Source organism: Ranitomeya variabilis, chromosome 1, assembly GCF_051348905.1.
Source record: "Ranitomeya variabilis isolate aRanVar5 chromosome 1, aRanVar5.hap1, whole genome shotgun sequence".
NCBI lineage: Eukaryota > Metazoa > Chordata > Amphibia > Anura > Dendrobatidae > Ranitomeya > Ranitomeya variabilis.
In genome coordinates, this window is record NC_135232.1 from 745,254,434 (window position 1) to 745,398,612 (window position 144,179).

The window sequence follows — 144,179 nt, forward strand, 5'->3', positions numbered from 1 at the left end:
CTGCTCCTTTTACACCATGTTTTTTTGCTCACACGAGCTCACACTTTTCATCTTAAAGTGGTGGAGCTTATTGAGAACTTACGAATATAAACATAGTTGCATTCTGATCGTCCACTATGCTCCTCTCGTAACACTTCCTAGCAGCATGTAGCGAGTAACATGACTTAGATTGGACATACACATTAAATCACTGTCGGCCAAATGCTATCTCTCCGCCACATAAATGCAAAGCTGGTCATACACATTAGCCCAGCTTCTGTTATTGGGGGGACCGCTAGTGTGAATAGGAGCATCTGAAGTCTCACCCAATGGCAGATGTATGGGGAGACAAGGATCCATCTTCTGCCATGTATTAAGATAGGGGATGAGCTGCTATCAGGCAGCTCTGGCAGCTGAGACCACTATCCAGGGAACGGTTAGCTGTGTTTTTTATAAGGATGCCCTTCCCTTTAGTAGTCCCAACACCTTTTGTGAGTCTATATTTTTAAAACTGCAGACTTTATCTACAGAAAGATAAGGACTTTTATTATTTCCATAGCTGGCGTCTTCTAACACGAAACTGAAATCATAATGGTTTATTCTCAAACCAAATCGGCTATTAGTATTTTTGAGGTGGGGGGGTAAACCACTCAAACAAGAACGTACAACCTGGTTGGGTTTAAGACCCGGACACCAGTGGGCAATAGCGCAAACCCTTCAGCCATGAGTATGGAATTGGAAACCATCTTTGCCAGCAATACAACATCTGGCAGACCCTAAAAATGATTGATTAGTATTAAAAAAAAAATTGACAGAAGCTAAAATATAGAATGGGTTCAGCTATGAAAATTGTGAAAATAAACCAGCAAAAGATGAATTCATCAAACATTTTAGTGTATGGTGCACATGTATAGCTGTGGATTTTGTGGCAGAAGTGCTACAATTCTGTTGCACATTTCGGTCTTTGCATTGCAAAGAGTAAAATCCACAGTGAAATCCATAACACAAATTGACCCACTCCGAACAGAAAAATAATCTGTGATGCTGCTACTGCAATGTCATACCCACCCGTAATCCGCCGCGTATATAGTCCTTTTACACACATCACAGTTACAGTGTGGAACATACAAATTCATAGAAGAGAAACGTTCCTTATTGGAAATTGTATCATTTTCATGTGTAATTATGTGGCCCATATAGCTATATGGGGGCACCACGGATTGTGGGATCACACTCAGACCTGAAATAAACCAATACTGCACAAAAAAGAAGAAAGACCAGGTCTATAAGCACAGGGATCACCACATTAAATGTTGCAAAGAACACAGCTTTATTCAAAAAACAACAATACAAGTAGCAAACCACATATACTTTTAAAAACATTTAAAAAGGCATAAACTTGCCATATGTGAAAGCCCACAATAGGGCAAGTAGCCCGCACAGAACTCTCAAGATATGAACATGTAAAGTAGCTATATCAATGTGACCAGCCCCTATATAGACAGCATATCCTTATAATGTGGACAACACAATTGCAAAGACCATATAGGAATAGAATGGACAGCCAGATAATACAGACCATATGTAATAGTAACGCCGTGCACCACAATACGCATGCCCATTAAGTCTATGCAAAAGGTGGATAAAGTATTACATGCATGAACCCCATACACTGTGTAGGTAGATAAATAAATTGGGTCTGACCATAGAGCTGCATAATAAAACCAACAAATGAAAAATAAATGGAAAGACCGCCCAAAGATACCTTACATCAGATTATAGTGTATGGGTCCTGGGAACAGCATAAGCCCAGTATTCCATAGAGAGCATGGCCACTTGTAGATCAATATCCTTATAGTTACCAATCAAAAGGTGACCTAAAATTTTTTTCCAATATGTTAGGCCGCTAGGCAGAGTCTAAGTGCGGGCTACACAACAGCCCAACGCGTGTCGCCACTGGAGCGGTGGCTTCGTCAGGGGTATTGTGTGAACGCCAGATGTGCTACTTAAATAACGAAAAATATCAGTATACCTGAATCAGCTGTGTTGCTGGTACGTCGCACCGCATGGAGCCACTGGCGGCGGCCATTACAGCTAGCCCCTTTGATCAAGAGCGCATGCTCCGGCGTCTCACAGGCGTCACTGTAGTGACGCGCCGTTACTGAGGCAACCACATGTTATGTGGTAAGCGCGTGCGGGATGAGCGCCGAGGGGTTCCTAGGGCGCATGCTCAAAGGTCTCCTACACTGCGGAGACTTCGCCCATGGATACCAAAATTACAGAGTCCTATTTCATGATAGCATACATACTGCACAGCTCAAATGATGATGGTAAATTAATAATCTATCTAAGCAAGGTAGAGCACGCATGGTGGTCCTGTGTTACAGATAATCAAATATCACAGGCTATGGCACAATAGAATGACTTTACCAAAAACGCCAGATATTTTGTAAAAAAGCTTGTGCGCTATATTGACGGCCGGTATTCTTTCCAAACAGTGTAATAAAGAGGACACATGCGCAATGCATACTCAATTACCCAATACTAGCATTATATATCTGCATATAGGTCTACACTGATAGTACCATGTGGTAGCGCTTAATAGCCCACCAAAACTATGGCGTTTATAAACCAAAAAATATGGAAGCCGTCGCATACGCGATCTAAAGGGCAAAAACCACTGTCCATGTTTCGTGGCTCTTTCTCAGGAGTTCACAAGACTGCAAAATGCATAGGCCAACTCTGAAATGTACAGTGTGATATTCAATATACACTAAGGCTGAAACCTAATTGGTGTAAACACACCACGTGGCCTAGTGAGGAAGGCCACATAATGAAGTTACCAGAATAACGCACGATATCCAAATACAATAGAAAAAACTACAGCTTTATCAACATTCAGTAGAAAACAAAGAGACAAAATACACCAGAATTTTCCTATATACTAATGCGAATAATATAGTTTATAGAGCCCCGAATTGTCCAGGGCAAGCAATTCTATAGCGTGGCCTAAGCCAGGAGGATTTGAAAAATACACCAATCTGAAAGATTGGATCACCGGTACTCAGTACTCTTATGTTTAGTGGCGTATACCAGAGTGCACTAACTTGTGCCAGTATATGTAAACATCATAATTGCATACAGATAAAGACTAGGCTGAAGAGGTTAACCCATAACAATTTATCTGATATTGCAGTAAGGCAATCACCAAATTGACGGTTTTTGGACATAATGAAATTTCAAATAAGGCCGAAATCCAATCTAAGGGTAAAGAAGGGGGATATGCTGTCCAGTGTCCATACAGGAGAAGGTGACACTAGTACCTAAGGCACTTCTAAAAAAAAAAAAAAAAACCCAGAGTGGAATATTTACAACAATGTTTATAAGGCATACAATAAAACCCAACTAGGCAATACAGAAAATCATTATTTATAGAACCCAGTAAATAACAGATCTTCGTTTAGACCACAAGGGGTTAAACAGTTCAGTTCGAAGATCCATCTGGACTCCCGTCTCAGAAGCTCCAAGGTGATATCACCACCTCTAATGTTGGGTTGAACTCCCTCCAGTCCCATAATCTTAGTGTCTTTCCACTGGGAGTTATGCACCGCCAGATAATGTGAAGCCACAGATGAGATGGTCTTGCCTTTTGCTTTATCTTTTACAGCCGTAGTGATGTTCGAAAAATGTTGTTGGATACGTTTTCTTAGTTCTTGCGTGGTTTGACCGACGTAGATTTTGTGGCAGGGACAAATCAAAGCATATATTAGATTGCGAGATTTGCAATTAAAGTAGGCCTTGGTGGAAATCTGTAGGGAATGGGATAAAGAAGACAAAACAGATACATCACCCAGGGTGAATGGGCAGATATTACATTTCCCGCAAGGGAAAGTCCCATTCAGTGTGACTCCCCTATTTAGTCTCCTGGTGGGGCGCTGAAAGTGACTATGACTCAGGCGATCTTTTAAGTTCTTCGCCCTTCTCGCTATCAAACTTGGTTGGATGGCAATATGGGGATGAAGTCTTGATTCACTTCGTAAAATACCCCAATATTTGGACAAAATCTGTCTCACATCATGCCACTGGTTGTTATAAGTTGTAATAATGCCAAGTGGTTTTTCAGGGGCTCTAGTCCTGGGCTGTAAAAGGCCCTCCCTACTACTATCTCTGGCCGCCCCAAAGGCACATGATATTACCCTATGAGGGTAGCCCCTTTCTCGGAACCGCGAAGTGAGTTCCCGAGAATGTTCCAGAAAATCCTCCTGCTGGCTGCAATTTCTCCTCACCCTATAGAATTGGCCTTTTGGGATTCCTTTCTTCAGGTGGTAGGGGTGGAAACTAGTGAAGTGTAGTAGGCTATTTGAAGCCGTGGGTTTCCTATACAGTGATGTCACAATCCTATTCCCACTTATACGAAGTTTCAAGTCCAAAAACTCAATCTCCGTCTGCGAATATTGCGAAGTCAATCGGATGTTCCATGGGTTATCATTAAGAATCCTGATAAAGCCTTGGCAGTCCTCCAGGGTGCCTGTCCAGAGAAATACAACATCATCAATATAACGTTGCCATTTGATCACATGTTTCAAGTACCCCTCTAGACAGTACACCCTGGTGACCTCCCACCACCCCAAGAAAAGGTTGGCGTATGCGGGGGCACATCTGGTCCCCATAGCAGTGCCCCTCACTTGCCTGTAAAAAACACGGTCAAAGATGAAGAAATTTTTGTCCAGTATAAACAATAATAGATCCAACAGGAATGAGTCGTGCCCTCTATCACCAGTGGTATTTTGATCCAGAAAGAATGATACAGCTCGTATGCCCAATTCATGGCTAATGCAGGTGTAAAGTGACTCTACATCGAGAGTCACAAGCCAAGTTTCGAAGGGAACTTCAAAGTCTTGGAGCTGGGAAATGAGAAAGGTAGAATCTCTCACATAAGATTGTAGAGTTAGCACAAGTGGCTGGAGAAAAAAGTCAACATATATGCACGGTCGCTCCAGCAACCCCCCTATCCCCGACACAATGGGCCTACCTGGAGGAACCTGCAATGACTTGTGCACCTTTGGGAGCATGTAGAATGTCGGAGTCTTCGGATGACAATTTTTCAAAAATTCTCTCTCACGTTTAGTTATAATGTTGTATGAGAATGCAGTATCCAGGAGTTGATTCAATTTCGCTTGGAAAACACCTGTGGGGTCAGACGGGAGAATCTGGTAACAATCTGTATTATGTAGTTGGCGAATAGCTTCCTGTGTGTACAAGTCAACCGGCCAAATGACCAGGTTTCCCCCCTTATCCGCCTCACGGATAAAAGCTCCCTATTGGACCCAAGTCTGGTTATGATGGAGTGTTCCTCCTTACTAAGGTTTCTTCCCCTATTGGGGTCCAGTTTAAGCTGATGAATCTCTACATATGGCATAAAAAAAACACTGTACTGCTGGACAAAGCGAGAATGGGGGAGTGGCTTGGGAAGGTAATCTCCCCGTAAATTTCCGTCTTAATTGACCGTCCTCACCTTCTTCAAGTAGGTCCAATAGATCTCTAAGTGTTGCTCTGTCATAGGGGGGAAGGTCATCAATGGCAGATGGTCGATGGTATAGTATTTTAAACGTCAGCTGCCTGCAAAAAAGGTAAACGTCTTTGATAAATGTGAATTTATCCAATCCGCTAGTAGGGCAGAAGGATAAACCCTTTTCCAAAACCGAAATCTCACGGTCAGAGAGAACGTAATTGGACAAATTCAATATTTGTAACTTACCGGTAGTTGGAGAGTGCAAGGGCATCATCCCTGATGTTACCGTCTCCTGTTCTGCCGTGTTTCCCGTTTGTAGCGTGGGGACCACGCTTTGTAGTTCCTTGTTCGCTTCTTTTGGATGCCGTCTCCTCCTCCGACCCCTCCTGTGGCGCCTTCGGAGTTGCTCGGTTCCGTGGATAAAAAATCATCACTTGATGATGCTTCAAAGGTCGCTGGATTATTAGCACCCTCCGGGCCTATAGGGATACCAGGTCTTTTGTTTCCTCTGTGGGTCCACTTGAAGGCTTGCTTGTTTCTAAAGTCAAGTTGGTCCCTCTTGAATTTCTGTCTTTTCTTTGATATAACTTCCTTTTCAAAGTTATCAATGGTAATTTTAAGTTGGGCCTGGAATGGCTCCACCATAGCCTTTATATCAAAGTTAGCCAGTTTTCCTTCACATAGTTTGATCCTCTCCTTGAGGGTGCCTAGGACAACTTGGTCATGCTCTATTAACATATCTATAATAATCTGGGAGCATCTCAATAGACCGGCCTCCCAGGTTTTCCGGAATATGTCCTCAACCTCCCAAGCAGGAAAAATTTGCACCCTGAGACCCCTGGGAACCAATCCCGCCTTTTTATATTCATCAAGTGTTTTAAGATTCCACCATGTTTTGGTTAATGCCTTATGCAAATTAGTTAATTCCCTAGTAACTACTTGAAAATCTCCATCCTCAATGCCACCTGCTCGTGCAGTGGAGACATCATCACTGAAAAAGCCAGCCGCCTGATTACTCCATGCAGCCTAGTCTTTATCTGTATGCAATTATGATGTTTACATATACTGGCATAAGTTAGTGCACTCTGGTATGCGCCACTAAACATAAGAGTACTGAGTACCGGCGGTGATCCAATCTTTCAGATTGGTGTATTTTTCAAATCCTCCTGGCTTAGGCCACGCTATAGAATTGCTTGCCCTGGACAATTCGGGGCTCTATAAACTATATTATTCGCATTAGTATATAGGAAAATTCTGGTGTATTTTGTCTCTTTGTTTTCTACTGAATGTTGATAAAGCTGTAGTTTTTTCTATTGTATTTGGATATCGTGCGTTATTCTGGTAACTTCATTATGTGGCCTTCCTCACTAGGCCACGTGGTGTGTTTACACCAATTAGGTTTCAGCCTTAGTGTATATTGAATATCACACTGTACATTTCAGAGTTGGCCTATGCATTTTGCAGTCTTGTGAACTCCTGAGAAAGAGCCACGAAACATGGACAGTGGTTTTTGCCCTTTAGATCGCGTATGCGACGGCTTCCATATTTTTTGGTTTATAAACGCCATAGTTTTGGTGGGCTATTAAGCGCTACCACATGGTACTATCAGTGTAGACCTATATGCAGATATATAATGCTAGTATTGGGTAATTGAGTATGCATTGCGCATGTGTCCTCTTTATTACACTGTTTGGAAAGAATACCGGCCGTCAATATAGCGCACAAGCTTTTTTACAAAATATCTGGCGTTTTTGGTAAAGTCATTCTATTGTGCCATAGCCTGTGATATTTGATTATCTGTAACACAGGACCACCATGCGTGCTCTACCTTGCTTAGATAGATTATTAATTTACCATCATCATTTGAGCTGTGCAGTATGTATGCTATCATGAAATAGGACTCTGTAATTTTGGTATCCATGGGCGAAGTCTCCGCAGTGTAGGAGACCTTTGAGCATGCGCCCTAGGAACCCCTCGGCGCTCATCGCGCACGCGCTTACCACATAACATGTGGTTGCCTCAGTAACGGCGCGTCACTACAATGACGCCTGTGAGACGCCGGAGCATGCGCTCTTGATCAAAAGGGCTAGCTGTAGTGGCCGCCGCCAGTGGCTCCATGCGGTGTGACGTACGAGCAACACAGCTGATTCAGGTATACTGATATTTTTCGTTATTTAAGTAGCACATCTGGCGTTCACACAATACCCCTGACGAAGCCACCGCTCCAGTGGCGACACGCGTTGGGCTGTTGTGTAGCCCGCACTTAGACTCTGCCTAGCGGCCTAACATATTGGAAAAAAATTTTAGGTCACCTTTTGATTGGTAACTATAAGGATATTGATCTACAAGTGGCCATGCTCTCTATGGAATACTGGGCTTATGCTGTTCCCAGGACCCATACACTATAATCTGATGTAAGGTATCTTTGGGCGGTCTTTCCATTTATTTTTCATTTGTTGGTTTTATTATGCAGCTCTATGGTCAGACCCAATTTATTTATCTACCTACACAGTGTATGGGGTTCATGCATGTAATACTTTATCCACCTTTTGCATAGACTTAATGGGCATGCGTATTGTGGTGCACGGCGTTACTATTACATATGGTCTGTATTATCTGGCTGTCCATTCTATTCCTATATGGTCTTTGCAATTGTGTTGTCCACATTATAAGGATATGCTGTCTATATAGGGGCTGGTCACATTGATATAGCTACTTTACATGTTCATATCTTGAGAGTTCTGTGCGGGCTACTTGCCCTATTGTGGGCTTTCACATATGGCAAGTTTATGCCTTTTTAAATGTTTTTAAAAGTATATGTGGTTTGCTACTTGTATTGTTGTTTTTTGAATAAAGCTGTGTTCTTTGCAACATTTAATGTGGTGATCCCTGTGCTTATAGACCTGGTCTTTCTTCTTTTTTGTGTAATTATGTGGCCCATGTTATTGACATCCTGTCACAATGGATTGATATACTTTACTCCATCTTTTAGGTAGAGAAATAGTCAAAGCACATTTCAGCTAATAATTAGCTCTAGAAAAAAAAAGCCCAAGCCCCATAGGTGTCAACAAAATGAGCCTGTCATATTTGATTAAAAAACGTTTTTGGTCTGGGTTGATCGATGGGAATAGAGACTACAGTTCTGAGTTGTTCCTCAGGCTGTTCGCTCGTACCTCTTTGTACAGAATGTTTCATTATATTGTCATGGTGGATACAGTTCAGATTTTTCGTTTTGAACTTAAATTGAAAATCAGAAGGTTAAACCAAACTGTTAACTGTGTCTCTTCAGAACTGACACTTAATACAGGATATAAATCACTGTGGGGGCCTGTTATTCTTTCAGGAATGCAATTACATAGGTTCAAATAAAACATGAAAGAAGGCTACAAGTTTTAAAATGTACTACGTTCTCGAAAGCAGGCAAGAAGGAATGTGAAGCAGTTAAAGTATGCTAACATCCACATGTGGTGCATGAGAGGATTAGAAGAGCAGGTTTCTGTTGTCTAATGATCAGGTCCTCAGCAGTCCAGGTACACCCTTTATCCACCAGTTTTGTCATTGGTGGAGCCAGGTGTGTGGGATCCATCCCTGATATTCATCACCCAGCTTAAAGTAACCATCAATGGTTTAGAAATGTTTTACAAAGTACTGTATCTGATATCCATTATTGGAATGAGGTGCAGTGGTTAACTGGAAAAGCCTTGGGTCCCCAGGTCAGGACTGACAATACTATTTGATATGAAAAGTTCAGTTCATCTAAACTGATTGAACAGCACCTCAATGGCACAGTCCAATTGCCCAAATGCTTAGCAAGTCCCCAGTTCACTTGTTGCACCTTAGATAGCTGCCAGCTGAAACATTCTCAGGCGACAATTATATTTCCTAAATATAATACACCTGAATAGAGATGAGTGAACTTGTTTGGAAAACATTTGGCAATCTCAAATTCGGCACAAACGTAGCACATGTGGATTCGTGTTCGGTTTCCCGAGCATTTTTCCTCAAAGTCGGCAAAAGTCGGTCACAGTTTGGTAAATCACCGCATTTCCAGTAATGCTTTTGTTTTGACTTTGTCTAGGATAGTGGTGCGGTATGATGAGTGGGAGGATGGGAGGGCGTGTTTTATGATGGGAGGGGGTGTGTCTATGTCAGAGGAGCTGCGGAAAGTAATTTTTTTTAAAATTTTCTTTAATAACTTAATGTGTATACATTCTGGCAGCCAATCAGGGCGCACAAACCAATCACAACGTCATGACACAAGGTCTTCTGTAATTGGCTGCCTAGGTCACATGTCCCTGTTCATATAAAAAGCAGACACATTGTCTTGCTGGCGCCATTTTCTCAGTGTCACAGGGCAGAGAGGTCGCTCCTGTGCTAGTGCTGGTGCTGAAAGTGAACTTGTCAGTTAGCTAGATCTCCTGTGTGAAATTGATCTTCCAGTATCGAACTAGATTGGGCTAAAAAAGTGTTGCAGTCTCAGGAGGCCAAATTTTGCTAATCAAAATCGTTTGGGCAAAAGCTGTGTTGCAGTGAGGAATCAGGAGGCCCGATTTGCTCATCAAAATCGTTAGGTGTAAGAGTTTTGTTCAGGCACACTATCTAAGAAAATAAATAGTGATTGTTCATTTAGTGACAGGTGACTGACAGGTGTGGACCTAAGTTTGTGAACCAGCAGGTTACAAGAGGGGAAGGGTACATACAACTTGAGTGGGAAAAAGCAAGGTCGTGGTGGAAGGGGGAATAGGCTTGGTGTTAGACATGTACGTGGGTTAGGTTTTAATTTGAATGAAAGCTCAACTGAACAAACGACGTCTCGTCCTATCCAAAGACAACTGACAACATCTGTTACTGGACGGGCAACTTAATTCCCTTTCGTTGGCAGTCACACAGTGGTACACTTTGTAGATGAGGCTCAGAAAGAGCATGTGCTCCAGTGGATGGCAAGAGCTGCATCAAGTGGCCTCTGCTCCTCTTCTTCCACCTTAACATCACACACAGTACAATCCTCAGAGGGGGCACCTCAATCACCCTTGTTTCCTCCTGCGTCACAAATTTCCAAATGCCCAACTGACTGTGGGGAACCACATTCTGCAGAGCTGTTCACACATTCTATTCCATGGGCATCAGAGGCCTGCTCCAAAGATTCACAGAATCCAGAGGAGGAAAGCATCTGCACCGATATCCAAAATGTTTTCATGTTGGATCCGCGGTCGGACAAAGTAAAGTCCGAGCAGAATCTAGACTCTCCTCACCAGACGTTTACCAGGGGGTTGAGATGATCCTGATGAGACTCAGATACCAGAGGCACATGTAGACTGCACTGTGCTATCAAGGCAGGAAGAGGAGGAGGGTGATTCTCAGGGCAAGGAGTAGGAGAACAGAGAGAATGACGATGAGGTTGAAGATACCACCTGGTATGAACCCGGAGGCAAGAAGCTGAATAGCACAGCAGAGGAGGTGAAGGAGAAGGAAGACGAGATTACATTGCGGCTACCCGCACAGACACGGAGTGATGCGATCACGACAAGCACTGCATCCTCAGCCACAACTCTGGCTGTGGCCAGCATTGGTTGCAAGATTTCAGTTCACAGGGGTGGCAAAGGTTGCCTAGCCTGGGCCTTTTTTGAGACCAAAAACACGTTATCTGCCAAATTTGCAAAAAAAAACTCAGTAGAGGCAAAAACTGCAATAATTTGGTCAACATGCCTTAGTGTGGGATTCTCACTACACTAAAATGTAGACTATCAGGCCACTCCAACCACTAGCCATCCCATCAACCATATTTGCTGCTTCTTCCTCCACCATCACTGTTCCAAGTCTTCTCACACAGATCTCTGGCTGCAGAAACTCCACTTGCTTACCTCCTACAGTCGGGGCAAGTGAGAGCTTGTCAGCTATTATGGAAGTGGAGATCCTGCTGTTTTTGTGTTACCTAGCACAACACATCTTTTTTAATCCACCATAACATCTCCACCTGCACCTCAAGCACAGTCAAGATGTCAAATTTGTCCTGTTCACCCTACCCACCCTCTCTCAGCACAGCAGCCAGCTCTGGGTCCCACAGTTGTGGTCACGTAAAAGAATGTCTCCTCCTACACATGCCAAAGCTAGGAGCTTGAACTCCACCATCTCCAATCTGTTGGCCACAGAAATGCTGCCAACATACAGATGGTTTCCTAAAGTTGATCATCATTGCAGTCTCCCAGTACTAGTTGCCCAGTCACCATTACTTCTCTAAAAGCTGTGGTTGCACTACACCAGCAGATCGCAGACAACATCACCCATTCCCTGAAAAAATCTATGTCTGCCAGGGTGCATTTCACCACTGACACCTGGATGAGCAAACATGGGTATGGGCATTACATCTCGCTGACTGGGCACTTGGCGACTCTGGTAGCTGATGGGGCAGGAGGTCAAGGGGCTGCTCCACAAGTCTTGGAATCCCCAAGGCTTGCGGTACAAACCTCTATATAACAGTTCCTCCACTGCTTCTGCCTCTTCCACCTCCTCTAGTGCCTCCACCTGTGCCTTCAACCTCTCCCTTAATCAGACACCCATTCCAACAGTGCAGATAGAATTTCCCCCACCTTCGTACTTCGCAGCCATGGCTCACCGCAATCAGGCAGTGTTCAAATTAATATGCCTGGGAGATCGCAGTCGCAGTCACACAGCTCAAGAGTTGTGGACAGCTATCTAGGCCGTGTTAGAGCAATGGCTTTTTCCACTGAACCTGCAGCCTGGGAAGGCCGTGTATGATAATGGTGCAAACATGGTGGCGGTCCTACGCCGGGGCAACCTCACACACATGCCTTGCATGGCTCACGTCCTCAACCTGGTGGTACAGCAATTTCTCCACCATTCTGGATGCACTGCTGTAGGAAGCACGGTCGCTCTGTGCTCCCGTCTGATTATTGCACCCCGCAGGTCATCGACTTGCATTGCTACAGAGATCTTTCAGCCTACCGGTTAACTGTTTGATTTGTGATGCTCCAACACAGTGGAATTCCACTCTTCACATGTTGCAGCACATGTTGCAGCAACTGTGGCAGCAGCAATGAGCACTGGTGCAGTATGTCCTTTTGCACAGCTTGGGCCAACGCAATACGGACGTGGTTCAAATCTCGCTTGCGGAGTGGGCACAAATTAAGGACCTCTGCACCCTCTGCACAGTTTTAAAACGGCTACTAAAATGGTTAGCGCTGACGATGCAGTCATCAGCATCACTATTCCAGTCATCTACATGCTAGGGCATGCTATGAATAGTCTGCGTTAGGAGGTGGTGGTCCCAGAGGAAGAGGTGGAAGCAGAGGAGTATGCAAAAAGAATAACCCATTGATAGGACCCGTTGAAGCGTGTAAGACGCGAAACGGCTGTAGTCCTCTTTTGTTTTTTCTGCATGTTCTGCTAATGTATCTCCCCTATAACCTTGTCCACATTGTGCAAATTAAATAAAGGACAAAGGATTTTTATTTCACGGAAGATTCGAGTTGTGCCGCTGTTTTCTTCTTATTTCTGGAAAAAGGATAACAATATCTCTAAGTTCCGGACTGTTGTCACACAGGCGAGTGCTATGGGAGGGTGGATTACAGCGATCGAGAGAGGCCCATGGTACCAGACAAACTGTTAATGAAGTTGCCGAGGAACAAATTGAGGAGGAGGTGATGGACGGGCAACAGTCAGGAGATGAAGAGAATAATGATCTCCTCTCTGTTGTCCGTGGTTGGAGGGAGGATGCAACCTTCAGTGTTACCACAGCCTACCAATTCATGGAGGGGGTGATCGTTCAGTATATGATTGCACAAAATACCTCACATATTTATATGTATTTTTTGCACTTCATTTTACAGAGTGCTGCCAGGCCTGTGCAGTAGCAGCTCTCTGAGATTGCCTCTATACACACCGATAGCTGCTACTGCGCAGGTGCGGGTCGCGCCAACTTAGAGGAGGCGCCATTTTCAAATTGATTTTTTTTTATTTGCTCAATAGCATCAAGAATATTTATTAACTGAACACTAAACATACAATTATGCTGCAGTGCAGGTGACACGGCTGGCACCTGCCTGCTGAAAGGTTTTTTATTTTTCTTCAGTATGTACAGATATTTATAATGTAAACTAGAGGACGGGTCAGTGAGGGATCAGTGACCTGTCAGCAGTCTGCATTATGAATACCTAATCAGAGCACTACATGCAGACCCCCTCAGGCCGCCCCAGAGCACGAGCATATCATTAACTCAAAACTGAAAATAAAGATTAAACAACAACCACAAGACAGATTTCATCACCAGGTATCAGTGTAATCAGTATAACGGCGCCAACCTGACACTGTCTGTAGTTACTGTGCACAATCCTGCTAATAGGGGCACTTTAAGCATACTGTTCCATTTTTTACCAACAACAGACTGTTTTGACATACGCTAAATAAAGAGCGCTCTAGCGATACATTTTGGTTTATGCACAAAGTGTTTCCTCTTGACATTTTTCCTCAGTTCACAAATGTCATGCCAGCATAGATTCACCCAAATATTAACCCCTTAATGACCAGAGCTTTGTTCAGTTTTGTGTTTTCGTTTTTCGCTTCCCTCCTTCCCAGAGGCATAACTTTTTTACTTTTCTGTCAATATAGCCATGTGAGGGCTTATTTTTTGCGGGACGAGTTGTACTTTTGAAACACACCATTGGTCTTACCATGTCATGTACTAGAAAATGGGAAAAAAATTCCAAGTTCGGTGAAATTGCAAAAAAAGTGCAATCCCACACTTGTTTTTTGTTTTGGCTTTTTTGCTAAGTTCACTAAATGCTAAAACTGACCTGCCATTATGATTCTCCAGGTCATTACGAGTCATAGACACCAAACATGTCTAGGTTATTTTTTTATCTAAGTGGTAAAAAAAAAGTCAAAACTTTGCTAAAAAAAAATAAATAAAAAAATTGCGCAATTTTCCGAGACCCGTAGCATCTCCATTTTTTGTGATCTCGGGTCGGGTGAGAGCTTATTTTTTTGCGTGCCAAGCTGACATTTTTAATTATACCATTTTGGTGCACATATGATTTTTTGATCGCCCGTTATTGCATTTTACTTCAACGTCGCGGCAACCAAAAAAAGTAATTCTGGCATTTTGAATGTTTTTCTCGCTATGCCATTTAGCGATCAGATTAATCCTTTTTTTATTGATAGATCGGGCGATTCTGAAAGCGGTGATACCAAATATGTGTATGTTTGATTTTTTTTATTGTTGTATTATACACTCACCGGCCACTTTATTAGGTACACCTGTCCAACTTCTTGTTAACACTTAATTTCTAATCAGCCAATCACATGGCGGCAACTCAGTGCATTTAGGCATGTAGACATGGTCAAGACAATCTCCTGCAGTTCAAACCGAGCATTAGTATGGGGAAGAAAGGTGATTTGAGTGCCTTTGAACGTGGCATGGTTGCCAGAAGGGCTGGTCTGAGTATTTCAGAAACTGCTGATCTACTGGGATTTTCACACACAACCATCTCTAGGGTTTACAGAGAATGGTCCGAAAAAGAAAAAAAATCCAGTGAGCGGCAGTTCTGTGGGCGGAAATGCCTTGTTGATGCCAGAGGTCAGAGGAGAATGGGCAGACTGGTTCGAGCTGATAGAAAGGCAACAGTGACTCAAATCGCCACCCGTTACAACCAAGGTAGGCCTAAGAGCATCTCTGAACGCACAGTGCGTCGAACTTTGAGACAGAAGGGCTACAGCAGCAGAAGACCACACCGGGTACCACTCCTTTCAGCTAAGAACAGGAAACTGAGGCTACAATTTGTACAAGCTCATCGAAATTGGACAGTAGAAGATTGGAAAGACGTTGCTTGGTCTGATGAGTCTCGATTTCTGCTGCGACATTCGGATGGTAGGGTCAGAATTTGGCGTAAACAACATGAAAGCATGGATCCATCCTGCCTTGTATGGAGCATCTTTGGGATGTGCAGCCGACAAATCTGCGGCAACTGTGTGATGCCATCATGTCAATATGGACCAAAATCTCTGAGGAATGCTTCCAGCACCTTGTTGAATCTATGCCACGAAGAATTGAGGCAGTTCTGAAGGCAAAAGGGGGTCCAACCCGTTACTAGCATGGTGTACCTAATAAAGTGGCCGGTGAGTGTATATATTTTCTTCATATTTTCTTTTTAAACATTTTTTTTTACTTTTGCCGTGCTTCAATAGTCTCCATGGGAGGCAAGAAGCTGGCACAACTCGATCGGCTCTGCTGCATAGGAGCGAAGCTCAGACCTCTTCTATGTAGCTGAATTACATTATTGCTATGAAAAATATTTAAGATTGAGAGTCCTCAGTGGTTGATACCTTTTAATGGCTAACTGAAAAGATGGTAACAAATTGCAAGCTTTCGAGACTACTCAGGCCTCTTCATCAGGCATAGACTTCGAATAGCTTGCAATTTGTTACCATCTTTTCAGTTAGCCATTAAAAGGTATCAACCACTGAGGACTCTCAATTCTAAATATTTTTCTATCTACTGGCTAACACGGTACCAAGATATACATCTTTCCTGTATCATTATTGCTATGAGCACCGACCACTGGGTGGCGCTCACAGCAATCTAGCATCAACAACCATAGAGGGCTGCAGGAGACCTCTGGTTGTCATGCCAACGCACCGATGACTCTCGATCATATGACTGGGGTCCGGATGGCCGGAAGCGCTTGTTAAATGCCTCTGTCAGAGTTTGACAGTGGCATTTAACTAGTTAATAGGTGCGGGCAGATGGTGATTCCACCCACACCTATTGCGGGCACATGTCAGCCGTACAAAACAGCTGACATGTCCCGGCTTTGATGCGGGCTCACCACTGGAGCCTCCATCAAAGCGGGGGTTCTGCTATCCGACGTACTATTCCGTCTGATTGCAGAAAGGGGTTAATGGTCAATCTAGTAAACTATTCCCAATGAGGCTGGTAATACAGATTATTACCCAGTATATGGAGCACTCACATTATGCCAACACTTTACTGAAGTAAAGCAGGGTTAATCGTTAACAGTATGGCTAAAGACCTAATAATCTCTTCTTACCTCTGTATTTCTGACCTGCGGTTCCACGTTTGGTTATTTTCATTGTTTGATTACCCTTTCTGCTTTGTATAAACTTTTCTTCACCTTTTAAATAAAAGAATCTAATAAAGTACTATTTTTTATCTACCTTTTGGTTCTTTCAGGTGCGTTTTTTCCTTATATGTTTCAAATGAAGTAGATGGGTAGAGTGTCACATTTGGATGCTTCGTGGCACCGCATAACCTGAAAATGACAAGGCGTTGTTGCGTACGTTGTACTTGAAGATTGCAATGGTTCATCGATTTACTGTCTAAACAGATCTCTGGTTACAGAAAATAAATAATGGAAAGCGGTGAATTATTAAAGAACAACCCTGATATTGCACAACGTATTCTGTACAGGCGTGAACAGCCTGTGCGCTGCATGGACGACATGAACACAAACATAGTGCGTGTCATCTGCAACTGACCACCCAGCAGAGGGGCGAAGCTGAAGTACAGCCAGCACGGAATATGTTCCCAAAACCTGTAGCAGCCACTTTATATTCCTTCTTGTATAAAGGAGAGAAACCAATCAAGAATATAAAAAATAGAGATAAATGCATTTAATACCAAATACCATGTGGAAAGCAAAGCCCCGGCCTGACTATTAATAACATCCTACCCACTTTACTACCACAGGACTGATACATAGCAATGAGTGTATCTAAATGACCTAATAACATGGCGACAGTAGCTCTACAGAAAAGACACCTGTAATGGTAGGACGAGCTCATTATCACAACATGTTAGAAAATGAAAAGGGTTTTTCAGTACTATGATATTGATGACCTGATGTAGATGTGATGTCTTAGGATAGGTCATCAATAGCAGATTAGTGGGGTCCGGCCCCCTGAACACCCACCATACAGCTACTCAGTCACACTGTTTAGTCTCAGCTTCCGCATATTAAATCCCGGGAGTGGCCAAAAAACAGTGTGACAGAAAAGTGTTCCCCTCAGTAGACGGTGAACATCCACCGACTGCTAGAGCTGGTACCACCTGATCTGTGGGAGTGCCAAGTGTTGGACCTATCCTAAAGGTAAGGTCATCAATATCACTGTAGCGGAAAACCCTTTTAGCATGTGATAAAGTCAGATTTTAATTTTTCTCAGAGAAAAAGCACGACCAGCTAGCAACATCCTAAGCATGTTGCCAGAGGCATATACTAAGTGTCACGATGTTGCGATCAATGACCTCTGATAAGATGCCTGGAGATCAGTGGCCAGATTCAGATGTACCGGTGGTCATATGCAGCGCCCCAGAGTCCTGGTCGTTGCAGTACTGTGGCTCCGCCACTAAGGGGAGCCATGGTGCGTTCGATGGCACTGAAGGAGTTCCTCCAATCAGGTATCACAGACACCAATATGTTTCACAGCTGGGCCTCCGGGGGGAGCTAAGGGTGCTATTCATTAGGCCACTCCCCACCATAGTGGGTAAACTGGGGGTCAGGCAGGAAGTTAGTAGAGAAAGCTGACTGGATCGAACGAAGCAACACCTAGTGAGAGAGGGGGTTGTGGAGGAAGAGACAGTAGGGTCTCTGCCAGGGGTGGGATCCTGGCAGAGGCTTGGCATTGAAAGAACGTAACGGGACCGTGCCTGCTCAGAATAGCGGCGGTGCCCTAAGAAAGGATTAGAAGCGAGATAGATTGTGCTGAGTGAGAAACGAAATCAAGCAGAAGGAGAATACCAGCAGGGGTTTTGTTGAAAGAGGCAGCACCTTGCTGAGGCGCATTACCGGTGGCCGGAACGCCGAGGGAGTGGAATAATATACAGCTTTAAGCCATACTCCAAACAGCGGCAGGACAGTCAGTCTCAGGCGGGCTGTCTACCACATATCACCTATGAAGTCTTGGGGGGCAATTGCGGGAGAGGGGCGTCTCTAGGGTCCCGGAAGAACTCCAGGCCTACCTGACAAACGGGTGCCGTTCTTACTGTAACATCAGGAAGGGACGGAAGATTAGCAGAAGATCAGTTAATCGAGTTGTGAGGGAACTTAAGAAACAGACACAACAGTTGTGGGGTACTTTCCGTAAGCACAGCAGGGAAGGACTACAACACAAAGCGCTAAGAAGGAAGGCACTGATTTCCACCTGTGAGGAGAACTCTGGAAGTGCCATTGGACCGGCCGGACTTGCGCAGCCTGGTGGACCGGATTCTGGACTGAGGACCGAGAGATCTCCAGTAAAGAGGTAAAGAGACTGCAACCTGGTGTCCTCGTTACTTACCGCGACCTGCACCCCACAACTGCACCGCTATACCACCGTTAACAGCACCTATTTGCAATGGACGTCCCCCACTGACAGACAGGGCCACGGACCGGGTCTAGCCACCGTGACAACCCCAGGACTGAGATCCCAGAGGCCCGGCTCCGGGTACCCCTCGGCCCTGCGGCGGTGTGGGGGCGCTCCAATTCTTGGCGTCACGAACAGGATCTACTTAAGCCTGAAGAATCAGGTCATGTGTGCCTAGAGACTGTAATTTACTGTACTTGAACCGTACTTTATTGAAAAGACTGTGTGTTGTGCCATTTGCCGCCAAAATCCGCCGCCATTGCAGCGCTGAGGAGAGCGCAGGAAGAGAAGAGGGGCGTGGAGTGGGCGTAGACAAGTTGGAGAGTGCGAACAGCAATGGCCGCCCAGTCTAAATATTTCTGTGTGTTGAGGACGTGCCCGTCAACAGCTGAGGTCCGCCTCCTGATCCTGGCCGGAGGGTGGAGACCATGGGGACGGGGCCGCCCACGGAAGAGACCGCGGGAAGAAGACGCGGGAAAAGAACAAGAAATGGCGGCACCAGGAGCACAGCGCGGAGCTGACCCGGCCCAGTCCGAGGCCGCACAAGCTGGGACAGGCTCCGAAACGCCAACGCTGCGGGGTCTGACCCTCACCGAGTCACTGTTGGGCCGACCCCCTGTGCCACTGTCCGAAGAATGTGTGGCTGCAGCCGAGGCCCGACAGCTGGCCCGCCGCCTGAAGGCTGATGCCCGTGCCCTCACCCGGGTGGGCCAGCCCACCGAGATCAAGTTGTCTCCTGTTGCTGCTTACCCGGCCGCGGCGGAAGGTACGCTACCCGCACCGGGCCTGAAAATCATGCCGGATGCTGAGCACTTACGGCGTCTTATGGCAGAGTGGCGGAGCCGGCCCCAGGCGGAGCAAGTTAATTTGATTAGTGTTCCGGAGATTCCGTCCTCACACTGGGGTGTGGTGGTGGCCTTTAACCCCCGGTATGGAAGAGGGGTGATCCAGGAAATTGGAGAGCCGCTGCAGATCCGCGTGGACCGGGAGGAGGTGGAGCCTTGCAGCGGAAGGTTCGATCGTGACCTGGAGCCGGGAGACGCCGTCACCTACACGAGGTGGAGAAGGGGCACTGGAGAGACGGGCTGGTTCGCCCGAGGTGTCCAACGATGCGTCGCCCTCCAGGCTGCGGGGGGAGCACCGGAAGGAGATAATCCCGTAGGGAAGGCAGCGGGACCCGGCCCCGAGGAATCGCGAGAAGCTCGGCCTCGCCGTGCCCCGGAGGGACGGGTGCACCTGCCGACAAGGAGGACCTCCCGGCGAGGGATTTTATCGTTACTGGGACCGGAACGGCGTCCTGGCTCACCGGTGCGATCTGTTGGCCTGGTGAGGCCGGATAAGAGGTCGCCTCCCGCAGAACCCCAGTAAGATTTTATTGCTTCTAAAATGTAAATAGTTACTGTTTGTTCTTTAAGTTGCTGCTAAACCCGTCCAGGGTAAACTTTAAAAAGGTGACCCCTTTGTTGACCCGGGGTCACTATTGTTGTTTTCTTGAAGTTTCGCACAAAGTTACACAAACTGCGAAATCATGGACTGTGCATGATTTGAACTTTCTTGTAAATAGTTTGCACCTTCTTAAAGGTGCTTCCTACTGGTTTTGTTTAAAGACATTTTGCGAAGATACCATTCCGGAGCCTTTGCATGGACTGGTAGGCTGAGAAGAAGAGCTACCTCAGAAAGACTTGATCTCCTCTTAAAGGGGAGGTTAGAATTGAACTTGAAAGTGATACTGTTTTAGAACAGTAATGTCAAGATAATGCTTTGAAGGAAATGTAACTGTTTTTCATGGAAAAGTTATGTGTGTTTAATTTGTTTAAAATGTGAAACCTAGATAATGTTCTTTGAAGAGAAAGATGTAGAAAGCCCGTAGGGGTAGATGTAGAGTTCCGTTTAACTAAAAGTAAAGAAGTAATAACGAAGGTGAGGATAGAAGGTAAACCCTGCGTCCCCATAGAAAGTTAGTTCGTTACTAAGGACAGAAAGTAGACCCGTAGGGGTTAGTGAGTGAGTCCTTATAGGAGCCAAGCAGAGTGGGCTCCATGCTCTCAAATTGAAAGGAATGTTATGTCTATACTATGTATAGTAGAGAAAGGCAGTAGGCCCTGGCTGAACGGGGCGGTCCTGTAAAAGAAAGGAGAGGCAGTAGGTCTGGTGCCATAGGGACAGGCGGTCCTGCAGGTTCAAAGTAGGAGAATGTGAAGTTACCTTGCCCTGTAATGTGATTATAGGAAGGCCTTTGGTAAACTAAGAGTGTATGTTTCCTAAAGGCAATGTTAATTTATTGTTCCAGCATTTGCACTTAGTAGAATACCCGGTTGGGTAATGAGAGTTAATTGTAGCCTGTTGCTATGATATTTGATTATGTTTTGTAACGTTAAAGTGTCCTCACCTCCCATAAAGGGAAGCCTGTTCAAGTATGCTTATTGTTTTGCACTCAACAAATTTGTATGTCTTTTTGCTAACCTGTATTGTTGTTTTCTTCCCAGTCCCGGAGTACTGTGTTTAACCAGGGGGGAGTGCAGCGCCCCAGAGTCCTGGTCGTTGCAGTACTGTGGCTCCGCCACTAAGGGGAGCCATGGTGCGTTCGATGGCACTGAAGGAGTTCCTCCAATCAGGTATCACAGACACCAATATGTTTCACAGCTGGGCCTCCGGGGGGAGCTAAGGGTGCTATTCATTAGGCCACTCCCCACCATAGTGGGTAAACTGGGGGTCAGGCAGGAAGTTAGTAGAGAAAGCTGACTGGATCGAACGAAGCAACACCTAGTGAGAGAGGGGGTTGTGGAGGAAGAGACAGTAGGGTCTCTGCCAGGGGTGGGATCCTGGCAGAGGCTTGGCATTGAAAGAACGTAACGGGACCGTGCCTGCTCAGAATAGCGGCGGTGCCCTAAGAAAGGATTAGAAGCGAGATAGATTGTGCTGAGTGAGAAACGAAATCAAGCAGAAGGAGAATACCAGCAGGGGTTTTGTTGAAAGAGGCAGCACCTTGCTGAGGCGCATTACCGGTGGCCGGAACGCCGAGGGAGTGGAATAATATACAGCTTTAAGCCATACTCCAAACAGCGGCAGGACAGTCAGTCTCAGGCGGGCTGTCTACCACATATCACCTATGAAGTCTTGGGGGGCAATTGCGGGAGAGGGGCGTCTCTAGGGTCCCGGAAGAACTCCAGGCCTACCTGACAAACGGGTGCCGTTCTTACTGTAACATCAGGAAGGGACGGAAGATTAGCAGAAGATCAGTTAATCGAGTTGTGAGGGAACATAAGAAACAGACACAACAGTTGTGGGGTACTTTCCGTAAGCACAGCAGGGAAGGACTACAACACAAAGCGCTAAGAAGGAAGGCACTGATTTCCACCTGTGAGGAGAACTCTGGAAGTGCCATTGGACCGGCCGGACTTGCGCAGCCTGGTGGACCGGATTCTGGACTGAGGACCGAGAGATCTCCAGTAAAGAGGTAAAGAGACTGCAACCTGGTGTCCTCGTTATTTACCGCGACCAGCACCCCACAACTGCACCGCTATACCACCGTTAACAGCACCTATTTGCAATGGACGTCCCCCACTGACAGACAGGGCCACGGACCGGGTCTAGCCACCGTGACAACCCCAGGACTGAGATCCCAGAGGCCCGGCTCCGGGTACCCCTCGGCCCTGCGGCGGTGTGGGGGCGCTCCACATACACTTCAGAAAAATGCAAGCTGAGCCTGTCATGTTGGACGTACCAGCCGGATATGTAATACCTATTGTGGTGTGCTGATTCTTATTGAAAGGCAATCGTTATGGGAAAAAAGAGTCCAATAATCTTTAATTCCCAAAGGTTTTTAACCTCAGAAACAAGTGACTTCAGTGACTGAGCATCAACATTATAGCAGCAGGATGCCTGTCCTATAGGGAGGTATCTATATGAACAACTACATTATAGCAGCAGGATGCCTGTCCTATAGGGAGGTATCTATATGGACATCTACATTATAGCAGCAGGATGCCTGTCCTATAGGGAGGTATCTATATGAATATCTACATTACAGCAGCAGGATGCCTGTCCTATAGGGAGGTATCTATATGAACATCTACATTACAGCAGCAGGATGCCTGTCCTATAGGGAGGTATCTATATGGACATCTACATTATAGCAGCAGGATGCCTGTCCTATAGGGAGGTATCTATATGAACATCTACATTACAGCAGCAGGATGCCTGTCCTATAGGGAGGTATCTATATGGACATCTACATTATAGCAGCAGGATGCCTGTCCTATAGGGAGGTATCTATATGAACATCTACATTACAGCAGCAGGATGCCTGTCCTATAGGGAGGTATCTATATGAACACCTATATTATAGCAGCAGGATGCCTGTCCTATAGGGAGGTATCTATATGAACACCTACATTATAGCAGCAGGATGCCTGTCCTATAGGGAGGTATCTATATGGACATCTACATTATAGCAGCAGGATGCCTGTCCTATAGGGAGGTATCTATATGAACATCTACATTACAGCAGCAGGATGCCTGTCCTATAGGGAGGTATCTATATGGACATCTACATTATAGCAGCAGGATGCCTGTCCTATAGGGAGGTATCTATATGGACATCTACATTACAGCAGCAGGATGCCTGTCCTATAGGGAGGTGTCTATATGGACATCTACATTATAACAGTAGGATGCCTGTCCTATAGGGAGGTATCTATATGAACACCTACATTATAGCAGCAGGATGCCTGTCCTATAGGGAGGTATCTATATGAAAATCTACATTACAGCAGCAGGATGCCTGTCCTATAGGGAGGTATCTATATGGACATCTACATTACAGCAGCAGGATGCCTGTCCTATAGGGAGGTATCTATATGAACATCTACATTACAGCAGCAGGATGCCTGTCCTATAGGGAGGTATCTATATGGACATCTACATTACAGCAGCAGGATGCCTGTCCTATAGGGAGGTATCTATATGGACATCTACATTACAGCAGCAGGATGCCTGTCCTATAGGGAGGTATCTCTATGGACATCTACATTACAGCAGCAGGATGCCTGTCCTATAGGGAGGTGTCTATATGGACATCTACATTATAACAGTAGGATGCCTGTCCTATACGGAGGTATCTATATGAACATCTACATTACAGCAGCAGGATGCCTGTCCTATAGGGAGGTATCTATATGAACACCTACATTATAGCAGCAGGATGCCTGTCCTATAGGGAGGTATCTATATGAACATCTACATTACAGCAGCAGGATGCCTGTCCTATAGGGAGATATCTATATGAACACCTACATTATAGCAGCAGGATGCCTGTCCTATAGGGAGGTATCTATATGAACACCTACATTATAGCAGCAGGATGCCTGTCCTATAGGGAGGTATCTATATGGACATCTACATTATAGCAGCAGGATGCCTGTCCTATAGGGAGGTATCTATATGAATATCTACATTACAGCAGCAGGATGCCTGTCCTATAGGGAGGTATCTATATGAACATCTACATTACAGCAGCAGGATGCCTGTCCTATAGGGAGGTATCTATATGGACATCTACATTATAGCAGCAGGATGCCTGTCCTATAGGGATGTATCTATATGAACATCTACATTACAGCAGCAGGATGCCTGTCCTATAGGGAGGTATCTATATGGACATCTACATTATAGCAGCAGGATGCCTGTCCTATAGGGAGGTATCTATATGGACATCTACATTACAGCAGCAGGATGCCTGTCCTATAGGGAGGTGTCTATATGGACATCTACATTATAACAGTAGGATGCCTGTCCTATAGGGAGGTATCTATATGAACACCTACATTATAGCAGCAGGATGCCTGTCCTATAGGGAGGTATGTATATGGACATCTACATTACAGCAGCAGGATGCCTGTCCTATAGGGAGGTATCTATATGGACATCTACATTATAGCAGCAGGATGCCTGTCCTATAGGGAGGTATCTATATGGACATCTACATTACAGCAGCAGGATGCCTGTCCTATAGGGAGGTATCTATATGGACATCTACATTACAGCAGCAGGATACCTGTCCTATAGGGAGGTATCTATATGGACATCTACATTACAGCAGCAGGATGCCTGTCCTATAGGGAGGTGTCTATATGGACATCTACATTATAACAGTAGGATGCCTGTCCTATAGGGAGGTATCTATATGAACATCTACATTACAGCAGCAGGATGCCTGTCCTATAGGGAGGTATCTATATGAACACCTACATTATAGCAGCAGGATGCCTGTCCTATAGGGAGGTATCTATATGGACATCTACATTACAGCAGCAGGATGCCTGTCCTATAGGGAGGTATCTATATGGACATCTACATTATAGCAGCAGGATGCCTGTCCTATAGGGAGGTATCTATATGGACATCTACATTATAGCAGCAGGATGCCTGTCCTATAGGGAGGTATCTATATGAACATCTACATTACAGCAGCAGGATGCCTGTCCTATAGGGAGGTGTCTATATGGACATCTACATTATAACAGTAGGATGCCTGTCCTATAGGGAGGTATCTATATGAACATCTACATTACAGCAGCAGGATGCCTGTCCTATAGGGAGGTATCTATATGGACATCTACATTATAACAGTAGGATGCCTGTCCTATAGGGAGGTATCTATATGAACATCTACATTACAGCAGCAGGATGCCTGTCCTATAGGGAGGTATCTATATGAACACCTACATTATAGCAGCAGGATGCCTGTCCTATAGGGAGGTATCTATATTGACATCTACATTATAGCAGCAGGATGCCTGTCCTATAGGGAGGTGTCTATATGGACATCTACATTACAGCAGCAGGATGCCTGTCCTATAGGGAGGTATCTATATGGACATCTACATTACAGCAGCAGGATGCCTGTCCTATAGGGAGGTATCTATATGGACATCTACATTACAGCAGCAGGATGCCTGTCCTATAGGGAGGTATCTATATGGGCATCTACATTACAGCAGCAGGATGCCTGTCCTATAGGTAGGTATCTATGTGGACATCTACATTACAGCAGCAGGATGCCTGTCCTATAGGGAGGTATCTATATGGACATCTACATTACAGCAGCAGGATGCCTGTCCTATAGGGAGGTATCTATATGGACATCTACATTACAGCAGCAGGATGCCTGTCCTATAGGGAGGTATCTATATGGACATCTACATTACAGCAGCAGGATGCCTGTCCTATAGGAAGGTATCTATATGAACATCTACATTACAGCAGCAGGATGCCTGTCCTATAGGGAGGTATCTATATGAACATCTAGATTATAGCAGCAGGAACCCTGTCCTATAGGGAGGTATCAATATGAACATCTACATTATAGCAGCAGGATGCCTGTCCTATAGGAAGGTATCTATATGAACATCTACATTACAGCAGCAGGATGCCTGTCCTATAGGGAGGTATCTATATGGACATCTACATTATAGCAGCAGGATGCCTGTCCTATAGGGAGGTATCAATATCGACATCTACATTATAGCAGCAGGATGCCTGTCCTATAGGGAGGTATCTATATTGGCATCTACATTATAGCAGCAGGATGCCTGTCCTATAGGGAGGTATCTATATGGACATCTGCATTATAGCAGCAGGATGCCTGTCCTATAGGGAGGTATCAATATCGACATCTACATTATAGCAGCAGGATGCCTGTCCTATAGGGAGGTATCTATATCGGCATCTACATTATAGCAGCAGGATGCCGGTCCTATAGGGAGGTATCTATATGAACATCTACATTATAGCAGCAGGATGCCTGTAATAATTATAGGGGATAATTCAGGAGACTCTTTGGGTGGAACAAGACAACAGGACACAGTGTTATAAGTGGTAAAGTTTATGTTATCACACGGTGATTCAAACAGGTGCAGAGAGAAACTCAAGTCCACAACACTTGGTGCAAATAATAAATGCAGCTTAGCAGTCTATAGGAAACTTCAGAGGTAGATGCAAACAAACAGAAAGTCTATGAAGCACAGTTATTCTTGAGGAAACTTGACATGAATAGATCCTTGACTTAGTCCAGACACAGATAGATATGCTATAAGGCAGTTCAAATCATATCTTAGCTCAACCAGAGAGGCCTGGTTAATAGTCTCAGGTTTTGCAGAGCAGCAAACAGCTTACATGACCAGCAAATGCAGATGGAAGTAACACGAGCAGCAGATGAAGGAGGATTACTGAACACTGGTGTATGCAGCAGCAACTCAGAGCAGAGTAGCAGGATCACCATACAGGTTCACAGGAGCAGGTGCAGGTGCAAGGCCAGTGAGTAATCAGGAGCTGGATGCAAAGCAGAATAATCTAGCACAGACTGAAGGCTGGGGTGGAGTTTTATAGCATGAAGACAAGTGCACATGAGACCAAAGACGCCATGTTGGAAAAGGGCAGTAATGCACAAAAAGTAAAAAATGTTCAGAGTCCTGCCATTACTCCCTCCTTAGAAGCGGCCTCAGGACGATCCTGGACCTGGTTTCTCAGGGAATCTCTGATGAAAACGAGAAATCTTCTGTTCGGCATTGATGTTTTCCACAGGTTCCCAAGAGTCTTCCTCAGGGGGATATCCCTGCCATCTTATCAGATATTGGAGCCGATTCCTGCGAATCCTGGAATCAATAATTTCCTCCACCACAAATTGTTCTTGCCCATCAATCAACACAGGCTGTGGAGGTGGCACAACACGTCCCTGGAAGGTATTAGGAGATACAGGCTTTAGTAAAGATACATGAAAAACTGGGTGTACCTTCATTGTCCTAGGTAGCTTCAGCAGGCAGGCCACAGAGCTCACAATACCGTTGATCTTGAAAGGGCCAATGAATTTCTGTCCAAGTTTTTGTGAAGGAACGTTTAATTTCAGATTCTTAGTTGCTAACCACACGGAATCTCCTACCTTGAACATGGGTGCAGGTTTACGGAAGCTATCAGCCGATCTCTTATAACGTTCTTGAGCCGTGGTCAGGGATTCCTTCAGAACCTCCAGATTTTGTCTCATCGCAGTCAGCCTTTCCTCCACTGCTGGAACCAGAGAATTAATTGGAGACCTAGGTAAAATACACGGATGATAACCCAGATTGGCAAAGAAAGGTGTAAATTTAGTGGAGGCGCTCTGAGAATTATTATATGAAAATTCGGCTAACGGCAACAACTCCAAACAATCATCCTGGAGATGGCTGACATAGCATCTTAGATATTGTTCCAGCATCTGGTTGGTACGCTCAGTCTGACCATTTGTCTGGGGATGGTAAGCAGAAGAGAGACAGACATTAATATTGAGTGCAGAGCAAAACCCCTTCCAGAATCTTGAAGTGAACTGTACTCCACAGTCAGAGATGATCTCATCTGGCACCCCATGCAACCGAAAGACATTCTGTATAACCAAGTTCACTGTATCTTTAGCTGAGGGGAGGCCGGTGCACGGAACAAAATGAGCAGCTTTAGTCAGGCGATCAACTACCACCATGATTGTATTCATGCCCCCCGATGTAGGCAGCTCCACAATAAAGTCCATTGATATAGACCCCCAAGGGCGGGATGGAACAGGTAATGGTTGTAGAAGACCCGTAGGTGCCACATGAGGAGTCTTGTAACGGGCACTGCTATGGACTGGTAATTTAGGAGCGACATGCGACTAGCTCTGGGCAGGTGGTAACTATACAGACCGCAGTCCCTGATCTTAACACAACACTAGCAGTAGCCGTGGAATGTTCCTGTCACTCCCTGGACATCTCGTCACAGCCGGAGAACTAGCTACCCCTAAGGTAGAAACAGGAAAGCTATCTTGCCTCAGAGAAAATCCCCAAAGGATAGGACAGCCCCCACAAATATTGGCTGTGAGAGGAGAAGGAAATGACAAACGTAGTATGAAACAAGATTTAGCAATGGAGGCCAATTCTAGCTAGATAGACAGTAAGGAAAGAAACACTGTGCGGTCAGTAATAAAAACTAGAAAAAGTCCACCGCAGAGATATGCAAAAATCTCCACACCTGACTAAAGGTGTGGAGGGCAAAATCTGCAGCCCAGAGCTTCCAGCTTAGCTAAATAGATACATACTGATAAGCTGGACAAATGAACAAAACATAAATGTGATGAACAATAAGTCCACAACAAGTGGACTGCAAAAGGACAAGCAAGGACTTAACTTTGCTGAACGGGTCAGAGTGTCAGGGAAATCCAAGAGCCGTGCCTCCAGGCAAGAACAATTGGCAACTGGCATTGATTGAGGGATAAAGCCAGACTAAAATAGCCGAGCAGAAAGAAGATCAGTGGAAGCAGCTGCTGATACTAAATCCAAGAAGCAGCTATACCACTCAAAACCACAGGAGGGAGCCCAAGAGTAGAATTCACAAAAGTGCTACTTACAACCACCGGAGGGAGCCCAAGAGCGGAATTCACAACAGGGCACATACCTAGCAAGAGAGAACATAGTCCTTGGTATCCTTCAGGCAAGTTGGCCACCAGAAGAATTGGCTCAGGAACTCTTGTGTCTTCTGTACCCCCCTGTGACCAGCCAACTTGGAGTCATGTACCAACTTGAGGATCTGCAGACGGACGACCTCAGGGACGTAGATACGTCGATCTCTGAACCACATGCCACCCTTAAAGACAAGATTAATATCCACAGGTGGGTTGGCCAGAAATACATCACCTTCATAGGCCTCCCTGCACTCCTTCCACAAGTCCTGATCATGGATAACTCCGATGAAATTGGCATCAGATAGAATGGTCTTGGACGGGGCTCCAGGTACGGAATCCGCAGCATGGATTCGGGATAAATCATCAGCCTTCCCATTACGAGAACCTGGAAGGTACGAGATAACAAAGTTAAATTGATTTAAGAATAAGTTCCAACGAGCCTGACGAGGAGAAAGACATCTAGCTGATCTAAGGAACTCTAGATTGCGATGGTCAGTTAGCACAATGATCTGTTGTGCAGCTCCTTGCAGATGATGCCTCCATTCTTTGAAAGCCGCAATAATAGCCAGCAATTCCTTGTCTCCCACATCGTAATTCTTCTCTGCTGAGGTTAGTCTAGGGGAAAAGAAAGCACAAGGATGTAGCAGACCCTTCTCTCCAGTTCTTTGGGAGAGAATAGCCCCCAAAGCATTATCAGAATCGTCCACCTCCACAATGAAAGGATGTGTTGGGTCTGGGTGTATCAACAGCGGTGCTGATGTGAAACAGATATTCAGCCGATCAAAAGCTTCTTGAGCCTGTGATGACCACTTAAAGGGCTTTTCCTTCTTTGTCAAGGAAGTAATGGGACGGACAATATCAGAAAAATTTTGAATGAAGCGTCTGTAGAAATTTGCAAAACCAATAAAACGTTGGACCTCCTTAACGTTCTTGGGTGCCGGCCAGTCAAGGATAGCCTGAATCTTACCAGATTCCATGTTCAGCCCCTGGGGAGAGATGATATAACCCAAGAACTGTATCTCAGAATGATGGAACTCACATTTCTCCGGCTTGATATACAGTTGGTTCTCTTTCAGACGTCTTAAAACAGTTTTGATATGTTCTTCATGTTCCTGTAGAGAGTCAGAAAAGATTAGTATATCATCCAAATAGATCACCACAAACTGGTCCAACAAAACTCTGAAGATGTCATTAACAAGGTGTTGAAATGCTGCAGGGGCGTTACAAAGCCCGAATGGCATCACAAGAGATTCAAAGTGTCCATACCGGCATCTGAATGCTGTCTTCCACTCATCCCCTGGACGAATACGCACCAAATTATAAGCCCCACGAAGATCCAGCTTAGAGAACACCTTAGCATGGCGGACTCTTTCCAGTAATTCGGGAATCAGAGGCAAACGGTAACGGTTTCATACGGTTACCTTATTGAGTTCCCGATAGTCTACACAGGGTCTCAGGGTCCCATCCTTCTTCTTTACAAAAAAATGGGTGCCCCTGCTGGTGAAGAAGAAGGACGTATGAAGCCCTTGGCCAGATTTTCATCAATATACTCCTTTAAGGCTTGAAGCTCAGGTGCCGCCAAAGGGTATATGTGACCAAAAGGAATATCTGCCCCAGGAAGCAACTTAATGGAACAGTCATAATGCCTGTGTGGAGGAAGCTGATCTGCATTCTTCTTGTCACAGAGGTCAGAGAACTCTTTATATGCTGGAGGTAAAGAAAATTCCTGTACATGTGGTTCCGTAGCCGTGGACTCAGGGACAGCTTCTGTTAATGCTGAGTTGCTCCTTGTTGGAAAGATAATCTCCTTTGTCTCCCAGTTGATAATTGGGTTCTGAGAACGCAACCAAGGAATGCCTAAAATCACAGGAAAATGAGGAGAAGAAATTAGCAAGAAAGAAAGTTGCTCCTGATGATTAGGCTCCAACAAAATTTCAAGGGGTACGGTCTCCTGATCCACAGGCCCAGAGATTAAAGGTGACCCATCCACTGTTTCCATGGTAATTGGAGAGGCTCTTTGCTGAATTTTAATACCATGTTCCTTGGCAAATGCGATATCCATGAAATTGCCACCTGCACCAGAGTCAATCATAGCTGAACTGGAAATCCACTGTCCTGAACACAGGATCTTAATAGGGAGTGTTATGATCCTTAGTGGTTGAGGATCACGAATTACTCCAGCTAAGTAACAAACATAGGACAAGCTCTAGGGAGGTGGCAAACTGGACTGACCGCAAATCTGAACCTATCCAAACACACTAGAAGTAGCCGGTGAACGTGCCTAAAAATCCTAGACGTCTCGAGCCAGCCTGAGGAACTAACTACCCCTAGAGAGAAAGAAAGACCTCTCTTGCCTCCAGAGAAATAATCCCCAAAGATATAGAAGCCCCCAACAAATAATGACGGTGAGGTAAGAGGAAGGCACATACACAGGGGTGAAAACAGAGTCAGCAAATGAGGCCCACTAATACTAGATAGCAGAAAATAGTAAAGGGGTCTGTGCGGTCAGTAAAAAACCCTTACAAAATATCCACACTGAGATTTCAAGAACCCCCGCACCAACTAACGGTGTGGGGGGAGAAACTCAGTCCCCTAGAGCAACCAGCAAGCGAGGAGATCACATCTTAGCAAGCTGGACAAGAAACATGATGAATGCTGATAATCAAAAAATGAACGGACAAAAACTTAGCTTGTCTTGGAGAGGCTGGGAGCAAGGTAATCACAAGGAATCTGAAGAGCACTGAATACATTGATAGCAGGCAAGGAACTGAGTATCCAGGTGAGCTAAATAGGAAACCAACCAAGGATAACGAACCAGCTGATGCAGCCAACTTGCAGAAAGACAACACTACACAGTACCGCTTGTGACCATTAGAGGGAGCCTAAAAATAGAGTTCACAACAGTACCCCCCCCTTGAGGAGGGGTCACCGAACCCTCATCAAGACCCCCAGGGCGATCAGGATGAGCCGCGTGGAAGGCACGAACCAAATCGCCTGCATGAACATCAGAGGCGACAACCCAGGAATTATCCTCCTGACCATAGCCCTTCCACTTCACCAAATACTGAAGCCTCCGTCTAGAGATACGAGAATCCAAAATCTTCTCCACCACGTACTCCAATTCTCCCTCGACCAGCACCGGAGCAGGAGGCTCAACAGAAGGAACCACAGGTACCACATACCTCCGCAACAAAGACCTATGGAACACATTATGAATGGCAAACGATGCTGGGAGATCAAAAAGAAAAGACACCGGGTTAAGGATTTCCAAGATCTTATAAGGACCGATGAAGCGAGGCTTGAATTTAGGAGAGGAGACCTTCATAGGAACATACCGAGAAGACAGCCACACCAAATCCCCAACATGAAGTCGGGGACCCACACCACGGTGGCGGTTGGCAAAGCGCTGAGCCTTCTCCTGTGACAACCTCAAATTGTCCACCACATGGTTCCAAATCTGCTGCAACCTATCCACCACAGAATCCACCCCAGGACAGTCAGAAGACTCAACCTGACCCGAGGAAAAACGAGGATGGAAACCAGAATTGCAGAAAAAAGGCGAAACCAAAGTAGCAGAACTAGCCCGATTATTAAGGGCAAACTCGGCCAATGGCAAAAAAGTCACCCAATCATCCTGATCAGCAGAAACAAAACATCTCAAATAAGTTTCCAACGTCTGATTAGTTCGCTCGGTTTGGCCATTAGTCTGAGGATGGAAGGCCGACGAAAAAGATAAATCAATGCCCATCTTAGCACAAAAAGTCCGCCAAAACCTGGACACAAACTGGGATCCTCTATCAGACACAATATTTTCAGGAATGCCGTGCAAGCGAACCACATTCTGAAAAAATAGAGGAACCAAATCGGAGGAGGAAGGCAACTTAGGCAAGGGCACCAAATGGACCATCTTGGAAAAACGATCACACACCACCCAGATGACAGACATTTTCTGAGATACTGGAAGATCCGAAATAAAATCCATGGAAATGTGCGTCCAAGGCCTCTTTGGGACAGGCAAAGGCAAAAGCAAACCGCTGGCACGAGAACAGCAAGGCTTAGCCCGAGCACAAATCCCACAAGACTGCACAAAGGAACGCACATCCCGCGACAAGGAAGGCCACCAGAAGGACCTAGCCACCAAATCTCTGGTACCAAAAATCCCAGGATGACCCGCCAACACCGAAGAATGAACCTCGGAAATAACTCTGCTGGTCCATCTATCCGGGACAAACAGTCTCTCTGGTGGACAACGGTCAGGTCTATCCGCCTGAAATTTCTGCAGCACTCGTCGCAAATCTGGGGAAATGGCAGACAAAATCACTCCCTCTCTGAGAATACCAGCCGGCTCAGAAACTCCCGGAGAGTCAGGCACAAAACTCCTAGAAAGTGCATCAGCCTTCACGTTCTTCGAACCAGACAGGTATGAGACCACGAAGTTGAAACGGGAGAAAATCAGCGACCAACGAGCCTGTCTAGGATTCAGGCGCTTGGCAGATTCGAGGTAAATCAGGTTTTTGTGATCAGTCAAGACCACCACACGATGTTTAGCTCCTTCGAGCCAATGTCGCCACTCCTCAAATGCCCACTTCATAGCCAACAACTCCCGATTACCAACATCATAATTCCGCTCGGCAGGCGAAAACTTTCTTGAAAAGAAAGCACATGGCTTCATCACAGAGCCATCAGAGCTTCTCTGCGACAAAACAGCCCCTGCTCCAATCTCAGAAGCATCAACCTCGACCTGGGAGGGGAGAGAGACATCTGGTTGGCATAAGACTGGAGCTGAAGAAAACCGGTGCTTCAGTTCCCGAAAGGCCTCCACGGCCGCAGGAGACCAATTAGTCACATCAGAACCCTTCTTGGTCAAATCCGTCAAAGGTTTAACCACGCTAGAAAAATTAGCGATGAAACGACGGTAAAAATTAGCAAAACCCAAGAACTTCTGAAGACTCTTAACAGACGTAGGCTGAGTCCAGTCATGAATAGCCTGGACCTTGACTGGGTCCATCTCCACAGTAGAAGGAGAAAAAATAAAACCCAAAAAGGAGACCTTCTGTACTCCGAAGAGGCATTTTGAGCCCTTCACAAATAAAGCATTAGCACGCAGGACCTGAAACACCATCCTGACCTGCTTCACATGGGACTCCCAATCATCAGAAAAGACCAAAATGTCATCCAGATAAACAATCATAAATTTATCCAGATATTCTCAGAAGATGTCATGCATGAAGGACTGAAACACAGAAGGAGCATTAGAGAGTCCAAAAGGCATCACTAAGTACTCAAAATGGCCTTCGGGCGTATTAAATGCTGTTTTCCATTCATCTCCCTGCTTAATGCGCACAAGGTTATACGCACCACGGAGATCTATCTTAGTGAACCAACTGGCCCTCTTAATCCGAGCAAACAAATCAGACAATAGTGGCAAAGGATACTGAAATTTGACTGTGATTTTATTCAGAAGACGATAATCTATACAAGGTCTCAAAGAACCGTCCTTCTTGGCCACAAAAAAAAAAACCTGCACCAAGAGGGGAAGAGGATGGGCGAATATGTCCCTTCTCCAAAGACTCCTTTATATAACTCCGCATCGCGGCATGCTCTGGTATAGACAAATAAAAAAGTCGTCCCTTAGGGAATTTACTACCAGGAATTAAATTTATAGCACAGTCACAATCCCTATGAGGGGGCAGGGCACTGGACCTGGGCTCATCAAATACATCCTGGTAGTCAGACAAAAACTCAGGGACCTCAGAAGGAGTGGAAGAAGCAATAGACACCAACGGAGTATCGCCATGAATTCCCTGACAACCCCAACTTGACACAGACATAGCTTTCCAATCTAAAACTGGATTATGAGCCTGAAGCCATGGCAGACCCAAAACGACAACATCATGCAAATTATGCAGAACAAGAAAGCAAATCACCTCCTGATGTACGGGAGTCATGCACATGGTAATTTGCGTCCAATACTGAGGCTTATTCTCAGCCAATGGCGTAGCATCAATTCCCCTCAGAGGAATAGGAAATTCCAAAGGCTCCAGGACAAAACCACAGCGCCTGGCAAACGACAAATCCATCAGATTCAGGGCAGCACCCGAATCCACAAAAGCCATAACCGGGTAGGACGACAAAGAACAAATCAAAGTAACAGACAAAATAAATTTAGGCTGTATCGTACCAATGGTGACAGGTTTAGCGATTTTTTTTAAACGTTTAGAGCATGCTGAGATAACATGAGTAGAATCACCACAGTAAAAGCACAACCCATTTTGAAGTCTATGACTTTGTCGCTCAATTCTGGTCAGAGTTCGGTCACATTGCATAGACTCAGGTCTCTGTTCAGAAAATACCGCCAAAGGATGAGCAGATTTGCGCTCCCGCAAACGCCGATCAACCTGAATGGCTAAAGCCATAGAATCACTCAGACTTGTAGGGGTGGGAAACCCCACCATAACATTCTTAACGGCCTCAGAAAGACCTTCTCTGAAATTTGCAGCCAGGGCACACTCATTCCATTGAGTAAGCACCGACCATTTCCGAAATTTTTGACAATACACCTCTGCTTCATCCTGACCTTGAGAGATAGCCAGCAACGCTTTTTCTGCCTGATTCTCAAGATTAGGCTCCTCATAAAGCAGTCCAAGAGCCAGAAAAAATGCATCTACATTAAGCAATGCAGGATCTCCTGGCGCCAGAGAGAAAGCCCAATCTTGAGGGTCGCCACGCAACAAAGAGATAACAATTTTAACTTGCTGAGCAGAATCACCAGAGGAACAAGGTTTCAGAGACAGAAATAACTTACAATTATTCTTAAAATTCTGAAACCTAGATCTATCTCCAGAAAACAACTCAGGAATGGGTATCTTTGGTTCTGACATAGGGCTATGAATAACAAAATCCTGAATACTTTGCACCCGTGCAGTAAGATGATCCACACTAGAAATCAGAGTCTGAACATTCATGTCTGTGTGCAGCGCCCCCACACCGCCGCAGGGCCGAGGGGTACCCGGAGCCGGGCCTCTGGGATCTCAGTCCTGGGGTTGTCACGGTGGCTAGACCCGGTCCGTGGCCCTGTCTGTCAGTGGGGGACGTCCGTTGCAAATAGGTGCTGTTAACGGTGGTGTAGCGGTGCAGTTGTGGGGTGCAGGTCGCGGTAAATAACGAGGACACCAGGTTGCAGTCTCTTTACCTCTTTACTGGAGATCTCTCGGTCCTCAGTCCGGAATCCGGTCCACCAGGCTGCGCAAGTCCGGCCGGTCCAATGGCACCTCCAGAGTTCTCCTCACAGGTGGAAATCAGTGCCTTCCTTCTTAGCGCTTTGTGTTGTAGTCCTTCCCTGCTGTGCTTACGGAAAGTACCCCACAACTGTTGTGTCTGTTTCTTAAGTTCCCTCACAACTCGATTAACTGATCTTCTGCTAATCTTCCGTCCCTTCCTGATGTTACAGTAAGAACGGCACCCGTTTGTCAGGTAGGCCTGGAGTTCTTCCGGGACCCTAGAGACGCCCCTCTCCCGCAATTGCCCCCCAAGACTTCATAGGTGATATGTGGTAGACAGCCCGCCTGAGACTGACTGTCCTGCCGCTGTTTGGAGTATGGCTTAAAGCTGTATATTATTCCACTCCCTCGGCGTTCCGGCCACCGGTAATGCGCCTCAGCAAGGTGCTGCCTCTTTCAACAAAACCCCTGCTGGTATTCTCCTTCTGCTTGATTTCGTTTCTCACTCAGCACAATCTATCTCGCTTCTAATCCTTTCTTAGGGCACCGCCGCTATTCTGAGCAGGCACGGTCCCGTTACGTTCTTTCAATGCCAAGCCTCTGCCAGGATCCCACCCCTGGCAGAGACCCTTCTGTCTCTTCCTCCACAACACCCTCTCTCACTAGGTGTTGCTTCGTTCGATCCAGTCAGCTTTCTCTACTAACTTCCTGCCTGACCCCCAGTTTACCCACTATGGTGGGGAGTGGCCTAATGAATAGCACCCTTAGCTCCCCCCGGAGGCCCAGCTGTGAAACATATTGGTGTCTGTGATACCTGATTGGAGGAACTCCTTCAGTGCCATCGAACGCACCATGGCTCCCCTTAGTGGCGGAGCCACAGTACTGCAACGACCAGGACTCTGGGGCGCTGCACTCCCCCCTGGTTAAACACAGTACTCCGGGACTGGGAAGAAAACAACAATACAGGTTAGCAAAAAGACATACAAATTTGTTGAGTGCAAAACAATAAGCATACTTGAACAGGCTTCCCTTTATGGGAGGTGAGGACACTTTAACGTTACAAAACATAATCAAATATCATAGCAACAGGCTACAATTAACTCTCATTACCCAACCGGGTATTCTACTAAGTGCAAATGCTGGAACAATAAATTAACATTGCCTTTAAGAAACATACACTCTTAGTTTATCAAAGGCCTTCCTATAATCATATTACAGGGCAAGGTAACTTCACATTCTCCTACTTTGAACCTGCAGGACCGCCTGTCCCTATGGCACCAGACCTACTGCCTCTCCTTTCTTTTACAGGACCGCCCCGTTCAGCCAGGGCCTACTGCCTTTCTCTACTATACGTAGTATAGACATAACATTCCTTTCAATTTGAGAGCATGGAGCACACTCTGCTTGGCTCCTATAAGGACTCACTCACTAACCCCTACGGGTCTACTTTCTGTCCTTAGTAACGAACTAACTTTCTATGGGGACGCAGGGTTTACCTTCTATCCTCACCTTCGTTATTACTTCTTTACTTTTAGTTAAACGGAACTCTACATCTACCCCTACGGGCTTTCTACATCTTTCTCTTCAAAGAACATTATCTAGGTTTCACATTTTAAACAAATTAAACACACATAACTTTTCCATGAAAAACAGTTACATTTCCTTCAAAGCATTATCTTGACATTACTGTTCTAAAACAGTATCACTTTCAAGTTCAATTCTAACCTCCCCTTTAAGAGGAGATCAAGTCTTTCTGAGGTAGCTCTTCTTCTCAGCCTACCAGTCCATGCAAAGGCTCCGGAATGGTATCTTCGCAAAATGTCTTTAAACAAAACCAGTAGGAAGCACCTTTAAGAAGGTGCAAACTATTTACAAGAAAGTTCAAATCATGCACAGTCCATGATTTCGCAGTTTGTGTAACTTTGTGCAAAACTTCAAGAAAACAACAATAGTGACCCCGGGTCAACAAAGGGGTCACCTTTTTAAAGTTTACCCTGGACGGGTTTAGCAGCAACTTAAAGAACAAACAGTAACTATTTACATTTTCAGGTTTCCGAGGTTTACTCTTGCTCAGGTGGCTTGGGCTCCTGCCCCCCGGCCACCGTGGTGCCAGTGTCCGCGGTTCGAACGTGCAGATGAACTCGACTGGCCAACTCGGTGGCCGCTACCAGGCGCACCGTTGCGATGGTGACAAGGTCGGGTGCTCCTGGGACCAGGTCCGAGGTGGTAAGGGTCGCGGCTCCAAACATACACCGCCGAACATTCCATGCATACCACCCGAGCGGGTTCTGGTGGCGGCTGTAGGTCACCTGATCCCCCTTTTGCAATGGTTCTCCACTTCGGCCACAGCAGGGAGCCCTCACGTTACAGTGCGCAACAAAAACGTCAGTATCCAATCCCGGCTCGTGTATGAGGCCCCACCCCCTTCTTGCATGGTAGGCCAACACAGTGCCCCGCCTTATCACGTCTCTGTCATCCCATGCCGGAGGGGATTGTTGTATTTTCGATGGACCCATCGGCTCGGCCTCTTTCCGGCCTTTCCACTGTAGAATCAAGCACTGTCTATATTGTTCCCACGTAAGCACCGCAAGAGTGGACCCGTTCTCCTGGGATCCATCTGTCCCAACCCAGGGGCTGTCCCACCGAAGAACTACTCCATCTAGACTCACATCCACGGGCTCTCCCACTCTAGTCGACAGCGGTGGCACCATCCTCCCCAGGTCACCAGGGGATAACACCATTAACCCTGCCGAGAAGGGTCGACCTTTACTGAGATGGAGGTGGGTCGTGGAAGCGGACTCGTGAGGGGGAGCAGGGGCGTCTTCCGTACCTACGCCTGATGTGGTTCCACCGATGTCGATCCGGTCCGCTGACAAGAACGCTGGAGTCGGCTGCTGCTCGGACCGCGGCTCTTCCGATGCGGTCCTCGAACGCTGTTCCGCTCGCTGTGGTTCCTCCTCCGCTGACTCCGAGGCCAGGATTGGGGAACTCGGCCCCGCTATCTGTTCCAAGGGCTTCGGATCAGCCGGCTGTAGAGGACACGGGTCCACTTCCAGTGAACGAGGGTAAGCCGGGACTGTTCCTTCCTCGCTCAGGCACTTGCTGTTCATCATCGCTGCCTGATAGTCGGTGGCAGTGCATGCACCTGACTCCACCATTTCTCCGAGGTCGGGCTTCTCCATCTCCTGCTTCCCGCCGTCGCAAATCAGGAGGTTGTCTTCTGCTTTGGGGCAGGTCATCTCCTTGCAGCCCGAAGCGCAGAGGGCGGTATCCATTTCTCGCGCCATTCTGGTAGTCTCCTCCCATAGCACGCCCTCCTTCTTCTCCAAAGTAGCAATGGTGGCGGCTTTTGGCGGGAACTTCTATTGGTCAGTGGTAGCACACAGTCTCTCAATAAAGCTACAGTTCATGCACAACAAATCACAGTCTCTAGGCACACATGACCTGATTCTTCAGGCTTAAGTAGATCCTGTTCGTGACGCCAAGTTGTGGAGCGCCCCCACACCGCCGCAGGGCCGAGGGGTACCCGGAGCCGGGCCTCTGGGATCTCAGTCCTGGGGTTGTCACGGTGGCTAGACCCGGTCCGTGGCCCTGTCTGTCAGTGGGGGACGTCCGTTGCAAATAGGTGCTGTTAACGGTGGTGTAGCGGTGCAGTTGTGGGGTGCAGGTCGCGGTAAATAACGAGGACACCAGGTTGCAGTCTCTTTACCTCTTTACTGGAGATCTCTCGGTCCTCAGTCCGGAATCCGGTCCACCAGGCTGCGCAAGTCCGGCCGGTCCAATGGCACCTCCAGAGTTCTCCTCACAGGTGGAAATCAGTGCCTTCCTTCTTAGCGCTTTGTGTTGTAGTCCTTCCCTGCTGTGCTTACGGAAAGTACCCCACAACTGTTGTGTCTGTTTCTTAAGTTCCCTCACAACTCGATTAACTGATCTTCTGCTAATCTTCCGTCCCTTCCTGATGTTACAGTAAGAACGGCACCCGTTTGTCAGGTAGGCCTGGAGTTCTTCCGGGACCCTAGAGACGCCCCTCTCCCGCAATTGCCCCCCAAGACTTCATAGGTGATATGTGGTAGACAGCCCGCCTGAGACTGACTGTCCTGCCGCTGTTTGGAGTATGGCTTAAAGCTGTATATTATTCCACTCCCTCGGCGTTCCGGCCACCGGTAATGCGCCTCAGCAAGGTGCTGCCTCTTTCAACAAAACCCCTGCTGGTATTCTCCTTCTGCTTGATTTCGTTTCTCACTCAGCACAATCTATCTCGCTTCTAATCCTTTCTTAGGGCACCGCCGCTATTCTGAGCAGGCACGGTCCCGTTACGTTCTTTCAATGCCAAGCCTCTGCCAGGATCCCACCCCTGGCAGAGACCCTTCTGTCTCTTCCTCCACAACACCCTCTCTCACTAGGTGTTGCTTCGTTCGATCCAGTCAGCTTTCTCTACTAACTTCCTGCCTGACCCCCAGTTTACCCACTATGGTGGGGAGTGGCCTAATGAATAGCACCCTTAGCTCCCCCCGGAGGCCCAGCTGTGAAACATATTGGTGTCTGTGATACCTGATTGGAGGAACTCCTTCAGTGCCATCGAACGCACCATGGCTCCCCTTAGTGGCGGAGCCACAGTACTGCAACGACCAGGACTCTGGGGCGCTGCATCTGCAGCTGAGCTCAAAACCACCCAGAGTTCAAGGGGATGAAAGAAGCTAAACAGACTGCAGCAAAGGAAAAGCGGGAGGAAAAAAAAAAAAAAAAAAAGGAATCAGGTCTTCTTTTTATCCCACTTCTGCGATGCATGAAACACTTTTTTGGCCTGCTATACTGTTATGATCCTTAGTGGTTGAGGATCACGAATTACTCCAGCTAAGTAACAAACATAGGACAAGCTCTAGGGAGGTGGCAAACTGGACTGACCACAAATCTGAACCTATCCAAACACACTAGAAGTAGCCGGTGAACGTGCCTAAAAATCCTAGACGTCTCGAGCCAGCCTGAGGAACTAACTACCCCTAGAGAGAAAGAAAGACCTCTCTTGCCTCCAGAGAAATAATCCCCAAAGATATAGAAGCCCCCAACAAATAATGACGGTGAGGTAAGAGGAAGGCACATACACAGGGGTGAAAACAGATTCAGCAAATGAGGCCCACTAATACTAGATAGCAGAAAATAGTAAAGGGGTCTGTGCGGTCAGTAAAAAACCCTTACAAAATATCCACACTGAGATTTCAAGAACCCCCGCACCAACTAACGGTGTGGGGGGAGAAACTCAGTCCCCTAGAGCAACCAGCAAGCGAGGAGATCACATCTTAGCAAGCTGGACAAGAAACATGATGAATGCTGATAATCAAAAAATGAACGGACAAAAACTTAGCTTGTCTTGGAGAGGCTGGGAGCAAGGTAATCACAAGGAATCTGAAGAGCACTGAATACATTGATAGCAGGCAAGGAACTGAGTATCCAGGTGAGCTAAATAGGAAACCAACCAAGGATAACGAACCAGCTGATGCAGCCAACCTGCAGAAAGACAACACTACACAGTATCGCTTGTGACCATTAGAGGGAGCCTAAAAATAGAGTTCACAACAAGGGAGAGAACAGTGAGAGTTCTTTTCCTTCAGCTCCTTGGGGGGTGAAGTCATAGAAAGTGAATGAAATACAGCGTTTAAAGGCAGGCTACATTCAGAGATGTCAGATTCATCATCACAGTTGTCATACTCCCCTATTGCTGCTAGCACCTTGTTAGGCCGTCTAGGACACTTAGGACAATTGATCAAGAAGTGGTCAGACTGGCCGCAGTAGAAACATAGACTTTCATGAAGGCGATGCTCCCCGGCGCTCATTGATCTTGCATCTCTGAACGGAATCAATTTGCATGGGCACCTCCTCCACTTCCCGAGATATTTTACCTGCAGGCTCTTTGGAGGGAAGGGAAAAGTTAGAAATACTGTTATATGCAGCAAAATTCTCCTGCCTACACTCAGTAAGGCGAATGTCTATGCGTACACAATGCTGTATAAATGTCTCTAGTTCTTGTGGTGACTCCGAGCGAGCCAGTTCATCTTTTATAATACTAGACAGACCCCTTTTAAAAATAGGCAATTGTGCATAACTGTCCCAATTGGTATCTACCGCCAATCTCCTGAATTCAGTGGCATAATCAATAACAGAACGTTTAGCCTGGCGTAAAGACAACAAAGCAGATTCAGCGGTTGCACGGCGATTAGGGTCATCAAACATTAATGCCATAGCGGCCAAGAAATCATCCAAGTCATTTAACCGTGGGTCACGAGACTCAATCATTGGATTCGCCCAGGCGAGCGCTCGTGAGGTCAGTAGCATTATTACACACAATACTTTGGATCTATCAGTAGGAAAACGGTCAGCATGCACATCAAAATATAGCATACATTGATTCACAAAGCCACAAAATTTGTCGCAATCACCATTAAATCTGAATGGGGGCAACTTAGGTGGGCTAACTGGTGGCGGTTGCCCAGAGGGTAAAGTCACTTGTGCAGCTATTTGCGTGCTTATGTCCTGAAAAGCCCATCCATACTGGGACTCTATGCCAGCAAGTTTGTTTTCCTGGGCTGCCATGCGATTACTTAAGTCCTACAAAGTTTGTCCAAACACTTGTTGATTGTGTTCAAAGCTTCCAAACTTCTTTTTGCAGACCTTCCACATCTTTCTGCAGTGATCTAATTATGGAAAACACCTGCTCTAATCTGCTCTCTGCAGTCATTGTTCCAGCAGTCTCCTTTTTTTTTTTTCAGGCTAGATTATCCTGTAATAATTATAGGGGATAATTCAGGAGACTCTTTGCGTGGAACAAGACAACAGGACACAGTTTTATAAGTGGTAAAGTTTATATTATCACACGGTGATTCAAACAGGTGCAGAGAGAAACTCAAGTCCACAACACTTGGTGCAAATAATAAACGCAGCTTAGCAGTCAATAGGAAACTTCAGAGGTAGATGCAAACAAACAGAAAGTCTATGAAGCACAGTTATTCTTGAGGAAACTTGACACGAACAGATCCTTGACTTAGTCCAGACACAGATAGATATGCTATAAGGCAGTTCAAATCATATCTTAGCTCAACCAGGGAGGCCTGATTAATAGTCTCAGGTTTTGCAGAGCAGCAAACAGATTACATGACCAGCAAATGCAGATGGAAGTAACACGAGCAGCAGATGAAGGAGGATTACTGAACACTGGTGTATGCATCAGGAACTCAGAGCAGAGTAGCAGGATCACCACACAGGTTCACAGGAGCAGGTGCAGGTGCAAGGCCAGGGAGTAATCAGGAGCTGGATGCAAAGCAGAATAATCTAGCACAGACTGAAGGCTGGGGTGGAGTTTTATAGCAGGAAGACAAGTGCACATGAGACCAAAGACGCCATGTTGGAAAAGGGCAGTAATGCACAAAAGGTAAAAAATGTTCAGAGTCCTGACAATGCCTGTCCTATAGGGAGGTATCTATATGGACATCTACTTTATAGCAGCAGGATGCCTGTCCTATAGGGAGGTATCTATATGGACATCTACATTATAGCAGCAGGATGCCTGTCCTATAGGGAGGTATCTATATGGACATCTACATTATAGCAGCAGGATGCCTGTCCTATAGGGAGGTATCAATATCGACATCTACATTATAGCAGCAGGATGCCTGTCCTATAGGGAGGTATCTATATCGGCATCTACATTATAGCAGCAGGATGCCTGTCCTATAGGGAGGTATCTATATGGACACCTACATTATAGCAGCAGGATGCCTGTCCTATAGGGAGGTATCTGTATGGACATCTACATTATAGCAGCAGGATGCCTGTCCTATAGGGAGGTATCTATATGAACATCTACATTACAGCAGCAGGATGCCTGTCCTATAGGGAGGTATCTATATGACCATTTACATTACAGCAGCAGGATACCTGTCCTATAGGGAGGTATCTATATGGACATCTACATTATAGCAGCAGGATGCCTGTCCTATAGGGAGATATCTATATGGACATCTACATTATAGCAGCAGGATGCCTGTCCTATAGGGAGGTATCAATATCGACATCTACATTATAGCAGCAGGATGCCTGTCCTATAGGGAGGTATCTATATCGGCATCTACATTATAGCAGCAGGATGCCTGTCCTATAGGGAGGTATCTATATGGACACCTACATTATAGCAGCAGGATGCCTGTCCTATAGGGAGGTATATATATGAACATCTACATTATAGCAGCCATGATGCCTGTCCTATAGGGAGGTATCTATATGGACATCTACATTATAGCAGCAGGATGCCTGTCCTATAGGGAGGTATCAATATGGATATCTACATTATAGCAGCAGGATGCCTGTCCTATAGGGAGGTATCTATATGAACATCTTCATTATAGCAGCAGGATGCCTGTCCTATAGGGAGGTATCTATATGAACATCTAGATTATAGCAGCAGGATGCCTGTCTTATAGGGAGGTATCTATATGGACTTCTACATTATAGCAGCAGGATGCCTGCCTATAGGGAAGTGTCTATAAGAACATCGACATTATAGCAGCAGGTTGCCTGTCCTATAGGGAGGTATGTATATGAACATCTAGATTATAGCAGCAGGATGCCTGTCCTATAGGGAGGTGTTTATATGAACATCTAGATTATAGCAGCAGGATGCCTGTCCTATAGGGAGGTATCTATATGAACATCTAGATTATAGCAGCAGGATGCCTGTCCTATAGGGAGGTATCTATATGAACATCTAGATTATAGCAGCAGGATGCCTGTCCTATAGGGAGGTATCTATATGGACATCTACATTATAGCAGCCATGATGCCTGTCCTATAGGGAGGTATCTACTGTATATGGACATCTACCTTATAGCAGCAGGATGCCTGCCTATAGGGAAGTGTCTATAAGAACATCGACATTATAGCAGCAGGTTGCCTGTCCTATAGGGAGGTATCTATATGAACATCTACATTATAGCAGCAGGATGCCTGTCCTATAGGAAGGTATCTACAGTATATGAACATCTAGATTATAGCAGCAGGATGCCTGTGCTATAGGGAGGTATCTATATGGACATCTACATTACAGCAGCAGGATGCCTGTCCTATAGGGAGGTGTCTATATGGACATCTACATTACAGCAGCAGGATGCCTGTCCTATAGGGAGGTGTTAATATGAACATCTAGATTATAGCAGCAGGATGCCTGTCCTATAGGGAGGTATCTATATGGACACCTACATTATAGCAGCAGGATGCCTGTCCTATAGGGAGGTATCTATATGGACACCTACATTATAGCAGCAGGATGCCTGTCCTATAGGGAGGTATCTGTATGGACATCTACATTATAGCAGCAGGATGCCTGTCCTATAGGGAGGTATCTATATGAACATCTACATTACAGCAGCAGGATGCCTGTCCTATAGGGAGGTATCTATATGACCATTTACATTACAGCAGCAGGATACCTGTCCTATAGGGAGGTATCTATATGGACATCTACATTATAGCAGCAGGATGCCTGTCCTATAGGGAGGTATCTATATGGACATCTACATTATAGCAGCAGGATGCCTGTCCTATAGGGAGGTATCAATATCGACATCTACATTATAGCAGCAGGATGCCTGTCCTATAGGGAGGTATCTATATCGGCATCTACATTATAGCAGCAGGATGCCTGTCCTATAGGGAGGTATCTATATGGACACCTACATTATAGCAGCAGGATGCCTGTCCTATAGGGAGGTATATATATGAACATCTACATTATAGCAGCCATGATGCCTGTCCTATAGGGAGGTATCTATATGGACATCTACATTATAGCAGCAGGATGCCTGTCCTATAGGGAGGTATCAATATGGATATCTACATTATAGCAGCAGGATGCCTGTCCTATAGGGAGGTATCTATATGAACATCTTCATTATAGCAGCAGGATGCCTGTCCTATAGGGAGGTATCTATATGAACATCTAGATTATAGCAGCAGGATGCCTGTCTTATAGGGAGGTATCTATATGGACTTCTACATTATAGCAGCAGGATGCCTGCCTATAGGGAAGTGTCTATAAGAACATCGACATTATAGCAGCAGGTTGCCTGTCCTATAGGGAGGTATGTATATGAACATCTAGATTATAGCAGCAGGATGCCTGTCCTATAGGGAGGTGTTTATATGAACATCTAGATTATAGCAGCAGGATGCCTGTCCTATAGGGAGGTATCTATATGAACATCTAGATTATAGCAGCAGGATGCCTGTCTTATAGGGAGGTATCTATATGGACATCTACATTATAGCAGCCATGATGCCTGTCCTATAGGGAGGTATCTACTGTATATGGACATCTACCTTATAGCAGCAGGATGCCTGCCTATAGGGAAGTGTCTATAAGAACATCGACATTATAGCAGCAGGTTGCATGTCCTATAGGGAGGTATCTATATGAACATCTACATTATAGCAGCAGGATGCCTGTCCTATAGGGAGGTATCTACAGTATATGAACATCTAGATTATAGCAGCAGGATGCCTGTCCTATAGGGAGGTATCTATATGGACATCTACATTACAGCAGCAGGATGCCTGTCCTATAGGGAGGTGTCTATATGGACATCTACATTACAGCAGCAGGATGCATGTCCTATAGGGAGGTGTTTATATGAACATCTAGATTATAGCAGCAGGATGCCTGTCCTATAGGGAGGTATCTATATGAACATCTAGATTATAGCAGCAGAATGCCTGTCTTATAGGGAGGTATCTATATGGACATCTACATTATAGCAGCCATGATGCCTGTCCTATAGGGAGGTATCTACTGTATATGGACATCTACATTATAGCAGCAGGATGCCTGCCTATAGGGAAGTGTCTATAAGAACATCGACATTATAGCAGCAGGTTGCCTGTCCTATAGGGAGGTATCTATATGAACATCTACATTATAGCAGCAGGATGCCTGTCCTATAGGGAGGTATCTACAGTATATGAACATCTAGATTATAGCAGCAGGATGCCTGTCCTATAGGGAGGTATCTATATGGACATCTACATTACAGCAGCAGGATGCCTGTCCTATAGGGAGGTGTCTATATGGACATCTACATTACAGCATCAGGATGCCTGTCCTATAGGGAGGTGTTTATATGAACATCTAGATTATAGCAGCAGGATGCCTGTCCTATAGGGAGGTATCTATATGAACATCTAGATTATAGCAGCAGGATGCCTGTCTTATAGGGAGGTATCTATATGGACATCTACATTATAGCAGCCATGATGCCTGTCCTATAGGGAGGTATCTACTGTATATGGACATCTACATTATAGCAGCAGGATGCCTGCCTATAGGGAAGTGTCTATAAGAACATCGACATTATAGCAGCAGGTTGCCTGTCCTATAGGGAGGTATGTATATGAACATCTAGATTATAGCAGCAGGATGCCTGTCCTATAGGGAGGTCTCTATAGAGCTTCAATGCAGAAGTGAGTGGCATCAGCAGGGCCGGATTTAAAAGGTGGGTGGCCCGGGGCCCATTTTGGAGGGAGGCCCATTTTTCAAGGTGTTGCAATATGTAATGCAAAAGCACAAAATTAAACGAACGCAAGTTTATTTACAAAAAACATTTACGCAGAGTAATTCAGGTAAAAATCATTCATTTTTTACAATCCAGGCACTTTCCTTGATTTTCGTGCTGCAAAATCACTAATGATGTCACTAAAGTCCAATTCACGCAGTAGATCTGACTCGATGCTCATGATAGCCAAATTTACAAGTCGTTCCTGCTTCATGGATGTCCTTAATCGGTTTTCAACTACCGTATTTTTCGGACTATAAGACGCACCGGACTATAAGGCGCACCCAGGTTTTAGAGGTGGAAAATAGGGAAAAAAATATTTGAAGCAAAAAAAATGTGGTAAAATATTTAATAACATAAATAACATACTATTATATGTGGTGTTATTATATATAATAGTATGTTATTATGTTGGAAGCTGCGGGACCAGTGTGGTGTCTGTGAAGTACGATATGAAGACGCTGGAGGGTGAGTATAAGGGCTCATTTCCACATGCGAGGCACACGTCCGTATCTCGCATGTGGAAACCAAGCTCTGGCGCCGGCACTTTGGAGCGGAGCTGTGCAGCTCCATGTGTTCCTATGCGGCCGCACGCTCCGCTCTGGAGTGCCGGCTCCACAGCTTGGTTTCCACATGCGAGATATGGACGTGTGCCTCGCATGTGGAAATGAGCCCTAAGAATGGGTGCACAGGGCTTATAGTGAAAGCACCACTCCAGCACTGCAAAATAACACTGGAGTGCTGCTTTAAAATCCCATGGGAGAACTATAACTCCCAGCATGTCCTGCAGATCCTATGACATGCTGGGAGTTATAGTTCACCAAAGGAGTGGCAGAGTGCTTTATTGTGTTTTGTAAAGACTGACTTCTTAATTGTGGCAGCCAGCCACACTGTTGTGAGGTAAAAGCTGGAGCATCCCATGGCTGCACACACACAGAGCCCGCCCTGTTGTTGTTGCCTTTCCACAGCGCAGGACATAAGAGGAAGCTGCAGATTCTAGGTGGGAGCCTGAAAGACCTGTGATGATGTCAGAAGAGGGAGGGCTCTGAGCTGCCATGTGATGCTCCAGCCCGCCCACTTCTGACATCACACAGGTCCTCCCTGTGCACCAGACAGCTCAGCGTCCACCACAGGCAGGTATGCAGCGATCTCCTGGCCCCTGCTGATGCTGCCTCTTCCCCCGGACACACAGATTCTCCCCAGAATCAGTGCTGGGGAAACTGTGTGTCCCTGCTTAAGTGCAGCATTCATTTGCTGCTCCCGGCTCACCGCTCAGCTGATCGGTGGGCGGGGAGCAGCTAATAAATATTCACTGCACTTAATCAGCGGGGCCATGTGCTTTCCCCAGCAGCTGATTCCGGGCAGCGGGGACATCATGAAGTGGGATAACAGTGCGATCCCACTCGCTGCTGCCCCCCTCCCCACATGCTATATCCGTACTATAAGACGCACCCACACCTTCCTCCCAAATTTGGAGGGAAAAAAGTGCATCTTATAGTCCGAAAAATACGGTAATTTGAGTTTTGAGAAGGAACACTTACCACTGCAGTTTGTTACCATCAAATTATTATTTGGGTCCTTTAACTTAATACTTTGTTGCACCACCTTTTGCTGTGATTACAGCTGCAAGTCGCTTGGGGTATGTCTCTATCAGTTTTGTACATTGAGAGACTGAAATTCTTGTGCATTCTTCATTGGCAAATAGCTCGAGCTCAGTGAGGTTTGATGGAGATCGTTTGTGAACAGCAGTTTTCAGCTCTTTCCGCAGATTCTCGATTGGATTGATGTCTGGACTTTGACTTGGCCATTCTAACACCTGGATAAGTTTATTTGTGAACCATTCCATTGTAGATTTTGCTTTATGTTTTGGATCATTGTCTTGTTGGAAGACAAATCTCCATCCCAGTCTCAGGTCTTATGCAGACTCCAACAGGTTTTCTTCAAGAATGGTCCTGTATTTGGCTCCATCCATCTTCCCATCAATTTTAACCATCTTCCCTGTCCCTGCTGAAGAAAAGCAGGCCCAAACCGTGATGTTGCCACCACCATGTTTGACAGTGGGGATGGTGTGTTCAGGGTGATGAGCTGTCTTGCCTTTACGCCAAACATATCGTTTGGCATTGTTGCCAAAAAATTCGATTTTGGTTTCATTTGACCAGAGTACCTTCTTCCACATTTTTGGTGTGTCACCCAGGTGGCTTGTTGCAAACTTTAAATTACACTTTTTATGGATATCTTTGAGAAATGGCTTTCTTCTTGCCACTCTTCCATAAAGGCCAGATTTGTGCAGTGTACAACTGATTGTTGTCCTATAGACAGACTGTCCCACCTCAGCTGTAGATCTCTGCAGTTCATCCAGAGTGATATTGGGCCTCTTGGTTGCATCTCTGATCAGTCTTCTCCTTGTTTGAGATGAAAGTTTAGAGGAACGGTCGGGTCTTGGTAGATTTGCAGTGGTAGGATACTCCTTCCATTTAAATATGATCGCTTGCACAGTGCTCCTTTTGATGTTAAAAGTTTTGGAAATCATTTTGTATCCAAATCCAGCTTTAAACTTCTCCACAACAGTATCACGGACCTGCCTGTTGTGTTCCTTGGTCTTCATGATTCTCTCTGTGCTTCAAACAGAACCCTGAGACTATCACAGAGCAGGTTCATTTATACGGAGACTTGATTACACACAGGTGGATTATATTTATCATCATTAGGCATTTAGGACAACATTGGATAATTCAGAGATCCACAATGAACTTCTGGAATGAGTTTGCTGCACTGAAAGTAAAGGGGCCGAATAATATTGCACGCCCCACTTTTCAGTTTTTGAATTTCCACAAAAATTTAAAATAACCAATAAATTTTGTTCAACTTCACAATTGTGTTCCACTTGTTGATTCTTCACCAAAAGTTTACATTTGGTATCTTTATGTTTGAAGCATAACATGTGGGAAAAGGTTTAAAAGTTCCTGGGGGCTGAAAACTTTCGCAAGGCACTGTACATATAGAATACACAGACACACTGTAATGCAGGATATAGTGTGGACCTGTATATACAGTATGGTACTGTGTAGGACAGGAGCTGCAAGAAAGATACACAGATAGACAAACACACACAGACAGACAGAGATCATACTCACCCACCGCGACACTGAAGACTGAACCACTTCACCTCTGGATCTTCAGTGACTGAAGATCCAGAATGAAGTCCTGCCGTGCTCTGCAGTGTAGAAACTTTTCTTGTGCCGACATCATTGCTCCGCCTCCTTTCTCGAAGGTAGCTGAACAAACTCTCATCTGATCTAATACGAGGGAGCGATCATATAGCTGAATAGGTAGCGCCTAGAAGCTTCTGTTGGGATCGGAGAAGGCTGCCTCATGCCATAAGCTAAGCATTAGGTACAGGGAGGGTACTAAAGAAGTCTGGCTAGGCTAACCAGTCAGTGGATGCTGACACAGGTCAGGTCCCATGATTCTGCCGCTCTGCGCCAGCCACTGAGATGTAGGACCGTAGCCAGGTCCCTATACTTTCAATAGTTTCTCTTTCGTTAAATGTTTATTATCATTAGAAACAGTTCACAGCAAAGAGACATGTCTTTTAAATGGTTTGAGATATTTATCCCTATATTGGTGGGAGGCCCCCGCTTGGTGGGTGGCCCAGGGCCCGGGCCCCTTGGGCCCCCCCCTTAATCCGGGCCTGGGCGTCAGGATAATGCTTAAAGTGAGATGTGCTTACATTTTACTATTGAGAACACATAAAGGTGCTTTTATGTTTGGGGGTCAGAGAAAAACTAAGTGTAAGTGTCACGATTCTTCTGCTCAGAGTGTCTAGGACTCAGTGATGGACAGCTCTATCATCCTATCCTGTGGTGGGGCGTGCGGAGCTGTGAGTATGCTGATTGACAGCTCGGTTGACCTATCTGATACGGAAAGGTGTAAAGATTTTCACAGGTGCTCCCTGTTTTTGGTAATTGCACTGCTATATAGGTGAGCTGTCTGGCCCATATCACTGCCAGTCCAAAGCTTGTTCTAAGCTTGTGCTCGCTGGTGTGTGTTCCCTGTGCTGTAAGTGATGATATTCTGCTGCTGACCTTTGGACCCTGTTCTGACTACCTATTTGTTATTGCCCCTTTGCTTATCTGCTAGTTTGGTATTCTGGCCCGGGACTTGATCTGACTTACGGCTTCGTAATTTCCCTTGGTTTGCTACATGCACTTTTGGTATTGACCCCAGAACATCTGACTTTGCTGACTCACGGCCTGTCCGTGGGTTGTGACTAGCATCACATTTCTGACTTCTCCAATTCACGACCTGTCTGTGAGTTGTGAGTTGTGACTACCATCACAATAAGTTCAGCTTAAAATGGGTCTTCCAGTAAGAATAATTAGTTACCTATCTATTGGACATGTGATAATTACTCGATTGGTGCAGTCCCACCACAGGGAACATCTGTCCCTCTCCTCCATCAAATGAAGTAGCACACTATAACTCCTTACATTCTCTATGTGACAGCTGGATATAGCTAAGAGCTGACCCCAACCAATCTTGTAAGTTAATACCTAGGAGATATTTTTACTGGAATAGCCATTTAATCCACCGCTACTGATAGAATAAGTCTTCTGGTAGCAGAACATCCTGATAATTTATGTGGCAAGTTTAACAGGGATCACATTTCCTGAAATCACCAATACATAGGTGTTTTTCTGAAACATTACTCAGGAAAGAAAATTTACTTGTTTAAGTCCCAAGCCCAATGGAGATACTATCTAATGTCTTTTACCATAAATTGCCAACCCTTCTCCTCCCAAAAATAGTCAGCAAAACCAAAATTAATCTTTTATGTATCTGAGTGATGTTCCCAGTCCTGGCTAGTTATAACCTGTGTACCACCAGGCCCATCTGACTAAATTACTTCCTATTAACTACCGTATGCATTGGTACTTTTCTAAAACAAAAAATGTAAATGTATCATCTTTTGCTCTGACCTAGGGGAGATGACAGAGGTCTGGTACATAGAGTTGGGATAACTCATAGATTTCTGACATGACTGGGAGTTTTTAGTGTCACATGGACTATTCCCTTAGGCTTGAAGAACTTCATAAGTTCTATTGATCTCTGAGCAGAAAACGTGTGAAGTGTGTTTGGACAAGCTGCCGGCGTTTTATTGTTTGATGCATTTGTGCACATAATTACAATTATCTAGGGTGTGTCCACACAATTTCCTCAGTACTTTAAAGTTCACAAGCCTTAAGTTCCTTTTTTTGTACTGCTACTTTCCCTTAATTCCAGTTTTACTCAAATTGTATTTTTTTTATTAAAAGGTACCGGGCATTGTACCTTTTTTCTTTTTTACCAGCTTTTACTAGCATTATTACATTTACATGTTCTTATCTAACGTTTATATGTTTCATAAAGTAGATGTAGGTCTTATGTGCTGTTGGTATCTTGCTATCTCCTGACTGCATGGGCAACTGTTGTGAATTAGACTTTTTGGCTCCCTCTTGTGGTCACTAGTGATATGACTCTGGGATTGTCTTTCTTCACTTTGGCACTCACCTGGGCCGTTAGTCCAGGGGTGTTGCTATATTAACTTCCTGGATCCTTAGTCCAGTGCCTGGCATCGTTGTAATCAGATCCTTCTGTTTGCTCCTGTCCGCTGGTCCTGGTTTTTGCAAAATTAAGTTAAGTCTTGCTTTTTGGTTATTTGGGTTATTTGCTTTGCTTCTATTTTTGTCCAGCTTGTACTAAATGTGATTTCTGACCCTGCTGGAAGCTCTAGGGGTGCTGGTGGTCTCCCCCCGGCCGTTAGACGGTTCGGGGGTTCTTGAATATCCAGCGTGGATTTTTTAATAGGGTTTTTTGCTGACCATATAAGTCATCTTACTATATTCTGCTATTAGCTAGTGGGCCTCTCTTTGCTAAATACCTAGTTCATTCTTATGTTTGTCTCTTCCTCTTACCTCACCGTTATTATTTGTTGGGGGCTTGTATCCAACTTTTTGGGGTCTTATCTCTGGAGGCAAGAAAGGTCTTTCTTTTCCCTTCTAGGGTTAGTTAGTTCTCCGGCTGGCGCGAGACGTCTAGAACCAACGTAGGCACGTTCCCCGGCTACTTCTATTTGTGGTGCTAGGATTAGATATATGGTCAGCCCAGTTACCACTGCCCTATGAGCTGGTTTTTCGTGTTTGCAGACTTGGTTATTATTTCTGAGACCCTCTGCCATTGGGGTCATAACAGTATGCCAGGCCAACATTGAATGTTTAATGCATTGCAGAAGTGGGATTATAAGGAAGGAAATTCTGAGTTTTTTTTTTGTTTTTTTTTCTCTCTTCCTCCCCTTTACCTCAGAGTGGCTTGTGCTTGCTGCAGACATGAATGTCCAGACCTTGATTACAAGTGTGGACCAGCTTGCTGCTCGTGTGCAAGGCATACAAGATTTTGTTACCAGGAGTCCTTTGTCTGAACCTAAAATACCTATTCCTGAACTGTTCTCTGGAGATCGATTTAAGTTTAGGAATTTCAGGAATAATTGTAAATTGTTTCTATCTCTGAGACCCCGTTCATCTGGAGGCTCAGCTCAGCAAGTTAAAATTGTTATCTCTTTTTTACGGGGCGACCCTCAGGATTGGGCCTTTTCGCTAGCGCCAGGAAATCCGGCATTGGCAAATATTGATGCGTTTTTTCTGGCGCTTGGATTGCTTTACGAGGAACCCAATCTTGAGGTTCAGGCAGAAAAAGCCTTGCTGGCTATTTCTCAGGGCCAGGATGAAGCTGAAGTGTATTGCCAAAAATTTCGGAAATGGTCCGTGCTTACTCAGTGGAATGAGTGCGCTCTGGCCGCAAATTTCAGAAATGGCCTTTCTGAAGCCATTAAGAATGTGATGGTGGGTTTCCCCATTCCTACAAGTCTGAATGATTCCATGGCGCTGGCTATTCAAATTGACCGGCGTTTGCGGGAGCGCAAAACCGCTAATCCTCTGGTGGTGTTGTCTGAACAAGCACCTGATTTGATGCAATGTGATAGAATTCAGACCAGAAATGAGCGGAAAAATCATAGACGTCAGAATGGGTTGTGTTTTTACTGTGGTGATTCTACACATGTTATATCAGCATGCTCTAAACGCCTAACAAGGGTTGTTAGTCCTGTCGCCATTGGTAATTTGCAACCTAAATTTATTTTGTCTGTGACTTTAATTTGCTCATTGTCCTCTTACCCTGTTATGGCGTTTGTGGATTCAGGTGCTGCCCTGAGTCTTATGGATCTGTCATTCGCCAAGCGCTGTGGTTTTGTTCTTGAGCTGTTGGTAAATCCTATCCCTCTTAGAGGTATTGATGCTACGCCATTGGCGGAAAATAAACCGCAGTTTTGGACACAGGTAACCATGTGCATGACTCCTGAACATCGGGAGGTGATTCGTTTTCTTGTTCTGCATAAAATGCATGATTTGGTCGTTTTGGGTTTGCCATGGTTACAGACTCATAATCCAGTCTTGGATTGGAAGGCAATGTCTGTGTCAAGTTGGGGCTGTCAGGGTATTCATGGTGATTCTCCGCCGGTGTCTATTGCTTCCTCTACTCCTTCGGAAGTTCCTGAGTATTTGTCTGATTATCAGGATGTGTTCAGCGAGTCCAGGTCCAGTGCTCTGCCCCCTCATAGGGACTGTGACTGTGCCATAGATTTGATTCCAGGTAGCAAATTTCCTAAGGGTAGACTATTTAATCTGTCTGTACCTGAGCATACCGCAATGCGTTCGTATATCAAGGAATCTCTGGAGAAGGGGCATATCCGTCCATCCTCTTCCCCTCTTGGTGCGGGATTCTTTTTTGTGGCCAAGAAGGACGGATCTTTGAGACCTTGTATTGACTATCGGCTTTTGAATAAAATCACTGTTAAATTTCAGTATCCTTTGCCTCTGTTGTCAGACTTGTTTGCCCGAATTAAAGGTGCCCAGTGGTTCACCAAGATAGATCTTCGTGGTGCGTACAACCTTGTGCGCATTAAGCGAGGAGATGAATGGAAAACCGCGTTTAATACGCCCGAAGGTCATTTTGAGTACTTGGTGATGCCTTTTGGGCTCTCTAATGCTCCTTCAGTGTTTCAGTCCTTTATGCATGATATTTTCCGGAAGTATCTGGATAAATTTATGATCGTTTATCTGGATGATATTCTGGTTTTTTCTGATGACTGGGACTCGCATGTGGAGCAGGTCAGGATGGTGTTTCAGGTTTTGCGCGAGAATGCGTTGTTTGTTAAGGGCTCAAAGTGTCTCTTTGGAGTACAGAAGGTTCCCTTTTTGGGGTTTATTTTTTCCCCTTCTGCGGTGGAGATGGACCCAGTCAAGGTCCGAGCTATTCATGATTGGACTCAGCCCACGTCAGTTAAGAGTCTTCAGAAGTTCTTGGGTTTTGCTAACTTCTACCGTCGTTTTGTTGCTAATTTTTCTAGCATTGTTAAACCTTTGACGGATATGACCAAGAAAGGTTCTGATGTTGCTAACTGGGCTCCTGCAGCCATGGAGTCTTTCCAGGAGTTGAAACGCCGGTTTACTTCGGCGCCTGTTTTGTGCCAGCCTGATGTCTCACTTCCCTTTCAGGTTGAAGTGGATGCTTCTGAGATTGGGGCAGGGGCCGTTTTGTCGCAGAGAGGCCCTGGTTGCTCTGTGATGAGACCTTGTGCCTTTTTCTCTAGGAAGTTTTCGCCTGCTGAGCGGAATTATGATGTTGGCAATCGGGAGTTGTTGGCCATGAAGTGGGCATTTGAGGAGTGGCGTCATTGGCTCGAGGGTGCTAAGCATCGTGTGGTAGTCTTGACTGATCACAAAAATTTGATGTATCTCGAGTCTGCTAAATGCCTGAATCCTAGACAGGCCCGCTGGTCATTGTTTTTCTCCCGTTTTGACTTTGTGGTCTCGTATTTACCAGGTTCAAAGAATGTGAAGGCTGATGCTCTTTCAAGGAGCTTTGTGCCTGACTCTCTGGGAGTCGCAGAACCAGTTGGTATTCTTAAAGAGGGAGTTATCTTGTCAGCCATTTCTCCGGATTTGCGACGTGTGTTGCAGAGATTTCAGGCTGGGAGACCTGATTCTTGTCCACCTGACAGACTGTTTGTTCCTGATAAGTGGACCAGCAGAGTCATTTCCGAGGTTCATTCCTCGGTGTTGGCAGGGCATCCGGGAATTTTTGGCACCAGAAATCTGGTGGCTAGGTCCTTTTGGTGGCCTTCCTTGTCTCGGGATGTGCGGTCGTTTGTGCAGTCCTGTGGGACTTGTGCTCGGGCTAAACCTTGCTGTTCTCGTGCCAGCGGGTTGCTCTTGCCCTTGCCTGTCCCGAAGAGGCCTTGGACACACATTTCCATGGATTTCATTTCAGATCTTCCGGTTTCTCAGGGCATGTCTGTCATCTGGGTGGTAGGTGATCGCTTTTCTAAGATGGTCCATTTGGTACCTTTGCCTAAGCTGCCTTCCTCTTCCGATCTGGTTCCTGTGTTCTTTCAGAATGTGGTTCGTTTACACGGCATTCCTGAGAATATTGTGTCTGACAGAGGATCCCAGTTTGTTTCCAGGTTCTGGCGATCCTTTTGTGCTAGGATGGGCATTGATTTGTCGTTTTCGTCTGCCTTTCATCCTCAGACTAATGGACAAACGGAGCGAACTAATCAGACTCTGGAGGCTTATTTGAGGTGTTTTGTTTCTGCAGATCAGGATGATTGGGTGACCTTCTTGCCGTTGGCTGAGTTTGCCCTTAATAATCGGGCTAGTTCCGCTACATTGGTTTCGCTTTTTTTCTGCAACTCTGGTTTCCATCCTCGTTTTTCCTCGGGACATGTGGAGCCTTCTGACTGTCCTGGGGTAGATTCTATGGTGGATAGTGTTATGATTTTCCCAATGGCAGGGAAATCAAAATAACAACGGACTAGCTCTCGGGTGATGGGAACTAAAGTGACCGTGACCTGAACCTGACACGACACTGGAAGTAGCCGGGGAGTGTTTCCTACGATGCCCTAGACACCACGCGCCAGCCGGAGATCTAACTACCCCTATCAGAGGAATATACAGGCCTGCCTTACCTCCAGAGATGAACCCCAAAAGGAGATAGCAGCCCCCCACAGATATTGACGGTGAGTCAAGAGGAAAAGACATACGTAGGATGAACAGCAGATTTAGCACAGTGAGGTCCGCTTACTAGATAGCAGAAGTACAGGAAAGAGTCACTTCACGGTCAACTTCAAAACACTACTCAAAAACACCATCCTGAAATTACTTTAAAACTCCAGTGACAACTCATGCCACTGGAGTGGCAATTCCAGTCCACGAGAGCTTCCAGCTACAGAGAGTCACATTGCAAATAGCTGGACAAAAATAGCATAAACTAGAAACAAAATTCAACTTAGCTGAACAGGATCTAGAGGCAGGAGAATGCAACAGAATGCTACTGATACATTGTTGGCCGGCATCAGACCAGCAGCCAAGCAGCCTTAAATAGGAAACTCCCCTAATGGGTGTCAACAGGTGATCAAGGATAGAAGAAGGCAAATAAGTGGCACTACCATAAAACACCACCGGGGGAGCCCACAAACAGAATTCACAACAGTATCCCCCCCTTAAGGAGGGGGCACCGAACCCTCACCAGAACCACCAGGGCGATCTGGATGAGCACTATGAAATGCACAAACCAAATCAGGAGCATGAACATCAGATGCTGTCACCCAAGAATTATCCTCCTGACCATAGCCTTTCCACTTAACCAGATACTGAAGTTTCCGTCTGGAAACACGGGAGTCCAAGATCTTTTCCACCACATACTCCAACTCACCCTCAACCAGCACAGGAGCAGGAGGATCAGCAGACGGAACAACCGGCACCTCATACCTCCGCAACAATGACCGATGAAAAACATTATGAATAGTAAAAGATGCTGGGAGGTCCAAACGAAAGGACACAGGATTGAGAACCTCCAGAATCCTATAAGGGCCGATAAACCGAGGCTTAAACTTAGGAGACGAGACCTTCATAGGAACAAATCGAGAAGACAACCAAACCAGGTCCCCAACACAAAGACGAGGACCGACACGCCGATGACGATTAGTGAACTGTTGAGTCTTCTCCTGGGACAACTTCAGATTGTCCACAACCTGTCCCCAAATCTGATGCATTCTATCAACCACAGCATCTACTCCAGGACAATCCGAAGACTCCAATTGACCGGACGAAAAGCGAGGGTGAAACCCTGAATTACAAAAAAATGGAGAAACCAAAGTGGCAGAACTGGCCCGATTGTTAAGGGCAAACTCTGCCAATGGCAAAAAATCAAGCCAATCGTCCTGATCAGCGGACACAAAACACCTCAAGTAAGTCTCCAAGGTCTGATTAGTACGCTCAGTCTGGCCATTAGTCTGAGGATGGAATGCAGACGAAAAAGACAAGTCGATGCCCATCCTGGCACAGAACGCCCGCCAAAATCTAGACACAAACTGAGTACCCCTGTCAGACACTATATTCTCAGGAATACCATGCAAACGCACAACATTCTGAAAAAATAGAGGGACCAGCTCAGAGGAGGAGGGCAATTTGGGCAAAGGTACCAAGTGAACCATCTTGGAAAAACAGTCACACACCACCCAGATGACGGACATCCTACGAGAAACAGGAAGGTCAGAAATAAAGTCCATAGAGATGTGCGTCCAAGGCCTCTTAGGAATAGGCAAGGGCAACAACAACCCGCTGGCCCGGGAACAGCAGGGCTTAGCCCGAGCACAAACATCACAAGACTGCACAAAAATACGTACATCTCGAGACAAGGAAGGCCACCAGAAGGACCTAGACACCAGATCCCTGGTGCCAAAAATTCCAGGATGACCTGCCAACGCGGAAGAGTGAACCTCCGAAATAACTCTACTGGTCCAGTCATCAGGGACAAACAGTCTACCAGGCGGACAGCGATCAGGCCTATCCACCTGAAACTCCTGCAAAGAGCGCCACAGGTCTGGGGAGACAGCTGACAATATCACCCCATCCTTCAGGATGCCAGTAGGTTCGGAATCACCAGGCGAGTCAGGCTCAAAACTCCTAGAGAGGGCATCCGCCCTCACATTCTTAGACCCAGGCAGATATGAAACCACAAAGTTAAATCGAGAGAAAAACAACGACCAGCGCGCCTGTCTAGGATTCAGACGCCTGGCTGACTCAAGATAAATTAGATTTTTGTGGTCAGTCAAGACCACCACCTGGTGTCTAGCACCCTCAAGCCAATGACGCCACTCCTCAAATGCCCACTTCATGGCCAAGAGCTCCCGATTTCCAACATCATAATTTCGCTCAGCGGGCGAAAACTTTCGAGAGAAAAACGCACATGGTCTCATCACTGAGCAGTCAGGACCTTTCTGCGACAAAACTGCACCTGCTCCGATCTCGGAAGCATCTACTTCAACCTGGAACGGGAGCGAAACATCAGGCTGGCGCAACACAGGAGCAGAAGAAAAGCGGCGCTTAAGCTCCCGAAAGGCCTCCACAGCCGCAGAGGACCAATTAGCAACATCAGCACCCTTCTTGGTCAAATCAGTCAAAGGTTTAGCAATGGCAGAAAAACCCGCTATGAATCGGCGATAGAAATTAGCAAATCCCAAGAATTTCTGAAGACTCTTTAGAGAAGTAGGTTGTACCCAATCACAAATAGCCTGAACCTTAACAGGGTCCATCTCCATAGATGAAGTGGAAAAAATATATCCCAAAAAGGAAATTCTCTGAACCCCAAAAATACACTTTGAGCCCTTCACAAATAGAGAATTAGCTCGTAAAACCTGAAAAACTCTCCTGACCTGTTGAACATGAGATTCCCAGTCCTCCGAAAAAATCAAAATATCATCCAAATACACAATCATAAATTTATCCAGATATTCACGGAAAATATCATGCATAAAGGACTGAAAAACGGAAGGGGCATTCGCGAGACCGAAAGGCATTACCAAATACTCAAAATGGCCTTCAGGCGTATTAAATGCGGTCTTCCACTCATCCCCCTGCTTAATCCGCACCAAATTATACGCACCACGTAGATCGATCTTAGTGAACCACTTCGCCCCCTTTATGCGAGCAAAAAGATCAGTCAGTAAAGGTAACGGGTACTGGTATTTAACTGTAATCTTATTCAGAAGTCGATAGTCGATACAAGGTCTCAATGAACCATCCTTTTTACCCACAAAGAAAAACCCTGCCCCCAGTGGAGACAAAGAGGGGCGAATATGACCCTTTTCCAAAGATTCTCTGATATACTCCCGCATAGCAGTATGTTCAGGTACAGACAAATTAAACAAGCGACCCTTAGGAAATTTACTACCGGGAATCAACTCAATAGCGCAGTCACACTCTCTGTGAGGGGGGAGAGAATCAGTTTTAGGCTCCTGAAAGACATCATAAAAATCTGACAGAAATGCTGGGATCTCAGAGGGAGTAGATGAAGAAATGGGAACCAAAGGTGCATCCCCATGAATCCCCTGACATCCCCAGCTCAGCACAGACATTGATCTCCAGTCCAAGACTGGATTATGAATTTGTAACCATGGTAATCCAAGTACTAATACGTCATGTAGATTATATAACACAAGGAAACGAATAATCTCCTGATGGTCTGGGGAAAGATGCATAGTCACTTGTGTCCAATATTGTGGTTTATTGCTAGCCAAAGGTGTAGAATCAATACCCTTTAAGGGAATAGAAACCTCCAGAGGCTCTAAATCAAACCCACAACGCTTGGCAAAGGACCAATCCATGAGACTCAGAGCGGCGCCAGAATCCACATAAGCATCCACAGTAACAGATGATAAGGTACAAATCAATGTCACGGACAAAAGAAATTTAGACTGCAAGGTACCCATAGAAAAAGATTTATCAACCTTTTTATCAACCTTCTTTATGCGTTTAGAGCATGCTGATATAACATGAGCTGGATCTCCACAATAGAAGCACAACCCATTTTTGCGCCTGTAATTCTGTCGTTCGCCTCTAGACAATACACTATCGCATTGCATATGCTCTGGTGCCTTTTCAGAGGTCACCGCCAAATGATGCACAGGTTTTTGCTCAGAAGATACCGCCATATGGTGCACAGGTTTTTGCTCAGAAGATACCGCCATATGGTGCACAGGTTTTTGCTCAAAAGATACCGCCATATGGTGCACAGATTTTTGCTCAGAAGATACCGCCATATGGTGCACAGATTTGCGCTCCCGTAAACGCCGATCAATCTGGATAGCCAATTTCATGGCATCATTCAGACCTGTAGGCACAGGGAACCCCACCATGACATCCTTCACGGCATCAGAGAGACCTTCTCTGAAATTAGCTGCTAGAGCGCACTCATTCCATTTAGTAAGCACCGACCATTTACGAAATTTTTGGCAGTATATCTCAGCTTCATCTTGCCCTTGGGAAAGAGCTATCAAGGCTTTCTCAGCCAAAATCTCTAAATTAGGTTCTTCATAAAGCAACCCCAAAGCCAGAAAAAACGCATCTACATTTAATAACGCAGGATCCCCTGGCGACAATGCAAATGCCCAACTTTGTGGGTCACCCCGCAATAGAGAAATAACAATTTTAACCTGTTGCGCAGGATCACCAGCAGAGTGAGATTTCAGAGACAAAAACAATTTACAATTCTCTCTGAAATTCAAAAAACGGGATCTGTCTCCGGTAAAAAATTCAGGCATAGGGATCTTAGGTTCAGACATTGGAGCACGTATAACAAAATCTTGTAAGTTCTGGACCTTTGTAGCCAGGTTATTCAGACCTGCAACCAAACTCTGTGGATCCATGATTCAAACAGGTGTAACCAAAGCCATTCAGAGATTAAGAGGAGAGGAAAAAAAAAAAAAAAGGCTGAAGACTGCAGTTTAAGCAAGGAGTACAAATAAGCACTAAGGTGCACTTTCCAAACACAGAAGGAAAAAAAACCTTTTCATATCCTTTCCTGCTTTAGTGCATAGTTTTAACACATGTGGGCCGGCCAAACTGTTATGATTTTCCCAATGGCAGGGAAATCAAAATAACAACGGACTAGCTCTCGGGTGATGGGAACTAAAGTGACCGTGACCTGAACCTGACACGACACTGGAAGTAGCCGGGGAGTGTTTCCTACGATGCCCTAGACACCACGCGCCAGCCGGAGATCTAACTACCCCTATCAGAGGAATATACAGGCCTGCCTTACCTCCAGAGATGAACCCCAAAAGGAGATAGCAGCCCCCCACAGATATTGACGGTGAGTCAAGAGGGAAAGACATACGTAGGATGAACAGCAGATTTAGCACAGTGAGGTCCGCTTACTAGATAGCAGAAGTACAGGAAAGAGTCACTTCACGGTCAACTTCAAAACACTACTCAAAAACACCATCCTGAAATTACTTTAAAACTCCAGTGACAACTCATGCCACTGGAGTGGCAATTCCAGTCCACGAGAGCTTCCAGCTACAGAGAGTCACATTGCAAATAGCTGGACAAAAATAGCATAAACTAGAAACAAAATTCAACTTAGCTGAACAGGATCTAGAGGCAGGAGAATGCAACAGAATGCTACTGATACATTGTTGGCCGGCATCAGACCAGCAGCCAAGCAGCCTTAAATAGGAAACTCCCCTAATGGGTGTCAACAGGTGATCAAGGATAGAAGAAGGCAAATAAGTGGCACTACCATAAAACACCACCGGGGGAGCCCACAAACAGAATTCACAACAGGATAGGTTGCAGCAGATCTGGAATCATGTGGTGGACAACTTAAAGTTGTCACAGGAGAAGGCTCAGCGTTTTGCCAACCGCCGCCGCGGTGTGGGTCCCCGACTTCGTGTTGGGGATTTGGTATGGCTGTCTTCTCGATTTGTTCCTATGAAGGTCTCTTCTCCTAAATTTAAGCCTCGCTTCATCGGTCCTTACAAGATATTGGAAATCCTTAATCCAGTGTCCTTTCGCTTGGATCTTCCGGTGTCGTTTGCCATTCACAACGTGTTCCATAGGTCTTTGTTGCGGCGGTACGTTGTGCCTGTGGTTCCTTCTGTTGAGCCTCCTGCTCCGGTGTTGGTTGAGGGCGAGTTGGAGTACGTGGTGGAGAAGATCTTGGATTCTCGTCTCTCCAGGCGGAGGCTTCAGTATCTGGTCAAGTGGAAGGGCTATGGTCAGGAGGATAATTCCTGGGTGGTTGCCTCTGATGTGCATGCGGCCGATTTAGTTCGTGCCTTTCACGCTGCTCATCCTGATCGCCCTGGTGGTCTTGGTGAGGGTTCGGTGACCCCTCCTTAAGGGGGGGGTACTGTTGTGAATTAGACTTTTTGGCTCCCTCTTGTGGTCACTAGTGATATGACTCTGGGATTGTCTTTCTTCACTTTGGCACTCACCTGGGCCGTTAGTCCAGGGGTGTTGCTATATTAACTTCCTGGATCCTTAGTCCAGTGCCTGGCATCGTTGTAATCAGATCCTTCTGTTTGCTCCTGTCCGCTGGTCCTGGTTTTTGCAAAATTAAGTTAAGTCTTGCTTTTTGGTTATTTGGGTTATTTGCTTTGCTTCTATTTTTGTCCAGCTTGTACTAAATGTGATTTCTGACCTTGCTGGAAGCTCTAGGGGTGCTGGTGGTCTCCCCCCGGCCGTTAGACGGTTCGGGGGTTCTTGAATATCCAGCGTGGATTTTTTAATAGGGTTTTTTGCTGACCATATAAGTCATCTTACTATATTCTGCTATTAGCTAGTGGGCCTCTCTTTGCTAAATACCTAGTTCATTCTTATGTTTGTCTTTTCCTCTTACCTCACCGTTATTATTTGTTGGGGGCTTGTATCCAACTTTTTGGGGTCTTATCTCTGGAGGCAAGAAAGGTCTTTCTTTTCCCTTCTAGGGTTAGTTAGTTCTCCGGCTGGCGCGAGACGTCTAGAACCAACGTAGGCACGTTCCACGGCTACTTCTATTTGTGGTGCTAGGATTAGATATATGGTCAGCCCAGTTACCACTGCCCTATGAGCTGGTTTTTCGTGTTTGCAGACTTGGTTATTATTTCTGAGACCCTCTGCCATTGGGGTCATAACAGGCAACATAGTAATGATGCAATGCAGATTCCTACTTTTCTTTTGGATGTGTATTAACAGCAGTGGCTAATAATTTTTTTCTTATTAATGTACACTCTGCACCCCATCTTGACTGAAAAAACAGAAATGTAGTATTTTTTGCAAATTTATTAAAGAAGAAAAACTGAAAAATCACATTATCACATGGTCAAAAGTATTCAGACCCTTTGCTTATTTGCTCAGTATTGAGTAGAATCACCCTTTTGAGCTAGTACAGCCATGAGTCTTCTTGGGAATGATGCAACAAGTTTTTCACACCTGGATTTGGGGATCCTCTTCCATTCTTCCTTGCAGATCCTCTCCAGTTCCGTCAGGTTGGATGGTGAACGTTGGTGGACAGCTATTTTTAGGTCTCTCCAGAGATAATAATAATAAATAATAATAATCTTTATTTTTATATAGCGCTAACATATTCCGCAGCGCTTTACAGTTTGCACACATTATCATTGCTGTCCCGATGGGGCTCACAATCTGTATTCCCTATCAGTATGTCTTTGGAATGTAGGAGGAAACCGGAGAACCTGGAGGAAACCCATGCAAAGATAGGGCCAAGTCTATGATGTCAAGAGATGAGAGGGTCTGTAGTAATAGGGAATGGTCCACTGTGTCAAAGGCAGAGGACAGGTCCAGGAGGAAGATGACAGTGTAGTGTTGCTTGGTTTTGGCGGTTAGGTCAGGGCTCTGGCTGGGCCAGTCAAGAATGGTCATAGAGTTGTTCTGAAGCCACTCCTTTGTTATTTTAGCTGTATGCTTAGGGTCATTGTCTTGTTGGAAGGTGAATCTTCACCAAGTCTGAGGTCCAGAGCACTCTGGAAGAGGTTTTAATCCAGGATATCTCTGTACTTGGCCGCATTCATGTCTCTTCCATTGACAACCAGTCGTTCTGTCCCTGCAGCTGAAAAACACCCCCATAGCATGATGCTGCCACCACCATGTTTCAGTGTTGGGATTTAATTGGGCAGGTGATGAACAGTGCCTGATTTTCTCCACACATACTCCTTTGAATCTTTGAATTATCACCAAAAAGGTCTACTGTATCTTCATCTCATCAGACCAGAGAATCTTATTTCTCATAGTCTGGGAGTCCATGATATGTTTTTTTATCAAACTCTATGCGGGCTTTCATATGTCTTGTACTGAGGAGAGGCTTCCGTTGGGCCACTCTGGCATAAAGGCCCGAATGATGGAGGGCTACAGTCATAGTTGACTTTGTGGAACTTTCTCCCATCTCCCTACTGCATCTCTGGAGCTCAGCCACAGTGATCTTGGGGTTCTTCTTTACCTCTCTCACCAAGGCTCTTCTCCCACAATTGCTCAGTTTGGCTGGACGGCCAGGTCTAGGAAGACTTCTGGTGGTCCCAAACTTCTTCCATTTAATGATTATGGAGGCCACTTTGCTTTTAGGAACCTTGAGTACTGCAGAAATTCTGTTGTAACCTTGGCCAGATCTTTGCCTTGCCACAAGTCTGCCTCTGAGCTCCTTGGCCAGTTCCTTTGACCTCATGATTCTCATTTGGTCTGACATGCACTGTGAGCAGTGGTCTTATATAGACAGGTGTGTGCCTTTCCAAATCAAGTCCAATCAGTTTAATTAAACACAGCTGGACTCCAATGAAGGAGTAGAACCATCTCAAGGAGGATCACAAGGAAATGGACAGCATGTGACTTAAATATGAGTGTCTGAGCAAAGCGTCTGAATACTTATGACCATGTGATATTTCAGTTTTTCTTTTTTATTAAATTTGCAAAAATGTCTACATTTCTTTTTTTTTCAGTCAAGATAGGGTGCAGAGTGTACATTATTGTGAAAAAAATGAACTTTTTTGAATTTACCAAATGTCTGCAATGAAACAAAGAGTGAAAAATTTAAAGGGGTCTGTTAGGTGTCGAGTTCCCGCCTCTGTACGGCGGAAATCTCAAACGATCTCCACTGCAGTCTCCCATTCTTCTCCAGCCGCAATGGAGCCTGCTCAGCGGAGATGTCGGTCCCAGCATCTGGCTCAAGCTGATACTGTGCGACTGGTTACTGCTGCCCTTCCACTTCTGCCTTTGTTGCCAGCACTGATCAGCAGCGAGCTGGTCTTTCTGGGACTAAGTACTGCTGCCATGCGCTAGTGTATACTTGAAAACGTGTGTGTGCAGATGTGTGAACGTCGCTCTTTAATCATCCCCCTTCCTAGTGTCGTTGACTGCTCGCGAATGGTGGATGCTTGCTATCTGCACCTAACACACGATACAGCGTCTTATTGCTGTCACCGCCAGTGCGGCGCCGTACTCTATTAGAGCGCTTTCCTGACCCAAGTCTGGGTGGTTAGTGGCATCTGCCAGAGCAGCACTGCACGCACTCTTGTGCATTAAATGATTATTTCTGTTAAACCCTGACACCCCAGTAGCGGTGTCGAGCACAAGAGGTCTAGAGGAACTCTTTCCCTGTGTCTTGGGATAGAGTTCTGTGATGCCTTGCTTGCGCTCTTTGTGCGGTACCGCGGCCCTTTGACGCAACAGGGTTCGCTTCCTTCATACCGGGTGAAGCTAAAGCATGTGTGTGTTAGGGCTAGCGGAACGCATCAAATAATTAGAGAAAAGGAATAAGGTTCGTTCGCAGCCCGGGGTCCTCCGTGCAGAGATGGAACCTGCTGCTAAGCAATGACGGACTATATGGTGGTACAATGAGGATACGCACGAGTTAGCTTCACTCTGTGTGAAATAGGCGAACCCTGTTGTGTCACAGGGCCGCAGTACCGCACGTAACAAAACTAATAATTTAATAGCACGAGAGTGCATGTGATGCCGCACTGGGGGACGCCACTAACCACCCAGACTTGGGTTTGGAAAGCGCTGTGATAGCGCAAGGTGCCGCACTGGCGGTCACAGCAATAGATGCTGTTTGTGTACCAGTGTTGGTTACAAGTCGGGAGCTAGATTACAATCATCCTCCTTACGCAAGCATTCAAACACAAGGGAGGGGATGATTAATGAGCGACTTTCACTCACAACACACATAAACAAGAGTATACTAGCGCATGGCAGTGCGGCCATGCAAACCTTTTATAGCTGCAGCATGTACAGGACCTTCCCAGAAGGACCAATGGGAGGCTGCCACAGAAGTTGAGCACCTTCAGGACCTTCCTGGAGGACCAATGGGATCTGCTGCAGTATCTGAGCATGTGACCCTCGATCTCCAATGGGAGATCTTGCCCTGGGCATGCTCAGAAGGGGAAAAGCAGGACTTACTCCCAAAAGTGTCTGCTCGCCGCTGCCCAGCACTGGCTTCAATGGCAGAAGCTGGAAAAGCAGCAGTAACCCTTTGCACAGAGTGAGACTGAGCAAGACACTGGGACCGACGTCTCCGCTGAGCAGACTCCACTGCGGCTGATGCAGAATGAAAGACTGCAGCAGACATGGTTCGAGATTCCCCCTGTGCAGCAGCGGGAACTCGACTCCTAACATTAACCCTCCTCCTAGAGCCCCCCTCCTTGGACCTCGCTACGCTCAAAGGCTGCAATGAGCAGTGGAGCCCGAATGTGCTCTACAGGTTCCCAGGTTCTGTCCTCAGGGTCGTGGCCCTTCCAGTCCACCAGATAGTATTTTTCACCACATACTACCTTGCACCATAAGATAGCATTCACCTCATACTCATCCGTGGATGAACCCGATGTCCCGGCAGATGACTCAGAAAACCGGGACATATAGACGGGCTTTAAGAGGGAAACGTGGAAGGTGTCGGTGATACCAAGGAGCGGAGGAATAGCCAGACCACAGGGTTAACCTGTTCCAGAACCTTGAAAGGACCAATGTAGTGAGGTGCAAACTTAGTGGACTCAACTCGCAGCCTGATGTTACGGACAGAGAGCCACACTAAGTCGCCAGGAGCAAAGGTCGGAGCGGGGCGCTGGTGAGCATCGGCAGAAGCCCTCATTCTCTCCTTGGAAGCCTGAATGGCATCCTGTGTGCGGTCCCAAATGTCATGTGCCTCCACTGCCCAGTCTGCCACCCTCGAATCAGTGGATGACACAGGCATGGGCACAGGGACACGCGGATGCTGGCCATAATTAAGGAGAAAAGGAGGCTGCCCAGTGGAATCGGCTACGGCGTTGTTCAGAGCAAATTCTGCCCAAGGTAGCAAAGATGCCCAGTCATCCTGCCTAGCAAAGACAAAATGTCGCAAATATGTCACCAGAGTCTGGTTGGCCCTCTCTGCCAACCCATTTGTCTCGGGATGATATGCAGAGGAGAGATTTAGTTCTATGCTGAGTAAACGACAGAGCTCTCTCCAAAACCGAGATGCGAACTGGGGACCCCGGTCACTGACAATTTTATCAGGCATGCCATGTAAACGGAAAATATGTTTTTATTGAACAACGCCGCCAAGGCCCGTGCAGAAAGTAACCGTGGAAGCGGCACCAAGTGCACCATCTTAGAGAAATGATTGGTGACAACCCAGATAATGGTGCATTTACGAGACTTGGGTAAGCCCACCACGAAGTCCATCCCGACCATCTCCCAGGGCCTGTCTACCACCGGCAGGGGGCAAAGTTGTCCAGCAGGCCGTTGCCGAGGAGACCAATTCTTGGCGCAGGACACACACCCGAATATAGTCCCCGACGTCACGGGCCATAAGCGGCCACCAGTAAGTCCTCGCCAAAAGCTCAGATGTCCTCTCGGTCCAAAATGTCCACCCACCCTGGATGAGTGAGCTCAATAGAGAACCTCCAGTCGCAAATTAGATGGAACGAAAGTCTTGCCTGGGGGCACAGACTCTAGCGAAACCGGAGCCACAGTTCTCAGGCTCTCAGAAGGGACAATAAGCCGAGGCTCCTCCTCCTCCTCAGATGACACTACGGAGCGAGAGAGAGCGTCGGCACGAATGTTCTTGTCCCCGGAGAGAAAATGGAGAGTAAAATGGAACCAGGAGAAGAACAGGGACCATCTAGCCTGGCGAGAATTCAGCCGCTGGGCCGTCTGTAAGTACACCAAGTTCTTGTGGTCTGTGAACACTTGGAAGGGAAAGCGAGCTCCCTCCAAGAGGTGTCTCCACTCTGAGAAAGTCAACTTCATGGCTAGCAACTCCCTGTCCCCGATGGAATAATTCCTCTCCGCTGGTGAAAGGGCCTTGGAGAAGAAGAAGCAAGGATACTTCTGACCTTGAGCATCCTTTTGGAAGAGGACTGCTCCAGCACCAATGGATGAGGCATCCACCTCCATAATAAATGGCTTATCTACATCGGGGCGATGTAGGATGGGAGCGCTAACGAAGTGTGACTTAATCAAGAGAAAGGCCTTGGAGACCTCCTCCGACCACAACTTGGGATTTGCTCCCTTCTTGGTGAGGGCAACCAAGGGAGCTATCAAAGTTGAGAAGTGTGGGATGAACTGGCGATAGTAATTAATGAACCCCATAAAGCGCTGCACCACTTTAAGAGAATGGGGTTCTTGCCAGTCCATCACAGCTTGGCAGGATCCATAGCCAATCCCTGGGCAGAGATGATATAGCCAAGGAAAGTTGAAGCGCCCCCACTGCCGCAGGGCCGAGGGGTACCCGGTACCGGGCCTCTGAGTCTCTGCTTCTGGGGTTGTCACGGCGGCTAGGCCCCGGCCCGTGACCCTGCCGTGGGGCGCACAGTGAATGATAGGTGTGGATGTTGGTGGTGCAGTTGTGGGGTGCAGGTCGCGGTAAATAACGAGGACACCAGGTTGCAGTCTCTTTACCTCTTTACTGGAGATCTCTGAGTCCTCAGTCCAGAATACGGTTCACCAGGCTGCGCAAGTCCGGCCGGTCCAATGGCACCTCCAGAGTTCACTTCACAGGTGGAAATCGGTGCCTTCCTTCTTAGCGCTATGTGTTGTAGTCCTTCCCTGCTATGCTTACGGAAAGTACCCCACAACCGTTGTGTCTGTTTCTCGTGTTCCCTCACAACTCGATTAACTGATCTTCTGCTAATCTTCCGTCCGTTCCTGATGTTACAGTTAGAACGGCACCCGTTTGTCGGGTAGGCCTGGAGTTCTTCCGGGACCCTAGAGACGCCCCTCTCCCGCAATTGCCTCCCAAGACTTCATAGGTGATTTAGGTGAGACAGCCCGCCTGAGACTGACTGTCCTGCCGCTGTTTAGAGTATTGCTTGAAGCTGTCTAATGAAATACTCCCTCGGCGTTCTGGCCGCCGGTAGTGCGCCTCAGTAGGATGTTGCTCCGGTCTTACAGCATGACCCCTACTGGTATTCTCCTATTGCTTGATCTCGTTTCTCACTCAGCACAATCTATCTCGCTTCTAGTCCTTTCTTGGGTCCCGCCGCTTCCCGGAGCTGGCGCGGACCCGTTACGTTCTTTTCAATGCCAAGCCTCTGTCAGGATCCCACCCCTGACAGAGACCCTACTGTCTCTTCCTCCACAACACCCTCTGCCACTAGGTGTTGCTTCGTCCAACCCAGTCAGCTTTCTCCTCTAACTTCCTGCCTGACCCCCAGTTTACCCACTATGGTGGGGAGTGGCCTAATGAATAGAACCCTTAGCTCCCCCCGGAGGCCCAGCTGTGAAATCTATTGGTGTCTGTGATACCTGATCAGATGAACTCCTTCAGTGCCATCGGACGCACCATGGCTCCCCATAGTGGCGGAGCCACAGTACTGCATCGACCAGGACTCTGGGGCGCTGCAAAGGCAAGGACTCCTGTTCAAACACACACTTCTCCAACTTGGCGTAGAGGGAGTTTGCCCGTAAGAGGTCAAAAACTTTGCAAACATCTTTCCGATGGGAGTCAATATCTGGAGAGTAGATGAGAATATCATCCAGATAGACTACGACCGAGGTGGTGAGCATTTCCCAGAAGATGTCGTTCACAAAGTCTTGGAAAACGGCTGGGGCATTACAGAGCCCGAAGGGCATCACCGGATATTCATAGTGCCCATCCCTGGTGTTAAAAGCCATCTTCCATTCGTCCCCCTCACAGATGCGAATCAGGTTGTAAGCACCCCGCAGATCTAACTTAGTAAATACCCTTGCTCCCCGTAGCCTATCAAAAAGCTCAGATATCAGGGGTAGTGGGTATTTATTCTTAACGGTGATGGCGTTAAGACCCCTGTAGTCTATGCATGGACGTAGATCTCCATTCTTCTTCTGCACGAAGAAGAACCCAGCCCCTGCAGGTGACACTGACTTCCTAATGAATCCTCTTGCCAGATTCTCTTGAATGTACTGGGACATTGCCTCCATCTCCGGGAGAGATAATGGATAGACTCGACCCCGGGGAGGCTCTGCACCAGGCAAGAGGTCAATAGGACAGTCATAGGGGCGATGAGGAGGAAGGGTCTCCGCAGCCCTTTTGGAGAACACATCCGCATAGGACCAATAGTGCTTGGGGAGAGAGGAAAGATCTGCGGGTACCTCTGTAGAAGTAACCTGAACGCACTCCCTCTGACATCTACCCTCACGTGATTTACTCCATCCCAAAATTTTCCCTGAGGACCACTCTATATGAGGAGAATGATAGCGAAGCCATGGTATCCCCAACAGGACCTCATTAATTCCCTCAGGAATGACTAATAGGGAGATAATCTCCTGATGTGATGGAGACATAGAAAGAGTGAATGGAATAGTCTGATGTGTAATCTGTGAGGGTAGTGTCGACCCATTTACCACTCGAACGGTCACAGGTTTGTCGAGCATCACCAGGGGTATTGCGTGACGCTGGGCAAAAGCAGATGACATGAAATTGCCTTCCGCCCCGGAGTCCAGGCAAAGCTCTACCGTAAGAGTGGATGGGCCTATGGTTATTGTCCCTTTGAAGGACAATTTAGAGGAAAATGTCTCCATGTCTAGTGTACCTCCTCCAACTACCACTAGACGACGATGTTCCCCCGACCGCTGAGAACACTTGGAGGCAAGATATCCTGACTGCCGGCAAACATGACAGACCATAGGTGCACGAGCTGTCATGTCGGACGCTATTCACACTAGGGCGTCCGACAGACAGCGGTAATTCCACATTCGTCCACTATACGCTCAGTGGCGCTGGCTAGATTTTTATCCAGGTTGCCCAGGGTTAATCTAGCTGGTACTTGGGTTGGAGGCTGGGTCACGCCCACGGCCTTTAAATAGTATTGCTGGACTTTGGGCGTCGCCGATTATAGCTTGTGCCTCATGCCTAGTGATTCCGGTCTGGAGTGGTGGTCTTGGAGAAGTAATATCGTATCTGGTGGTGTATTATCCTTTGTTATATTTCTCCTTCCTATATTTGTATTTGTTTTGCCCTGGGCACATTATTGTGTTTTCCTGTGTGTCTGCGGCGTGGTGCGTTTTTTAGTTTTCCCTGTCTGTGCTTTCTGTGGGGGTTGGTGTGTGGTCTATTCACTGGGTGGCGGGTTGTGGTTTCAGCATAGGGTTGAAACAGGAGTCAGGGCCAGGCCTGGTGGCCCAGACAAGCACACCATTAGTGTAAATTCTGGGAGAGGGACAGACAGGGTTTTCCCTAGTCTGAGGGATATCGCAGGGGCCCGGGTAACCAGCCTTAGCCTATCTAGTCTCCCCGTGACATTATAATCGGCCCCAAAATTTTGTACTCCATGGATCCCATGACTTCCATAACCCGCCAGTTGCAGGCGCTGTCCTTACAGGTCACTGAGTTGAAGGGGGCGGTTCAGCAACAGGGTCTAGTAGTATCTAATGTGCAAGCTGAAACTGCAGGTAGAGTTGCAGAGCCAAAGATCCCTTTACCTGAGAGGTTTGCTGGGGAATGCAGTAAATTTGTTATTTTTCATGAAGCTTGCAAATTATATTTTCGTATGCGCCCGATGTCCTCAGGTAATGAGGCTCAGCGTGTGGGCCTGGTGTTGTCATTACTGAACGGGGACCCCCAAGCATGGGCATTTTCTTTACCATCTGATTCAGTTGCATTTAACTCAGTGGAGAGTTTTTTTTCTGCTCTTGGGCTCATTTATGATGATTCTGACAGAATGGCTCTAGCAGAATCTAAAATACGCGCTCTCCGCCAGGGGGAGCGAATGGCGGAGGATTACTGTTCTGAATTTCACCGCTGGGCGGTGGACACACAATGGAATGACCCCGCGCTGCGGAGTCAGTTTGTTCATGGGGTTTCGAGAAGGGTTAAACAAGCCCTCCTGATGTATGAGACTCCTGCTTCTCTACAGTCTGCTATGAGTCTTGTTATCCGCATTGATCGCCGTTTGCGTCAGGGGGCGCAAGAGATGCCACCTATGAGGGAGGGCGTAGGTGCACGTGAGGTTGCTGCAGGTGAGCCCACGGAGCCTATGCAAATCGCAGGGGTGTCACATCATGGAGCCCCCTCGCTCAGGAAGCAGGGAGCCTGTTTTTGCTGTGGTAAAAATGGGCATTATGTAAATGCTTGTCCTCTGTTATCTAAGAAAAGTGCAACGGTGGAACACTACTAAGCTCAGAGGGTGTGGAAGAGGCCAATCTGAGCTTATGCATATCTTCCATGGTGGTCTCTCAATGTATGCTCCCTGCCAGAGTTATGGTCACTGGCAGAGAGCTGCCAATCACTGTTTTTGTGGATAGTGGTTCTGCCACTAATCTCATTGATGAGGAGTTTGCGCGCACAGCCGGGTTCAGGATCGAAAAACTGCTTCATCCTATCCAGGTGGTCACCATCAATGCCGCTCCTCTGCCACAGGGGGAGATTACTGAGTTTGTGGCTGAGGTGAAACTCCACATTGGTGTCCTACATTTTGAGCAGGTTACATGTAGGGTGCTCAGTAATCTTCCTGCACAAATGATTCTGGGTTTTCCATGGTTATCTGTGCACAACCCGGTGATTGACTTTAAAAACCCAGGACATAATCCAGTGGAGCGGATTCTGCCAGGAGAATTGCCTGGCCACATGTGTGTCCGCTGTGACTCCTAGCATTCCTGAGTCACTGCTGGATTTCGCGGATGTGTTCTCTGAGAAGGGTTGCTCAGAATTACCACCACATCAACCCTATGACTGTACTATTAGGTTAAAACGAGGGGCCAAATTGCCGAAAGCAAGGATGTTTAACATTTCTGGTCCTGAGAGGCAAGCTTTAAAAGACTACATTGCTGAGAGTCTGAGCAAAGGGCACATCAGGCCTTTGCCCTCGCCTGTGGCAGCGGGGTTCTTCTTCATTAAGAAGAAAGATGGAGGATTATGCCCGTGTCTGGATTTCATAGTTACATAGTTACATAGTTATTAAGGTTGAAGGAAGACTTTAAGTCCATCTAGTTCAACCCATAGCCTAACCTAACATGCCCTAACATGTTGATCCAGGGGAAGGCAAAAAAAACCCATGTGGCAAACAGTAAGCTCCACCATGGGGAAAAAAATTCCTTCCCGACCCCACATACGGCAATCAGACTAGTTCCCTGGATCAACGCCTTATCAAGGAATCTAATATATATACCCTGTAACATTATACTTTTCCAGAAACGTATCCAGTCCCCTCTTAAATTTAAGTAATGAATCACTCATTACAACATCATACGGCAGAGAGTTCCATAGTCTCACTGCTCTTACAGTAAAGAATCCCGCGTCTGTTATTATGCTTAAACCTTTTTTCCTCCAGACGTAGAGGATGCCCCCTTGTCCCTGTCACCAGTCTATGATTAAAAAGATCATCAGAAAGGTCTTTGTACTGTCCCCTCATATATTTATACATTAACATAAGATCACCCCTTAGCCTTCGTTTTTCCAAACTAAATAGCCCCAAGTATAATAACCTATCTTGGTATTGCAGACCCCCCAGTCCTCTAATAACCTTGGTCGCTCTTCTCTGCACCTGCTCTAGTTCAGCTATGTCTTTCTTATACACCGGAGACCAGAACTGTGCACAGTATTCTAAGTGTGGTCGAACTAGTGACTTGTATAGAGGTAAAATTATGTTCTTCTCATGAGCATCTATGCCTCTTTTAATGCATCCCATTATTTTATTTGCCTTAGTAGCAGCTGCCTGACACTGGCCACTGAATATGAGTTTGTCATCCACCCATACACCCAGGTCTTTTTCATTGACAGTTTTGCCCAGAATTTTAGAATTAAGCACATAGTTATACATCTTATTACTTCTACCCAAGTGCATGACCTTACATTTATCCCCATTAAAGCTCATTTGCCATTTATCAGCCCAAGCTTCTAGTTTACACAAATCATCCTGTAATATAAAATTGTCCTCCTCTGTATTGATTACCCTGCAGAGTTTAGTGTCATCTGCAAATATTGAAATTCTACTCTGAATGCCCCCTACAAGGTCATTAATAAATATGTTAAAAAGTAGAGGGCCCAATACTGACCCCTGTGGTACCCCACTACTAACCGCGACCCAGTCCGAGTGTACGCCATTAATAACCACCCTTTGTTTCCTATCCCTGAGCCAGCTCTCAACCCACTTGCACATATTTTCCCCTATCCCCATTATTCTCATTTTATGTATCAACCTTTTGTGTGGCACCATATCAAAAGCTTTTGAAAAGTCCATATACACTACATCTACTGGGTTCCCTTGGTCCAGTCCGGAACTTACCTCTTCATAGAAGCTGATCAAATTAGTCTGACATGATCGGTCCCTAGTAAACCCGTGCTGATACTGGGTCATGAGGTTATTCCTCTTCAGATACTCCAGTATAGCATCCCTTAGAATGCCCTCCAGGATTTTACCCACAGTAGAGGTTAAGCTTACTGGCCTATAATTTCCGAGTTCAATTTTTGTCCCCTTTTTGAATATTGGCACCACATTTGCTATACGCCAGTCCTGTGGTACAGACCCTGTTATTATGGATTCTTTAAAGATTAAAAATAATGGTCTATCAATGACTGTATGACTGTACTTAATTTCTGCAGTACTCGGGGGTGTATCCCATCCGGGCCCGGAGATTTGTCAATTTTTTGTCAAGCAGGTAACATTTAATTGGGAATTTTTATCACTAGTCATATTGGCTGCCATGGGATTTTCTTTTGTAAATACTGATGAAAAAAAGTCATTTAGCATATTGGCTTTTTCCTCATCCACCATTTCACTCAGACTATTTTTAAGGGGGCCAACACTATCATTTTTTAGTTTCTTACTATTTATGTAGTTAAAGAATATTTTGGGGTTATTTTTGCTCTCTCTAGCAATGAGTCTCTCTGCCTCAATCTTTGCTGCCTTGATTTGCTTTTTACAGAATTTATTTAATTTTTTGTATTTATTTAATGCCTCCTCACTACCTACTTCCTTTAATTCTCTAAATGCTTTCTTTTTGTCACTTATTGCACCCCTTACAGCTTTATTTAGCCATATTGGTTTCCTCCTATTTCTAGTATGTTTATTCCCATACGGTATATACTGTGCACAGGTCCTATCCAGGATGCTAATAAACGTCTCCCATTTTCTTTGTGTACTTTTATGTCTCAGGATATCGTCCCAGTTAATTGCACCAAGATCCTCTCTCATCCGTTGGAAATTTGCCCTCCTGAAGTTTAGTGTCCTTGTCACCCCTCTACTACACATCTTATTAAAGGAGACATGAAAACTTATTATTTTGTGATCACTATTCCCCAAGTGACCCCCAACCCTTATATTTGATATGCGGTCTGGCCTGTTGGTTAATATTAGGTCTAGCAGTGCCCCCCTTCTTGTTGGGTCCTGAACCAGTTGTGAAAGGTAATTGTCTCTCATAGTTGTCAAAAACCGATTACCTTTACTGGAACTGCAGGTTTCTGTTCCCCAATCTATTTCAGGGTAGTTGAAGTCCCCCATAATAATGACTTCTCCTTGAGTCGCAGCTTCATCTATTTGCTTTACGAGGATATTCTCCATTGCTTCCATTATTTTGGGAGATTTATAACAAACCCCTATCAGTAATTTATTATTTTTTCCCCCTCCCCTTATCTCCACCCACAGGGACTCTACATTTTCATTTGATTCACCTATATTATCATGCAGGATGGGTTTTAAGGTCGATTTTACATACAGACACACCCCACCCCCTCGCTTATCTGTACGGTCATTTCTGAAAAAGCTATAGCCCTACAAGTTAACAGCCCAGTCATGGCTCTCATCCAGCCATGTTTCAGATATCCCCACCATATCATAATTATGTTCCAACAACATTAGTTCTAATTCATCCATTTTGTTGGCGAGGCTTCTGGCATTAGAATACATGCACTTGATGTTCCTCTCTGTACCTCTATTCTTTCTTAAATTAGTAACTGTTCTAACCCCACCCCCCATGCCACCACCACCCCCAACTTCCTTATTTGTGCCCAGGTCTCTATCTGCACTATCTTCCCCTCCTATAAAATGAATAGCCTCCCCCCCAATCCCTAGTTTAAACACTCCTCCAACCTTCTAGCCATTTTCCTTCCCAGCACAGCTGCACCTTCCCCATTGAGGTGCAGCCCGTCCCTAGCGTAGAGCCTGTAGCCAACTGAGAAGTCGGCCCAGTTCTGCAGGAACCCAAACCCCTCCTTCCTACACCAATTCTTGAGCCACTTATTAACCTCCCTAATCTCCCGTTGCCTCTCTGGCGTGGCACGTGGTACAGGCAGTATTTCGGAAAATACCACGTTGGAGGTCCTTGCTTTCAGCTTGCAACCTAATTCCCTGAAATCATCTTTAAGGACCTTCCACCTTCAGGGAGTTAAACCAGATTACAGTTCGTGATCCATACCCTATGCCGCTGATACCTGATTTGTTCAACCAGGTGGCTGGTGCTAAGTGGTTCTCCAAGCTTGCCCTCAGGGGGGCGTACAACCTCATAAGAGTCCGTCAAGGTGATGAGTGGAAGACGGCTTTTAATACTCCTGAGGGTCATTTTGAAAATTTGGTGATGCCATTTGGGTTGACAAACGCGCCTTCTGTATTTCAACATTTCATAAATGATGTGTTCTCGCATGTCCTGGGGAAATTCATTATTGTGTACCTAGATGACATTCTCATTTATTCATGCGACCGTGATACTCATTTAGAGCATGTTAGGCAGGTGTTACAGCTACTCAGAGAGAATAAGCTCTATGCAAAACTTGAGAAATGTGTATTTTCGGTTCAGGAGTTGCCTTTCTTGGGTTATATTGTGTCTGCTTCAGGGTTTAAAATGGACGCCGCTAAGGTGCAAGCGGTGCTGCGTTGGGAACGGCCTGATAACCTAAAAGCGCTCCAGCGGTTCCTTGGGTTTTCTAACTATTATAGAAAGTTTATCAAAAATTTTTCTATCATTGCTAAACTGCTCACTGACATGACGAAAAATGGTACCAATTTCTCCGCCTGGTCTGAGGCTGTTGTGCGCGCATTCGAATTCCTGAAGAACAGTTTTGCTTCGGCCCCCATTCTGGTGCAACCGGATGTATCAAAACCATTTACCGTGGAAGTCGATGCGTCTGAGGTTGGAGTGGGGGCGGTGCTGTCACAAGGCTCATCCTTGGGCGAGTTGCGTCCATGCGCCTACTTTTCCAAGAAGCTGTCGCCCGCCGAACGTAACTACGATATCGGCAACAGGGAGTTGTTGGCTATCAAGTTGGCTTTTGAGGAATGGCGACACTTCTTGGAGGGGTCGGTACATCAGGTAACTGTTATTACTAGTGTTGAGCATTCCGATACCGCAAGTATCGGGTATCGGCCGATATTTGCGGTATCGGAATTCCGATACCGAGATCCGATACTTTTGTGATATCGGGAATCGGTATCGGGATCGATATTAATGTGTAAAATAAAGAATAAAAATAAAAAATATTGATATACTCACCTCTCCGACGCAGCCTGGACCTTACCGATGTAACCGGCAGCTTCCGTTCCTAAGAATGAGCGCTTGAAAGACCTTAGATGACGTCGCGGCTTGTGATTGGTCGCGTGAGCGGTCACGTGTTGTTGTGGTTTCGGCTCTCACTACCGAGGTTGAGGCTGAGATTGCCGAGGCTCAGGAGGAGGTACCATCTGAGCTTCCCATCAACAAATCTTTTGTACTGCTTCATCTCCGCTTAAAGGTTTTGGCGGAGCATCATGATGCTGTCCTGGCTGGCCACCCAGGGGTTAGAGGTACCTTGGAGTTGGTGTCACGTCGGTTTTGGTGGCCCAAGATCTGACAGGACGTGGTCTCATACGTGTCAGCTTGTTCCACGTGCGCTAGGGCTAAGACGCCCCGCTCCCGTCCTGTTGGCATACTACTTCCTCTTGAGGTACCTAGTAAGCCTTGGACGGAAATCTCCATAGATTTCATCACTGATTTGCCCTCATCAGCTGGGAACACGGTCATCTTGGTGATTGTTGATCAGTTTTCTAAAATGTCGCACTTTGTGTCTTTGCCTTCGTTGCCTAACGCTAAGACTCTGGCTCAGGTATTTGTGCAGGAGGTGGTCAGACTTCATGGGGTTCCGTCGGACATCGTGTCTGATAGGGGGTCTCAGTTTGTGGCAACATTTTGGAGAGCATTTTGCTCACGGCTGGGGATCAAGTTATCTCATTCTTCGGCGTTTCATCCTCAGTCAAATGGTCAGACTGAGCGTATGAACCAAAATTTGGAACAGTACTTACGCTGCTTTGTCTCTGATAACCAGGAGGAGTGGTCTACCTTCCTTCCTTTGGCTGAGTTTGCCATCAATAATCACCGCCAGGAGTCGTCTGGGGAGTCTCCGTTTTTTTGTGTTTACGGGCTACATCCTCAATTTTGTACTTTGAGTCAGAGGGGCTCTTCCGGCGTTCCGGAGGAGGACAAGTTAGGAGCACAATTGTCATCAGTCTGGAGGAGAGTTAAACAGCGCCTGTTGAGTGTGGGTGCTAGGTACAAACGTGGGGCTGACAGTAGGCGTGTGCCAGGTCCGGACCTGAGTGTGGATGACTGGGTGTGGTTATCCACAAAAAACATAAGACTCAAAATACCGTCCCTTAAATTGGGTCCACGGTTTATTGGTCCATTTAGGGTCACCGCCGTCATTAACCCAGTAGCGTACCGATTGGAGCTCCCTACGGTGTATAAGATACACAACGTGTTCCACAGGTCTCTTCTAAAGAAGGTGGTGGGTTCTGTGGACGCGGCGCCTATGCCACCTCCAGTCTTGGTGGATGGTAATTTGGAGTTTGAAGTCTCCAAGGTGGTTGACTCTCGAGTAGTGCGCCGCACTTTACAGTACCTGGTACACTGGCGGGGTTATGGGCCGGAGGAGAGGTCTTGGGTACCAGCCTCGGACATACATGCGGACCGGCTGGTCAGTATGTTTAACCGCCGCCATCCAGACAAGCCGGGTCCTATAAGTCGTGAGGGCCCTGGGGTCCCTCGTAGAAGGCGGGGTACTGTCATGTCGGACGCTATTCACACTAGGGCGTCCGACAGACAGCGGTAATTCCACATTCGTCCACTATACGCTCAGTGGTGCCGGCTAGATTTTTATCCAGGTTGCCCAGGGTTAATATAGCTGGTACTCGGGTTGGAGGCTGGGTCACGCCCACGGCCTTTAAATAGTATTGCTGGACTTTGGGCGTCGCCGATTATAGCTTGTGCCTCGTGCCTAGTGATTCCGGTCTGGAGTGGTGGTCTTGGAGAAGTAATATCGTATCTGGTGGTGTATTATCCTTTGTTATATTTCTCCTTCCTATATTTGTATTTGTTTTGCCCTGTGTGTCTGCGGCGTGGTGCGTTTTTTAGTTTTCCCTTTCTGTGCTTTCTGTGGGGGTTGGTGTGTGGTCTATTCGCTGGGTGGCGGGTGGTGGTTTCAGCATAGAGCTGAAACAGGAGTCAGGGCCAGGCCTGGTGGCCCAGACAAGCACACCATTAGTGTAAATTCTGGGAGAGGGACATACAGGGTTTTCCCTAGTCTGAGGGATATCGCAGGGGCCCGGGTAACCAGCCTTAGCCTATCTAGTCTCCCCGTGACGCGAGCGGACCGGGACTTATATCCCGCACGCAACGCCTCTATGGCCTCATGTGACTCGGATACCTGGACCGGATATTCCTGAGGTTTGGCGAAGGTGGGAGCCAGCCGAAACCTCTGCCTACACTGGGCTCGCTACAACCTTCGCTCGTGAAAACGAAGGTCGATGCGGGTTGATATAGCTATGAGCTCCTCCAGTGTGGCGGGAATCTCCCTAGTGGCCAAAGCGTCCTTCAAATGGTCAGCCAGCCCTCTCCAAAATACCGGGATAAGGGCCTTAGCCGACCATTCCAGCTCAGACGCTAATGTCCGGAAGTGGACGGCAAAATGGCTGACAATGGACGAACCCTGAGTCAATGCCAGCAGCTGGAGCGCCGTATCATGGGTGACTTGGGGTCCTAAAAAGACCTGTTTCAGAGTGCTCAGAAACCGAGGAGCACTCTGCACCACTTGATCGTCGCGCTCCCACAGCGGCGTAGCCCACTCCAATGCCCTGTCTGACAGCAGAGAAATTATGAATCCCACCTTTGCCCGCTCTGTGGGAAAACGTGCAGCCAGGAGCTCGAAGTGTATACCGTACTGGCTCACAAAACCCCTACAGGATTTACTGTCACCAGAGTATTTCTCTGGCAGCGGGAGGTGAGATAAGGTCGGAACAGAGATGGCAGTGGGTAAAGCTGCTGCAGCCACGCTAGCAGCCTGAACAGCTATTGCAGTAACGTCCACCGCTGAGGTTGCACGCTCGAGAGCCACCAACCTGCCCTCCAGCAGCTGGATGTACCCCTGCAATCGCTGTTTGTTAATCATTACTTAGCCAGACGCTGGCGCTAGTATAATGTTAGGGCTAGCGGAACGCACCAAATAATTAGAGAAAAGGAATAAGGTGCGTTCGCAGCCCAGGGTCCACCGTGCAGAGATGGAACCTGCTGCTAAGCAATGACGGACTATATGGCGGTACAATGAGGATACACACGAGTTAGCTTCACCCTGTGTGAAATAGGTGAACCCTGTTGCGTCACAGGGCCGCAGTACCGCACGTAACAAAACTAATAATTTAATATATCCAAAATTTAAAGACCAAACGTTATATATGGTATACCTCCAAAATAACAAATACCCAAAGGAAAAGGGAAGTAATAAACCAAGAGTAAAATATAAGAATTTTTATTAATGTCAGTTTAAAAGACAAAAACTATACATAATATTTCAAATATATGCAAAACAGGGGAGATTAGAACAAGGCAGAGTGAACTCAAAGCAATCCATATATATTATAGAATAAATATAGTCAACATCAAATTAAAGTGCAACAGCAGGCTCTGGATTACATAAAGCAATTGCTATAAAACTATTGCCACCAATGGTAATGGAATGTTCTAGTATAAGGCAATAGGAGTATACATATAGAAAGATCCAGAGATGACTAATGAGTATATAACATATACAGGATTTTAGGAGTGTACTGGCTATAGTAGTTAATAAGGTGCTAGTGCGTTAAGAATTTAGTATTAGAAACCCAGTATATTCACATGGAGGCCATATAAAAACTCATCAGTAGAATAATGAAGCCATAAAGTTGCTAGTGCATTTGGGAATCAATGTGGAGTCCCAGTATACTCATGTAGAGACCATATAAGAATATATACATCAAAAGAAAAAAGCCATGTGAATACCTGCTGATGTGTTTCATGGTCTGTACACAAACCGGCCTGGGGTCTCCTGACCTTAACCCAACAATGGAGGTCTTCAAACTTGCGGCTCTGTGAAACATGGATGTGTGAAGTCACCCTAAGTAACGGTAGACCTAATGACCCATTTAGATGGGCTAATTTTAGCAAGTCAATGAGTTCTGATCGACTATCTATGGATCCATCATTGCCTGTTTATATGGCCTAATGAAGACTAATGGGAACAGAGTGATGGCTAACACAATGGTTCTGAAACATAGATCATCAAGTTGCAGCATCCCATCCGCCCACTTACACATGGTGACGTGATGCCGACAATGTTGATTTTTATGCCGGCATAAAAGATCTAATCATCAAATTAGCATTTTAATAGTTTGTCGGGTGATAAAATGGACTGATAATCAATTGTCTTTTCTACATGGGGTTTAGAAGGCATATAAAACATCTCAGTGAAATATCTTAACATGCCATTGAGATAAATAGTCATGTTCAGATCCAGGAGGAAACGTTTATATAGACCTTTCCTAGAGGTGCCGAGCTGCTGCAAATGGCAACCCTCAAGCACATCCACAAAAAATATGTGTTTGCTCATTGATTTCAATGGGAGGTATTACATGCCATCAGCAAGACCTGCTCCAATTGGGTCAGTATCAGAGGGATTACATTAGAAAATGGGTCATCCACTTGACAATGGGCAATGTGGCTAATAACATAAAATAATGTATGTTTTCATGATAACACAACTGATTAGAAATTCCTGTGCATGATCACTGGTTTTAACCCTCTTAGAGGGACAGTGAATCAAAGGTTTTACACAATGTAGATGTGCACCGAGCAGCACCAGGAGACATGTTGTTACTCGCTTATTTTCTCTTTGTTGGCTTAAGACAGGAAAACATGTAAATAATTTCCTAGCGCACTTAAAATATTTCACATTCAAAATGCCATCTGAAATGCTAGTTTATTTTCCTTCCTCTTTCCTAAGTTGTGCCTGCCAGGACAGCAACTCATTAGCATGAATTATGTCCTACCAAGAATGACATGCCGAAACTCCACATGGAAACATGACAGAAGCACCATTTAAAAGAAAAATATTCCCTGATTATAAGTGAAGATTTATTTTCCATGAGATGTGGTATGAAACATATGGGTATGGTTTACTAGGTCTGTAGGACATGCAATTCGTAACATTTACATATGCTTGGTAGATAATGCTGCACTGAAAGAGGGTCATAAAAGCGACACATTCGGTCATGAGGATCTCAGGACTTCTTGCATCATGTCAGTGGCAGTTCCAAGCCAAGGTATCTGAGATACTGTACAGCACTGTACCAGACATGTACTATATATGTGCTACCTGGTAACCCAAGGATGACGATTGTTAGTCCTGATGCCAGGGACACATTGCCTATCAATCACGTCTATCCTGTTGTTATCAACCCTGCTGACAGCAGAGAAGATGGAAAGCAACGTAGCACCAACGTGGAGCCACCATGATGGAGAAATAAGTCTTCCTGTAAATTTATCATTCTTTTTTACTCCAAAAACTGCATCAAAACTGTATGTTTGATTACAGCCTTATACTGTTGCTTTTATAAGGGAAACCCTATAGAACACTAATTTAACAGGCAGGATTTTTCAACCAGACGCTTAGGAAGCTCCTACATGTGGCTGCTAGCATCTCCTAATTCTACTGTGACGAAGAGACAATAGTGAGGTTGCAGCATAAGGCTCAATTCACATCTCTTTATTTCATAGATTGTAATGGATGGACTGATCTCAGGTGTCCTGGTACAACCTAAGGTCTCCTGACCCAAACTAACAGTCACTTAGGTAGACATGCGGCTATTAGATCAGATCTGGTCAGTACAGGCATTGCGGTCTCTGCTCACATCGTGAAACAGGGAAATGTGAATTCAGCGTTACGAAAACTTGGTAAGAGTTCTAAAACCTATTTCACTACCATTTATCACTAGATTTAGAGCCATATAATTTGACATAACTTTTCTAAACTTGCCCTTTTAAAGGAAACCTTTGGGGGTAATCTTTCTTTTTTAACTCTGACATCAGAGCGAGCTCACTGACTGATTCTCAGTTAAGTAATGCTGCAGATATCAATATGCAGTTGTAATGTAACCCCAATTGGTAAATGATTTCAAGACAAAAATACACACAGTTCAGTAAAAAAAAAACACAATAAAAGATACATATATGACAGTGACAAAAGTTTTGGCTTATTAGCAGTTTGCCTAAACATATTCAAGAAACACTGCTGAAGTTCCTAAAGGATAGAAATGTCGCGCTATCTTATCGTAGTAATATATAATCTATTGAGAAGGTTAGTATTGGTGGGAATTTGCTCATCTGGTACTGTCCTGCAAACTGATGTGCAATTCTTGCTTGAAGTATGGATGTATTTGCAAGAGACTGCTGCCGACCTGGTGAGGAGGAATTGGACCCTGCAACAGGAGTATCCTACAAAGTAGATGCCAGACAGGAGGACTGTCTATAGTTTTTATCATTTTGTATAAAATTTTACCTACAAGCAACCTGAAATTTCTGCACCTTGATTTCTCTTGGTGGCAAAGACAGCACCATTTCGTGGTATTCAAGATGGAGTTATATCAAAGTGCAGACTCTGAGCTTTAATTTGAGGGATTCGCATCCTAATAGGAGTAATGGTTTAGGAATTACAGCTTTTAATTATGCAGCTGCCTCTTTTAAAAGAGACCAAAATTAATTGAACAATTATCTCAAAAGCTCTTTAATGGGCTGCATAGGCTATTCCTTCATTAATCCACCATCGGTTAAGCAGGTAAAAAGTCTGGAGCTGATTCCAGGTGTGATATTTGCCTTTGGAAGCTGTTGCTGTGAACCCACAACATGTGATCAAAGGAGCTTGGATTGGAGGAGAAACAGACCATCATTAGGCTGAAAAAAATAAATCCATCAGAGAGATCGCAGAAATTTTAGGAGTGACCAAATCAACAGTTTGGCACATTCTGCAAAAACAAAAAAAAAAAACGTTTTGGTGAGCTTGGTAACTCAAAAAGCGTTCCACTTCCATGGAAGACAACAGTGGTGGATGATTGCAGTATCATTTCCATGGTGAAGAAAGCCCCTTCAAAATATCCACCCGAGTGAAGAACACTCTCCAGGAAGTGGGTATTTCATTATCTTAATCTACCATAGAGAGAAGACTTCATAAAAGCAAATATGTAGAGGTTTATACATAAAAATTCCTCTGAAAGTGTCCGTATCTTTAAATGTAATCTGTCAGCAGTACACCCCAACTATTTATATGTGCATGTAGGTCTTTCAACGAAAAGTCCAGCAATTCCTATATATGGCCGGTTCATTCCTCTGTTGCTGAGAAGCTAGTGCATGAACTTATGTGCAATTGAGGCTGAAGGCCTATTTGAAGATCTGAAGTCTCCATCACTCCAGCTCTATTAAAAAAGCTGGCACCTGTTCACACTAGTTTGGATGTGCTGGTCAGTTTTTCTGTTTGTAGCAAACTCCTGTGACATGTACACTCCTACACCCATTCTCATAAGCTGGTTCCTTCTTGCCCCATATATTGTAGGCTCTTTAGCCAAAAGAGGTGTCTTAACAAGACAGGGACCCAACTATAAGGTACTCCTTGATGGTTGCAGTTGGGCTCATATACATTGGCCAATTTATGTGCTAAGTATCTTCTTTTTACGGTAAATTTTCCTATAGCAATATTGCCGTTCCCATTTTCCAAAATTCCATATGTACGGTACATAATATGGCACTTATTTTCTATGGCAGTAATGCAGTTTCAATTTTCTAGATTTACCATTCTAAACAATCGAGAGTGCAGCTTTGTATTTCCTTAGATTCATTGTCTTAGCTGGCACCTGTTCACACTAGTTGGGATGTGCTGGTCAGTTTTTCTGTTTGTAGCAAACTCCAGCTCTATTCCCTGCCCAGCACCACCTCCTGCTTGATTAACAACCTCTAAGCTGTGTGTCTTTAGGCAAAATAGCTGTCAGTCAAGTAGAAGGACTTGGAGGTGCTGGGTGGGGAATAGAGCTGGAGTGCAGGAGGCTTCAGGGCTACAGCTTCATTTAAATATCCATTCAAGTGCTGATTTTTCAGTAATGGAGGAACGGACCAGCCATGTAACTGTATTGCTGGACTTATCTTTGAAAGATCTACATGCACATATAAACAGTTTGAGAAGTTAAATCCTGCTGACTAGGGTTGAGCGAAACGGATCGGTCATTTTCATAAGTCACCGATAGAGTTGAGCGACTTTCATTTTTTTAAGATCGAGTCGGGTTTTGTGAAACCCGATTTTGTCCAGAGTCGAGTCGAGTGCAGTCGGCCGATTATCGCTAAAAGTCGGGGATCGACCGAAACACGAAACCCAATGCAAGTCAATGGGGAAGCATAGTCGGCAGTGAGTGGAGGCCAGGAAAACACCTACAGTGCCCATTTTAATGCCAAAAACATCCATTCTTGTTTCTGAAGCTTGTCAATCTTAATTAACTTTATAATAATAGTTGGGCATAGGGAATTGGGGGTCATTTGGCAAAAGTTGTGGGGGGAGTAGGGCTGGCTCAAGTTTTTCATGGGCCCAGGAAATGCGGACTACGTCACGGCGGTGTTGCAGGGAAAGGTAAGTATTTCAACGTTGCAAGTGCTGTGATCCTGAGCAAGCAGGGGGGGCCCACTCGTTCGCATTGGCACTGGCACAGGGCCCCTCAAAGTACGGCGGTGTGTTTGCATGGCGGGGGCGCCTCCCACCAGCAGCGACACTTTTGCGTACTCTGAGGGGCCCTGTGCCAGTGACGTCGCCAACGAGTATGCCCCCCCACCTGATGAAGGAACCTGCACTTTCATCTGCACCTTCCTCTCTGTCCCTGTGTAAGGTGGTATAACATGCGGGAAGGGGAACCTTACTTTCAGCAGGGTCAGATTCTGGCTGTGTAGAGTATAAGGGGAATGTAGTGGTCTAGGTCAATGTACCAGCAGACTCATCTAGCAGTGGCTGGGCAATGGGCAGGATGAGGAGGAAACAGATATAGGGCCAAAGAATAAAGTAGGCTAAATGCAGTTCAAAATTGGTAACAGGACTAAACAGGCGGCATTGCTTTGTTCAGTGGAGTAGCAAACCCAAGAGCAGCAGACACTGTTTCAAGGGCCTAACCACACTAGTAGGCCAAATGCAGTTTAATATCTGATAGTATAGGGCGAAAGCCAGAATGTGGAAGCTCAGCTTTGTTCAGTTGAGGACAACACCAGGCAGGGGCAGACAGACACCTTTAGTAGGCCGGAACAGCCAATTTTTTTAAAAAACAGCAGTTAATAAGAGGCAGAAGGTAGAAGCTCAGCTTCATTCAGTTGAGGACAACACCAGGCAGGGGCAGACCCCTTTAGTAGGCCGGAACAGCCAATTGCATTTTTAAAAATGGTAATTTGGAACAGAAGGTTGAAGCACAGCTTTATTCAGTTGCAGCTTCTTGGCAATAATATAAAGAAGACGAGACAGGACAACACTCGTTGGATGCCATATCTGTGTTTTCACTGGAAAAAAAACTGTCAGTTAACTACTTGTAGGAGAAAGTTTTTGTAGCTGGAGGCCACTTTTTGTATTGTACCAGTTTTTTGTTGTATGTTTGGAACTGAAGGTTGAAGCTCAGCTTTATTCAGTTGAGGACAACACCAGGCAGGGGCAGACCCCTTTAGTAGGCCGGAACAGCCAATTGCTTTTTTAAAAATGGTAATTTGGAACAGAAGGTTGAAGCACAGCTTTATTCAGTTGAGGACAACACCTGGCAGGGGCAGACAGACACCTTTAGTAGGCCGGAACAGCCAATTGCATTTTTAAAAATGGTAATTTGGAACTGAAGGTTGAAGCTCAGCTTTATTCAGTTGAGGACAACACCAGGCAGGGGCAGACAGACACCTTTAGTAGGCCGGAACAGCCAATTGCATTTTTAAAAATGGTAATTTGGAACAGAAGGTTGAAGCACAGCTTTATTCAGTTGCAGCTTCTTGGCAATAATATAAAGAAGACGAGACAGGACAACTGTTGTGAATTTACCTTTTTGGCTCCCTCTAGTGGTTACTAGTGATTTGACTCTGGGAATGTCTGCCATCCCTTGTATGCTCACCTGGGTCGTTAGGTCAGGGGTGTTGCTATATAAGCTCCCTGGACCTTCAGTTCAATGCCTGGCAACGTTGTAATCAGAGCTAATCTGTTGTGCTCTTGTCTACTGATCCTGGTTCCTGCTAGATTAAGCTAAGTCTGCTTTCTTGCTTTTTGCTATTTGTTTTTGTTTGCATTTTTGTCCAGCTTGTACATAATCTGTATCCTAACCTTGCTGGAAGCTCTAGGGAGGCTGGAGTTCTCCCCCCGGGCCGTTAGACGGTTCGGGGGTTCTTGAATTTCCAGTGTGGATTTTTGATAGGGTTTTTGTTGACCATATAAGTTATCTTACTACATTCTGCTATTAGTAAGTGGGCCTCTCTTTGCTAAACCTAGTTCATCTCTGTGTTTGTCATTTCCTCTTACCTCACCGTTATTATTTGTGGGGGGCTTGTATCCAACTTTTGGGGTCTATTCTCTGGAGGCAAGAGAGGTCTTTGTTTTCCTCTTCTAGGGGTAGTTAGTCCTCCGGCTGGCGCGAGACATCTAGCGACCAACGTAGGCATGTTCCCCGGCTACTTCTAGTGTTGGCGTTAGGAGTAGATATATGGTCAACCCAGTTACCACTGCCCTATGAGCTGGATTTTTGTACTTCGCAGACTTACTTGTTCCTCTGAGACCCTCGCCATTGGGGTCATAACAGTTTGCCAGGACCGTATTAAATGTTAAATGCATTGCAGAAGCGGGATTATAAGAAAGAAAATTCTGAGTTTTTTTTTTTCTCTTTCTCATTTTTTTTTCTTTTCCCCTTTACCTCTGAGTGGCTTGTGTTTGCTGCAGACATGAATGTCCAGACCTTGATTACAGGTGTGGACCAGCTTACTGCTCGTGTGCAGGGCATACAAGATTATGTTATCAGAAATCCTATGTCAGAACCTAAGATACCGATTCCTGAACTGTTTTCCGGAGACCGATTTAAATTTAGAAATTTCAGGAATAATTGTAAATTGTTTTTGTCCCTGAGACCCTGTTCATCTGGAGACTCCGCTCAGCAAGTGAAAATTGTTATTTCTTTTTTACGGGGCGACCCTCAGGATTGGGCCTTCTCGCTGGCGCCAGGAGATCCGGCATTGGCTGATATTGATGCGTTTTTTCTGGCGCTCGGTTTGCTTTATGAGGAACCCAATCTTGAGATTCAGGCAGAAAAAGCCTTGCTGGCTATGTCTCAGGGCCAGGACGAGGCTGAAGTGTATTGCCAAAAATTTCGGAAATGGTCCGTGCTGACCCAGTGGAACGAGTGTGCATTGGCTGCAAATTTCAGAAATGGCCTTTCTGAAGCCATTAAGAATGTGATGGTGGGTTTTCCCATTCCCACAGGTCTGAATGATTCCATGGCCCTGGCAATTCAAATCGACCGGCGGTTGCGGGAGCGCAAAACCGCAAATTCCCTCATGGTGTTGTCTGAACAGGCACCTGATTTAATGCAATGTGATAGAATCCTGACTAGAAATGAGCGGAAAATTCATAGACGTCAGAATGGCTTGTGTTACTACTGTGGTGATTCTACACATGTTATCTCAGCATGCTCTAAACGTCTTACTAGGGTTGTTAGTCCTGTCGCCATTGGTAATTTGCAACCTAAATTTATTCTATCTGTAACTTTGATTTGCTCACTGTCATCGTATCCTGTCATGGCGTTTGTAGACTCAGGTGCTGCCCTGAGTCTGATGGATCTGTCATTTGACAAGCGCTGCGGTTTTGTTCTGGAGCCATTAGAAAATCCTATCCCTCTTAGGGGTATTGATGCTACGCCTTTGGCAAAAAATAAACCGCAGTTTTGGACACAGGTTACCATGTGCATGACTCCCGAACATCGGGAGGTGATACGTTTTCTTGTTCTGCATAAGATGCATGATTTGGTTGTTTTGGGTTTGCCATGGTTACAGACCCATAATCCAGTCTTGGACTGGAAGGCAATGTCGGTGTCAAGTTGGGGCTGCCATGGAATTCATGGAGATTCCCTGCCCTTGTCTATTGCTTCTTCTACGCCTTCGGAAGTTCCGGCGTATTTGTCTGATTATCAGGATGTCTTCAGCGAGTCTAAGTCCAGTGCACTGCCTCCTCATAGGGAATGTGACTGTGCAATAGATTTGATTCCTGGCAGTAAGTTTCCTAAGGGGAGACTGTTTAATTTGTCGGTACCTGAACATACCGCGATGCGTTCATATATCAAGGAGTCTCTTGAGAAGGGGCATATCCGTCCTTCTTCTTCCCCTCTTGGTGCGGGATTCTTTTTTGTGGCCAAAAAGGACGGATCTTTGAGGCCTTGTATTGACTATCGGCTTTTAAACAAGATCACTGTCAAATTTCAGTATCCTTTGCCGCTGTTGTCAGACTTGTTTGCCCGGATTAAAGGTGCCAAGTGGTTCACCAAGATAGACCTTCGTGGTGCGTACAACCTTGTGCGCATTAAGCAAGGCGATGAATGGAAAACCGCATTCAATACGCCCGAAGGTCATTTTGAGTACTTGGTGATGCCATTTGGGCTCTCTAATGCACCTTCAGTTTTTCAGTCCTTCATGCATGACATTTTCCGGAAGTATCTGGATAAATTTTTGATTGTTTATCTGAATGATATTCTGGTTTTTTCTGATGATTGGGACTCGCATGTGGAGCAGGTCAGGATGGTTTTTAAGATTTTGCGTGAAAATTCTTTGTTTGTTAAAGGCTCAAAGTGTCTCTTTGGTGTACAGAGGGTTCCCTTTTTGGGGTTCATTTTTTCCCCTTCTGCTGTGGAGATGGACCCAGTCAAGGTCCGAGCTATTCATGATTGGACTCAACCCTCGTCAGTTAAGAGTCTTCAGAAGTTCTTGGGTTTTGCTAACTTCTACCGTCGTTTTATCGCAAATTTTTCTAGCGTTGTTAAACCATTGACGGATATGACCAAGAAAGGCTCTGATGTAGCTAACTGGGCTCCTGCTGCCGTGGAGGCTTTCCAGGAGTTGAAACGCCGGTTTACTTCGGCGCCTGTTTTGTGCCAACCTGACACCTCACTTCCCTTTCAGGTGGAGGTGGATGCTTCGGAGATTGGGGCAGGGGCCGTTTTGTCGCAGAGAGGCCCTGGTTGCTCTACTATGAGACCTTGTGCCTTTTTCTCCAGGAAGTTTTCGCTGGCAGAGCGAAATTATGATGTGGGCAATCGGGAGTTGTTGGCCATGAAGTGGGCATTTGAGGAGTGGCGTCATTGGCTCGAGGGTGCTAAGCATCGTGTGGTGGTCTTGACTGATCACAAAAATCTGATGTATCTCGAGTCTGCTAAACGCCTGAATCCTAGACAGGCCCGCTGGTCATTGTTTTTCTCCCGTTTTGACTTTGTAGTCTCGTATTTACCAGGTTCTAAGAATGTGAAGGCCGATGCTCTGTCTAGGAGCTTTGTGCCTGATGCTCCTGGAGTCGCTGAACCTGTGGGTATTCTTAAGGAAGGAGTTATCTTGTCAGCTATTTCTCCTGATCTGCGGCGTGTGTTGCAGAGATTTCAGGCTGGTAGGCCTGACTCTTGTCCATCTGACAGATTGTTTGTGCCTGCTAAATGGACCAGCAGAGTCATTTCCGAGGTTCATTCCTCAGTGTTGGCAGGGCACCCGGGAATTTTTGGCACCAGAGATCTGGTGGCCAGGTCCTTTTGGTGGCCTTCCTTGTCAAGGGATGTGCGGTCATTTGTGCAGTCCTGTGGAACTTGTGCTCGAGCTAAGCCTTGCTGTTCTCGTGCCAGCGGGTTGCTCTTGCCCTTGCCTGTCCCGAAGAGACCTTGGACACACATCTCTATGGATTTCATTTCTGATCTTCCGGTGTCTCAGGGCATGTCTGTCATCTGGGTGATATGTGATCGTTTCTCCAAGATGGTCCATTTGGTTCCTTTGCCTAAGTTGCCCTCCTTTTCTGATCTGGTTCCTGTGTTCTTCCAGAACGTGGTTCGTTTGCACGGCATTCCTGAGAATATTGTGTCGGACAGAGGATCCCAGTTTGTTTCCAGGTTCTGGCGATCCTTTTGTGGTAGGATGGGCATTGATTTGTCGTTTTCGTCCGCTTTTCATCCCCAGACTAACGGACAAACGGAGCGAACTAATCAGACTCTGGAGGCTTATTTGAGGTGTTTTGTCTCTTCTGATCAGGATGATTGGGTGACCTTCTTGCCGTTGGCTGAATTTGCCCTTAATAATCGGGCTAGTTCCGCCACCTTGGTTTCGCCATTTTTCTGCAACTCTGGTTTCCATCCTCGTTTTTCCTCGGGACATGTGGAGCCTTCTGACTGTCCTGGGGTGGATTCTGTGGTGGATAGGTTGCAGCGGATCTGGAGTCATGTGGTGGACAACTTGAAGTTGTCACAGGAGAAGGCTCAGCGTTTTGCCAACCGCCGCCGCGGTGTGGGTCCCCGACTTCGCGTTGGGGATTTGGTATGGCTGTCTTCTCGATTTGTTCCTATGAAGGTCTCCTCTCCCAAATTTAAGCCTCACTTCATTGGTCCTTACAAGATATTGGAAATCCTTAATCCTGTATCCTTTCGCTTGGATCTTCCGGTGTCGTTTGCCATTCACAACGTATTTCATAGGTCCTTGTTGCGGCGGTACGTTGTGCCTGTGGTCCCTTCTGCGGAGCCTCCTGCTCCGGTGTTGGTTGAGGGCGAGTTGGAGTACGTGGTGGAGAAGATCTTAGATTCTCGTCTCTCCAGGCGGAGGCTTCAGTACCTGGTCAAGTGGAAGGGCTATGGTCAGGAGGATAATTCCTGGGTGGTCGCCTCTGATGTGCATGCGGCCGATTTGGTTCGTGCCTTTCACACCGCTCATCCTGATCGCCCTGGTGGTCTTGGTGAGGGTTCGGTGACCCCTCACTAAGGGGGGGGGGTACTGTTGTGAATTTACCTTTTTGGCTCCCTCTAGTGGTTACTAGTGATTTGACTCTGGGAATGTCTGCCATCCCTTGTATGCTCACCTGGGTCGTTAGGTCAGGGGTGTTGCTATATAAGCTCCCTGGACCTTCAGTTCAATGCCTGGCAACGTTGTAATCAGAGCTAATCTGTTGTGCTCTTGTCTACTGATCCTGGTTCCTGCTAGATTAAGCTAAGTCTGCTTTCTTGCTTTTTGCTATTTGTTTTTGTTTGCATTTTTGTCCAGCTTGTACATAATCTGTATCCTAACCTTGCTGGAAGCTCTAGGGAGGCTGGAGTTCTCCCCCCGGGCCGTTAGACGGTTCGGGGGTTCTTGAATTTCCAGTGTGGATTTTTGATAGGGTTTTTGTTGACCATATAAGTTATCTTACTACATTCTGCTATTAGTAAGTGGGCCTCTCTTTGCTAAACCTAGTTCATCTCTGTGTTTGTCATTTCCTCTTACCTCACCGTTATTATTTGTGGGGGGCTTGTATCCAACTTTTGGGGTCTATTCTCTGGAGGCAAGAGAGGTCTTTGTTTTCCTCTTCTAGGGGTAGTTAGTCCTCCGGCTGGCGCGAGACATCTAGCGACCAACGTAGGCATGTTCCCCGGCTACTTCTAGTGTTGGCGTTAGGAGTAGATATATGGTCAACCCAGTTACCACTGCCCTATGAGCTGGATTTTTGTACTTCGCAGACTTACTTGTTCCTCTGAGACCCTCGCCATTGGGGTCATAACAGACAACACTCGTTGGATGCCATATCTGTGTTTTCACTGGAAAAAAAACTGTCAGTTAACTACTTGTAGGAGGAAGTTTTTGTAGCTGGAGGCCACTTTTTGTATTGTAGCAGTTTTTTGTTGTATGTTTGGAACTGAAGGTTGAAGCTCAGCTTTATTCAGTTGAGGACAACACCAGGCAGGGGCAGACAGACATCTTTAGTAGGCCGGAACAGCCAATTGCATTTTTAAAAATGGTAATTTGGAACTGAAGGTTGAAGCTCAGCTTTATTCAGTTGAGGACAACACCAGGCAGGGGCAGACAGACATCTTTAGTAGGCCGGAACAGCCAATTGCATTTTTAAAAATGGTAATTTGGAACAGAAGGTTGAAGCACAGCTTTATTCAGTTGCAGCTTCTTGGCAATAATATAAAGAAGACGAGACAGGACAACACTCGTTGGATGCCATATCTGTGTTTTCACTGGAAAAAAAACTGTCAGTTAACTACTTGTAGGAGAAAGTTTTTGTAGCTGGAGGCCACTTTTTGTATTGTACCAGTTTTTTGTTGTATGTTTGGAACTGAAGGTTGAAGCTCAGCTTTATTCAGTTGAGGACAACACCAGGCAGGGGCAGACCCCTTTAGTAGGCCGGAACAGCAAATTGCATTTTTAAAAATGGTAATTTGGAACAGAAGGTTGAAGCACAGCTTTATTCAGTTGAGGATAACACCAGGCAGGGGCAGACAGACACCTTTAGTAGGCCGGAACAGCCAATTGCATTTTTAAAAATGGTAATTTGGAACTGAAGGTTGAAGCTCAGCTTTATTCAGTTGAGGACAACACCAGGCAGGGGCAGACAGACACCTTTAGTAGGCCGGAACAGCCAATTGCATTTTTAAAAATGGTAATTTGGAACAGAAGGTTGAAGCACAGCTTTATTCAGTTGCAGCTTCTTGGCAATAATATAAAGAAGACGAGACAGGACAACACTCGTTGGATGCCATATCTGTGTTTTCACTGGAAAAAAAACTGTCAGTTAACTACTTGTAGGAGAAAGTTTTTGTAGCTGGAGGCCACTTTTTGTATTGTACCAGTTTTTTGTTGTATGTTTGGAACTGAAGGTTGAAGCTCAGCTTTATTCAGTTGAGGACAACACCAGGCAGGGGCAGACAGACATCTTTAGTAGGCCGGAACAGCCAATTGCATTTTTAAAAATGGTAATTTGGAACAGAAGGTTGAAGCACAGCTTTATTCAGTTGCAGCTTCTTGGCAAAAATATAAAGAAGACGAGACAGGACAACACTCGTTGGATGCCATATCTGTGTTTTCACTGGAAAAAAAACTGTCAGTTAACTACTTGTAGGAGAAAGTTTTTGTAGCTGGAGGCCACTTTTTGTATTGTACCAGTTTTTTGTTGTATGTTTGGAACTGAAGGTTGAAGCTCAGCTTTATTCAGTTGAGGACAACACCAGGCAGGGGCAGACAGACATCTTTAGTAGGCCGGAACAGCCAATTGCATTTTTAAAAATGGTAATTTGGAACAGAAGGTTGAAGCACAGCTTTATTCAGTTGCAGCTTCTTGGCAAAAATATAAAGAAGACGAGACAGGACAACACTCGTTGGATGCCATATCTGTGTTTTCACTGGAAAAAAAACTGTCAGTTAACTACTTGTAGGAGAAAGTTTTTGTAGCTGGAGGCCACTTTTTGTATTGTACCAGTTTTTTGTTGAATGTTTGGAACTGAAGGTTGAAGCTCAGCTTTATTCAGTTGAGGACAACACCAGGCAGGGGCAGACAGACATCTTTAGTAGGCCGGAACAGCCAATTGCATTTTTAAAAATGATAATTTGGAACAGAAGGTTGAAGCACAGCTTTATTCAGTTGCAGCTTCTTGGCAATAATATAAAGAAGACGAGACAGGACAACACTCGTTGGATGCCATATCTGTGTTTTCACTGGAAAAAAAACTGTCAGTTAACTACTTGTAGGAGAAAGTTTTTGTAGCTGGAGGCCACTTTTTGTATTGTACCAGTTTTTTGTTGTATGTTTGGAACTGAAGGTTGAAGCTCAGCTTTATTCAGTTGAGGACAACACCAGGCAGGGGCAGACACACCTTTAGAAGGACGGAAAAGCCAATTTTTTAAAAAACAGCAGTTAATCAGAGCCAGAAGGTAGAAGCTCAGCTTTATTCAGTTGAGGCCAACTTGAATTAGGGACTGCAGACAGACTTTGCAGGCTGTCCCCTGTGTGGACCATGCATCCAATACATTAACCCATTGAGCCACAAAGGACACGTAACCTTCCGTGGCCAGGCCTACAGGTCCATGTGTCTGTTGTCAGGTATACCTTTGGACTGACAAATTGACAGAATGCAAGGACAATGCGGTCTTTAACATGCAGGTGGAGGGGTGGGATGGCTTTTCTCGCAAAAGAATTGTCAACTGGGTAGCTCATAGCGTGGTATATCGTAGTTCATCCTGGCTTTATTAATATTAAATTAAATTAAAAAATAGGCTCTATGCACTTTATAATTGGTTCCAGGGGTACACGGGCAGCAGTGGTCTGGTCAGTGGAGGCCTAGTGGAAGGAGGGAGCGCAGAAAGGCTTCGAAGGCCTAACATAATTAAATTGGGCTGGCTGTAGGCACTTTATTATTAGTTACAGGGGTACACGGGCAGCAGTGGTCTGGTCAGTGGAGGCCTAGTGGAAGGAGGGACCGCAGACAGGCTTCGAAGGCCTAACATAATTAAATTGGGCTGGCTGTAGGCACTTTATTATTAGTTACAGGGGTACACGGGCAGCAGTGGTCTGGTCAGTGGAGGCCTAGTGGAAGGAGGGACCGCAGACAGGCTTCGAAGGCCTAACATAATTAAATTGGGCTGGCTGTAGGCACTTTATTATTAGTTACAGGGGTACACGGGCAGCAGTGGTCTGGTCAGTGGAGGCCTAGTGGAAGGAGGGACCGCAGACAGGCTTCGAAGGCCTAACATAATTAAATTGGGCTGGCTGTAGGCACTTTATTATTAGTTACAGGGGTACACGGGCAGCAGTGGTCTGGTCAGTGGATGCCTAGTGGAAGGAGGGACCGCAGACAGGCTTCGAAGGCCTAATATAATTAAATTGGGCTGGCTGTAGGCACTTTATTATTAGTTACAGGGGTACACGGGCAGCAGTGGTCTGGTCAGTGGAGGCCTAGTGGAAGGAGGGACCGCAGACAGGCTTCAAAGGCCTAACATAATTAAATTGGGCTGGCTGTAGGCACTTTATTATTAGTTACAGGGGTACACGGGCAGCAGTGGTCTGGTCAGTGGAGGCCTAGTGGAAGGAGGGACCGCAGACAGGCTTCGAAGGCCTAATATAATTAAATTGGGCTGGCTGTAGGCACTTTATTATTAGTTACAGGGGTACACGGGCAGCAGTGGTCTGGTCAGTGGAGGCCTAGTGGAAGGAGGGAGCGCAGAAAGGCTTCAAAGGCCTAACATAATTAAATTGGGCTGGCTGTAGGCACTTTATTATTAGTTACAGGGGTACACGGGCAGCAGTGGTCTGGTCAGTGGAGGCCTAGTGGAAGGAGGGACCGCAGACAGGCTTCGAAGGCCTAATATAATTAAATTGGGCTGGCTGTAGGCACTTTATTATTAGTTACAGGGGTACACGGGCAGCAGTGGTCTGGTCAGTGGAGGCCTAGTGGAAGGAAGGACCGCAGACAGGCTTCGAAGGCCTAACATAATTAAATTGGGCTGGCTGTAGGCACTTTATTATTAGTTACAGGGGTACACGGGCAGCAGTTGTCTGGTCAGTGGAGGCCTAGTGGAAGGAGGGACCGCAGACAGTCTTCGAAGGCCTAATATAATTAAATTGGGCTGGCTGTAGGCACTTTATTATTAGTTACAGGGGTACACGGGCAGCAGTGGTCTGGTCAGTGGAGGCCTAGTGGAAGGAGGGACCGCAGACAGGCTTCGAAGGCCTAACATAATTAAATTGGGCTGGCTGTAGGCACTTTATTATTAGTTACAGGGGTACACGGGCAGCAGTGGTCTGGTCAGTGGAGGCCTAGTGGAAGGAGGGACCGCAGACAGGCTTCGAAGGCCTAACATAATTAAATTGGGCTGGCTGTAGGCACTTTATTATTAGTTACAGGGGTACACGGGCAGCAGTGGTCTGGTCAGTGGAGGCCTAGTGGAAGGAGGGACCGCAGACAGGCTTCGAAGGCCTAATATAATTAAATTGGGCTGGCTGTAGGCACTTTATTATTAGTTACAGGGGTACATGGGCAGCAGTGGTCTGGTCAACGGAGGCCGATTGTAATGAGTGTCTGCCAGTTAGTAGTCCAAAACAACAACTAAATGTGAATGTCTCGCATTAAAACAAAACAAAAACACTAAAGGGTGCAATCATTAGGTTCAGGGGTGGGATCCTCTGCGTTGTTTCAGACCTACTAATTTTGCGCAAAGTATTTACTGTGGTAAATAGAGGACACTGCCCCTGACTATGTTAAGTACCATCATACATGTCAACACAATGGTATTGTCAGTGGCAGGTATGGAAGGATGTCAGCGCATAGACTTAACATTGGTGGAAGTGTGAGAGATAACTGTGGAAGTGGTAGAGCAATGTTTGACCTGGGGGTGGGTGAACTCTCTTGTGGCCGGCGTTACAGGCCCAAGGCCCCTCATGTTACAACAGTGTGTCTGACGTTGGGTGCGCACCACCACCGCCAGAGACACTTTATTGTACTATGAGGAACCCAGTAGCAATGCCGTCGACCAAAAGCGAGTACACCCACCTCTTCAGACAAACAGCAGTCTCACGGGTGCTTGCGCCAAGTCGCGATACCACGGCCCCGTGTGGGGAGTTTGGCCATTTAGGGAGGTGTAAACATGTCGTATGCTGGACAATCAGCTGCAGCAAATTAAATATTAGAAAAGTAATTCACAGTAGTCCACAGGCAAGAGCTTTTCATAGGAAAGCTAGGTGTCGGCCGGGCAAGGTGGGGCAAAAGATTTCGAAATCCAGTTGTGGTTCATTTTAATGAATGTTAGATCGTCAACATATTGGGTAGCCAGACGAGTCCTTTTTTCGGTTAATATTGAACCTGCAGCACTGAATACTCTTTCTGATAGGACACTTGCTGCCGGGCAAGCAAGCTCCTGCAATGCATATTCTGCCAATTCTGGCCAGGTGTCTAATTTTGATGCCCAGTAATCAAATGGGAATGACGGTTGAGGGAGAACATCGATAAGGGATGAAAAATAGTTAGTAACCATACTGGACAAATGTTGTCTCCTGTCACTTTCAATTGATGCAGCAGTACCTGTCCTGTCTGCGGTCATAGCAAAATCACTCCACAACCTGGTCAGAAAACCCCTCTGTCCAACGCCACTTCTGATGTGTGCACCCCTAACACTCCTAGTCTGTTGCCCCCTTGAGCTCGTGTGAGAACGATCACGTGCGCTGTGTGCTGGGAATGCCTGAAGCAAACGGTCAACAAGAGTTGATTGTTTGGTTGCTAATATTAGTTCCAAGTTCTCATGTGGCATAATATTTTGCAATTTGCCTTTATAGCGTGGATCAAGGAGGCAGGCCAACCAGTAATCGTCATCGTTCATCATTTTCGTAATGCGTGTGTCCCTTTTTAGGATACGTAAGGCATAATCCGCCATGTGGGCCAAAGTTCCAGTTGTCAAATCTCCGGTTGTGATTGGGTGAGGGGCAGTTGCAGGCAAATCTACGTCACTTGTGTCCCTCAAAAAAACAGAACCCGGCCTTGACACGCAACCAATTTCCAGTGCCCCCGGGAAAGGTTCCGCATTAAAAATATACTCATCCCCATCATCCTCCTCGTCCTCCACCTCCTCTTCGCCCGCTACCTCGTCCTGTACACTGCCCTGACCAGACAATGGCTGACTGTCATCAAGGCTTTCCTCTTCCTCTGGTGCAGACGCCTGCTCCTTTATGTGCGTCAAACTTTGCATCAGCAGACGCATTAGGGGGATGCTCATGCTTATTACGGCGTTGTCTGCACTAACCAGCCATGTGCATTCCTCAAAACACTGAAGGACTTGACACATGTCTTGTATCTTCGACCACTGCACACCTGACAACTCCATGTCTGCCATCCTACTGCCTGCCCGTGTATGTGTATCCTCCCACAAAAACATAACAGCCCGCCTCTGTTGGCACAGTCTCTGAAGCATGTGCAGTGTTGAGTTCCACCTTGTTGCAACGTCTATGATTAGGCGATGCTGGGGAAGGTTCAAAGACCGCTGATAGGTCTGCATACGGCTGGCGTGTACAGGCGAACGTCGGATATGTGAGCAAAGTCCACGCACTTTGAGGAGCAGGTCGGAGAACCCAGGATAAGTTTTCAATAAGCACTGCACCACCAGGTTTAAGGTGTGAGCCAGGCAAGGAATGTGTTTCAGTTGGGAAAGGGAGATGGCAGCCATGAAATTCCTTCCGTTATCACTAACTACCTTGCCTGCCTCAAGATCTACTGTGCCCAGCCACGACTGCGTTTCTTGTTGCAAGAACTCGGACAGAACTTCCGCGGTGTGTCTGTTGTCGCCCAAACACTTCATAGCCAATACAGCCTGCTGACGCTTGCCAGTAGCTGGCCCATAATGGGACAACTGGTGTGCAACAGTGTCATCTGCCGATGGAGTGGTTGGCTGACTGCGGTCTGTGGAAGAGCTGTAGCTTCTGCAGGAGGACGAGGAGGAGGAGGAGGAGGGGGTGCGAACGCCTACAGCCAACTGTTTCCTAGACCGTGGGCTAAGCACAACTGTCCCTAAATTCATGTCCCCTGTGGACCCTGCATCCACCACATTCACCCAGTGTGCCGTGATGGACACATAACGTCCCTGGCCATGCCTACTGGTCCATGCATCTGTAGTCAGGTGCACCTTTGTACTCACAGATTGCCTGAGTGCATGGACGATGCGCTGTTTAACATGCTGGTGCAGGGCTGGGATGGCTTTTCTGGAAAAAAAGTGTCGACTGGGTAGCTCGTATCGTGGTTCAGCGTACTCCATCAGGGCTTTGAAAGCTTCGCTTTCAACTAACCGGTAGGGCATCATCTCTAACGAGATTAGTCTAGCTATGTGGGCGTTAAAACCCTGTGTACGTGGATGCGAGGATAAGTACTTCCTTTTTCTAACCAGAGTCTCATGTAGTGTGAGCTGAACTGGAGAGATGGAGATCGTGGAACTTGCGGGTGTGCCGGTGGACATGGCAGACTGAGAGACGGTTGGAGACGGTATTGTTTCCGCCGGTGCCCTAGATGCAATATTTCCGCCTACAAAACTGGTGATTCCCTGACCCTGACTGCTTTTGGCTGGCAAAGAAACCTGCACAGATACTGCCGGTGGTGCGGAAAATGGTGGCCTTACAGTGACGGAAGGGATGTTGCGTTGATGACTAGCTTCATTGGCCGAGGGTGCTACAACCTTAAGGGACGTTTGGTAGTTAGTCCAGGCTTGAAAATGCATGGTGGTTAAGTGTCTATGCATGCAACTAGTATTGAGACTTTTCAGATTCTGACCTCTGCTTAAGCTAGTAGAACATTTTTGACAGATGACTTTGCGCTGATCAATTGGATGTTGTTTAAAAAAATGCCAGACTGCACTCTTCCTAGCATCGTATCCCTTTTCAGGGATTGCAGACTGAGCTTTAACCGGATGGCAACGCTGTGCTCCAACAGGTTTTGGCTTTGACACGCGTTTTGGGCCAGATAGGGGCCCGGCAGATGGAACCTGTTGCGATGTTGATGCCTGCTGCGGCCCCTCCTCCACCTCCGCTTCTGAACTACTGCTGCCTGCACCCTGTTCCCCCAATGGCTGCCAATCGGGGTCAACAACCGGGTCATCTATTACCTCCTCTTCGAGCTCGTGTGCAACTTCGTCTGTGTCACTGTGTCGGTCTGTGGTATAGCGTTCGTGGCGGGGCAACATAGTCTCATCAGGGTCTGATTGTGGATCTGTACCCTGAGAGGGCAATGTGGTGGTCTGAGTCAAAGGAGCAGCATAGTACTCTGGCTGTGGCTGTGCATCAGTGCACTCCATGTCAGAATCTACTTGTAATGGGCATGGCCTGTTAAGTGTTTCACTTTCTAAGCCAGGGACGGTATGTGTAAAGAGCTCCATGGAGTGACCCGTTGTGTCGCCTGCTGCATCCTTCTCTCTTGTTGTAGTTTTTGCTGAGGAGGACAAGGAAGCGACTTGTCCCTGACCGTGAACATCCACAAGCGACGCGCTGCTTTTACATTTACCAGTTTCAGAAGAGGAGGCAAAAGAGCTAGAGGCTGAGTCTGCAATGTAAGCCAAAACTTGCTGTTGCTGCTCCGGCTTTAAAAGCGTTTTTCCTACTCCCAGAAAAGAGAGCGTTCGAGGCCTTGTGTAGCCAGACGACGAAACTGGCTCCACAGCTCCAGACTTAGGTGGAATATTTTTATCCCCACGACCACCTGATGCTCCACTACCACTACCATCATTACCAGCTGACAATGAACGCCCACGGCCACGACCTCTTGCACCAGACTTCCTCATTGTTTTAAAAAATTAACCAAAGTAACTTTATTTGTTGCTGTCAAACAACTTACACGGTGAGCTATAACTTCAGTATGATTTCTATATCCCTTAACAGGTTGGTGAGACCACAAGGAAAATCAGGCACAATGTTACACACTCTGTTTTCTGTGGCACAAAATCACAGAGATGACACACACGCAGGACTGTCACTCAAGCACTAATGTCAATATTATTCTCCCACCTAATTTTTTTTTTTTTTTCTCAGGGAGACTTTAGAAACCAAATAAGATAAAATGTTTTTTTCAGGGACAATTTAGAAACCAAATACTAATAAAAAAAAAAAAAATAGCCTTTCTATGGCCCACAATTAGAGAGAGAGAGGTGGCACACCCAGGAGTCAAGACTGACACACAAGCTGAAAGGGCAATATTACTCTCCCACTGTTTTTTTATGTATTTTTTTTTTTTCAGGGAGACTTTAGAAACCCAATAATATTAAAAAAAACAAAAAAATAAATAGGCTTTGTATGGGCCACTGAATGAGAGATGGCACACACAGGAGTGGCACACAAGCCCTGACTGAGGCCAATATTTTTCTCCCACTGATTGATGTAGTGTTTTTGTGTTGAGGTAGATTTTAGAACACAAATCTAGGAAAAAAATAAATAGGCTTTCTATGGCCCACAATTAGAGAGAGAGAGGTGGCACACCCAGGAGTCAAGACTGGCACACAAGCTGAAAGGGCAATATTACTCTCCCACTGTTGTTTTATGTTTTTTTTTTTTTTCACGGAGACTTTAGAAACCCAATAATATTAAAAAAAACAAAAAAATAAATAGGCTTTCTATGGCCCACAATTAGAGAGAGCGAGGTGGCACACCCAGGAGTCAAGACTGGCACACAAGCTGAAAGGGCAATATTACTCTCCCACTGTTTTTTTATGTATTTTTTTTTTCAGGGAGACTTTAGAAACCCAATAATATTAAAAAAAGCAAAAAAATAAATAGGCTTTCTATGGCCCACAATTAGAGAGAGAGAGGTGGCACACCCAGGAGTCAAGACTGGCACACAAGCTGAAAGGGCAATATTACTCTCCCACTGTTTTTTTATGTATTTTTTTTTTCAGGGAGACTTTAGAAACCCAATAATATTAAAAAAAACAAAAAAATAAATAGGCTTTGTATGGCCCACTGAATGAGAGATGGCACACACAGGAGTGGCACACAAGCCCTGACTGAGGCCAATATTTTTCTCCCACTGATTGATGTAGTGTTTTTGTGTTGAGGTAGATTTTAGAACACAAATCTAGGAAAAAAATAAATAGGCTTTCTATGGCCCACAATTAGAGAGAGAGAGGTGGCACACCCAGGAGTCAAGACTGGCACACAAGCTGAAAGGGCAATATTACTCTCCCACTGTTTTTTTATGTATTTTTTTTTTTCAGGGAGACTTTAGAAACCAAATAATATTAAAAAAAGCAAAAAAATAAATAGGCTTTCTATGGCCCACAATTAGAGAGAGAGAGGTGGCACACCCAGGAGTCAAGACTGGCACACAAGCTGAAAGGGCAATATTACTCTCCCACTGTTTTTTTATGTATTTTTTTTTTTCAGGGAGACTTTAGAAACCCAATAATATTAAAAAAAACAAAAAAATAAATAGGCTTTGTATGGCCCACTGAATGAGAGATGGCACACACAGGAGTGGCACACAAGCCCTGACTGAGGCCAATATTTTTCTCCCACTGATTGATGTAGTGTTTTTGTGTTGAGGTAGATTTTAGAACACAAATCTAGGAAAAAAATAAATAGGCTTTCAATAGCCCACAATTAGAGAGAGAGAGGTGGCACACCCAGGAGTCAAGACTGGCACACAAGCTGAAAGGGCAATATTACTCTCCCACTGTTTTTTTATGTTTTTTTTTTTTTTTCACGGAGACTTTAGAAACCAAATAATATTAAAAAAAGCAAAAAAATAAATAGGCTTTCTATGGCCCACAATTAGAGAGAGAGAGGTGGCACACCCAGGAGTCAAGACTGGCACACAAGCTGAAAGGGCAATATTACTCTCCCACTGTTGTTTTATGTTTTTTTTTTTTTCACGGAGACTTTAGAAACCCAATAATATTAAAAAAAACAAAAAAATAAATAGGCTTTCTATGGCCCACAATTAGAGAGAGAGAGGTGGCACACCCAGGAGTCAAGACTGGCACACAAGCTGAAAGGGCAATATTACTCTCCCACTGTTTTTTTATGTATTTTTTTTTTTCAGGGAGACTTTAGAAACCCAATAATATTAAAAAAAGCAAAAAAATAAATAGGCTTTCTATGGCCCACAATTAGAGAGAGAGAGGTGGCACACCCAGGAGTCAAGACTGGCACACAAGCTGAAAGGGCAATATTACTCTCCCACTGTTTTTTTATGTATTTTTTTTTTTTCAGGGAGACTTTAGAAACCCAATAATATTAAAAAAATAAAAAAATAAATAGGCTTTGTATGGCCCACTGAATGAGAGATGGCATACACAGGAGTGGCACACAAGCCCTGACTGAGGCCAATATTTTTCTCCCACTGATTGATGTAGTGTTTTTGTGTTGAGGTAGATTTTAGAACACAAATCTAGGAAAAAAATAAATAGGCTTTCTATGGCCCACAATTAGAGAGAGAGAGGTGGCACACCCAGGAGTCAAGACTGGCACACAAGCTGAAAGGGCAATATTACTCTCCCACTGTTTTTTTATGTATTTTTTTTTTTCAGGGAGACTTTAGAAGCCAAATAATATTAAAAAAAGCAAAAAAATAAATAGGCTTTCTATGGCCCACAATTAGAGAGAGAGAGGTGGCACACCCAGGAGTCAAGACTGGCACACAAGCTGAAAGGGCAATATTACTCTCCCACTGTTTTTTTATGTTTTTTTTTTTTTTCAGGGAGACTTTAGAAACCCAATAATATTAAAAAAAACAAAAAAATAAATAGGCTTTGTATGGCCCACTGAATGAGAGATGGCACACACAGGAGTGGCACACAAGCCCTGACTGAGGCCAATATTTTTCTCCCATTGATTGATGTAGTGTTTTTGTGTTGAGGTAGATTTTAGAACACAAATCTAGGAAAAAAATAAATAGGCTTTCTATGGCCCACAATTAGAGAGAGAGAGGTGGCACACCCAGGAGTCAAGACTGGCACACAAGCTGAAAGGGCAATATTACTCTCCCACTGTTTTTTTATGTATTTTTTTTTTCAGGGAGACTTTAGAAACCAAATAATATTAAAAAAAGCAAAAAAAATAAATAGGCTTTCTATGGCCCACAATTAGAGAGAGAGAGGTGGCACACCCAGGAGTCAAGACTGGCACACAAGCTGAAAGGGCAATATTACTCTCCCACTGTTTTTTTATGTATTTTTTTTTTTTTCACGGAGACTTTAGAAACCCAATAATATTAAAAAAAAACAAAAAAATAAATAGGCTTTGTATGGCCCACTGAATGAGAGATGGCACACACAGGAGTGGCACACAAGCCCTGACTGAGGCCAATATTTTTCTCCCACTGATTGATGTAGTGTTTTTGTGTTGAGGTAGATTTTAGAACACAAATCAAGGAAAAAAATAAATAGGCTTTCTATGGCCCACTCAGTGAGAGATGGCACACACAGGGATGGCACTGTAGCAGAAATGCCAATCTTAATCTTCCACAAAAAAAAAAAAAAAAACAGGGACTGTCCTACAATTACTATCTCCCTGCAGTAATGTAAGCCAGGTATGGCAGGCAGCAATAGGAGTGGACTGATGCACAAATTAAATAAAAAGTGTGGACAAACAAAAAAGATAGCTGTGCAGAAAGGAAGGAACAAGAGGATATGTGCTTTGAAAAAAGCAGTTGGTTTCCACAGTGGCGTACACACAGCAATACAGCTATCACGGAGCCTTTTAGGGCAGCCCAATGAGCTACAGCGCTGAGGGAAAAAAAAAAAAAATAGCTTCCACTGTCCCTGCACACCGAAGGTGGTGTTGGACAGTGGAAATCGCTACAGCACAAGCGGTTTGGTGGTTAGTGGACCCTGCCTAACGCTATCCCTGCTTCTGACGAAGCGGCAGCAACCTCTCCCTAAGCTCAGATCAGCAGCAGTAAGATGGCGGTCGGCGGGAACGCCCCTTTATAGCCCCTGTGACGCCGCAGACAGCAAGCCAATCACTGCAATGCCCTTCTCTAAGATGGTGGGGACCAGGACCTATGTCATCACGCTGCCCACACTCTGCGTTCACCTTCATTGGCTGAGAAATGGCGCTTTTCGCGTCATTGAAACGCGACTTTGGCGCGAAAGTCGCGTATCGCATGGCCGACAAGCACAGGGGTCGGATCGGGTTTCATGAGACGCCGACTTAGCCAAAAGTCGGCGACTTTTGAAAATGAACGACCCGTTTCGCTCAACCCTAGTCACCGACTTTTTGAAAAGTTGGGTTTCATGAAACCTGACCCGATCCCTGTGTGGGGCCGGCCACGCGGTACGCGACTTTCGTGCCAAAGTCGCATTTCAATGATGCTAAAAGCGCCATTTCTCAGCCAATGAAGGTGGATGCAGAGTGTGGGCAGCGTGATGACATAGATCTCAGTCCCCACCATCTTAGAGAAGGGCATTGCAGTGATTGGCTTGCTTTCTGCGGCGTCACAGGGGCTATAAAGGGGCGTTCCCGCCGACCGCCATCTTACTGCTGCTGATCTGAGCATAGGGAGAGGTTGCTGCCGCTTCGTCAGAAGCAGGGATAGTGTTAGGCAGGGTACATTCACCCCCAAACCGCTTGTGCTGTAGCGATTTCCACTGTCCAACACCACCTTTTGTTTGCAGGGACAGTGGAAGCTACATTTTTTTTTTTTCCTCAGCGCTGTAGCTCTTTGGGCTGCCCTAGAAGGCTCCCTGATAGCTGCATTGCTCTTTGTACGCCGCTGTGCAAACCAACTGCTTTTTTCAAAGCACAAATCCTGTTGTTCCTTCCTTTCTGCACAGCTATCTTGTTTGTTTGTCCACACTTTTGTTTTTTTTGTGCAGCTGTCCACTCCTTGTTATTGCTGCCTGCCATACCTTGCTGAGATTACTGCAGGGAGATAGTAATTGTAGGACAGTCCCTTTTTTTTTTTTTTTTTTTTTTAATTCTCCCTGAAAAAAAAAAAATAGTGGGAGATTAAGATTGGCATTTCTGCTTGAGTGCCGGTCCTGTGTGTGCCATCTGTCTCAAATTATTGGGGCACATAAAACCTAGTGTGTCACACTGGGATATTTTTTTATTTTTTTTTTAATTCTCCCTGAAAACAAAAAAAATAGTGGGAGATTAAGATTGGCATTTCAGCTTGAGTGCCGGTCCTGTGTGTGCCATCTGTCTCAAATTATTGGGGCACATAAAACCTAGTGTGTCATACTGGGAATTTTTTTTTTTTTTTTTAATTCTCCCTGAAAACAAAAAAAATAGTGGGAGATTAAGATTGGCATTTCAGCTTGAGTGCCGGTCCTGTGTGTGCCATCTGTCTCAAATTATTGGGGCACATAAAACCTAGTGTGTCATACTGGGAATTTTATTTTTTTTTAAATTCTCCCTGGAAACAAAAAAAATAGTGGGAGATTAAGATTGCCATTTCAGCTTGAGTGCCGGTCCTGTGTGTGCCATCTGTGTCAAATTATTGGGGCACATAAAACCTAGCATGTCATACTGGGAATTTTTTTTTTTTTTTTAATTCTCCCTGAAAAAAAAAAAATAGTGGGAGATTAAGATTGGCATTTCAGCTTGAGTGCCGGTCCTGTGTGTGCCATCTGTCTCAAATTATTGGGGCACATAAAACTTAGTGTGTAACATTGGGCCTGATTTTCCTTTCAGTGTCAGCCACCTATAAAGGTATATATAAATCCTACAGAAGTTTGAGTTCACCTTATAAGTTGTTTTACAGTAACAAATACCGTTACTTTGGTTACGTTTTGCAAACAATGAGGAAGTCTGGTGGAAGAGGTTGTGGCCGTGGGCGGTCATTGTCATCTGGTAATGATGGTAGTGGTGATGGAGCATCAGGTGGTCGTGGTAAAAGCTATACAGCACCTAAGTCTCGAGTTGTTGAGCCAGGTTTGTCATCTGGCTACACAAGGCCTCGAACGCTCCCTTTTCTGGGAGTAGGAAAACCCCTTTTAAAGCCAGAGCAGCAAGAAAAAGTTTTGGGTTTCCTTGCTGACTCAGCCTCTAGCTCTTTTGCCTCCTCTTCTGGAACTGGTAAATGTAAAAGCAGCGCATCCTTAGTGGATGTTCACGGTCAGGGAGAAGTCGCTTCCTTGTCTTCTTCAGCAAGAACAACAGAGAAGGATGCGTCTGGCGACACAACGGGTTACTCCATGGAGCTCTTTACACATACCGTTCCTGGGTTAGAAAGTGAAACAGTTAACAGGCCATGCCCATTAGAAGTTGAATCGGACATGGAGTGCACAGATGCACAGCCACAGCCAGATTACTATGGTGTTCCTTTGACTCAGACCAGAACATTGCCCTCGCAGTGTACTGAGCCAGAATCAAACCCAGCTGAGACTATGGTGCCCCGTCACGAATGCTATACCACCGGCTTACACGGTGACACAGACGAAGTTGCACACGAGATAGAAGAGGAGGTCATAGATGACCCAGTTCTTGACCCCGATTGGCAGCCATTGGGGGAACAGGGTGCAGGCAGCAGTAGTTCTGAAGCGGAGGAGGAGGAGACGCAGCAGGCATCAACATCGCAACAGGTTCCATCTGCCTGGCCCATATCTGGCCAAAAACGCCTGGCAAAGGCAAAACCAGTTGTAGGACAGCGTGGCCATCCGGTTAAAGAAGCTCAGTCTGCAATGCCTGAAAAGGTATCCCATAGTAGAAAGAGTGCAGTCTGGCATTTTTTTAAACAACATCCAAATGATCAGCGCAAAGTAATCTGTCAAAAATGTTCAACTACCTTAAGCAGAGGTCATAATCTAAAAAGTCTAAATACAAGTTGCATGCATAGACATTTAACCACCATGCATTTGCAAGCCTGGACTAACTACCAAACGTCCCTTAAGGTTGTAGCACCCTGGGCGAAAGAAGCTAGTCAGCAACGCTACATCCCTTCCGTCACTGTAAGCCCACCATTTCCTGCACCACCTGCAGTATCTGTGCAGGTTTCGTCGCTATGCCAAAGCAGTCAGGGAATCACCAGGTTCGTAGTAGGAAACACTGCATGTAGGGCACCGGCAAGAATACCGTCTCCAACCCTCTCTCAGTCTGCCATGTCCACCGGCACCCCCGCTAGTTCCACGATCTCCAGCTCTCCAGTCCAGCTCACCCTACATGAGACTCTCGTTAGAAAAAGGAAGTACTCATCCTCGCATCCGCGTACACAGGGTTTGAACGCCCACATTGCTAGACTAATCTCGTTAGAGATGATGCCCTACCGGTTAGTTGAAAGCGAAGCTTTCAAAGCCCTGATGGACTACGCTGTACCACGCTACGAGCTACCCAGTCGACACTTCTTTTCGAGAAAAGCCATCCCAGCCCTCCACCACCATGTTAAAGAGCGCATCGTCCATACACTCAGGCAATCTGTGACTACAAAGGTGCACCTGACAACAGATGCATGGACCAGTAGGCATGGCCAGGGACGTTACGTGTCCATCACGGCACACTGGATGAATGTGGTGGATGCATGGTCCACAGGGGACAGCAATATTGGGACAGTTCTGCCTAGCCCACGGTCTAGGAAACAGTTGGCTGTAGGCGTTCGCCCCCCCTCCTCCTCCTCCTCGTCCTCCTGCAGAAGCGAGAGCTCGTCCACAGACCGCAGTCGCACATCCACTCCATCCGCAGCTGCCACTGTTGCACGACAGCTAGTGGCAAGCGTCAGCAGGCTGTATTGGCAATGAAGTGTTTGGGTGACAACAGACACACCGCGGAAGTTCTGTCCGAGTTCTTGCAGAAAGAAACTCAGTCATGGCTGGGCACTGTACATCTTGAGGCAGGCAAGGTAGTGAGTGATAACGGAAGGAATTTCATGGCTGCCATAGCCCTTTCCAAACTGAAACACATTCCTTGCCTGGCTCACACCTTAAACCTGGTGGTGCAGTGCTTCCTGAAAAGTTATCCGGGGTTACCCGACCTGCTCCTCAAAGTGCGCAGACTTTGCTCGCATATCCGCCGTTCGCCCGTACACTCCAGCCGTATGCAGTACTATCAGCGGTCTTTGAACCTTCCCCAGCATCGCTTAATCATCGATGTTGCAACAAGGTGGAACTCAACACTGCACATGCTTCAGAGAGTGTGCGAACAGAGGCGTGCTGTTATGTATTTGTGGGAGGATACACATACACGGGCAGGCAGTTGGATGGCAGACATGGAGTTGTCAGGTGTGCAGTGGTCGAAGGTACAAGACCTGTGTCAAGTCCTTCAGTGTTTTGAGGAATGCACACGGCTGGTTAGTGCAGACAACGCCATAATAAGCATGAGCATCCCCCTAATGCGTCTGCTGATGCAAAGTTTGACGCACATAAAGGAGCAGGCGTCTGCAGCCGAGGAAGAGGAAAGCCTTGATGACAGTCAGCCATTGTCTGGTCAGGGCAGTCTACAGGACGAGGTAGCGGGCGAAGAGGAGGAGGATGATGGGGATGAGTATTTTTTAAATGAGGAAGCTTCTCCGGGGCCAATGGAAAATGGTGGCGTGGCAAGGCCGGGTTCAGGTTTTTTGAGGGAGACAAATGACGTAGATTTGCCTGTAACTGCCCCTCAACCCAGCACAACCGCAGATTTGACAACTGGAACTTTGGCCCACATGGCGGATTATGCCTTACGTATCCTCAAAAGGGACCCACGCATTATTAAAATGATGACCGATGGCGATTACTGGTTGGCCTGCCTCCTTGATCCTCGCTATAAAGGCAAATTGCAAAATATTATGCCACATGAGAACCTCGAACAAATATTAGCAACCAAACAATCAACTCTTGTAGACCATTTGATTCAGGCATTCCCAGCACACAGCGCCGGTGATGGTTCTCACACGAGCTGCAGGGGGCTACAGGGCAGAGGTGTTAGAGGTGCACAAATCAGAAGTGGCGTTGGACAGAGGAGTTTTCACACCAGGTTGTGGAGTGATTTCGCAATGACCGCAGACAGGACAGGTACTGCAGCATCTATTCAAAGTGACAGGAGACAACATTTGTCCAGTATGGTTACTAACTATTTTTCATCCCTTATCGATGTTCTCCCTCAACCGTCATTCCCATTTGATTACTGGGCATCCAAATTAGACACCTGGCCTGAATTGGCAGAATATGCATTGCAAGAGCTTGCTTGCCCAGCAGCTAGTGTGCTATCAGAAAGAGTATTCAGTGCTGCTGGTTCAATATTAACCAAAAAAAGGACTCGTCTGGCTACCCAAAATGTTGATGATCTAACCTTCATTAAAATGAACCACTCCTGGATTTCAAATTATTTTGCCCCACCTTTCCCGGCTGACACCTAGCTTTTCTATAAAAAGGTCTTGCTTGTGGACTGGTCTTACTGAGTGTTCCAATCTCTTAATTTGCAGCAGCTGTTTGTCCAGCATACGACATGTTTACACCTCCCTAAATGGGAAAACTCCCCCCACGGGGCCGTGGTCTCGCCACTTGGTGCAAGCACCAGTTAGAGTGCCGTTTGTCTGAAGAGGTGGGTGTGCCCGCTTTTGGTCGACGGCACTGCCACTGGGTCCCTCATAGTACAATAAAGTGTCTCTGGCGGTGGTGGCGCGCAACCAACGTCAGACACACCGTTGTAACATGAGGGGCCCTGGGCCTGTACCGCCGGCCACAAGAGAGTTTCCCCCCCAGCTCAAACTGTGCTCTACCACGTGCAAAATTATCTCTCACAGCTCCAACAATGTTTAGTCTATGCGCTGACATCCGTCAATGCCTGGCACTGACAATACCAATTTGTTGACATGTATGATGCTAGTTAAAATAGTCAGGGTCAGTGTCCTATATTGACACCAGTAAATACTTAGTGCCAAATTACTATGTCTGAAACTCAGCAGAGGAGCCCACCCCTGTACCTAAGTATGCCACACTTTTGTTTTTTTGTTTTGTTGTTTTGCGAGACATTAACATCTATTTATTTTTTGGGAGTACTAACTGTGTCAGACACTCCTTGCAATCGTCCTCCGCTGACCACACCAATGCTGCCTGTGTACCCCTGCGAGATAACTCTAAGTGCTTTGAGCCTATTTTTATTTATTTTAGGCCTAGTAAGTCTGTCTGCGGTCCCTCCTTGCAATCGTCCTCCACTGACCACACCAATGCTGCCTGTGTACCCATGTAACCTATTTAAAACTGCATAGAGCCTGCTTTTTTATTTTAGGCCTAGTAAGTCTGTCTGCGGTCCCTCCTTGCAATCGTCCTCCGCTGACCACAACAATGCTGCCTGTGTACCCCTGCGAGATAACGCTAAGTGCCTTGAGCCTATTTTTATTTATTTTAGGCCTAGTAAGTCTGTCTGCGGTCCCTCCTTGCAATCGTCCTCCGCTGACCACACCAATGCTGCCTGTGTACCCCTGCGAGATAACTCTAAGTGCCTTGAGCCTATTTTTATTTATTTTAGGCCTACTAAGCCTGTCTGCGGTCCCTCCTTGCAATCGTCCCCCGCTGTCCACACCAATGCTGCCTGTGTACCCCTGCGAGATAACTCTAAGTGCCTTGAGCCTATTTTTATTTATTTTAGGCCTAGTAAGTCTGTCTGCGGTCCCTGCTTGCAATCGTCCTCCGCTGACCACACCAATGCTGCCTGTGTACCCATGTAACCTATTTAAAACTGCATAAAGCCTGCTTTTTTTATTTTAGGCCTAGTAAGTCTGTCTGCGGTCCCTCCTTGCAATCGTCCTCTGCTGACCACACCAATGCTGCCTGTGTACCCATGTAACCTATTTAAAACTGCATAGAGCCTGCTTTTTTATTTTAGGCCTAGTAAGTCTGTCTGCAGTCCCTCCTTGCAATCGTCCTCCGTTGACCACACCAATGCTGCCTGTGTACCCCTTGAACCTATTTTAAAGTGCATATAGCCACTTTTTTAAATTGTAGGCGTACTAAGTCTGTCTGCGGTCTCTCCTTCCAATAGTCCTCCACTGACCACACCAATGCTGCCTGTGTACCCATGTAACCTATTTAAAACTGCATAGAGCCTGCTTTTTTATTTTAGGCCTAGTAAGTCTGTCTGCGGTCCCTCCTTGCAATCGTCCTCCGCTGACCACACCAATGCTGCCTGTGTACCCCTGCGAGATAACTCTAAGTGCCTTGAGCCTATTTTTATTTATTTTAGGCCTACTAAGCCTGTCTGCGGTCCCTCCTTGCAATCGTCCTCCGCTGACCACACCAATGCTGCCTGTGTACCCCTGCGAGATAACTCTAAGTGCCTTGAGCCTATTTTTATTTATTTTAGGCCTAGTAAGTCTGTCTGTGGTCCCTCCTTGAAATCGTCCTCCGCTGACCACACCAATGCTGCCTGTGTACCCATGTAACCTATTTAAAACTGCATAGAGCCTGCTTTTTTATTTTAGGCCTAGTAAGTCTGTCTGCGGTCCCTCCTTGCAATCGTCCTCCGCTGACCACACCAATGCTGCCTGTGTACCCCTGCGAGATAACTCTAAGTGCCTTGAGCCTATTTTTATTTATTTTAGGCCTAGTAAGTCTGTCTGCGGTCCCTCCTTGAAATCGTCCTCCGCTGACCACACCAATGCTGCCTGTGTACCCATGTAACCTATTTAAAACTGCATGGAGCCTGCTTTTTTATTTTAGGCCTAGTAAGTCTGTCTGCGGTCCCTCCTTGCAATCGTCCTCCGCTGACCACACCAATGCTGCCTGTGTACCCATGTAACCTATTTAAAACTGCATAGAGCCTGCTTTTTTATTTTATGCCTAGTAAGTCTGTCTGCGGTCCCTCCTTGCAATCGTCCTCCACTGACCAGCTGACCACACCAATGCTGCCTGTGTACCCCAGCGAGATAAATCTAAGTGCCTTGAGCCTATTTTTATTTATTTTAGGCCTACTAAGCCTGTCTGCGGTCCCTCCTTGCAATCGTCCTCCGCTGACCACACCAATGCTGCCTGTGTACCCATGTAACCTATTTAAAACTGCATAGAGCCTGCTTTTTTATTTTAGGCCTAGTAAGTCTGTCTGCGGTCCCTCCTTGCAATCGTCCTCCGCTGACCACACCAATGCTGCCTGTGTACCCATGTAACCTATTTAAAACTGCATTGAGCCTGCTTTTTTATTTTAGGCCTAGTAAGTCTATCTGCGGTCCCTCCTTGCAATCGTGCTCCGCTGACCACACCAATGCTGCCTGTGTACCCATGTAACCTATTTAAAACTGCATAGAGCCTGCTTTTTTATTTTAGGCCTAGTAAGTCTGTCTGCGGTCCCTCCTTGCAATCGTCCTCCGCTGACCACACCAATGCTGCCTGTGTACCCCTTGAACCTATTTTAAAGTGCATATAGCCACTTTTTTTAATTGTAGGCGTACTAAGTCTGTCTGCGGTCCCTCCTTCCAATAGTCCTCCACTGACCACACCAATGCTGCCTGTGTACCCATGTCACCTATTTAAAACTGCATAGAGCCTGCTTTTTTATTTTAGGCCTAGTAAGTCTGTCTGCGGTCCCTCCTTGCAATCGTCCTCCGCTGACCACACCAATGCTGCCTGTGTACCCCTTGAACCTATTTTAAAGTGCATATAGCCACTTTTTTTTATTGTAGGCGTACTAAGTCTGTCTGCGGTCCCTCCTTCCAATAGTCCTCCACTGACCACACCAATGCTGCCTGTGTACCCATGTAACCTATTTAAAACTGCATAGAGCCTGCTTTTTTATTTTAGGCCTAGTAAGTCTGTCTGCGGTCCCTCCTTGCAATCGTCCTCCGCTGACCACACCAATGCTGCCTGTGTACCCATGTAACCTATTTAAAACTGCATAGAGCCTGCTTTTTTATTTTAGGCCTAGTAAGTCTGTCTGCGGTCCCTCCTTGCAATCGTCCTCCGCTGACCACACCAATGCTGCCTGTGTACCCATGTAACCTATTTAAAACTGCATTGAGCCTGCTTTTTTATTTTAGGCCTAGTAAGTCTGTCTGCGGTCCCTCCTTGCAATCGTCCTCCGCTGACCACACCAATGCTGCCTGTGTACCCATGTAACCTATTTAAAACTGCATAGAGCCTGCTTTTTTATTTTAGGCCTAGTAAGTCTGTCTGCGGTCCCTCCTTGCAATCGTCCTCCGCTGACCACACCAATGCTGCCTGTGTACCCATGTAACCTATTTAAAACTGCATAGAGCCTGCTTTTTTATTTTAGGCCTAGTAAGTCTGTCTGCGGTCCCTCCTTGCAATCGTCCTTCGCTGACTACACCAATGCTGCCTGTGTACCCATGTAACCTATTTAAAACTGCATTGAGCCTACTTTTTTATTTTAGGTCTAGTAAGTCTGTCTGCGGTCCCTCCTTGCAATCGTCCTCCGCTGACCACACCAATGCTGCCTGTGTACCCCTTGAACCTATTTTAAAGTGCATATAGCCACTTTTTTTAATTGTAGGTGTACTAAGTCTGTCTGCGGTGCCTCCTTCCAATAGTCCTCCACTGACCACACCAATGCTGCCTGTGTACCCATGTAACCTATTTAAAACTGCATAGAGCCTGCTTTTTTATTTTAGGCCTAGTAAGTCTGTCTGCGGTCCCTCCTTGCAATCGTCCTCCGCTGACCACACCAATGCTGCCTGTGTACCCCTGCGAGATAACTAAGTGCCTTGAGCCTATTTTTATTTATTTTAGGCCTACTAAGCCTGTCTGCGGTCCCTCCTTGCAATTGTCCTCCGCTGACCACACCAATGCTGCCCGTGTACCCCTTGAACCTATTTTAAAGTGCATATAGCCACTTTTTTTAATTGTAGGCGTACTAAGTCTGTCTGCGGTCCCTCTTTCCAATAGTCCTCCACTGACCACACCAATGCTGCCCGTGTACCCCTGGAACCTATTTTAAAGTTCATAGAGCCTATTTTTTTATTTTATTTAATATTAATAAAGCCATGATGGACTACGCTGTACCACGCTACGAGCTACCCAGTCGACACTTCTTTTGCGAGAAAAGCCATCCCAGCCCTCCACCAGCATGTAAAAGACCGCATTGTCCATGCACTCTGGCAATCTGTGAGTACAAAGGTGCACCTGACAACGGACGCATGGACCCGTAGGCAAGGTTACGTGTCCATTACGGCACAATGGGTTAATGTGTTGGATGCATGGTCCACAGGGGACAGCCTACTAAGTCTGTCTGCAGTCCCTAATTCAAATTGTCCTCAATTCAGGTTTTTGGGATTTTTAAAAAAATAGAAAACTGCATTTGGGCTACTAGTTTGGTTGGGGCCTACTAGCGGTGTGTGCCGCTGCTTGCTGTTCTCCTACACGACTAGCTTCAATCTTCAGGCTTTCGGGCTATTTTTAAAAATAGGAAACTGCATTTCGGCTACAAGTTTGGTTGGGGCCTACTAACGGTGTCTGCCGCTCTTGCGTGTTCTCCTCCTCCTGGGTGTTCTCCTCCTCCTGGGTGTTCTCCTCCTCCTGGGTGTTCTCCTCCTCCTGGGTGTTCTCCTCCAGGTTTCCTTGTCTGAGCTTCAACCTTCAGGCTCTCATTAAGTAGTTGTTTAGATAACACTGCATTAGGCCTACTAGTTTGGTTGGGGCCTACTAACGGTGTCTGCCGCTCCTTGCTGTTCGCCTCCACTGAACATAGCAGTGCCGCCTGTTTACTACTGTTACCAATTTTGAACTGCATTTAGCCTACTTACTTATTTGGGCCTACTCAGTGTGTCAGCCTCTCATTACAGTTGTCCTCCTCTGAACAAAGCAATGCCGCCTGGTTAGTCCTGTTAAAACTTTTGAACTGCATTTAGCCAACTTTATTGTTTGGGCCTATATCTGTGTTTCCTCCTCATCGTGCCCATTGCCCAGCCAGTGCTACATAAGTCTGCTGGTACATTGACCCAGGTCCCAGACCACTACATTCCCCTTGCATGCTACACAGCCAGAATGTGTCCCTGCTGAAAGTCAGGTTCCCCTTCCCGCATACTATACCACCTTACACGGGGACAAAGAGGAAGGTGCAGATGAAAGTGCTGGTTCCTTCATCAGGTGGGGGGGAATACTCGTTGGCGACGTCACTGGCACAGGGCCCCTCATAGTACGCAAAAGTGTCGCTGCTGGTGGGAGGTGCCCCCGCCGTGCAAACACACCGCCGTACTTTGAGGGGCCCTGTGCCAGTGCCAATGCCAAAGAGTGGGCCCCCCCTGCTTGCTCAGGATCACAGCACTTGCAAAGTTGAAATACTTACCTCTCCCTGCGCCACTGCCGTGATGTGGTCCAGATTTCCTGGGCCCACAAAATACTTGAACCAGCCCTACCCCCAACAACTTTAGCCAAATGACCCCCAATTTCCAATGCCTAACTATTATTATAAGGGAAATTAAGATTGACAAGCTTCATTAACAAGAATGGATGTTTTTGCCATTAAAATGGGCACTCTAGGTGTTTTCCTGGCCCCCACTCACTGCCGACTATGCTGCCCCATTGACTTGCATTGGGTTTCGTGTTTCGGCCGATCCCGACTTTACGAGATAATCGGCCGATTTCACTCGACCCGACTTTTGAGATAGTCGAGTTCCGCGAAACCCGACTCGACCCTAAAAAAGTCAAAGTCGCTCAACCCTACTGCTGACCCTTTAATACATCACCTGTTATATCTAATATTGTCCACAATTTCGGAAACGCTGGAACCTCTTCAGCAGACAGGCTAATAATTCACAGCCATTATCTATGTATCTAATATGTACTTAATATAAAGAGAAAAAACAACTTTCATAGAATATATGTTTTAACATTAAGCAATCGAACAGTTACAGAGAACTATTTAGGACATTTTCCAGGCTCTTGTAGCCAATGTTAAAATGTAGCGATGTGAAATAGGAATATAATGAAATGTCAAACAAGGAGCTCGTAAAGATTCATTTTTTACCATTGAGAAGGGCATTTTCAGCTTGTGGAGCACATATGTTGTGAATTGTGTATTTTATGTTTATGAAGTTATTGCTTTATAATATCAGATGACACATCACATGTGCTTTATGTGCATATGGCATAGACTGTGTCTAATAAAACGGCATTCGCATTTCCAGCGTTGACTTCTATATGATGATGATTAATTCAATGACTACAACATTAGGTAATACAAAATGGCTTGATTTATGTCAAGCATTTATTAAAGTTCAGGATGAAAAGGCTAGCACGATTTTCTGGGGTTTGACTCACTTTCCATGTGAAACAAAGTCTCATAAGCAAAACTTTGTGCCCCCGAAAATCCACATCCTTCCATCTCATTGCAGCGCCCCAGAGTCCTGGTCGTTGCAGTACTGTTGCTCCGCCACTAAGGGGGCTATGGTACGTCTGATGGCACTGAAGGAGTTCATCTGACCAGGTATCACAGACACCAATACATTTCACAGTCTGGCCTCCAGGGGGAGCTAAGGGTTCTATTTATTAGGCCACTCCTCACAATCTGGTAAAACTGGGGGTTAGGCAGGAAGTTAGAAGAGAAAGCTGACTGGGTTGGAACCAGGCAACACCTTGTGGCAGAGGGTGTTGTAGGGGAAGATTCGGAGGGGTCCCTGTCAGGGGTGGGATCCTGACAGAGACCCAGCAACCAGAGAGAACGTTATGGGACCGTGCCTGCACGATATAGCGGCGGTACCCCAAGAAAGGATAAGAAGCGAGGTATATTGTGCTGAGTGAGAAACGAGATCAACGCAACAAGGAGAATACCAGTAGGAGTCGTGCTGTAAGACGAGGCAACATCCTATTGAGGCGCATAACCGGTGGCCGGAACGCCGAGGAAGTATAGAGCTCCAAGCCAAACTTCAAACCTACGGCAGGACAGTCAGTTATAGGCGGGCTGTCTCACCCAATTGACCTAGGAAGACACAGGGGGGTAACAACAGGAGTGGGGCGACGCTAGAGTCCCGGAAGAGCTCCGAGCCTCCCCGTCATACGGGTGCGTCCTAGCCATAAGATCTGGGGGACGTGGAAGAACATCAGAATCGAGTTGTGAGGGAACACGAGAAACAGACACAACAGTTGTGAGGACTATCCCGTGGTGCTCAGCAGGGAAGGACTACAACACACAAGCGCTAGAGGGTAGGCACAGATTTCCACCTGCAAAGGGAACTCTGGATGTGTCATCGGACCGGCCAGGCTTGCGCAGCCCGGTTAACCATATTCCGGATTGAGGATCTTGAAGCCTTCAGTAAAGAGGTAAAGAGACTGCAACCTGGTGTCCTCGTTGTTTACTGCAACCTGCACCGCACCACTATAACATCACCACCATCTCGCACACCCTTTCATTGGGCACCCCTCAGCAGGGTCACGGACCGGGTCTAGCCACCGTGACAACCCCAGAACAGAGACTCAGAGGCCCGGTACCGGGTACCCCTCGGCCCTGCGGCAGTGGGGGCGCTGCGATTACATTGCAACACCTTCACTTTAATCTGCATTATAATGTTCCCGAACAGTCAGCTTCAAATATATAATGTTGTTGTACTGTAGTCATGGGTGGACTTTAATTTCTTAGCTGGAACTGTAAGTAATAACGCTTGACATTCATTATGTCTCCTTGTCAGGTAGCTACTACATAAAACACAAGGTTGGCATTTTGCACTCGAGTCTTGATGAAGAGTGCACTATAGTAGAACGTGCCAAATTAATTAAGAACTGTGTGCCTCTTAATGAATTTGGCGCATCTTTGAGCTGCAGTGTACGAGCATTAGAAATGTACGCCAGTAATACACTTCATTTATGTCCAAATTTATGACACTTTTGTGGAGTAAATTATGATTACTTTGTCGGCCATGCTTCACCACACCTCCAGCCACTTGTCAAAAAGTTGTAAAAATTTGAAAAGTTACAATGTTTTTGTACAACTATGCATTACACAAAACATTGTTCCATTTCAAACAGATTTACAGCAGAAATCTGGCATAGGCCGGGGTCACACTTACAAGTGTAATGCGAGAAACTCGAACGAGTCTCTCGCATCAATACCCGGCACTGCCACTGGCACTCGGGACCGGAGCGTGTGGCTGCATGTATTTCTATGCAGCTGACTGATGATAGTGCCACAATTTACAGAGAAGGCAGTGTTGTATTCTACCGCTTAGGGTATGTGCACACGTCCGGATTTCTTGCAGAAATTTCCTGAAGAAAACCGGAAATTTTCTGCAAGAAATCCGCATTTTTTTTTTGCGCTTTTTTCCGTTTTTTTCGCGTTTTTTTTAGCATTCTGCAAGCGTAATTAGCTTGCAGAATGCTAAAGTTTTCCAAGCGATCTGTAGCATCGCTTGGAAAACTGACTGACAGGTTGGTCACACTTGTCAAACATACTGTTTGACAAGTGTGACCAACTTTTTACTATAGATGCAGCCTATGCAGCATCAATAGTAAAAGATAGAATGTTTAAAAATAATTAAAAAAATAAAAAAAATGCTTATACTCACCCAGACGATCTCCTCAGCGGCGTCCGTTCCTCTTCCTATAGCTGGTGTGTGCGCGCAGGACCTTCCATGACGTCGCGGTCATGTGAGCGGTCACGTGAGCGGTCACGACCAATCACAAGACAGTGACGTCATCACAGGTCCTTCACCGCACACCAGCTATGAGAACCGAAGCGGCAGCATGCAGCTGAGAGGCGGGAAGACTGCGGGGGACATCGAAGGTGAGTATAGGACTATTTTTTATTTTAATTCTTTTATTTTTGGCCAATTATATGGTGCCCAGTGCGTGGAGGAGAGTCTCCTCTCCTCCACCCTGGGTACCAACCGCACATAATCTGCTTACTTCCCGCATGGTGTGCACAGCCCCGTGCGGGAAGTAAGCAGATCAATGGACTCCTAGGTGTGCGAAATCCCCGCAATTCCGCATTTTTAATGAACATGTTGCTTTTTTTTCCACGATGCGATTTTTTTGCGGAAAAAATCGCAACATTTGCACAAAAAATGCGGAATACACTGTAAATAATAGGAGGCATATGTTAGCGTTTTTTTCGCGTTTTTATCACGTTTTTATAGCGAAAAAATGCGAAAAAAACGCGAAAAATCCTGAACGTGTGCACATGGCCTAAGTCTTTGTGGCCTTTCCATATTTTCATTCTTTGACATTACAAAGCCACTTTATGTCCATTTAAATGTGCAGTTTTTACATTCCTATTTTGGAGAAAGTTAGGATGATTTTATTATCTTGTTTCCTAAAGATTTTTCACAAATAGTTTTTATATATTTATCCTTGGACACAGACATGTGACCTACCCACAAACCTCTGCAGTTCAATAAACCTCTAAGACAAAAAATTGTGAATTTTTTTTAACTACTGGTAAAAAGTTTTTTTTGTTGCATTTAACCCCTTAGTGACAGAGCCAATTTGGTACTTAATGACCGAGCCAATTTTTACAATTCTGACCACTGTCACTTCATGAGGTTATAACTCTGGAACGCTTTAACAGATCCCACTGATTAAGAGATTGATTTTTCGTGACATATTGTACTTCATGTTAGTGGTAACATCTCTTCGATATTACTTGCGATTATTTATGAAAAAAAGGAAATATGGCGACAATTTTTAAAATTTTGCAATTTTCAAACTTTGTAATTTTATGCCCTTTAATCAGAGAGATATGTCACAAAAAAGTTAATAAATAACATTTCCCACATGTCTAATTTACATCTGCACAATTTTGGAAACAACATTTTTTTTGTTAGGGAGTTATAAGGGTTAAAAGTTGACCAGCAATTTCTCATTTTTACAACACCATTTTTTTTTAGGGACCACATCACATTTGAAGTCATTTTGAGCGGTCTATATGATAGAAAATAACCAAGTGTGACACCATTCTAAAAACTGCACCCCTCAAGGTGCTCAAAACCACATTTAACAAAAAGTTTATTAACCCTTTACGTGCTTCACAGGAACTGAAACAATGTGGAAAGAAAAAATGAACATTTAACTTTTTTTTGCAAACATTTTACTTCAGAACCATTTTTTAAATTTTCACAAGGGTAAAAACAGAAATTTAACCATAAATTTTGTTGAGCAATTTCTCTTAAATACGCCGATACCCCATATGTTGGGGTAAATCACTGTTTGGGCGCACCTCAGAGCTTGGAAGAGAAGGAGCATCGTTTGACTCTTTCAATGCAGAATTGGCTGGAATTGAGATCGGATGCCATGTCACGTTTAGAGAGCCCCTGATGTGCCTAAACAGTGAAAACACTCCACAAGTGAAACTAGACCCCTTAAGGAACTTATCTAGATGTGTGGTGAGCACTTTGAACCCCCAAGTGCTTCACAGAAGTTTATAACGTAGAGCCGTGAAAATAAAAAAATCGCATTTGTTTACACAAAAATGATCTTTTCGCCCCTAAATTCTTATTTTCACAAGGGTAACAGGAGAAATTAGACCACAAAAGTTGTTGGGGACCATTGTTTGGGCGAACGGCAGAGCTCGGAAGGGAAGGAGCACCGTTTTGGAATGCAGACTTTGATAGAATGGTCTGCGGGCTTTATGTTGTGTTTGCAGAGCCCCTGATGTACCTAAACAGTAGAAACCCCCCATAAGTGACCCCATTTTGGAAACTAGACCCCCCATGGAACTTATCTAGATGTGTGGTGAGAACTTTAAATGCCCAAGTGCTTCACAGAAGTTTATAATGCAGAGTCGTGAAAATAAAAAATATTTTTTTTTCCACAAAAAAGATTTTTAGCCCCCAAGTTTTTATTTTCACAAGGGTAACAGGAGAAATTGGACCCCAAAAGTTGTTGTCCAATTTATCCCAAGTACGCTGATGCCCCATATGTGGGGTAAACCACTGTTTGGGCGCAAGGCAGAGCTCAGAAGTGAGGGAGCACCATTTGACTTTTTGAGCGCAAAATTGTCTTTTGTGTTTGGAGACTCCCTGATGTACCTAAACAGTGGAAACCCCCCAATTCTAACTCCAAGCCTAACCCCAACACACCCCTAACCCTAATCCCAACCTGATCCATAATCCTAATCACAACCCTAGCGATAATCACAACCCTAACCCCAAAACAACCCTAATCTCAACCCTAACCATAACCCTAATCAAAACGCTAAATCCAACACACCCCAAATCCTAATCTCAACCCTAACCTCAAACCTAACCCTAATCCCAATACACCCCTAACCCTAACCCTAATCCCAACCCTAACCTTAACCCTAATCCCAAACCTAAACCTAATCCCAAACGTAACCCTAATGCCAACCCTAACCCTAATACCAACCCTAACCCCAGCCCTAACCCTAACTTTAGCCCCAACCCTAACCCTAACCCTAGCCCTAACCCTAGCCCTAACCCTAACCCTAGCCCTAACCCTAAATTTAGCCCCAACCCTAACCTTAGCCCTAACCTTAGCCCCAACCCTAACCCTAGCCCTAACCCTAACCCTAGCCCTAACCATAAGATTAGCCCCTACCCTAACCCTAGCCCAACCCTAAGCCTAGCCCTAACTTTAGCCCCAACCCTAACCCTAACCCTAGCCCTAAGGCTACTTTCACACTTGCGTCGTGTGGCATCCGTCGCAATCCGTCATTTTGGACAAAAAACGGATCCTGCAAATAGGATGCGTTTTTTTGCCCATAGACTTGTATTGCCGACGGATCTCGATGGATGGCCACACATCGCGTCCGTCGTTCACTGGATCTGTTGTGTTTTGGCGGACCGTCATCACAAAAAAACATTCAATGTAACTTTTTTTGTACGTCGCGTCCGCCATTTCCGACCGCTCATGCGCGGCCGTAACTCCGCCCCCTTCCCCCCAGGACATAGACTGGGCAGCGGATGCATTGAAAATCTGCATCCGCTGCCCACGTTGTGCACAATTTTCACAGCGTGCATCGGTACGTCAGGCCAACGCATTGCGACGGCCCCGTACCGATGCAAGTGTGAAAGAAGCCTAACCCTAGCCCTAACCCTAGTCCTAACCCTAACGCTAAATTTAGCCCCAACCCTAACCCTAAATTTAGCCCCAACCCTAACCTTAGCCCTAACCTTAGCCCCAACCCTAACCCTAGCCCTAACCCTAACCCTAGCCCTAACCATAAGATTAGCCCCTACCCTAACCCTAGCCCTAACCCTAGCCCAACCCTAACCCTAGCCCTAACTTTAGCCCCAACCCTAACCCTAACCCTAGCCCTAAGGCTACTTTCACACTTGCGTCGTGTGGCATCCGTCGCAATCCGTCATTTTGGACAAAAAACGGATCCTGCAAATAGGATGCGTTTTTTTGCCCATAGACTTGTATTGCCGACGGATCTTGATGGATGGCCACACATCGCGTCCGTCGTTCACTGGATCTGTTGTGTTTTGGCGGACCGTCGTCACAAAAAAACATTCAATGTAACTTTTTTTGTACGTCGCGTCCGCCATTTCCGACCGCTCATGCGCGGCCGTAACTCCACCCCCTTCCCCCCAGGACATAGACTGGGCAGCGGATGAATTGAAAATCTGCATCCGCTGCCCACGTTGTGCACAATTTTCACAACGTGCATCGGTACGTCAGGCCAACGCATTGCGACGGCCCCGTACCGATGCAAGTGTGAAAGAAGCCTAACCCTAGCCCTAACCCTAGTCCTAACCCTAACGCTAAATTTAGCCCCAACCCTAACCCTAAATTTAGCCCCAACCCTAACCCTGACCCTAAATTTAGCCCCAACTCCTCTAGCTGCCGTCCGGCAGATCATGGCGGGCGCACTGCGCATGTGCCCACCATTTTCTTACCGGATGAAGAAGCTGGCAGGCAGGAGGGGATGCAGGAGGACCCAGGGACACCGGTAAGTATGATAGGGTCCCCAAATCCCCCTATTTCTTTGTCCTCTGATGTGCGATCACATCAGAGGACAGAGAATCACACATCACTTTTTTTTTGCGGCCGCCCGTAAACAGTTAATTACCGTCGATCGCAAAACAGGGGTCGGAAAAAAACGACCCCAATCATGTTCTTTGGGGTCTCGGCTACCCCCGGCAGCCGAGACCCCAAAGATCTTCCGGGTGCCGGCCGGCGGGCGCACTGCGCATGCGCCCGCCATTTTTTGGCCGGAACAAGATGGCGGCGCCCATCGGGAGCCACAAGGAGCACCAAGGGAGACAGGTGAGTATCGGGGGTGATCGGGGACCCCATTTCTCTGTCCTCTGATATGTGATCACATCGGAGGACAGAGAAATTAAATGGGAAATCGCGTTTTGTTTTTGTTTTGTGACTGCAAACTGTTAATTACCGGCGATCGCAACCCGGGGGTCGGTAAGAATACCCCGAATCAAGTTCTCAGCGGTCTCGGCTACCCCCGGCAACCGAGACCCCAGAGAAAATCCGACTCTGGGGGGCGCTATTCACTTTTTCCCCAGCGCCGTTAATTAACAGCGCTGTGGTTTAAGTACCCTTAACTGTCGCCGTTAAAAGGCGTATCGGCGGTTGTTAAGGGGTTAAGCAATATGAAAAATTGGGGACATTTTTCTCAACTATAACACCTAAAATGTGTCATTTATACTTAATCCACCAGCTACTACACCTGTGGTATACTCCCCTCCTGATAGATGACCAAATGTTTATTAACACTTTATACTACCACCCAGAAACAGAAAAACACTAGTTATAAGTAACTCTTTAACAATCATAAAAGCATGAGATTACTCCTCTGTCCAGAGCCCACAGGCTGTAATGAGTACTTATCAAATGTCCACCAAACTGATGAATGGGACTGAAACTAGTGATGAGCGAATGTGCTCTGATAACGTGTTATCCAAGCATGCTCAGGTGTTATCCGAGTATTTTGGACATGCTTGAATAATATGTTTTAGTCCCTGTGGCTGCATGTTCTGTGGCTGTTAGACACAACACATGCAGAGATTTCCTGTTAGTGTTTTTAATGCCAAGAGATACATTTTTGATGCAGTCATGGATTAAAATCCAGCAGGGCACACAAGGTTCCCGGCTCACGCCAGCACATGTCCAGGCCTGTTTGAAGTTTGCCAATGACCATCTGGATGATCCAGAGTTGGCATGGGAGAAGGTCATGTGATCAGATGACACCAAAATAGAACTTTTTGGTATCATCTCTGCTCACCGTGTTTGGAGAAAGAAGGATGAGTACAACCCCAAAAACACAATCCCAACCGTGAAACATGGTGGTGGAAATATCATACTTTGGGGGTGCTTTTCTGCGAGACCGGATAACTGCAACATATTGAAGGGAGGATGGATGGGGTTATGTATCATGAGATTTTGGCCAACAACCGCCTTCCCTCAGTAAGAGCATTGAAGATGGGTCGGTGATGAGTCTTCCAGCATGGCAATGACCTGAAACCCACAGCCAGGGCAACAAAGTTTATTTGTATTTCTTTTATACTCACCAGTTTAGGGACAATTACCCCCAGGCTGCTAAATGTAGGCAGGGTAAAACACTGGATTAATTCATGGGTTTAATATGCCTCCATATACACTATAGACTTACAAGCAATATTCAGCTGTCATCCTCCTCATTCACCTCCTCCTTCACAGCTCTGGATGAGAACAGGAGAATACAGCTGCCACCAAGCATTGTGAGGTCTTTCAAACATAAACTCCAGTGCTATCCTCCCATCACAAGGTCATAAAACTGATTTATTCTAAATACATCTCTCACTTGTTTACAGTGGGGATGTTTGGGTTCTGGGTAATTAGCACATTAGCCATCTCTCATAGTGAGCACTTTCAGGTGTTGAGAGGAGTGATCAGGCAGCTTAAATTAGATGCAAAGTATTTAAAAGACTAATGGTGTCCTTGAGTTAACCCCTCTGCCCTTCTGACAACAATTTTATTCAGCACAACTTGATAAATGGGGCTCAGTGTTTTGATTCCCATTATTCATATACTCTAGATAAAAGGCTCTATCTGCTCACTCACTGTGAAAAAAGACAGCATAAAGTCCTTTTACACTGGCAGATACATTGCCTGTAACGAGCATTAAAATTGCACATTATCATTGATTATATCTGTTACAATGATTTTGAGTATCTCCATTACTCCTCTCATGTTATATATCTGGGGGGGTGTGGCTTGGGCATGTAGCTGTGAGCACACATCTCTCCTGAGCTCCAGCGTGCCTGAGGCCTCTGCAGCATTTATATAGCACCATCAGCTCCACTCGCCCACCGATGTTGAAGAGCAGGGTCAGGCTCTGCTCTCAGGCACCCAGGGAGCTCACAGCGGGTCCCGCAGGCTCCAGTATCACCAGGTACATGTCGGTGTCTGGAAGCGTGGGAAAGAGAGCAGCTCCTTCAGCCATGATGGAGGGGGGAGGTGCCTCTTCCTCAATGCAGCAGCACAGGAGCTCCCCACCTGGGACTGCAGGCACACGGAGGAATGGGGCCACAGCAGAGAAGGCACAGGAGGGAGGATGAGTGACTGCTGCACCAGAGACCAGCCGCTCACCACAGAAGCTGATGGGAGGGAGCCGGGCACAGAGCAAGGGAGAGGTGAGAGATGCGACCTGCCCCTCCCCCCCTGGACAGACCGTGTCACAAGCTGAGCTGGCTGAGGACCTGTCTCCCCCTATATACTGCACCCTTATCGGGCTCAGGAAACTGAAATGGGCCCCCCACTACTACCACCAGGGAGACGTGAGAGAGGGGCTTCTCCCAGCCTAGTGCCCCAGGACATTGTGCCCATCATCAATGCATCTCATGGCCTCCCCACACAGGCTCCTGTTAGGTCCCTGGGCTCTGATGACTATATAACTGCCTCTGAGCTGAGAGCGCAGCTGAGTGCCTTCCCTACAAAGGCTGACATGGAGGGCTATATATAGCGTCTGGAGGCAGTGTGCAGGAGTGCAGTGGGGTCCCTTAAGGAGGACGTGTCCCATCTTACCACCACTGTCTCTGCATTAGAAGCTAAAGTGGAGTCGTTTTCCTCACAATTGCAGAGTCAGCAGCAGCTTCTGGACCTACACTCAGAGACTTTCAATGTGGTCCTAGATATGCTGGAGGACTCTGAGAAAAGGAACCGGAGGAATAATATCAGGTTCCGTAGGATCCCTGATTCTGTAGCCCCACGTGACCTCTCCTCGGCCCTCCATGGCATTTTCAATTCTCTCTTAGGGAGGTCACCCACTGAACACATTGAAATTGACAGAGCCCACCGCTCGCTAGGCCCAAAGAACCCTGATACATCTAAGCCGAGGGATGTCATCTGTAGGATTCACTACTTCCAAACTAAGGATGACATCATGCGTAAGGCGAGGGACCACGATGCTATTGACTTTAATGGGTCTGATGTCCTTCTCTTGTCTGACCTCTCACGCTTCACCTTGGCTAAACGGAGGGCTCTGCACCCCCTCCTGGAAGTGCTGTGGGAAAATAAGATCCCCTACAGCTGGGGTTACCCATTTCGGTTACAAGTACGCAGTGATAAAGGATTGATCATTTTGAGATCCCCGTCAGATCTGCAGAAGTTCACCGCTGCCCTGGGCTTACCTGTGGTCACACTGGGAGACTGGCCTCGCCTTACTGCGTCTGACCTATGGGGCCCACGCCGTGCTGGTAGCCCCCCACCGGGTCGCTGGGAAAGAGGAAACGGGGTTCCCACCGTAGACATGCCTCCGTTACTCAGGCTGATGTCACTTGATCACCTAATTCAGACCTTATGATCACTACCGCCCCTTTTCTCCTTTTGCAGCCTGCATTGTTCTTCCGTGTTGCCGAGCTCCCACAGGGGGCTTGGTCGTGACTTTGCCTTAGCTTCATGTACTGTGCTCAACTGTTGCACTACCACATTAATGTGCTAATGTTATTTTATGTTGGCTGACGCTGCTCTTTCTTCTGAAATTTGACTTTTGATGATACCCCTTAGGGGGCTTGTTATGACTCTGCTCATTTTTACAAATGTACTTGGCCCACGATCCGCTGCTATGTTCGTTAACAATGTTTATGTTACCAGGGTCATGGGCCTACTGGGTAGAGTTGGGTTTTTTTTAATTTCTTTTTTGCTGAAGGGGCTCGGCTGGTTGCTCCATGCTCAATCACCTCCCCACTAGGGTGTGTCTCTGACACTACTTCTCAGAGTTTTCTCTGATATTGTCCTGTACCCTTGAGGCCTAGTGGCTTCTTGGTTTTTCTCTTTCTTCTTGGTCAGAATCCTTTCTTCCGGCTGAACTACTATCTTTCCTTGGTGCTTTACTTCCTCTGTTTTTATTTTTCCCCACTTTCCACCCTTCCTACTCCTCTCCGACCCGATTGTACCACCCGCAGACCCGATAGTCCCTATGGCATCCCTACAACTCTGCTTGCTTAATGTCAGGGAGTTTAATGTCCCTGAAAAGCGATCGAAGGTTTTATACGGTATGCATAAGAAACGGGTTGACATACTCCTGCTGCAGGAGATGCATTTCCGATCAGACAGAATCCCTAAGCTTAACCATAAATACTACACACAGTGGTTCCATGGCAGTAACTCTGACTCCAAGTTTAAAGGAGTCAGCATTGCATTGCACAAGTCTTTACAGGCTCAGGTAGTTGCCTCTAAAGCGGATTCTGATGGTCGATATGTATTTTTGAAGCCTAAAATTGTCCATGATTTGTTCACCATAGCTAACATTTATCTCCCCAACCAAGACCAGGTCCGAGCGTGCAGAAAGTACCTACGGGACCTCTCGGCCTTTGCGGAAGGCTATGTGATTATGGGAGGGGACTTGAATATGGTGATGGACCGCGCTGCGGATTCCTCTTCGGGCAGGTCGGCGGTGTTCCTCTCACAGATGAAGAGACTGCGGCGGGCCCTGACGGACTCAAGTTTGGTGGATGTATGGAGGTTACTGCACCCCACTACCCGAGATTATACCTACTTCTCCACAGTACATAATTCCTATAGTAGATTGGATTATTTTTTGATCAGCCACGGGCTCCTGTCCCTTGACCCAAAGTCTGACATTGACACGATGTTGTGGTCAGACCATGCCCCGGTTTTGCTCTCCCTCCGGCTGCCGAGCCTTTCTCCAAGGGAATGGACCTGGTCCTTAAACCCTGGTCTCCTTGGAGATCTAATGTGCCAGGCGGCCGTGCGAACAGCAATCTCGGACTTTCTAGATTTTCACAAGCATGACCCCACGGCCATCCCATACCAATGGGAGGCTTTGAAAGGAGTTATACGGGGAGTATTTATATAACAGGGGGCCTGACTGAAGAGAGAGAGCGAGGCTAACATTGTGGGTTTGTTGACTCGTATCCAAACTCTGGAGTTGGATCATAGACGGACTGGAGATGCTGGGGTGCTGGCTGACCTCCTCCGGGCACGCTGTGAGTTGAGTTCCTTGTTGGACACGACATTAGCACGACAGAGGGACCGCTTTCATAAATTTCTGTACAAGTACTCTGATAAACCCGGGAGAGCTCTAGCAAGGTTTTTGCACCCCCGTGCCCCCACCACTTATATCCATACCATGAGGTCTGCTATGGGTGAACTGGTCCATTTTCCTGAGGAGATTGTGGACTCATTCAGAGCATATTACGACTCTCTCTACAATTTAAGCGGCCCGTTGTCTGATATGTCCCCTTCCGAGTTTCAAGCACGGGTGGACGACTACATCAGGGACACTGAGCTCCCGCCTATGTCGGTGGAGGAGTCTGAGGCCCTGGAGAGTCCTCTCTCAGAACAGGAGGTTTTAGACACGATAAAATCTTTGGCTAATGGTAAAAGCCCTGGTCCTGACGGATTCTCCACCGCCTTCTATAAGTTATATGCGAATTCCCTGGTCCCCTTCATGACCAAACTGTTTAACTCCATCTCGGCCAACTGCCCCTTTGCCCCCCCAAATGCTGATGGCCACAATCACTGTGATTTCTAAACCGGGAAAAGATCCCCTATTGTGTGCAAGCTATAGGCCCATATCCCTCATTAATGTGGATGTGAAGGTGTTCGCGAGAGTGTTAGCTGGTAGACTGAACCCTATTCTCCCTGGATCCATCCATAGTGATCAGGTGGGCTTTGTTCCGCACAGGGAGGCCAAGGATAACACAGTGAAGACGTTGCTTCTGACCTCGTACATGCGCACAGGAAAGGTACCAGCATGTTTATTATCTATTGACGCTGAGAAGGCATTTGAGCGCTTAGGTTGGACCTTTCTACATGCCTCCCTGAAGCATCTGGGAGTGGGACCTAACATGTTGGAGAGGATTTTTGCTCTGTATCAGAGGCCTATGGCCCGTCTTAGAGTGAACGGCACCCTTTCCCCGCCCATTAACATAAGAAACGGGACCCGTCAGGGTTGCCCCCTTTCCCCCTTACTTTATATCCTTGCGATGGAGCATCTCGCAGTGGCATTACGGAAGACACCTGATATTGAAGGTCTGCGGATTGGCCAACATGAGTTTAAGATATCCCTGTATGCGGATGATTTATTGCTGTACATTACCAACCAGACCGTGGCTTTCTCTGTACTCCTCCGTGACTTCCGTAGGTTTCGGGAGGTTTCAAACTTTAAAGTCAACTACTCCAAGACGGAGGCGCTAAAAAATCAACAATACTTATCACCTTTCATCCAAATACACAAATAACAAATTAAGTATTAACGTCTAAGTTTCAAGTTTCCAACATGATTGTTGGCCTTAGATTTGGTGTGTTCCCAATCTCATAACTTCTGTTAGTTCCCATCAGCTAATAATCACCCAAGTAATAAAATTATACAGTAACATGGTCTAAGTAGACTAGTAAATGTAGCCACATCCTGTACAACTGTCCAATCACTGGTACCAAGTGAAGGATGCAATCTATAAGGTGCCCATCATGGCCAGTGGTGCATACTGCTTTCTTTATTGTCAGGCATATGCAATGGGCTCTCTTCTTCTCATGATCCGATGTCTTAGGCCGGGATAACACTTGCGAGAAACTTGCACAAGTCTCGCATCTCAATACGCGGCACTTCTGCTGGCACTCGGACCGTAGCGCTCAGCTGCATAGAAATGCATGCACCCGTATGCTCCGGTCACGAGTGCCGGTGGCAGTGCCTTGTATTGAGATGTAAGATTTGTACAAGATTATCACAAGTGTGATCCTGGCCTTTGGCTGTAACTCATACTATCGACGTTTCTATTGTGTTCTACATCCTGGCCGATCATTGTCATGTGTGCATAGCTTTATCTTCAACCTTTGAATAAAGGCTCAGAATGAATAAGAAAAAAACATTATTGCATTCAATTAGATTATTGAAAAAAATCGGATTACCGTATATACTCGAGTATAAGCCGACCCGAGTATAAGCCGAGACTCCTAATTTTGCCACAAAAAAACTGGGAAAACGTAATGACTTGAGTATAAGCCTAGGGTGGAAAATGCAGCAGCTACCGGTAAATGTCAAAAATAAAAATAGATACCAATAAAAGTAAAATTAATTGAGACATCAGTAGGTTAAGTGTTTTTGAATATCCATATTGAATCAGGAGCCCCATATAATGCTCCATACAGTTCATGATGGGCCCCATAAGATGATCCATATTAAAATATGCCCCATATAATGCTGCACAAATGTTGATTATGACCCCATAAGATGCTCCATACAGACATTTGCCCCATATAATGCTGCACAAATGCTGATTATGGCCCCATAAGATGCTCCATAGACACATTTGCCTCATATAATGCTGCACAAATGCTGATTATGGCCCCATAAGATGCTCCATACAGACATTTGCCCCATATAATGCTGCACAAATGCTGATTATGGCCCCATAAGATGCTCCATACAGACATTTGCCCCATACAATGCTGCACAAATGCTGATTATGGCCCCATAAGATGCTCCATACAGACATTTGCCCCATATAATGCTGCACAAATGCTGATTATGGCCCTATAAGATGCTCCATAGACACATTTGCCCCATATAATGCTGCACAAATGCTGATTATGGCCCCATAAGATGCTCCATACAGACATTTGCCCCATACAATGCTGCACAAATGCTGATTATGGCCCCATAAGATGCTCCATACAGACATTTGCCCCATACAATGCTGCACAAATGCTGATTATGGCCCCATAAGATGCTCCATAGACACATTTGCCCCATACAATGCTGCACAAATGCTGATTATGGCCCCATAAGATGCTCCATACAGACATTTACCCCATATAATGCTGCACAAATGCTGATTATGGCCCCATAAGATGCTCCATAGACACATTTTCCCATGTAATGCTGCACAAATGCTGATTATGGCCCCATAAGATTCTCCATAGAGATATTTGCCCCCTTATAATGCTGCACAAATGCTGATTATGGCCCCATAAGATGCTCTGTAGAGATATTTGCCCCGTATAATGCTGCACAAATGCTGATTATGGCCCATAAGATACTCCATAGAGATACTTGCCCCCATATAATGCTGCACATGACCCCATAAGATGCTCCATAGAAATATTTGCCCCAAATAACGCTGCACATGGCCCCATAAGATGCTCCATAGAGACATTTGCCCCATATGCTGTTGCTGCGATAAAAAAAAAAATTACATACTCACCTCTTGTCACTCAGGCCCCCAGCACTTGCTATAGTCACCTGTCCCATGTTCCATCGCCGAGCGCCGCTGTGTCTTCCGCATCCTCTGCATTGACTGTTCAGGCAGAGTTCAGCGCACACACTAATCACATCATCGCACCCTCTGACCTGAGCTTCACCGCAGAGGATGAAGGAAGATGGAGCGGCACCGACAGTGGAATGTGGGACAGGTGAATATGCCCCTGTTATACTCACCTGCTCCTGGCACTGTCCCTGCAGGTCCCTGGTTCTCCAGGCGCTGACAGCTTCTTCTTGTAGTGAGCGGTCACATGGTACCGCTCATTACAGTAATGAATATGCGGCTCCACCCCTATGGGAGTGGAGTCGGGTCCATATTCATTACTGTAATGAGCGGTACCATGTGACCACTCAATACAGGAAGAAGCTGTCAGCGCCCGGAAAAGCAGGGACTGCAGGGACCGCGCCAGGAGCAGGTGAGTATGATTAGACAGCTGCCGCTCCCCCTCCCCTGCCGACCCCTGGGAATGACTCGAGTATAAGCCAAGAGGGGCAATTTCAGCCTAAAAATATGGGCTGAAATTCTCGGCTTCTACTCGAGTATATATGTCAACTAAGAGGAAGCTGTTGCATCCGTGTGTACTCAGCTAAGTGATTCACGTCCATATATTTTGTCTCTTGACTCAATAACATTGGGACCAGACAGGCCACCCAGAAACCTTAAAACAATAAAAATAATTAAGTGGATCCCAGTGAAATTGGCAGTACCTTGCTGACATTTATTTGGTTGATGTTTATGTACTATTTTATATGTTGCACAAATGATTGGTGAAACCAAACTTTCCAATATAAAAAGTCGTTTAAAAATGCTTGTAATGTTCCTCAGGTCATTGAATCAGTGTCTTAGCAAGCATACCCAAGCTCATGAGAAATGTAAATGTAATGGTTTCAGGAAGGTCACATTTCTTAGATAACACTTGCTGTGTTAACTTTAATAGCGGTCCTATATTTCCTAAATTATTCTAGTTCTTCATCCTACATTTATGTGTTGCATTTCCTCTTAACCAAACAGTTGCCTACTCCAAAAGTGTGGTCCTAAGCCCTATAATTAGTGAAGCAAATGGACTGGCCTAACCAATAGGATGTGTGCACATAGTTTATATATAATTGTGTGGAATATTGGCCGCTCATTCCTAAAATATGGTTGGCCAAGGTTTTCTGAGGACAAACACAAGAACTGAAGCTTTATGCACCTCAAAAGACTAGAGCCCAATGCACTCTGTAAAACATTCATCCCCTATCTAAGTAAAGCTTACCCTACACTCTGTTTTATAGGTGTATTATTTTTGGAGACCAAAGGACATTTGCATGTCGATTGTAAGACTCAGATACGGTCATAAATCTATATTTTACTGCTGACTTGTGATCCCCAATGCAATAAATAACAGCCAACAATCAAGTCCGGCAGGGAGAGACAATGGGCCATAAAATTATTTAAGTACTTCTAAAATAATGTTTCCTGCTTAAAAGATTTAGCTCTTAATAATTCTTCATGTGATCATTAAAATAAATTGTCTTTGTTACTTGTGAGATGGATCTCGTTAGATACATACATATATATATATATATATATATATATATATATATATACACACACACTTGGAATTTATAAAGTCTTTGTATGTTAAACAATGATTCTCTTGAGCTTATTCATTCTAATTCCATAATTCGAGGTGGAAAACTGAAAGTTTTACAAAGAAAGTAAAAAATAAAGTAGAGGTGAAATATGGATTTACGTTTTGTATGCTTATGGGCTTCCTGGGTTAGCAGAAAAGAAACTCCAATCAACGCATCAATAACGCATATTGCTCCTAATTCACAAGCACCGTTGATCTGTAAGGGCTGTCCCACACGTCCAGATAATTCCGGTACCGGAAAAATCGGTACCGGAGTTATCCGTGTCCGTGTGCCTGTGAACTCACGTAGGCCATACGTGCGGCACACGTATGGCGAGTGGGTACCACACGGAGCGTGTGGTACCCACGCGTGTGGTACCCTGCATCGTGCTGAAGCCGCGATTCATATGTTCCCTGCAGCAGCGTTTGCTGCAGAGAAGATATGAATAATAGTGTTTAAAATAAAGATCTATGTGTCCGCCGCCCTCCCACCCCCTGTGCGCCCGCCCGCTGTTCAGAAAATACTCACCCGCCCCCACGTTGGCCGATCATTTACAGTCATGAATAGGCGGCTCCACCTCCCATAGGGGCGGAGCCGACTATTCATGATTGTAAATGAGCGGCCCCATGTGACCGCATACAGTAGAAGGCGCGGGGCAGAGAGGAAGGAGTGACAGCCAACGAGGAAGCGGGTGGGTATTTTCTGAACAGCGGGGGGCGCACAGGGGTGGGAGGGCGGGGGACACATAGATCTTTATTTGAAACACTATTATTCATATTTTCTCTGCAGCAAACGCTGCTGCAGGGAACATATGAATCGCGGCTTCAGCACCAGTGGGGGGGGACAGCGCTTACTGTAGCGCTGTCCCCTGCACGGCACACGGACTGCAAACGGAGACCGTCCGTTTGTGGTCCGTGTTTTACACGGACCCATTGACTTTAATGGGTCCGTGTAATACGTGCGCTCCCACGAACACTGACATGTCTCCGTGTTTGGCACATGGAGACACGGTCCGCAAAAAATCAATGACATCTGCACAGATGCATTGATTTTTATGGGTCTACGTGTGTCAGTGGCTCCGGTACGTGAGGAAACTGTCACCTCACGTACCCGAGCCACTGACATGTGAAACCGGCCTTAGATGTATAAAGTTGTGCAAGCTCTGCTACCAACAAGTAACCAAATAAATTTACCAAACCCATGCAGGAAACTGGAAAAATAACAATGGTATTGTTTTGTCCTAATCCACAAACAATGCTAAATCACCAATTTAGTCACGTAACCAAAATATTCAGCACCAAAAACTGGAAGTTACTCTACTGCCACAGCCCTGTTTGACATCATACAGGGAAGGACCAGAACACCAGTAAGATAAATCATATTTTCTGTGCAGCATAAAGTTGCAAGGAGATCAGAATCCAAAAAGAACTCACGATTCCCAACATCATAATTTCTTTCAGCAGACGATAATTTTTTTCGAAAAATATGCACATGGATGCAAGTTAGTCAGAGTTTTGGACCCATGCGATAAAATGGCCCCTACCTCAACCTCCAAATAATCCACCCTCACAATGAAAGGTTTTTGGAAATTGGGCTGAATGAGAACAGAAAACCTAAAGAGATGAACTGGGATATAAGTTGGTATGCATGCATTGTGTAAGCGCATGTTCACACGGTCCACTAAACAGACAACACCATGGATTTTGCGGTCCATCCATATGGCCTGGTCTTTGCCTCCACCAAAGAATAAGAGGAATTCTGAAGAATCAGAGTGTCCTTAAGAGTCTTGGAATGACCTTTGTGGAACTGGTACCCGAGAGCTGCATCATTGAACTTCCTAAACACAGATTCGGACTGACATAATAGGGAGCCAAATGAAGAGAACCAGAATAAAAGGCTTAAAAATAGTTAATTTTTATTAATCAAACATCCAAAAAAAATTTTGTGCAACAAAAGCAGAGCACCCAAACAACGGGCGACACTGTGCTGTGCTGCTATACCAAAAATAGTATTTAAGCGAAAACTGCACTAAAATAGTAGAATAACATAATGTGGTGCTTACATATGCATCATTATAAGCTTATGACAGGTCACTGATTGCGTTCTGATAGATGCTACTGCACAGGTGCTGCTGCCGGCACCATTTTGCTAGAGGAAAACATTTGGGGGCCTCCATCAAGATGGCACTGCCAGCACCTGCACAGTAGCATCTATTGGAACGTGATAGATGCTGCTGCACAGGCGCCAGCGCCACCACTTTGCAAGAGGGAAAAAATTGGCAGCGCCATCTTGATGGAGCCAAAAAATTTTTTCCCTCTACCAAAAAATGGCTTAATGCGATAGATGCTACTGCGCAGGCGTGGCCGCCGACACCATTTTGATGAATATATACATTTTTTTTTCCTCACAATACTATATGACTAAATCATAAATGAGTAGTAGCTGACCCCCAGTAGGACAGGACAGTGTAACGACAGGTCCAGGCAAGTACTGTAGGTATACTGTCTGGCTCAGCTGATATATGGACAGGCAAGTATTGGCAGGCATGGGTGATGTACATGTTGACACTCAGGCAGGCGGGCATGGCTGACACTCTGGCAAGCAGGCGGGCATGGATGACACTCTGGCAGGCAGGTGGGTGGCACAGTTCAGACTGGAGGGACAAGAACAGTTTCAGGAAGGACTGGGACACAGGCAGGTACAACTGGAATACAGGGATGGGGAGGACCTAGTTCAGACTGGAGAGACAGGAAGAGTTTCAGCAAGGACTAGGACACAGTCAGGTACAACTGGAATACAGGGATGGGGAGGACCTAGTTCAGACTGGACAGACAGGAAGAGTTTCAGCAAGAACAAGGACACAGGCAGGTATGACTGGAATACAGGGACGGGTACGACCTAGTACAGACTGGACAGACAAGGAGTCGCAGGTGCGGTACAGATGCAGAGCCACAGATAGGAGCAGGACAGACAGAACCAGATTCACACAGGTGCTTATAATGAAGTAGCAAGTGTACACAAAGATCACTAACATTGTGCAAGCCATCCTTAACCTTTTCCCTCCGTACATTTCCGAACTAATCTCTCAATATCTTCCCTCACATAATCTCCGGTCCTCCCAAGACCTTCTTCTCTCCTCCACATTTATTCGCTCCTCACCCAATCGCCTCCAAGACTTCTCCCGAATATCCCCCATCATCTGGAATTCTGTGCCCCAACATGTCCGGTTATCCACCACATTTTGATCCTTCAAACGGAACCAGAAAACCCATTTCTTCAAAAAAGCTTACAACCTGTAATGACCACACGGCCACCTGAACACCATCGGAGCTACTGCAACCCCCAACCTACTGACTCCTTCCCCATAATCCTGTAGAATGTAAGCCCGCAAGGGCAGGGTCCTCGCCCCTTTCTATCAGTCTGTCATTGTTAGTTTTGTTTACTGTAAGTGATATTTGTATTTTGATGTAACCCTGTCTAATGTATAGCACCATGGAATTAATGGTGCTATATAATTAAATAATAATAATAAAAAAAAAATAACAGAACAGAGATAGGTGCTGGTTCAGATACTGCAGGTTTTTTTTTAGATAAGTGTCAGTACAAACACTGAAAGTCTTTAGAGATAGAAGCTGGTTCATACACTGAAAGTTTAAGGCCATGTGCACACGTTCAGTATTTTTCACGTTTTTTCGCTATAAAAACATGATAAAAACGCGAAAAAAACGCTAACATATGCCTCCTATTATTTACAGTGTATTCCGCATTTTTTGTGCAAATGTTGCATTTTTTTCCGCGAAAAAATCGCATCGCGGAAAAAAAAGCAACATGTTCATTAAAAATGCGGGATTGCAGGGATTCCGCACACCTAGGAGTGCATTGATCTGCTTACTTCCCGCACGGGGCTGTGCACACCATGCGGGAAGTAAGCAGATTATATGCGGTTGGTACCCAGGGTGGAGGAGAGGAGACTCTCCTCCACGGACTGGGCACCATATAATTGGTCAAAAAAAAAGAATTAAAATAAAAAATAGTGATATACTCACCTTCGATGGCCCCCGGAGTGTTCCCGCCTCTCACCGCTGCATGCTGCCGCTTCGGTTCCTAAAGATGGTGTGGTTCAGGACCTGCGATGACGTCGCTGTCTTGTGATTGGTCGCGAGACCGGTCATGTGACTGCTCACATGACCGTGACGTCATCGAAGGTCCTGAACCACACCATCTATAGGAACGGACGCCGCTGAGGATATCGGCTGTCTGCAGAGGGTGAGTATAACCATTTTTTAATTTTTTTTATTATTTTTAAACATTCTATCTTTTACTATAGATGCTGCATAAGTGTGACCAACCTGTCAGTCAGTTTTCCAAGCGATGCTACAGATCGCTTGAAAAACTTTAGCATTCTGCAAGCTAACTACGCTTGCAAAATGCTAAAAAAAACGGGAAAAAACGCAAAAAAAAAAATGCAGATTTCTTGCAGAAAATTTCCGGTTTTCTTCAGGAAATTTCTGCAAGAAATCCTGACGTGTGCACATACCCTAAGGAATAGGAACAGAAACAGACACAGCAGGGAAGAGAAAGATGCAGACTTGGATACAAATAGGTTCAGGAATAGGTACTAATTCAGACAAGGACAGACACAGGTAAAGGTTCAGGATTCAGGCCTGGGTATACAGGTCCTTCTCAAAAAATTAGCATATAGTGTTAAATTTCATTATTTACCATAATGTAATGATTACAATTAAACTTTCATATACTATAGATTCATTATCCACCAACTGAAATTTGTCAGGTCTTTTATTGTTTTAATACTGATGATTTTGGCATACAACTCCTGATAACCCAAAAAACCTGTCTCAATAAATTAGCATATTTCACCCGTCCAATCAAATAAAAGTGTTTTTTAATAACAAACCAAAAAACAATCAAATAATAATGTTCAGTTATGCACTCAATACTTGGTCGGGAATCCTTTGGCAGAAATGACTGCTTCAATGTGGCGTGGCATGGAGGCAATCAGCCTGTGACACTGCTGAGATGTTATGGAGACCCAGGATGCTTCAATAGCGGCCTTAAGCTCATCCAGAGTGTTGGGTCTTGCGTCTCTCAACTTTCTCTTCACAATATCCCACAGATTCTCTATGGGGTTCAGGTCAGGAGAGTTGGCAGGCCAATTGAGCACAGTAATACCATGGTCAGTAAACCATTTGCCAGTGGTTTTGGCACTGTGAGCAGGTGCCAGGTCGTGCTGAAAAATGAAATCTTCATCTCCATAAAGCATTTCAGCCGATGGAAGCATGAAGTGCTCCAAAATCTCCTGATAGCTAGCTGCATTGACCCTGCCCTTGATGAAACACAGTGGACCAACACCAGCAGCTGACATGGCACCCCACACCATCACTGACTGTGGGTACTTGACACTGGACTTCAGGCATTTTGGCATTTCCTTCTCCCCAGTCTTCCTCCAGACTCTGGCACCTTGATTTCCGAATGACATGCAAAATTTGCTTTCATCAGAAAAAAGTACTTGGGACCACTTAGCAACAGTCCAGTGCCGCTGTTTATGGTTCAAAAGTGGCTTTACCTGGGGAATGCGGCACCTGTAGCCCATTTCCTGCACACGCCTGTGCACGGTGGCTCTGGATGTTTCCACACCAGACTCAGTCCACTGCTTCCTCAGGTTCCCCAAGGTCTGGAATCGGTCCTTCTCCACAATCTTCCTCAGGGTCCGGTCACCTCTTCTCGTTGTACAGCGTTTTCTGCCACATTGTTTCCTTCCAACAGACTTACCATTGAGGTGCCTTGATACAGCACTCTGGGAACAGCCTATTTGTTGAGAAATTTCTTTTTGGGTCTTACCCTCTTGCTTGAGGGTGTCAATGATGGCCTTCTTGACATCTGTCAGGTCGCTAGTCTTACCCATGATGGGGGTTTTGAGTAATGAACCAGGCAGGGAGTTTTTAAAAGCCTCAGGTATCTTTTGCATGTGTTTAGAGTTAATTAGTTGATTCAGAAGATTAGGGTAATAGGTCGTTTAGAGGACCTTTTCTTGATATGCTAATTTATTGAGACGGGTTTTTTGGGTTATCAGGAGTTGTATGCCAAAATCATCAGTATTAAAACAATAAAAGACCTGACAAATTTCAGTTGGTGGATAATGAATCTATAATATATGAAAGTTTAATTGTAATCATTACATTATGGTAAATAATGAAATTTAACACTATATGCTAATTTTTTGAGAAGGACCTGTACAGCCAGAAACAAAAACAGAAACAGGACAGGACCTGGCAACTCAGTACACAGTACACAGACTGAAAGAGAATGTTGCTCAGGCATCTTCCCATTGGTGGACATGTCTTAAGTAGAGATGGGCGAACCCGAACAGTAAAGTTCGGAGTCCGCACCAAACACCTACTGTTCGGGCACGGACACCAAACACGGACTTCACCAGGAAGACCGTGTTACTGTTTGAGTTCGGCTGCCCAAACACCAGGTGTTTGTCGCGCTGTGAGTTTGTCATGGCAAACACTAGCCCCCAGCTGTCTGCTTTAGCAAAGCTGGTTGTCAAAAATGGGGGACGCCACGCCGGTTTTTAAAATAATTTATTAAATAATTTAAAACAGTGTGGGGACCCCTCTATTCTTGATAAACAGCCTTGTTGAAGCTGACAGCTGAGGGTTGCAGCCCCCAGCTGTGAGTTTTGCCTGGCTGGTTATCAAAAATACAGGGGAACCCACGCCTTTTTTTATTATTAATATTTATTTACTGTGCAGGAGCTGGCTAATGACTACACCTATCAACCGCTCCTGCTCTCG